General features: G+C 39.0%; 2 protein-coding genes across 9 annotated transcripts; both read right to left on the bottom strand.

The window, feature by feature from the left end:
* Positions 1 to 593: 593 nt before the first annotated feature.
* On the bottom strand, positions 594 to 36,504 carry SPTLC1 (serine palmitoyltransferase long chain base subunit 1). 2 transcript variants are annotated; one of them, XM_030467718.1, is made up of 15 exons: positions 36,366 to 36,504; positions 34,303 to 34,410; positions 25,157 to 25,251; positions 22,498 to 22,591; positions 21,990 to 22,062; positions 17,508 to 17,640; positions 15,668 to 15,797; positions 13,504 to 13,593; positions 12,674 to 12,781; positions 10,671 to 10,766; positions 10,273 to 10,369; positions 9,110 to 9,164; positions 4,700 to 4,817; positions 3,761 to 3,834; positions 594 to 3,324 (listed from the first exon to the last, which is right to left on the bottom strand). In XM_030467718.1, exons 1-15 carry the CDS (start codon positions 36,426 to 36,428, stop codon positions 3,231 to 3,233), a joined length of 1,428 nt encoding a protein of 475 aa, XP_030323578.1. In that variant the 5' UTR covers positions 36,429 to 36,504; the 3' UTR covers positions 594 to 3,230. The 2 variants fall into 2 exon arrangements, with proteins under 2 accessions (XP_030323578.1, XP_030323579.1); XM_030467719.1 differs by lacking the exon at positions 36,366 to 36,504 and adding an exon at positions 36,160 to 36,231.
* A 25,720-nt stretch (positions 36,505 to 62,224) lies between these two features.
* On the bottom strand, positions 62,225 to 124,416 carry CDC42SE2 (CDC42 small effector 2). Of its 7 annotated transcripts, none has more exons than XM_030467834.1 (6): positions 123,906 to 124,416; positions 102,610 to 102,768; positions 89,697 to 90,004; positions 70,495 to 70,596; positions 64,236 to 64,353; positions 62,225 to 63,785 (listed from the first exon to the last, which is right to left on the bottom strand). In XM_030467834.1, the coding sequence occupies exons 3-5, from the start codon at positions 89,748 to 89,750 to the stop codon at positions 64,255 to 64,257; spliced, it is 255 nt and encodes an 84-aa protein (XP_030323694.1). In that variant the 5' UTR covers positions 89,751 to 90,004; positions 102,610 to 102,768; positions 123,906 to 124,416; the 3' UTR covers positions 62,225 to 63,785; positions 64,236 to 64,254. The 7 variants fall into 7 exon arrangements, with proteins under 7 accessions (XP_030323694.1, XP_030323696.1, XP_030323695.1 ...); XM_030467836.1 differs by having other exon boundaries at positions 62,225 to 62,426; XM_030467835.1 differs by having other exon boundaries at positions 123,976 to 124,416.
* Between the last annotated feature and the right edge of the window lie 9,354 nt (positions 124,417 to 133,770).

The raw sequence follows: 133,770 nt of genomic DNA, 5'->3' as shown, positions 1-133,770 counted from the left end.
TCATATAAAAACAAAGAACCTGTAAAAATAACAATCAATTATTTCTAAATATTCAAAGAAAACAGATCTCTGCTTATTTTTAAATAAAGTATATTTATACATGTCATGTAGACATGTTTCTTCAAGCTGAAATATCTTTCTTTTCAGTCCATTCCAGTCCCCACGTATTGCAAGCAATTACTTTCATCAGGACAATTTCAATAAACCTTACTAAAGTTCAAAGCCTTTCCTTCTCAACTACCACATACTAATCTCAGTAAAAAAACCAAACCAAAACAACATTTTTTGTAATGACAATTATCTTGATGCTTCCACTTCACTGAAATGATGTTCCAAATACCAGGCAAGGCAAAATACATAAATTAGTTGAATACAAATTAAGAATACAAATAGTTATTCTCAGGAGAAACTCTGAAATTTCTTTCAGGCTAAGTCCTTTTGTGTTTTATACATCTAACAGTATCCTACTGAATCCAGGTATTTACTAACATCCCAGCCTTATGCCCACATCTGAAGAAATGGATTAAAAAGTCCTGCTACAGCCAAGCATGAACACAAAGCAACTAAAACAGGCTTGCTCACGTATTTATCAGTTTACGGCATGGAGAACTTAAGCACCTTAACAGGTTTCTGATTTTTTTTATGTCAAAAGTTTAACCAGAATTACCTTCTGTCTCCCTAACCCCAAATAACTTTTTCCCCCAGAGTCACCCTTTATTTTGTCTGCTTGCCATGTCAGAAACATTTATAAAAAACCCCAAAATGATAGGGTCAGACTTGCTTAAATGGCCAGGGATCTCTCTCTCCACCAGCTGTATCTCAAACATCTTCATTTCTCACTGAGACCATGTATATAACCATGTCTGAGACCATGTCAGTACAACACAAATTGTAACAATAATTCAAATTATATCAACCGTAAGATCTTTAATTTGATCTTACAGATCTTTAGATCATTAAGATTTTGTTGATCTTTAGGTAAGATTTTCTTTTCTAGATATTAAGCAAAAACAAATGGACAAAGGCAGCTTTACCAATATTTTAATGTTACATGTTTGCCAAATGAATCGGATGATAGTATCTCTTAGCAAAACACTTGAACTTGGAATACCATCAGAACTATTACTATTAAAATCAGAACTACCTACACACAGCTTTGAAATTGCCGGAAATTCCACTATGCTTCCTACCATTTTAGGTTTTATCACTCCATTTTAAATGAAAAAACAAAAGCAAGAACAAACCAGACCCATCTATCTAAAGATGTTAGTTCTCAAAAGTGCAACAAAAAAAATGCCCTCCATTTTCTGACAACGCAAAACAAAATGCAAGAAGTAAGTACAAATTCTGTAACCTCATATTTTAATGATAACTGGTGATTTGCTTGCCTTGAACACCAAAATATTTATTATGCTGCACTAGAATCCAAGTACCTCATTTTTTTTCCTTACTTATACATCAAAGGCTTGAGTTTACTTGGATATTCAGGTTTCAATTATCAAACTAGAAATGGCTCACAAGCTCAAAGTATAGTGGTAAGTTTTAATTTCCGTTTCTTGCAGTTTGAGGGCCTTGAGAAGATTGATTTTCTGCACCGAGTCTACTCTGTAAAATGGGAATCAACTTACTTCCTTACATTTTTGTTCATTTAAATTGCTGGCTTCTCACAGGCTTCAACTCAAATTTAGAAGAGAAGATATAATAAGCAGTGAGATATGAATACTCCTTCACATTGGGATGAAGGTTTCTCCCAACTGCATTGATAATTATTTGACTGTTTAAAACAGTAAAGCAAAACCACAAGTGTCCCAACACAACTTCAGCAGGTTTATCTAAATGTACACAGATGAGAAGTTTTGAAAGCCAGTGTGGAAAGCCATAAAGAACTGAAGGAGACAAGTTAGACTATGCTTGCTCATCTTATGCAGATTACTCAACAGAATAGGGCTGATCATGCTACAAAACCTAATTCTATGATGTGTAATTTATGAAGCAAACATGATTAATTTCTTATTTAAACGATGATTCTCAACAATAGTCCCATAATTCTTTGTAGCAGCAACCAAAAAGGCACATGAGTACAAAACAACCCAGAATTCAGATCACGTAGAATATAAAATTTTGAAGTTGGCTTTCTTAAAGTCCTGAAGCACATTACTGTAGTTTTATTTTATAAAAAGGTACAGCTTTCTGCCATCCTTCCTTGCCAGTCTCCTCTAATTGGTGTGTCCATCTGTGTAACGTCCATTTGTGCTTACTAAAACTCCTGACATCAAAACCTCCAAATATTACTATCCAATTATGTGCATATGAAGCTGTACTTCAGTAGTATCTGTACCATATAAACTCAGGTTGGCTATCTGTGAATCTTTTCCTCCAAGTCATAGCTGCTTAGAAATAAACACACAATTTTAGTGCTTTGAAGTAGTCTGAATAAGCTAGTATTTAGTTGCTGTTTCAAAACATTGGTTCATTCTTAATATTGCTCATCACTCCTCTTTAAGACTGGTAAAAAAGCCTCTTTGACTAAACAGACTATCATGGACTACATGTATCAGTTTCACAATTCAGAGGTGTCAGTTTAGATGTTTGAAAGTCAGTAACAGGAAAATCCTCACCATAATGTCAAACATGCATATAATTATGTATGAAATGAAGGAAGCAAATAGAATTTAACATGAATTTACCATTTAGACAATGAAATTATGTGGCCAGGCATTCTTAAAAACTAGCTCAAAAAAATTGTTAGAGAAAGATATAAATAAAAAAGAACTGAAGTTTCTTCTATAATTCCATAATAAATGACAATCAATCATTATGTTATTTTCTCCCTTTTGGCAGTATTATGAACAACATATCTTTACTGGGGAGGAAGAGGGGGGAAGAGTGTCTTCAAATTTACTTGAAGTTCTAAAACACATCCTGAGAATACACAGTGAAAACAATACATTTTAAATGATTTGGGGGAAAAATGACTGTTTATACACATTTTTTAAAACACTTTTTTCTCTCCAAACCCTTAAAACTTTTTAAGATGCAACAATGTGTCATTCACCAGTTCCAAAATTCACCATTCTTTCCCTCACAGCATTTGCACTGCTGTGGAGCAATCTTGTTAGTCAAGTTTCAATGCCATCAGTGGCAGAATTTGAATATCTGAAATGAAGTCACTGTACAGTGTAAAACACTTATCCTGATAATCTGAGGAAAGAGGAATCCACAACAGCAGTCTAATTCAATACAGATTGTGCAGCCTCCTTAAGAAGTGATGCAGCTTTGTCCAGTTCTTGTTCTGTTTGTTCCACTGTTATCACTACTCGAATGCTAGAAAAAGTAAACCAGAACATACACTGTAAACTTTAGTCCGTGCCTTCCGCTTTAGACTTCACTAGATCACTATGCCCAGGAAAATTATTATTCATTGAAACACAACCAGAAAAAAGACATATGTCTAAATAGAAAAACTCAGACTATTTCCCCTCAGCCCTCACCACCCACACCACAGAAATTATTGTTATCCTTTTTATCTGTGTCTGTGCAGCTCAGGGAAATGTGCTTGGTATCAAGCAACATGATGATCACTGAGAGTAGTTTTGATACAGTCATTTCAGGGTATTAGCATCTTGTAACAGTCACTGAAAACACATCTTAAAAATGAAGCCTTTCCCATTTTCTCACGGTACCAACAAAAACCCATTATTGTATGAGAAGAAAGAGTCATAATTAGTAAAATACATTAATGTATTTACTTTCTACTGACCTAGGTGCAGGAAGACATTTTTCTTCTTTATCCAGATATCGGGCCTGAGTTAATGCTATACCACTATTCATGCACTACAAATAACAAAAACACAGTAGTCATCAATCTGGGAACTTCTGATGGCATATTCTTTTATCATCAAATACACACAACTAACTTCAACGAGTTTGGTGCCAGAATAACTAAGTTCGTTCCAAAATGGAGGTTTTGAAAGTTGTGCAAAATCGTCTGTAATTTTAAAACAGCATAAACTTATAAAATTAATTAGTGTGTAGCTTCTTTAGCCTTCATCGCCAATAAATAGGACAAAAATGCTGTATTAAGCAGGGTATCAGATCACATAAGTCTGTTTTCAAGGAAATCAGCTCTAGAGTTTTGTTCTGTAGTGTGGTCCTGTGCACCTGCCACATGAAATGTTAAATTTGCCAGGTCACATCCTTCATGTGGGAGGAAAAGAACCAATGTGTGTCAAAGACGGAAAAAATACTACGTACAAAACATGAGATTCTTCACACAAAATCAAGGTTATAGAGTAAGCCAAACAAAATTACCAAAAGCTAGACCTCAAATGGTTAAAACGCACCATCAGAATTCTATTCAAATTAAAACCTTAATTGTTATGAACACTGTAAGAGTATTCTAACCAAAAGTTTTATATGCAAATTTACCTTGTTTTGAAGTACATAACAGGAAATAATTATTTTCTGAAACAAAAGGCCTAACAAATATTTTATCCAGTGCTATAGACCTCTACATGTGCAGACAGACATTATTAGAAGATGGTCTTTAATCTAGACCTACATTCAGTAAAGAAACCGAGTTTCTTGCAGCATTGCTGCAAGACATTCCAAGTCACTCAACAAACCTCCCTACACATATACATTTCATTATTCACATCCAAAGGCAATGTTATCATTTATTCATTATAGGGTCACTTACATAATCCACAACTCTTTTGAGTAACTTCACATCATTTTCTCGAGATCCACAGCTCTCTTCCAACTGTAGGTGTAATGTTGGAGAAAAAGATTCTCCCACCACTTTTAAGCCAGAAATCCTAAACCAAATAAAAAATCTTTAACACGTATCCTACTTCAACAAATGTGTTAAAGTTCTAGGTAGTGTTCTCCCTTTACAGGTGGTGAGAAGAGACAGATATTTCACTTTATGAATACTAATGCGGACAAAACTGACATGCATTTCAGTTTGCAAGAGGTAAAGATAAAAAAACTTATCAAGTGAATGTCTTTTCTAAGAAGTGTGCAAGTTTGTGTAACAATAATTAATCTCCTCTTGCAAAAAGGAGAAAAAAATCAGGAAAGAATTCTTACGAAGATGTAGGAGAAATATCGGTGCTAGGTCTCTGTTACTGGGAAAAAACACAGCTAAGTCAAGCCTCCAGAGTCTATATGAAAGAAGTAACACATTTCCTTAACCATTTTTGTTCTAAGAAGAAACAAGCAAGACTTCTGATTTAAAATTATTTCCTATAGCAAATCCTTACAATATCATCTGTCAGGCAGAAGCTCCTCTAAAACTCGTTGTATTACTAGAATTGTGCCCACATCTGTAAATAGGGAGGTGCTATTTAGGTTCCTAGAATTTGATTGAATGTTTGAGATTTCATAGTCCAAAAATGATTGAAATTTGATTGACATTGTCATCATATTCAGAACTTCATTATTCCCCTTCACAACTTTATCCAATATCCAAGAAAGACCTCTGGTTTCTAGAATTAACATGTTCCATAAACACGCCTACCATCAGCAGTAATTCTGAATTCCTGACTTTGATGAGCTTGCTCCACACACACATCAACATCCACATTTTCAAGTATGTTTTCTATTTTTACAAGTTCAAGACCCAGTCACAGCAGACATAAATCCATAAACAACTGAACCGGAGCCTACAGGAGAGTGAATTTGCACTACAAACACACCAAATCAATTATAACCTCGAAAAAATAAACTGTACTCTACCATGGAAAGCATCTTGCATTATTTCTACAATGCCATTTCAAATCACAGTCCTTTCCAGAAAGACAAACCAAACTAATATTCTTCTTCAGTCACAAAACTGCAAACATTCTAGTGTCATGCACTTGCAAACTAACAAAACAGAGGCTATTTCTTTAATAAACAAGCACATACACTACATTTGTCTCAGTACTGCACACACATCTTGGAGACAGAACACAAAAGGAAAAACAGTCCAAAGTCCAACTAAAAGGTAGAAAGACAAATCACAGAAGAGCTGTATAATATATCCATTCTTAATTATGTTCTCTAGGAGTGACCTGACTTCTAAGAAGTGACATTTTACAAGTAGGGAGGTAAGACTGAAAGCTGATGAAGTTTCACTGTAATTTAAATCTAGCAGCTGAAGAGCAGAATTTAAGATAACCTACAACAACAATTAGTTTTTGTTCAGAAAAACACAGTATTACCATCTAGTTATAAAATAGGCATCTTTAATTGAAACAGATAATAAACTGATCCCCTCCAAAGAGTAAATTATGAAAGATCAGTAGAAAGCAAGCTTTGTATCACTTCTACTCAAATTTAGTCCTTACCTGAACAACATACTTTGTATTTGCTATATGTTTTGTCATACAGGCTGCTTACAAGCCTCAGACTCAGTTTTCATCTTAAAACTTTTTCTGTCAGTCACAGCTGTGGCAAAGTGAACTACATCATTTCATATGAAGAAACCCAAGAGTTAATGAGGTATTCTGATGGAAATACTTCAACTTTCATGTTAAGTATTAATTATGGTTTTCTGGGCCTCTAACAAATTAAGATTCAACAAGTATTTGAGAATCCAAATGGCATGCACGCTAACTTTCTTGGAATTAGAATTCACTTGTCATTCTGGAAAAGTGCTTTTTTCAAGCAAAAATTTAAAACTTCCATATTAAAAAGAGACAAGTCTGAAACATGAGATTTTGAAGTAACAAAGAAGAAAAGATGCTTCTGTATTACTAAATTACTACTAAATTACTGGTTTCTGGCTCAGGGGTGACTGGGTACAGAATAACTCATGTTCATACTTAAAAAATCTGAGCCTCTACATTAAGGTGTTCATAGCCAAACTGACTACTGGGAACAGCTCCTAGCTCACACCAACTCTTAAACTGTGTATCCATGAACCCCTTCTAGAGACAGTGCTGCTTTGCCTGGGCCAAATCCATGCTAATATCACTCTGGAAGTTTGATAAAGTAGGAATTCAACATCCAGTGCCAAGGAATGCTTCCTGACATTAATGTACCAATATGGATGTAGCTTCTTGGAGCTCCCTCCTCACAGCTTTCTACACCCCAGCTCCAAGGCTCATCTGCAGAACTATCATCTATTACAGGGACAGTAAGTAAGCATGCAGGATTCAGAAGAATTCTTCTATTTCTTTCAAAAAACAGCACTTGGCCTGTACCCAGAGCAGGAATAAACACATTATTTCTCTATCTTACAACACTATGGTTTCTTCTCCCATCATAATCCATATCTTTTTAATGTTAATTATCCACTGGTCCTTAAACATAAAGTTCTACATTTCATAGGTTAGTTAGATCTTGGCTAAAAAAAAAAATAGATTTCCTCTAAGTATGTTTGTTCTATTATGAAAAGGAGAGAAACTGCATTCTTTCCCACTTTCTTTGGGTACAGTTCTATCACCATTCTATGCTTTCTTTTAAACTAACAATTAGTTCCGTTCTATCACTGCCAGAATACTATGAAGAACTTCAATCCATTACATGCTTTTTCTAGTATGTTTATTATTAAAAGAAAACCACATTGGACCCTTCAAATATTAGTTTGAATCTTCTATTCCGTATTGTTTTATGTACTCATTAGAATAGCTTACTTGCTTGCTGTAGGCTTACCCAGTTCCCTGGTGTCATTAAATTTTTCCAGTATGACCTCAAAGACCTATTTCCTTTGCAAGTTTTTTTTTAAAACTTAGAATACCACACTGTTTTTCTAAGGCAAAAATACTGAAGTTCTATTACAGAGACTCAGCCATTTTGCAAACTCATTGATTTGTGGCTATACTAATCACTGGAGTGAAAAATTAGAATCAGTCAAAGGTAAAAAAAGTATCAGCCATGACTTACTTGCTTCTGCTTTACAGCAAGTATTAACAAGAAAAAGGTTGATACGTTTTTCTTATATTTTCATCCTGTATTTTAAACATACTTACAATTATCACCTTAAAATTACAGGTAGAGAAAAATGTTACAATTACTCTCCTTTTAGCTAAGTCATAACATTCTATTACTAGAAAATAAGACATATTAACAGTTCTCAAGTTACTCTAAAATTTTAATTTCAAGTGTAGACATATCCAGGTATCTGTGACCGAAAGCCTATGCATTTCAAACCTATGCTGAAACAGAACACAGCAAAAAGAGACAAGGACTATTTGATGATAGGATTACTCCAGAGAAGGTGAATGTACCTAAAGTTCTAACATATTATCTAAGCAGGAAACCACTTACATGAGATAACAAGCAACTCACTGAATAACTAAGGAATTAATGCTAAAAAAAAAAAATCAGCTAATGTAATTCACTACAGATTTTGTGTGTCCAAATGTCATTCTTTTCTGTAGTATGCAACAGAAAACTGTTGAAGAAAATTAACTGTAGTATAGCAGCTAACATAGCTATTCTGCACACTGAACAATTGTTGAATACTCACAGTAATTTGACACTAGAACATATAGAAAACTTGTTAGGCGAAATGCAATTATTCAGTACAGTCATCTTCTAAAATAGGATGGTGTCTAAAAGTTTTATCCAGCATCCTTATTTTTAACATAAATTCTACAATTTTCTATTTGCTTCAGAATAATGAATACTTCTATTACTTTTTAATATTAAAATCTCATACTGTTCTTAATGTTAAAGGTGACTGCAAGATGCACTGAATTGCCTGAAAGGGTATCTGTTAAGCTACTGGGTGTAAAACCCAGACAGTTTTACTCAACAACATTTTAATCAAAATGCTTATCAGCACTTCATACAACTGAAATCTATTACACCTTCCTAAATACTGTGTCAGGGCTTGCATACATCCTCACTAGCATTAAGGTACAGTCGCACTTGAAAACATGTAAAGAGATTTTTAAAACTCAGACTCTTTTTTGTAGCATAATGGAGACATCAGGAAAAGGATTACTTTCTTCTATCAATATATACATAATTTAGTATATACATCCCAATATAAGCATCAGTAAAACCAGAAATAGATATGGGCAAGGAGAGTTATTTGAAGGTGGCATTATAAAGGTACGATCAAATAAAAAACAATCAACGCCCTCCAAAAAAAAAAAGAACATTAAACACTTACCCCTGTAAAGCTTTGTGAATTCGTTCGCATTTATGCCGAAGAATCTGAAAAATGTCTATACACATAAAAAATAAGAAAAAGAAAGGGCTTGGATAACTTTTAAGATCTGACAAATGCATTGCTTCCTTTTATCTCAGTACTCCAACTGCATTGGTTCATTATCATACAGAAAGGTGACAAAAAGATTTTATAAGGGGATTGAAATGGCATGTCCAACTTGTCTATAAAATATCTACAGCCATGCAGACTCAGCTGCTTAATCCTTTCACTAACTCACTGCAAATGGTTAAACAGGGAACCTAGGCTCCTGGATCTGTAAACCTTGGTTCTTTTCCTCAGTAAAGGTTCTCCCTCCATGATTGCCAACACTTCTATAACTGACTCTTCATTTTTTTCTGCTTTTGATTAACTTTGGAGGACTTGGTGTGGGTTCCCCCCACCAGTTTTCATTGGTTTCAGACAAATTAAATACTGCACCTCTCTGCAGACATCCTCCATCCAATCTGACTTCGTATACCTCTCACCACTTGCAACACCACCACCCTTCCCTCCTGCCTCAGGAAAAAAGGAGTATTTCTTAGGTTCTGTCATCACGGGCAGTTCTCTGACTCCTAAGCAGGAACTCTTGACTGCCAACATTATCCAAATGCCCTCTGCTTGGTCCTGCCAAAACTGCAGGTGGTTGCACCATCGCAGTTCCTGAGATTCTTGCCTGAAGGCTTACTTGAAGAAAGCATAAAACTGTAGTGAAAGCAGCAAGGAAATGGTTGCTCAGTCCATGTATTTCCATTCGTTTCTCTGTAACCTTCCCTTTCTCCAACTGTCTTGAAGGAATCAGTTTCCAAGGAAGAAGCATATCACTAGGCCATATAGCAGAATAATAGGTTATTTGCATAGTGATAACCATCTCTGTCCTTCTTAGCCTCAACTAACTCATTTTCAGCTGGAAGGAGGAAAGTGGAGAAAATGTTGAAGAAAAGCAGGGTGGGAAATGAAGAAAAAATTAAGAAAATGAAGAAAAAAATCACGCATGTAAAGTTAATTAGCTGTAAAAGAGAGGACTTGAAAAAGTAAAAGGGTGAGGAATCAAAGCAGGGAGAAGTAAAAGACAATAGTTTTGAGCAAAGAAAGACATGTAATTCAGATTTTCCTGAATTAAGTACCTGGATTATCTTCCATAATATTCAGAGCCTCAATAGCAGCAGCAGCTAACAAAGGAGGTAGGGATGCAGAGAAACAGTAGCCTTGACCAGACAATCGCTGTCAGGGGGAAAAAACATAATAAAAACCCAACTCGTTTCTAATAGTATAGACAGTGTTTTAAAAGTCAATTCGCATATATTTAAGCAATCTCTCCTTTACGCTTACAGGTTCATGGAAGGCTTTTAAAGAAGGTATCCAATTAATCTAGAATATTTCATAGCATGAGAGTTTCTCTATGGAATCAAGTGTTGCATAGTAATTTACATTTTAACACTTCTTGCAAATTTGTATTAGTAACTAATTCTCAGTTCTCATTAACTAATTCTGCCACACCACATAGAAATAAGACCAGGCTTACCTGATGGTCAATAATAAAAGATCTTCCACAGCAAAATCCTCCAATAGAAGCAAGTGAATTTTCCATGTTTGCACTAATAAGATCTATATCATCAATCTGCGATATAAATTGAAAAGTTAAGAGATGCTTTTGATTACATCAAGATTATTTACAAATCTATTAAAAGACATATCTTGTTTCATAAAATGGCAAGTACTAGAGAAGATCCATAAAGTTACCACAGATTAAAATGCAATTAAATTGAAATAACTACTTTCAATAATCTTTAAATAATATATATAGGATTCCTGTTTTCCAGGCACTGCAAAGTGAAGAACACAAACAGAACAAACAAAATATAGATGCTGGTGACAATTCGTCAAAGCACTCAGTGTGACAAAGTCCTTTAAGAATATAGGTAGTCCCACTGCAGTCAACAGGAGCTAGAATGTGATTTAAATCAACCATAATCCTAGTCAAATCAGAAAATGAAGCTCAGAGGCACAATAGTCCCATTTCAATTGCTAGTTGCAAATTTATTCTTGGCAGGTTCTGTAATGCACACTGAGGACCACTGCTAAAAGTCCCATTCTAGGCAGACAAAACTGAAAGATTACCTTTGTAAATGAATTTACATTTGCATAACCCTGTAAATGAATTTACGGAAGCCAATTGACCAGGTGGTACTTGACAAGCACCACAGTAAAACTGTTTCCTTTTCTAAAGCTGTTTAACATTCATTTTTTCTTTTCCACATTTGGTATTAAAACACTTGAAGTAAAAGCAACAAAAGATAGGAAAAGAGAGAATGAATCCTCAGAACCTCGTATTTTACTTCCAAGTTGAGCTCAGACACTGTCAGAATGTGGAAAGAGAAATGTATCATGCTAAGACACTAGGAATGGAAAGAGCACTTCTTCCTTTCCCAGCTCAGGTGGCTGTGGTACGAATCAACTGCAAAGATACCTGTTTGTATTTCTAAAGTGCTCCTCAGCTGAATAAACACCACAGAAGGTAGACTCTTGGAAAAATAGTTTGGCATAGTCTTTCAGTAAAGTAGTGAGACAACATCTTTGAAAGGATCATCAAAAGCTTCATTTATTTTATTTTTCCCCACTGAAGTGAAAAATCAATAGAGCAACGTAGGCTGCCTAAATGATAAGAAGATTTTTCTGACCCCTATTCCCTTAATATTTCTCTGTAAGCATGGCAATTTTAAGTCTATGCAGCTGGAAACCACAGTTGCCATAGAATCATTAAGGTTGGAAAAGAGCTCTAAGATCATGAAGTCCAACCATAAACTCACCACCATTATGCCATCTAAGCTATGTTCTAAAGTGCCAAGGTGGAGCACTTCCAGGGACGGTGACTCCACCACTTTTTTGGGCAGCCTGTTCCAGTACCTGACAAACTTTTTCAGTAAAGAAGTTTATCCTAATATCCACTCTAAACATCTTCTTCCATAACTTTAAGCCATTTCCTCTTATTCCATCACTTGTTATGTGGGAGAAGACACCAACCATGACCTCAACACAGGCAGCTCCATTCAGGTAGCTGTAGAAAGAAATAAGGTATCTCTCCTCAGTCTGCCCCAGGCTAAACAATTCCCTGAGCCACCCCTAGTAAGACACATGCTCCAGACCCTTCACCAGCTTTATTACTCTTCTCTGGACACACTCCACCACCAAAATGACCTTGTAGTGAGTTGCCCAAAACTGAACACAGTATTCAAGGTGTGGTGTCACAAACACCAAGTACAGCAGGAAAACCACTGTGTCAAAAAAAATTATAAAAATATGCATTGTAAAAATTCTTTTTGTTATCTTCCTCACTAAAGACAGGTAAAATTATTTCCAGTAAGCACCTGAAACAGAAATGCCAAGACCTGAACACTGTAAGTCTGATAAAGTATGTTTAAATGTCTATTAGACACTAAACTTTATTACTGCCAGTTATAAAAAATGAATTGGCAAACTGCTTATCCACAAGTTTTCTTTTCACAACAAACTAACAAAGACACTTACATTTATTCCAAAATGTTCAGTAATCCCCCTTCCATGTTCTCCAAGGACTCCAAAGGAAAGGCTCTCCTCCAAAAATATTCTAACTTTGTACTTATACTTCAGTTTTATCTATAACAGAGTAGATGATATAAAATACAAGCCAAGCTCATCATGGTATAGTAACAATTGGGTGGGGGGAGATAAGATAAAAAAAGACATGCACAGTATACTGAAATCTGAAAAAATATCAGCTCCAGATTCATGTTCAGTCATTAAGACATTTTTAAACACTTTGAGTCTTCTATCATGTAAGACAAGAACAAGTTTAATATATACTATGTACAAAAAAAAAAATCCTTTTTTTAAGATAGGCTATCAAGTACTTTCAAGATGATGCATTTTCATAGCATTTCTGCAATTTTCTACTAGAATACAGCCTGCACAAAATGCCAATTTATTATGAATAGCAAATGTTTTCCTTAGAGCCACTGTTTATGACAGCGCAGTAAGGATTTCTCTGAAACCTCGTGTTATGTTTTTTAGATTTAACTATAATAGCTTAGTCTCATATGGCATAGCTGAAAACACAGTATATTTTAGACATTAAAAACTGAGATCATAACCAGATATTAATTTTCAAGTCTCATTACATACAGTTTCAGAATCACAGTCCTGATCAGAAGTTTCAAAACAATGTATATTTTGGGACTGCCATTTCACAAATGTTCAAGAAAGCAAGGAGGTAAACAAAAAACCTACATGCAGAGCTTTTCTGTGTAGGCTTAACAATATGATACTACTGTTTCATTAGCCACATGTTTTCATAAGTGGAGTCTGAAAGACAAACTTACCAATTCTGGAAGAGGGCAAATGTCTCCTGTGTTCATATACAATCCTTCCACTACAATAAATCTTCGAGTTACACGGGCCTTGCGAGGATTCTTCAGACAAAGATATGGTTTAAGTTCCTATCAATTGTTACTTACAAGTGAAGCTCTGAAGAGTTTTTCATAGAGAGGGACAGTAATGCAATGGGAAAGAAGATAACATCTCCTTTTCAAGTAAGCTTTTACTTCAGTTTAATCTAAATATTTATCATACATAAAAAGTTGAAATGCCTCACTGAAGTAGGTTTTACTTTGTAATAATTTTAAAGCTTTTAACTCTTCCATAAGATTTTAGGTAACTTACTTAGTAACAAATTATAGCCATTTCATTTGAACTTGATTAACAAATTACAAAAAAAACAACAGAATGAATACTACAAATCTTGGTCTCTATCAGAGCCATCATCAATCTGAGCATTTATTTTAAGAACACAATTTGTAGTATTAATAACATTCAAATAATAAAACTCAAATTACAATATCTTTGCCTGATCTCTGGACAGTAGAGGCCATATGAGTATCCTGTAATGGTTTCTGTTCAGACTTCAATGGCATGATTTCAGTTTTGTTGTTTTAAATTGCCATTCCTCTGACATTTAGTTTAAAGCTTATTGATATCTTCTGTCTAAGGATGATATTTCATATTTTTTATCTTTTAATTTTCTTGTAAAAAGATTCAGAGAACATCATTTTGACTTTTCTGAGTGGTAGGCATCAAAACTAGACACAGTCCACTCCACGAGTTGGACCAACACCATTCGTGAGACCCACCCCTTCCTAGTCAGTATGTCTTAAGTTATACACACATGGTCTATGTTAAGCTTGTGGCAACAAACTTTATGTCCACATTAAGCTAATTAGATTGAGAAATTTTAACCATGTAGCTAAATGAAAGCACTCTGCTCTAACAAATCAAATGTATTACACAAATTGCATCACTAGTCTGCCAACCACATCTAAAAACTTACATAAAGATTATCTGACAAAATCTATTTTCCATGAAGGCATGTTAACTAGCATGTTATCTACAAATCAACAATTAATTTGACCCATTACTGACTTAGACTGATGTTAACAAGATTGGTTTATGATTTTGCAGTTTAACTTCTTTATTTTTTTTTGTGCTCACACAAAATCAGCTTTCTTCCAATTGCCTGTAAATTTCCAGCATTCTGTGAGTGAGGCACATAATGGTGACAGCTAATTCTTTTAATAGTCATTTAAGCAAGTTATCTGTACTTGCTGATGATGATTTTAGTAGTTTCTTTGGAAAACTTTTTGTATTACTGTCAGAATGAAAGTCAAGCCATCAAACTGAATGAAAACTGGAGAAGCTTCTTAGAAGACCCTACAGCAGTCTTCCAGTCTCTGAAGGCAGGAATTCTTGACAGTGAGGGTGGAGAGAAACTGGAATAGGATGCCCAGGGAAGGTGTGGCTGCCACCTCTCTGGAAGTGTTCCACATTAGTGTGGATGGGGCCATGAGCAACCTGGTCGAAGTGAAAGGTGCTCCAGCCCATGGCAGAGGAGTTGGAACTATATGATCTTTGAGGTCTCCTCCTACTAAACCACTGCATGATTCTACAGTTCCATGAAACTGACCCAAATTTTTCAAAACAGAGACTATTTTAAGAGCTGAGTGCAAGACAGGAGAAGACTCTGGGTAAAAAAAAAAAATCATGTTGATTTTATAAATGAAAGGGTTAAGACTAGCTGCTTAATTTGTGTTGACTTTACAGTGTGGCATTTGAGCTGAAAATTAACTGGAATGATTTCTTAGAAAAACCAAAACCCAAAAACCAACAACAACAACAAAAAAAAAAACAAAAAAAACCCAAACAAACAACAACCCACCTCTGCAATAGTATTTTAAAAAAAGAAAATAAACCCACACCTCAGTCATCTGCCTGTAAAGTATTTCTTCATTTAAGCAGGCAAATGTAAATAAATAAATACATCTAAATTAAAAAAAAATCTAAATTACATAGGAACATTAACTGCTCAATAAACACTTCTGAAAACCAAAGAAATGTCTATAAGCATTGCATCCATCCAATTATACAGCCTAGGAAAAAAACATGGGGGACATGGCACAAGGGGGTACAAGTATTTCTTCAAAGGAATGATACCTTTTGATCTTCAGTTTCTTGGTCTTTCAGCAGTCGTTCAAGGTCAGCCATATCATTATGCTTAAATAACTTGATGTTACTACGAGATGCCTGTAATCCCTTCTGAATAGCAAAGCAAGAAGCTTCATCTCTGTAAATACATTAAGCCTTTCTAAGTTTGCACTCAGTTTAATAATTTCTTAAAGAAAGATAGCTATTTGGATTCTCCTGCTTTTGTGCAGATATCTGTACTTAGGTGTAGTTAAAATCAGAGTTATTGAAGCATCATGTATTTGATTTACATTTTGAAAACTTGTTTCCAAATCTTCTAAACTTTCCTATGCACTATGGCCACCAGATGCAAGCAAACACTTTTTTTCTTGATTGGGTACACTGGTCTTTTTGTATGTGACAATGGTTTATTTGAGCATAACATTCCATGGACTGGGTACAATACCATAATAATCATCCCAGAAACCTCTCTCTCCACTTGCTCTATGTCCTTCAAAGAAGGCACAAAGATGTGCCCGTAACACACAGGTGGCCCTCCAATTATTCAAAACCTGTATTTTAGTATCCTTTGGAAATTACTATCTCATGGTTCTAACAACTATCTGTCAATTTTAAGTGCTGGAAAAGCACATTTCTGAGTATCATGGGATATACAATTTCACAGCTGCTTAAGTCAACTACTATTTTTAAAGTGGCAACTAAATCAAACCTTCTGCACACACTAAATGCAGTAATTTCAACAAAATTGCTTTTAAATGTGGTGAGATCTTTTGTCAGTGACAAGCTGAAACAGTACAAGATAGATAAATGCAGGATGTACTGCCATCTTGAATAGTGTGCACATTTGTCATTTGTCTCATAAAAGTTGAGCCAAAAGATGTTCAAAGATGTCCAAAAAACGTGACCAAAATTCTGAAGTAACCTCTGTAAAAGAAGTCATATATGGTGCAATCCTTACACCTGGAGAAGAGAGCACTGAAGAAAGGTTTTGGTGAATACAGAATTATAACAGTGTTGTGGCTTAACCCCAGCAGGCATCTAAGGTCCACATAGCCAGGCACTATCTCCACGGAGAAGATGTAACAGGTCACTGTCTACAAATCAGTCACATGCATCCATTGAAATGAGCAGGTATTATATTCAAAACAGGTATTTCCTAATAATTTTCAAATTAAAACCTGTGAAATTACAGGTCACAGAAGAACTGTGGATCGTAAATATTTACAAAGGTACTAAAGGAATACCAAGGCTTCAGAAAAATCCATTAATTACTAAATCCAAACCTTCCTCTTTGGCTCAGAAAGTGCTGAAAATTGTTATATTGTTTCTCCTGGGTTTGTACACTTCTAGAGAAACTATGATTACTCTCAGGGACCAGATGCTGGGCTTGCTGAATCTTTAGCTTCACCCTGCACAACTGTTCTTATGGTATTTTATTTGTTTCAATACTTATTCAACTTTTCAACTTGTTCCATTGCAAATAGGCATGAGGGAAACAACTATCCTGCAAGAATACTGAAAATATAGAAGTAAACAGATAAAAAGCAAATATGACTGTACAGTTTCTTAAGAAGAAAACTAGGTATTAGAATTCCGGAATTCTGTTAGTTCTCGCACCCCCAAGATTCTGGATTGTTTTGGGTTTTTTTCTGCTGCGTGACCAAGTCTGCTCTTCTGCTACTGGTACCAGTAGTAACATATTTATTTGGAGAAAGATGTAACAAAAAATATTTGACCCCTATATAACAAAATACTTAACCAAAACCAACAGTATTTTCTAACTAATTGCCTTAATGCAATTAACAATAGCGAAAGAGAGAAACTGAACAGAAAACTCTTTAATACTTACACAAATACAATGTCCCCTCTTTTTGAATATGCAGGAATAGCACTGGCAATTGTTGCAAATCCATATGAGTATATAATAGCTTCCTCTGTCCTCATGAATTTTGCTAGTCGTTCTTCTAATTCTAAGTGCACATCTATTTGAGAAAAAAAAATTAAAAGATCTTAGTTTACTTGCTTTCATATCAGAAAGACTGTAAGTGCTTTTAGATATCAATGAGTCAAAGGAAACAGACGTTTATTTGTAAGAAGAGTATTATAACAAATAACTTCCAAAAATCAGATGCAACCAATGCAGCCTTACTTAAATTGACAAGTAAGTAACCCCATATTAATCAGAAGTTTTGATAGATCTGAAAATATTTATATAATGTGGTTCCCACCTTCATGCAGTGGCTGCATTCCTGGACTGCAGATAGGAAGAATAGTTGCTACACACAGACAAAAAATAGCTACAGAATTTACAGCTAGTAACAAGGTCCTGTTAGCAGACTGATGCTTCCACTGCATACAGCATCACTATCAGTGTCACAACTACCACTATACCAGAGAACAGCTGTTGTCACACTGCAGTCACATACCATGACCTGAACACACTTCAGCCAGTTGAAAAGATCATCATCCTTATGCCAAAGATTGCTCAGCCTTAAGATAAATAGACACAATTACACACCTAAGCATTTCCCAAACCAAATCGGTTGAAGTGACCAGTTAGAAACAAAACCCCATTAAATGAAAAGATTAAGGATAACAACACATGGTGAGTGGGTTGTCACTGCAAAAAGGTGACCACAATGCTAAATACTCTGCCTAAGCAAAATAATCTGTACCAGACAATCTGTTACTTCAATTGTCTAACTCCTAACCACTATCTGCTTCTATCAGCAAATGTTAGTCAGAGAACAATGCCCTTTATCAAATGGAATTAACAAGACTGGATGAAGACATCCTTGGTGTGTGACTTGAAGGATCATCATGGGCCACATGTTCCCTTTTTGGAATTACTAAATGTTCACTGATACCCAAATCAGATGAGGCAGCACCAGTTAAAAATACAGCTTCTTCAATAGTGGATGAGAAATGGTTATGTCAAGGTTGCTATTTCTAGCCAGGTACTAACAGCAAAGGTGTAGCAAGAAAGGGTTTTGAAAAGAGCTTAACTTTGCCATATTAAACAACTACCTAGCATAACCTTCCCCTAACGGGACACACTAGCCTGATTCATATATTTATACAATAAAAGTAAAAGGTAAAACAGCCTCCAAATCACTGTCAAACTATAAATACTCAACAACCTTTTGCTAATATTTACATGAGCATCAAAAAAATCAAATGCAAAGGAATTCTTTTATATTGTTTTCCATTGGTTTTAAATGGAAACAAAAAGTTCAACCACATTATTTGAAAGTTTTGTTTTGCTACTTACCAATTTGATCCAGCTGTATTATATATTACAAAAAACATTCTGAGAAACTTAGAATAGCTTTTCTTCTCTGAAGTCTTCAGAAGGAAGGCTACCAATTGGAGCAATCTAATCTACTTTCAGAATATTTTTCTTTATTGTTGCATGGACTTCAGGACCAATTAAACAACCTCCATTCAGGTTTCAAAACAGGATGGATGAACTTTGATTTTATTATTGAACAGTAAGCCCAAGAAAGATCTTTTTCTGGCAGCAAGCACCAAATAAAAGAGGCTGGCCACATGGGATTTAAACCTTCCATTATGAACAACATTCAGCCAAAAATGCTCCTTCCTGAAGCCCTGTCAGTAGTGAATTAAAAATTACAGGAAACAAGGACTGAACTACTAATTTGAGAGCCCAGCTACTGAATCCTAATGGGGAAAAATGGTTTTTTTTTAGCATAAAATATATCCTATATCCTTTAACAAACTGGAAAAAATGAGACCATCAGAATTAAAAATGAAAACCTGAATGCTTCTCAGAGTTTTACTCAGCTACATCCACCATTACACTGAGCAAGGGATTTGTAAAAAACATGGGCAAAAGGAATACTGTCATCAATAATGAGTTCATGAATATAATCAGATTTGTGTTAAGGAGAAAAATTTACAAGTCCAGTAAATTACGCCAAGGGCAAGAGCATTTAAGTTCAGTGACATATAGCATGGGGTAATGTAGTAGATCATTACATAAGGGAACAAATGCTTTCTATGATAGTGAGGTTTAAAGTCTTAATTAAGGCTTCACTATCATTCCATCATGAAAATTAGAATCCTACCCATCTCTCCTTTATTGCAATGATTTGCTTCAATATGGTTTTATCATTAGGATTAGTCCAGTTTAAGTGAAAGCTGTCAACACTGCTTCAAGCAAATCTGCCCAGAGGAAGATTTCTACATAATTATGGAACATTAATAAAGCTATTATTGTTAACAGCTGCTATGAAGTGCCAATTTAGTGCCTAACACTTATTGATCATGCAAGACAAGAACAGAAGAATTAAGACCAAATCCCTCATTATCCTTTAAATATTTTACTGCAGTCAGTCCTGATCCTCATAGTAATACTGAAATTGTGGCTGCTAAGCAATTGACAACAGTCTTAAAAAATCTTCACCATCAAGAAACTGATACAACCCTCAGCTGTCACTGTGCATAAAATAACCATAAAGATTCAAGTATCTATCAATATACTAGTTTTTCAAGCTTATCATGAGATAAAGGCATTGATGCAGTTTTCAGGAATACAGCACAGTGCAAAACTGCTTAACAGGGACTCACTAAACCTATGAAATCCCTTCAAAAAGGCAGAAATGTGCTGAATCAAGCCTCCATTCAAAATAAATTATAACAGGATATTTAAATTTCCAAATAATGAGATCTTTAATATTGCTATGAAATTATCAGCCCCTAAAAGGGGTAATTCTGAGTGACAGCAATTGCCAATCATAAAAAAAAAATCCTATGCAGTTAAGTAAAAGTAAACTGCATAGTTCTGAACACAACAAGACTCATTTATCAAAGTCACAGAGCACAAAAAGTTTGAGGCATACAACATTATTGATGTAATAAGTGTTTCTTATCAGAGATTCATAATCCTGAAATACTTGAATGCTTAAAGTCAAGCAAAAATGGGAAGACAGATATAGATGCAACAAGAACAGCAGGTCTTTGTCTCAAAATTTAAATCAATCCTCCATTACTACACCTGTAAAAGATGGTACCTTGAATAGGTGAGTATGAAGTAATTTCTTCAGCAGTGATGTAATGCAGCAATACCATATATTATCGTCCTTGCTTTGTGGAATGGAGCTTTTACAAAAAAAAATTTCTGAAGCCAGTGAAGAGCAACCAAACTAAATGCAAAAGTCACATAGTTTGTATCTTTTTACTTCCAAAGAGGGCAGGAAATAACCCAAAGATGCTCTTGTCAGAGAAAAATCAACTTTCAGCAGGTTTGTTTTGACTAATTAGTAGACTCAAAGCAGCCCATGAGTTTCTTCGAGCTTTTCAGTGCTACTGAAAAAAACAGAACCTGTGTGAATTACAATGGATCACTGCTGAACTGTAAAGGAATCTATTTTCCTAAAAGCTCTCTCCTAATCAGTGGGCTACCATCACCTTCTTTAGAAATTAATTATGGTTCTAAACTAATGAAAAATATGTAAGATTAATACTGAAAACTCAGCTTCCTTCTAACATACAGACTTCTAAAAGATAAAGATAGGCACAGCACCTTGATCACTTGAAGAACAAGCTTGATTAAATGGGAAATGTTAGTCTTGAAGTCACAGAAGCTAACATAGTGAAATAATTTGAGTACAAACACACTGTGAATTGCATCACGACTGCAAAGGAAGTTCACAATATGATGAGTTTTAGCCAGCAACCGTGCAGCTATTCCTGTATTACTCTTTGGTTTCCATGGAATATTTCAAAATACCAGTGCACATAAAGAACTATTTCCAGAGGTTCACATTTTACAACCTGCTATTTCTTAAAAGGAATAAAAAGAACCCCTTAGTAACACCTGCTCTCATCAGGTTTCACCTCTTAATTACAACATTCAAGTTGTCAGTAAAGGAAATCTCCATTCTGACTACAGCATTAGATAAACTTTAATAACTTTATCAAAGAAATCAGACTGCCCTCTTGTGGTCTGCTTAGAAACTTACTACTAATAATTTACACTTAAAATTCACTATGCATTAATAAATTCTACTGTTTATATTTTCTTTCTTTCTACATTAGTAGCCAAAACTAAAACAGATTATATTTAACTTTGCAACTGTCCTCCAAAAAAAGCATTAGAAAGAGTAAGAAAAACACATTAAATGATAAAGATAAAATAGCTACAAAGAATAAAATCTACCAGTTCTTAACAATTACTGTAAAATGTGCTTGTGAAGGTAATTGTTCTTCACTGTGACAGAAATTATGAAGAGCTTATATATAGGACTATTTTGGCTGACTTGTCAAAGCAATATGAAGAACTTAAGGCAGATCAAAAGAAGTTACTCACCAAAAGTACCATAGAATCCCCTAGGTCCACATGTGCCAACACCGTATTTCTTCAGAGACGCCTGGGCTGCATTCTTTAACAGAAAAGAACTACACTAAATGTTTATTTCTACACTACCTCTGTTAACTCCTCGTTCATGTTGACAATTATATAGCAATGTACACAGGCTAGTTCTTGCATCATGTAACAAGACCTGCTTTAGTAATAATGTACTTAATTCTATGACTTTATTTAACATCAAAACTATGTTAAAGCAGTGTTTTACTACCATTCATTGTATTCTAATGATTAAGGACTAATCTAGATTGATAATTACCTACTACACAGCAAATACAACAGATTAAACTTCAGAAAAAGAGACAAAATTACAAGGCTAATAATCTTCCTTCCTACTTCGTAAGTATACTTCCTTGACAATATTTGTGCCTCCTTAAATGATTCCTAATTTCAAGATGATGCACAAAGTAGAAGGAATAATCACATAAATACAATAACTGGAAGAACTCACCTTAACTTTTTCATTATCCAAAAGCCCAAGAAAGTTAAATGATGCAAAGTTTACACATTTCTTGCCATTAACAGTGATTATATGAGTAGGAGGTCTGGGAAAAAAACAAAAATCACAGACCTATTGTTATGAATAAACAGTTGCCATTTTCATAAACAGTCAAAACAATAGATTTTTTTTAACTGTTTTTTTACAGGGGTAAAAGGCACAGTTTTTTCAAGCTTCCCCCTTTCCATGAATTTTGCATCTGCCAACCTCTATGTAAATTCAGAATAAATCACAAATATACTACCATACTCAGCAAAAATTCTATTCCTGCAGTTTAATAAAGAAACCATAAATACCTTCCTACACTACTATTAATCTACAACTTGCTCCTGACAAAGATGCAGCCCCCATGAAAAACATGGCCACACTTCACTATCAGAACTTTACCCAGCCTTCTTAAAAAACCACTCAGAGTTAGGCAGAAAACACAAATGGGAAAGCATAGGCCAGTGAATAATTATATCCAGAATACAGGTGCTAACAGCATGACAAATTGTTCCTTGCAATGTCAATAAAAGCAGGTTTTTGCAAAAGGGAAACAGTGAAACACCCGATGTCTTTGTAATTCTATGTATCTCATCTAGTATAACACAGTTCATTTGGTACCATAGCTAGGGACAAAAATTATGAGATAGATTGATCCAGTTGAAACTAAATAAAATATAATTTGAAGCTATGTTAAAAAATATTTTAAAAATACAACAACTTATATGCAAGATCTTCAAAATTTGTGTCTTATAAGGATCAGAAGCACTTTATATGTACTTGGACCTCCTCTCAATTGCATCTCAAGTGTTGCAAATACTGAAAAATTCATCAAAGAATATGATAAAGTTAAAAGCCAGATGATTAGTGCCTCTTTATTTTAAAGCAAAACAAGAAAAACATGAGAATTTTGCAGTCACACTCTCTGAGAAAAGAGTTATATTTTCTGAATGAGATATTGTATAACTGAGCTTTATTGCACAGATTAGTTCACAGGCTAAAACAAGAAGCAACCAATTTCTGAACTGTCAATAAGCTATCGTCTGTAACTTCTTCACTGCTGATTCCAGACTGGTCACTTCTTTAGTTTGACGAAGTCTTTTTATAGATGGCATTGCTTATCATTTGGCAACATTATGGGATTATGTGAGTGTTCGGCAGAAAGGAGTATATGAGCATTATACAAGGTAGTTTGTGCCTTTTGAGGGCAGAGGAACACTGCCTCCCGCACAAAGTGGATCAAAAATTTTAATTAAATTTAGTTGCAGTTATGAGTGATTATGAGCTTATATAAACCTTATCCACATTACTGCAAATACTCAATATTAAACCACTACATATTAAAATTATTATATCTGTGTAAATCACCATTCATAGTAGGCATTAACACATGAAAAAGACTAAAAGAAGACTATTAGCATCAATGGGGTCCCCTGAAAATGCTCATAAAAAGTACTCATAAAAAGATATACACTTGAGCTGAAGTCGGGATGCAGATAATTTCATTTCTGGATAAATTCTGAAATGTGTGTTACGATCAAGTTACAATCTTTCAGCTGTTGTCAACTTAATACCTTCCACTAAGTTGCTCAATTAAGATTGTTTAAATCTTACAAGACAAAATGCAAAGTTCCCCCCATAGCCACTATTAAGTTAACAGTTAACATTCTGTCACAATACATTCCCTAGCTGTAAGAACTGGGAAGGTCTAAATAATTTAACATTTTCTGAATCAATCTATTTTTTTTTCAGATTCTTTTAAAACATCCACTATTCTCTGGAACTCTACAGCTCATTTCAAAATTCTGAACAATAACAATCGTTCACATCACAGTTGGTTAAAATAGGAATTCCTTTTCTAAGGTAGACTTTTCTGTGATGGCAGAAACATCAAGATGGGCCTCCCTTTGGCAGCAAGTAATTGTGCTGTCATTAAATTATTATAAATTATTACCGTCTCCAGAAGGATATTAAGAATGCTTACACTATGTAAGTTACTAACATAAATAAGTGTGAAGCTTGTAAAAAAATTTTCAAAGCAATTTTTGAAATATTGTCTTGCCCAAGTCAGCAGAAAAATTTAAAAGCCTTGTAACACACAAAAAAGTAATGCCAAGACAATTTCCTTACAAAACAACTTCACCATCGAGCACCTCCACTTCTGCTTATCCAAAGAACAGCTTTTCAGAAAATGCCAACTGGTTAGTCTCAGAATCAGTTCCTTCTGAACTGTGATGACAGTTTGCCCCCCAACCCTAACACAGAAGGTGCTAGCCACTTTTTGGAGGTCTAAGTCTACATATTCGGAAAAAAAGAAGCAAATTACTACCAAAAAATACAGACACAATGAAGCCAAACATAATTGCCCTTCCCTGCACTCACAATATTTAAAAAAAAAAAAATTAGAACATTTTAAAATAAGAAATATTTTTACAAGATAATATTGATAATGTTGTAAAACCAAGACCATCTTTTCAGTGGCAAATTCAGTCTTGCTATCTAAAAACGCAAATAATTTACTGAAAGTTTTAAGGATATGGAAATGCTTGGTAAGAAATATGACTAAATATATGGACATCGAGTATTAGAGCTGAAATAAAAAACAATTTATTTTGGTTATGTTTACCCTGAAACAATATTGTAGTTGAGAGCAGGGTGTTCTTTTGGTACAGAAGGTACAAGCGGCTCTGGCTGCCATTCTTCAATCAACTCTTCTTTTTCCTGAACAGGAGAAAAAAAATATTGCTCAAAAAGGATTTCCATTAGAAAAGACATTAAATGCTAATAAAAAGTTGTCAATAGTCATATGAGAAATTATGTATTCCAGTATGTGTCACCTTTCTGAGACACAGGATTATTTTATCTCAGTTGTCTTTGACTGAGGGACTCTGAACTCTTCAAAGGGAACAAGGTGTAAAGATAGCACAGTTGTGCCTGTGCATTAAAGATATCATGACACAATTATCAAGAGAAAAGATATTAATTTGGTGTCCCTGCCAAATTGTAATGAATACTGTTTCATTCAATATATTAATTATAAAAGCCTCCTCTACCATTTATGTAATTGAATACATATTACACAATAATTGAATATAAACTGCCTTGCTTTATATTCTCAAGTTTTCAAAAGTACTGTTTAAACAACTGTGGCATTAAAACACCAAAGTAACACATACTTGAGCAAGGCACAGTGGATGAAAGCTGCCAAATGCTTAAGAAACGGTAACAACCACCACTAAACCAGGGATCCCCAATCTAACCACAAAGGAACATTCACTGCACATCCATTTTCAAAGTGCTCTGAACGATCTGGAAAACCTCAGTTAGATGATTTTACAAAGGACATAAAATAGACCACCATAATAGGTGCATTACACAAGCCCCACATAAATTAGCAACCACTCAGGCAGACAACCAAAATCATCCTTCATACCATGAAAGTAGACCTTTGCCTCAAGATTATTTATGAGTACAGCAAGACACACCTGAGAGCCTATTTATTAACACACTAACTTTGAATGGTATGACTGCAATGGGTTTCTACTAGTCTATTATTTCAAAAAGAAGTAGAATATTTAAGAGCATTTATTTAAAAACCTAAGTATAAATTCTACGATTGATTTTTGAAACACCACAACAATGCCATTTTTCACTTCTATTTTTTCCAAATACACTTTCAAAGCATTGGAAGTACAAAATTAAATTAAGATATGAAACATTCAAATGCAAGTTACATGCAACAGTGCAAAAAGTCTCCTGCATTTTCATCACTTTCCTTTACTAAGCTAATTAATAACTTTGTTTCTAGGTTTTTCCAGAGTATTAGTAACTCAGGGGCTCAACAAAGGTCAATTTCAAAACACAAAAAGTACATTTTACTAGACCTGTAATTCTGAAATTTTTATGTGAGCAGTCACTTGTGTTTCTAATACTTTGCAGATGTACTTCAAAAATCTTTTAATTTAACTTTAACTTCTCTAATTGAAATTTAACGTATGGGGCACACACTTTAAAGGAAATAAAATAAGTTCCACTAATAAGTGCAACAGAATTGAAATATTTTTCAGTTTCTGAAGAAGCTACACTTATATTAGAAAAAATGGTTATCTTCTTTAGCCACCATAGGACAGATCCCAGCTGGAGCTTTGCACAGTTTTTTACATGTTGAAATACTGTTGCGTATCTTAAGGCAAGCATTGAAGTAGGGGATTTTGTTAATTTACCCTGTACTAGTGCCATTCACAGTATGTCAACAGCTGATTTTAATACTTCAGTTAAAAAAAAAATTCAAACAAATATCTGAGCACCAGAGAACAGAACAATAATAAATTAAGCTGCAAATACCACTGACAACTAAATTACTGTCTGCCAGTATCAAACCATAGGATTAAATTAGCACATACCTCAATAACTTCATGGGAGAAGATTACCAGATTATATGCCCTACAAGGTTTAACATGCAGCACTGAATCAAAATAGTGGAAAAGCAGAACAGAAATTCCGCTTAATCTCAGAGCAGAATCACAACCATAAGCCTGTATGCTAAACTCCAGTGATCCAAAGACAGAGTAATAATTCCATCCTTGTCTCAGAATAGGTACTAGTGTGCATCTCTATACTGTATTAGTTTTTGAAAAAAAAAAAAAATTAAATATGTAATTAAACACTAAGCACACTGTTCCAGAGCTCTACAAGCCAGGAGCTGCTTGTAGCTCTCTCCCAGCTGCTGATATGTTCCTGTTCCTTGTGCTGGCATAGTCAGTTACTAAACCAGATAATCACCTTATTCAAAAAGTGATTCAGACGAAAAGTAACTAGCAAAAGCAGGATGGATATAGCAAAACTAGGTCTCACAACTAAGTGGTCCCAGCCTAAATTGGCTGATGCTGCTGTGAAACCAGAATCCAAGTTACGGTTGCCCTGTAATATCTTTTAACTTTCAATGAGTCAGAAAGATTTCAGAAAATCAGAAAAGACAATGCACCTTCATACAGGCTTTACTCTGCTCCTAAAACAGTGCTGAAAGGCTGGAAATCCCTGATGTGTGGTGTAGATTGCATCAATAGTTTCATGTTCATTTCAGAGCGTCAGGCTATTCTTTTTTCCTTTGGTTTCTGATGTTTTTCATTTTAATAAGGAAGCAAAACAAATCAGGTGAGAACTAATACAGTCTGTCAGTTATGGAGTGGTAAGAGAAGCATTAGATGACACCAAACGCCTAGAGAGGACGGACTTGGGAAGCGTGTTTTTCCTTGAACAGCTTTTACACAACACCATGCAAAAGCAGAGCAGGAAGAATAACATGCATTTTCTTCAAAGAATAACATACCTATCTTGAATTTTTTAAATTAAGTGTAGAATGTATCAGCAAGCAATTTAGCAACTGATTCACAATCAACATCTTTTTTTCTTTTTTTTCTCTGAAGACTGGCAGAAAGAAAAACTGTACATAAGGACAGTAACCACAATAAATTAGCATAATACAATTGCAATTTACATCCTCAATTTACAGTTGATTCACTTACTTCTCCTGAATTTACTGCATAGGAAATACCCACCTGTTGAAAAGAACAGACTCAAAACTTTTCATTTTCCCTCTCTCAGGCTGTAATACAAGCGAACTCATCTCACAGCTTTTCCACTTTCCCTTTTATAATTCTGCTATATAAATATCAATTTTACATCAATATAAAATGTATTTTTATTACTAACATACAATGCACATGAAAATAAAAGATATTAAATGTTTTTAAGTACACTTCATGTATTAGAATAGGCAAACCTATGTATACATTTGTGCATATAAGCATTTTAAATGTATTCATCTAAATACACACACACATAGAGAGAGAAATAAAATGGATTTAATGGTTGTATTTTGATAGGTGCAGATCTTACTTTTTATACATCAGATACTTTGTGTAAGAGAAACTCTGGGGTGTAAAGCTGCCTTGGTGACCGTTTTTTTAAGAAAAGGCAGCGATTATGTCCATGAAGACAGTTCTTAGCTACCATTAGTGTTTTGAAATACTGTCAGACATGCTTCTCTGTCAATATCTAATAGATTAATATCCAAAGATTAATAATACTTTTTGTATTTGCTGTTCCTCAAATAACAGGTTATTATATGGTATTTATAGAATCATGCACGCATCAGCCTGGTATAAATCAGCACAATGGACATGATAGTTTGAAACCTCTTTTTCAAACTATGCTAATAGTTAAGAGCATCATTACCTAAATAAGGAGTGTTGGCTTAAAGTGGCTGGAAACCTTTACAAGAGAAGACTGCATCTGCTCTTCCCTGTAGAACAACAGCTAAGCAATCTTTGAATACTCTTCCTGCAAGAGAGAGCCCATGTGGCACAGAGTACCTCTCAGTCTTGTGCTGAACATTTGTCTCCAACAGGAAATTTTCAGCCTCCTGACTCATATCACTCTAATAAAATTGTTTCCATGCTAGTACTGCAGTGAAAATTCTAAAAACCAAAGAAAACAGCTATTGTCCCCATCCACAAATGGTAAGACATGGCTCCTTGGAGGACTTCAGAGATTTTCAGAGAAGAGCTCAGTATAATTTCCTGCAGAGTAAAAGACATGTACCTGGACAGGGCCTTCCTTTCACACAAATGACTGCTAGCTGGAGAGTGAGCTTGTAGCTAAGTGATGCCATGCAATGTCCTGCAGCCAGCTCCAGTGCTCAGAGGCAATTAGTTGCTTTTTTGTAGATTTTACTTTTGGTAAAAAGTCCACAAAAATCTCTGTTGTCTGTCCACAGACTTCTCTGAACTTCCCCAAATCCCAAATTATCACAGAATCACAGAATGGTTTGGGTTGGAAGGGGCCTTAAATATCATCTAGTTCCAACACCCCTGCATGGACAGAGACACCTTCCACTACACCAGGTTGCTCAGTGCTCCATCCAACCTGGCCTTCAACACTCCCAGGGAGGGGGCAGACACAACTTCAATGGGTAACTTGTTCTGGTGTCTCATCATCCTCACAGTGAAGAATTTCTTCCTAACGTCTAACCTAAATCTCCCCTCTTCAAGTCTTAAACCATTTCCTCATGTCCTCTCACTACAGATCCATGTAAAAAGCCCTATCCCAGCTTCTACAATCACAGAATAGTACTTTACCTCCTTAGTTAATTATTTGGGATATTTCATTATTGAGAACAGAACCAGTAGGAACACTTACAAGCACTGTTACTAAAGGATGACAGATGGTCAGATGAAAGCCAATTCCTGCACTGGATTTCACAATACTCTTGCTACATGCTTGGCTAAACCCAGAACCCCTTTCAGGGTGGATTTCTTCACTGTCTTAAAAGTGTGACTCCTAAGTGCACCAGGTTGCACAATGTAACACCTGGTTCCCCAGGACAGACTTGTTTTGACAGATCACATTAAGACGGCTGTGCCATAGTGGTATTCTTGAGTAGTAATTATTATGCTGAGACAGCATCCCCAACAAGAATTCACAGAGAAACTCCAAGTATCGTTACATGAGTGGCTGACATAAAAGTTGCCTGTGCTGGCCTGTCTTCAGTACCTGTACCTAACTTACCTAGTTTACTTTATAGAGTGGTAGACTGGACACTACAGCATGGGTCAAACTAGAACAACAAATCAGAAAGCAATTACTTTCCCATATGACAGAAAGCTCCTCACTGAACAGCTGGCACGTTACTAGATGCAGCTCAAAACACACACAGAAGCCTTGCTGTCTGGTATCCCGTATTGTATGAAACAGACTGTACTGGGTCTGGCTGCAATGGTGTTAAATTTCTTCATAGCAGCTTGCATAGCTCTGTGTTTTAGATCTGTGACCAAACCCAGTAACGTTGTAGCTCTTGCTGAACAGTGTTAGTACAGTGTCCAAGACTTGAGACAGAGTATTTCTCACTCTGCCCACAAGCAAATGGACTGGGGAGCGTACAAGAGGCTCGGAGAAAACACAACCAAGCAAATTACCCAAACTAACCAAACAGATATTCCATACCACAATGTCACACTCGCTAATAAAAAGGAAAAGGGGGCATTTAGGAAAGTTAGTCATCTTTCGCTCAGGAACTGGCTGGGTACTGGTTCATGCATGAAGGCAGTAAGTTACTGCTTTCACATCACTCTTTTTTTCTTTTTTTTTTTTTTTTCCTTTCTTTCAGTTCTTCTTCGCTTATAAATAATTCTATCTACACTAACAGGTTTCCTCTCTTCTACTCTTCCTTTCCCATTCCAGGTCCTGCACAACCCCATGCAAGGCTACAGGCCTGCGGAAGAGAGGCTGGAAAGCTTCCCAGAAGAAAATCTGGGAATCATAGAATCATCATCTGGGAATCCTCTATGAATCCCAGCACACCTGAGAGTGCTGGCTGACAGCAAGCTGAACACAAGCCTGAAGCATGACCAGGTGGCCAAGAAGGCCAACAGCATTCTGGCCTGCACCAGAAATAGTGTGGCCAGCAGGACTAGGGAGGCGATTATCCCCCTTGTACTCAGTGATGGTCAGGATGCACCTGAAACGCTGTGCTCAGTTTTGGGTCCCTCACTACAAGAAGGGCACTGAGTTGCTGGAGGGTGTCCAGGGAAAAGCAAATAAGATGGTGAACGGTCAGGAGCACAAGCCCTGTGAGGAACAGCTGAGGAAACTGGGATTTTTTCAGTCTGGAGAAGACCAAGAAGAGACCTTATTGCTATCTGAAAGGAAGTTGTGGTGAAGTAGTAGTTGGTGTCTTCTCTCACATAACAAGTGTGTGAAAAAGAAGAAATCATCTCAGGCTGTGCCAGAAGACGTTTAGATTGGATATTGTATTTTTAAAAAAATTACTGAAAGAATGGTCAGGCACTGGAACAGGCTTCCTAAGGCAGTGGTGGAGTCACCATCCTTGGAGATTTTAAAAAAATCTTGTGGACATGGCACTTCAGGACATAGTTTACTTGGTAGAGTTGGGTTGATGGCTGGACGTGATGATCTTAGAGGTCTTTTCCAACCTTAATGATCCTATGATTCCTCCACACTACACCCTACAGCTATTCCCCTAAACTAAATAAAGGAGGTCTTTCCACAGCAATTACCTACATTGTAGAAAAAGACATGGAATCACTGCACACCTCTGATGTATCAGTTTGCTTAACTCCTCCAACTGTGCAAGACTTATTCACACTTTCACTTCACTGTCACATTTATGTTTACTTTCAATAAACTATCTGTAGACAAGACATTGTCTTCCAAATACAGTTCTTCCTAAAGAAGACACTGCTTTTATCTTAGAGGTTAACCAGACTAACTTAAATCTGCTTCATAGCCAGCACACTTGAACCAATCAGACCAAAGAGCATTCCCCCACACTACTCTTTTTGCCATCAAGGTACAGGTAACTAAGAGCTATAGGTGTTGATTTAATAACTCAAGTCAAACACGTTACTGTAATACAGCTTCTAGCACTCTGCAAACTTTTTTCTTCCATGGCTTGGAACAGTGACTCTGTGTATCCAGTATCTATACAATGGCATTCTTGATCACACTGGATTTTCGCTACTATTCACAATCCATTCCATGCCTCGAGATTAATCAAGCTTGCATCAATCTGATCAAAAGTATCACAGTAATAATGTACTGGCACACTTCTACTCTTCAGAAAGCTTGCTACTGCTGTTCTGCCACCGAACTTCTCTGTTGTCCTCCAGCAAAAGTAGGACTGTAAGTGCAAGCCATTTCCAAACGTTCTGCTCCCTCCTGGCCAGATTTTAAACCCCTGTTTCCACTGAGCTGCAGCAGATCAACTGCATATGCAATTTCCCAATTGCTCGTTGTGCCCAATTAGGAAGATACAGAACAATTTACTTCCCAGTATACTATTGTTTCAGATTTGTCTGAGCACCTTCTTTAACACCATAGCTTTAGCAAAACAGTTTGAGAGAAAATGAGTAAGATGAGGGGCAAACGAATGGTGGTAACATTGAAGATGCACACAGAAGTATCTGAGTGTAACCCTTACTTTGTGAGGAAGGCATATGTTTCAGTTTTTTCAGGTCAACAATTATGCAATAGTAGAAAAGAGGCTTTTCTCACCATCTACTGCAGAGAGAATGAATCTTCCAAAAGAAAATTTATTCTTCAAAATACCAGAAATCAAAACCACAAGAATGCAAGAAAATTCTACTAAATGAACTATCACAGTTTATGGATGGACAAGCAGCATCTACTTTAAAGCCACCTCATGCACTCCTAGATGATCTGAACATTCTTATCAAAGGCAGCAAGCTTCAAGAATCCTTGGATCAATTCAAACTCTTCCTAGTACAAACCTGAACTGGCCTTTTTGGAGTCCTGCTCAGCTCACTTCTTGCCTTCAGTGTTAAATGTCTCCAATACATACTACAGCGGTCCCTAAGAATACCCTAAACTTATTCAGCTTAGCAAGTAGTCCTCAAAAGAGGGTACTGCCTGTGGCTTTACTCACTTTTACAGCCTTGTACCTATAGACCCTACATCCCATTCACTGATGCATTAAGCCAAACACACATGCTTCGTGTGTATCCTTAGTGAGACTAAGATCAAAAAGTAAGCAAAAGCTTACTTTGATATAGTTGGGAATGACAAGGCAAAGTATTCTGTTTCACAAATCTTACTCAGTACCATGACGAAATTCTAGTGTCTCATCCCATTTGTAAAGGATACTGTTGCTCTGAAGCTCAGCAAACTAAGCTTGTTTATTGTAGGAGACTTCAGATCAAATTCTCAGGTACACAGCCTGCTTTTCACACTGATGTACAGCACTATCGCTCACCTTTGAGAATAATGAGCAAGTCCTTGCACAACTCACTATTTTCACAATCTGAGAATGCATCCAACCATATCACAGAATGGTTTGGGTGGGAAGGGACCTTTAAGATCATACAGTTCCAACCTCCCTGCCATGAGCAGGGACATCTCCCACTAGACCAGGTTGCTCTAAGCTCCATCCAACCCAGACTTGAATGCTTCTAGGAAATTGTGCATCCACAATTTCCCTGGGCAATGTTTCAGTGTCTCACCACCCTCACAGTAAAGAACTTCTTCCTAGTGTCTAAGCTAAGTCTGCCCTCTTCCATTTAAAGCCATTACCCCTTTTTTACATGCCCTTGTAAGAAGACCCTCTCCAGCTTTCCTACAGGCCCTGGAATACATCCTTTGAATATTTCCAATGGCAGCCCCCGACAATATGCAGTAAACCCAGTTACACAAACTACTCCAAAATATCCAAAACAAGCTCTTGTCACTCCTCATAGTCTCCAGATAGAAGTCAGGGATAAACTTCTGTATTCAAAACCAATTCCAGTGTGGGGTTTGGGTTTTTTTGAGAAAATTATATTGCAAAAGAAGAAAAATGCTGCTAAACTATAAAGCTTTCTGGAAGACACTTAAGATGTACAGGCTGATAATTTCCCCACTCTCTGCATTCTTATTGTTAATTTCATTTGATGTGGGGTTTTTTAGTATATTTTATTTAAAATAAAGCCATCCACTGAGGAGATGTAATGCCAGCTTTTCATAGCTTAGCAATCACAGTCACATCAGTTCGTTCATATTTCCTCAGACTCTCAAACATTGCTACTTTAAGAGCATGGAATGAAGCATCTCAGAAGTAGAGTTTCTTAGTTCAAAGTCAGCTTACCCTTTGAAGCCCTAAGAAAAAAATAGCACAACTCTGATGCAGCCATGGGTCTATATCAAAATATATCAATAGCTACAAAATGTTTCTCTAAAGAAAAATATTTTCCACCATACCTTGGATGTTAGATCAGATCGTTCTTGAAGCTTATAAGTCTTGGAGAAAAGAAGTCTGATTATCCATAGAATTAAAATTCCTTCCAAAATGAGATGGTAAGCAGGAGCCTGAAAACAAAAGGACAAAAATAAACCTACACAGAATTCTATTTGTATCAGTGTGACAGTGCAACAGTTTTGTCTCTACTTGTACACTCAAAAAAAAAAATCTGATGTATCATCTGATACGTATTTCTAAAAGTGTAAAAATTATAATTATTTGAAAGTGGATTGCTTTGCAACTATTGCTCATACTTGAGCTTGAATGGATTTATTCTGTTGTCAATACCTAAGGCACACTCAAAACTAGTAAGTGGTTTCAGTTCTACATAAATTTAATATTGTGATTAAAGGCAGATAAGCCATACAGGTTGCATCAGCATCTTTGAAGGCAGAAAGCTTTCACAACAAGAAGTCTACCGAGAGCTTGAAATTCTGTGTTATCTATACACACCTACTTACTTCACTCCCACATTCTTAAAACCTATAGTCCATCACCAGTGACAGCTATTATTATTTACAAATAAACTATTCTTATGGCCCAATTTTTGCTAGTTTTACAGACACTTGGAGCAGGTATAAACCAACACAGTCAACAGAAGCAGTTTTGCCCCAGTGTCATTTACTCTTGTGGGGACATAATATTTAGGAATATATACAGCACACCAGAACAAAGAGCTGATCCATGTTAAAAGCTAGCCTCTTGGGATGCTTGAAGGGAGGTCTGGCAGCACAGCTAGTTTTAAGTAAATGTATAATTATGGCATCAGCATTTGGCACCACGTTTTAATGACGGGTTTAGCTGTTCCATTTCAGAAAGGCTCTTGTCTACTCTGTGCATTTCTATTACTTTTAAAAGATTCAAAGTACACACACACTAGTGGAAGATCTCCCATACATCAAGGCTTCTGAGTGGGATCTGACCTGCCAACAAAGGAAGTGAAACACATTGTACACCTAGAAACTTAAGGAAACCGAACATAAGTTTTTGAAACCAGTAAGGAGTCCCATGGCATATCAAACGCCAAATAATTACTTTCTAATTTGCAGAGTACTTCTCAGTTCATCAAACATATTAAGAATAGATACATACACCATGACATCTAAAGAACACATAGTACAATAGCAGAAGTCAAAACTACTTTCTCATGCTTTTTAGTGCACACAAGTACCCTGAAGTCTGAGCACTAAAGTGTGCTACCAGCTTCAGTAGTTATGCATTTCTGTATTTAAGCTGCAAACACTATAATGAATTCTTCAAAAAGTCACAAACCTGTGCAATGGGAAGGAAACATACCATTGACACAAAACACTGCATATCAGCAGCACACTACTAAAAAAAAAGAGTCGGGATACAAACATGCCATGCAGACCCCCTCCAGGAAAGAAACAAGCATAAACATTTTTCTTCCTTTGTAAATAACACTGTAAATTACAAACCGTGACCTCATGCTCACAGAACACGATGAATCTTACTAAGGTTTACTGCTATGTACAGTAAATGTAAGGTGTACACCTTAAATGAAGGTGTACACACCGAAAAACTAACCAACTGCGTGCACCTACTTTCCCAGCACATAACGCGGTGCACATACCTATACTCATAATCTGGCAAGTGCAGTCTCACGCAGGCGGCACTGATCCCTGTCTCCCAGAGCCATGCAGCCCGGCACGGCACCACCTTCCCAGCCACCACCCTTCCGCCTACACCGACCGAGGCTCCCCGGTTGCCCGCCCCGACCCGGGCCGTGCTCTACCTTCCTGCTCCTCCATCCTAAACCAGCGGCCGACGGACCAGGCTCCCTCCCCCAGCCTCACCACTCCGACAGACACAGGGCGCCCGGGAGCCCCCTCCGCCTTGAGGCGAGGCGGGTCGGCTCGGTTCGGTTCGGGGGTGGAATCCCCTGGGCACACCCACCCCCCCTCGACTCCCGCCGGTGAACGCCCGCCGTTCAGCCCTACCCCAGCCGCCCCGCGCCGGCGGTGGGACACCGGGCACGCCTGGGCCCACGCCTCAGACCCACCTCGTAGAAGGCCTGCACCATTTCCACCAGCACCCACTGCTGCCCCATGCCCGCCGCTGCCATCACCGCGCCCTCCCCTTTCCGCCTCTTCTGCCCGGCCCAGGAGCCGGCGCCGCCGCCGTGCGCTGGCGTGAGGGGCGGGCCCAGAGCTGCGGGAGAGCTCCCCCTGCGGCCCGGAGGGGATAGGGCAGGCGGCGGGCGGCCCGTTAGCGGCCGGGTGTGCGCAGCGAGGAGCAGGTTGAACCGGCACAGGCAGAAAAACCGGGCTGCACCGATGTGTACATCCTCATGACAGTTCAAACCCGGTCCTGTTTGTTGGAAGTGCTGTCGTAATCTCGGTGCCTCTCTCTCCCCACACCCATATATATCCATCTTTTACCCCACACCGACTTAGGGGGAAACTAGCCCAGTGGCAGAGGCTGTGCTGCAGAACCTCATCTGCACACCTTACACCTGCTGGTTCTGTACCTGTCACCGGCGACTTCATTGCTGTAAGAAACAGTTCTTGAGATATCTGGCTAACGAAATGAATGGTAAAGCAAAAGCAGAGTACAGTGGAAAAAACCAATAAGGATAAATAAGAAGAAAAACGACTGCTTTAAGGGTCTTGGCAAAGTGAGCAGCCCTAAAAGCGGAACATTTTTGGGGAGAGATAAACCTCATGAAGAAATGGTGAAGATCTTGCATAGATGCACCTGAGTGTGTGGAAGGGGCTGAGGCCCCATGCACACCTGTGCAGAACTCGATCAGCTCATTAAATGGCAGTGAAGAGAAGGGGGAGCTGGAAAAAAGTTTACTTTGGAAGTCAGGCAGTACTTGCTGGAAAAAGAACAAAGGACATCACCAGTAAAGGAGATGTTTGGGTGCTGCTTCATGAAATCTACACAGCCGTGGTGGGTTTCTGATGGTCTTTCTGGGAGAAAAATGTAGAGCTGCATGCCTTGGGGCACCACTCACTAGAATTCACCGTGGTTAAAGAGAGGAACCTGGGGCAGCAGCAGATGAAACAGATAATAGCCAAAACCTTGGGCTTAACAGTAAGCTATAGTTTTACAGTATCAGATGGTTAAAATTAGTGAACTTCACTTTCCTGCTGACTGAAATGCATAATTGTTAATCTTCTTCCTCAGTTTCTGAACTTTATAATGGACAATTCTCAAATCCCAATCTTTACACGGTAGAGAAAAAATGTGATTTGAGACTATCAGAAATTTCAAGATGTGTCCCTTCTGGTTTTTTAGCTACATGAAGATTATTCTGTTTGCTTTTAAGTACTTCTGCGGCCAGTGAATCATCCTTGAGAGGAGTCTAGTGCCTCTGGGAGATGGCTGCTGCTACCAGTCTCGAAGAATGTGTCTAGCACACATCCCACTCCTAAATTTCCCTCAGAAAAGTAGGCCACATTAGTTGATTCGGTGGCTGCATATTAAGTTACACCCTGGCTTTAAACACCAGATGCTGACGTTCAATGCTCAACATGCATGTGCATGCATGCACTAAGGAACTGATTTTGTGAAACATTGGATGAATTGTTTCCATCTTGAAATGCAGTGAAATTAACAACATACTGAGCAGTAATTTTCTGGCAGTTAATCTGGAGGTCCTGGCCTGGATTATCATAGGGCTGGATCTCTCTGGCCTGTCCCTGTTGTTCATTGGAGTCATTGTTTCAACACAAGACATCCTAATTTCTTAAGGATGCTACACTTCTAACAGCAAAAAAGTTGGCAGGGTGGAGGGAAAGGTCCTTCACAATGGTGGTTTATGCTGGGAAGAAAGAGGAGAAGAAGAACATCCTGAGTCTATCTTTAAACTTGAAGCTATTGAAGCTTTAAACCCTGTGGAAGTTCCTGTTCTGGAAGTGTCAAATTTTGTCTCTGTCCTCATAAACTGCTTTTATTCTGGACCTTCCCCATGAATATGCTCATTTCTCACATCCTGCTTTGAATTCACAGCTCAGTTCCTCTGGGTCAGCACTGGCACACAAGTTATCTGCAGGTGTTATGAAGTCACTCCAGTAGCAGAAAATTGGGAATTAATATGGCTATCAGTAATTTTATTTTTCCTAAATATTACAGAGGAAGCCAATGCCAGTTACCTGAGGTCCACTTTACTGTATTGCTTAGGTCCTGTTAGCTCATCATCTGGCTTCTTCATTCTTACTCTGTCAAATATGAGGCAGATAACAGGAGCTGGAAATTGAAGTGAGGAATGATGTCCACCCTCTTTCTGCACTCCTGGAACTCACTGCTGTCCTGTTTCACCCTGATATTTCATCAGCCAGGAAGAGGGGAGAGTGGCACAGAGCTGTGAGAGGATGGCAATGGCTGCTACTGCCACCCTACTTGTATTGCTGTCACAGAGATACATGCACATGGAAGGGTTGAGAAGAGGAAACTAGTGGGAATAGGTCCTGAGAGTCATTCGCCTTTCCCCTGCCTCCTCCAACTTCATACACAGAAGGGGGATGATGGCCAAGGACATTAGGGAGTATGTGCAACCATTATCACACATTCTGGATGGTGAAAGCTTAGTTTATATTAATGCCCTGGTTATAACTTGTTGGCTCTGTGGCTACCATAAAAATAAAGCATTGGGAAAACAATCCTGTACTGGCAAGAAGAATAGCAGGATAGTGCTAGTTAAGTCTTTTTCAGTTTTTGTTTCCTTGAAACATGATAGTCTGAAACCAAGATGCTGCTGGCAGCAATCACAGAAAATGTCTGAAGTCAGTTGAAGCATAGTATTAAGGACAAAAATCATACCCCAGCCCTCATTTCTGCTCAACGGGAAGCAGAAATATATTGCAAGGATATTATGCAAGTGCCAAGAAGAACTTCAGTACCAAGTTCTATAACTTACCTGGTATGCAGAGGAGTAATTTTTCACAAGGCAAGCAGAGCACAGGATAAATTTAGTGTTATCTGAAGCCACAAACAACTGTATTTGGGAAATGTGCTTAATCCTAGTTCTATATTGAACTACCTCTGGGTTACCTTCACTAACAGAAACCTGTCTTAGATTTGTCCAGGGAACATCTGGAGTTTGCAACCTTTGACATAAGCTTCTGTCACCATTTGAACAGGAGGAACTAAAGGAGGAGGGCTTTTCAGTCTCTTAAAGGGGCAGAATGCAAAGGGAGGGATCTATTCCCTCCGATTTCCTGACATACTGTATTATAAAGATCTGGAAGCCAGCAGCTCCTCCCTCTTTTTCTTCTCACCCCTTGCTGGCCGTGCTGCTGTTCATTCCTGCCAGCTTGCCAGGTGCTATCGGGTTGCATATATATATTTGTATACATTTGCATTCTTTATTACCTTACCCTTTATGTTATTACCTTTCCCTTGTGTTAGTAAAATCTGTATCCAATTGTTTTCAGTTTCCAACTTAAGGTCTTTATTCCCAGTCTCCAGTCTTTATTCCCCTTTTATCTTCCCTCTGTGTGTGTGTGCTGGGGATGGGACAATAGAGAGGAATTCTGTCATTAGGTTTGTGGCCTGCCCAAACTGCTAAACCATGACAGCTTCAAGTAGGAGTGAGGGTACCTGCTGGTCTGACCACTGATGCACTCTATATCCCAAACTGTATCATGGTACCCCAAACAACTGCAGTGACAAAGTAGTGTAAAGTGGAAATACTGTGGTATTTTCCTGGCATTGAATGGGGATCAAATTTTACCACAACTTTTTTGAGTTAATGATTATTGTAGCCGCATAAGAGTGGTGGGAGTCCTCTTTTTAAAGCATATTCAGCTGAAGGTTCACCCTTGGAACAACAAGCTAACATCACAGAGATGGGTGTAGGCGCAGCAGTCTGATGCTGCTTATGCTTTTCAGTGCCTGTTCCCCACCTGGGCTAAGCACCCAAGTATCCAATACATAGCAGAACTAAATGGCTTAAAATGGAAATTACAAGATGTAGGCAAAATTCTGTCAGGACTAGAGAAAACTTGTATTAGAAACTTGTAAAAGCTGCTCAGTCAGGCTGCTGGGACCACTAAGAGTGCAGACACTGTTTAAAGCAGAAGGGTACTCCAGCACAAGTCCTGTGAGGAAGGGCTGAGGGAGCTGGGGGTGTTAAGTCTGGAGAAGAGGAGGCTCAGGGGAGACCTCATCACTCTCTACAACTCCCTGAAAGGAGGTGGGAGCCAGGGGGGGGTTGGTCTCTTCTCCCAGGCAGCTCTCAGTAAGACAAGAGGGCATGGACTTAAGCTCTACCAGGGTAGGTTTAGGTTAGATATTAGGGAGAAATTCTTTACAGAGAGGGTGATCAGACACTGGAATGGGCTGCCCAGAGAGGTGGTGGATTCTCTGTCCCTGGAGGTTTTTAAGAAGGGACTGATGTGGCACTCAGGGCCATGGACTGGTAACCACAGTGGCAGAGGATCAAGGGTTGGACTTGATGATCTCAGAGGTCCTCTCCAACCTATTATTCTATGATTCTATGATTCTATGAATGTTTGTCTTGCAGAGAGCCAATTACTCATATGCACCGTTGCATTCTAAGTATTGCAGAGCTGGATTTTTTTATCTTGTGTGGTTAAATACCACATGTCTGATTCAAGACTTTGGACATACTCAGGTTGAGACTTTGCAGTCTTTAACTTGCTCATAGGCTGGCTGCCCATATTGCAGAAGGATATAGATGGGTTGCTCACCCATTTCCCTCCACCGCTTCAATATTCATCTGAACTGATATCTACCTTTTACTTCAAAATCTTCATCCAAACAGCACCCGACCTACTGCAAATTGCATCAGCTTAAAGCTCATTTCCTTCAGAAACACAAATTTCTGTTCTTCTTCTCCATTCACACTGAGCTGACTGGTTGCTGTTTCCCACAGCATTTGAATTAGAAACGTGGCAGACACAACAAACAGACTTACACTCAAAGTCATTCTGATGGAGTTAAAACAGATTGACCATTATGAAGTTGGGATGTTTTCAGGGAGACAATAATTCAGTCAAAATACATAATGCAGCATATTGTGAAATACTACTAACTCTTAATTGTCCAAACTGACTAGATTCAAATGTTTGTAGAGTGACATGTCATAAAGGTATGTGTCTTCATGAGACTGAAAACCTTTTTCTAGGTTGAAAAGTAAGTTTCATATGTTATTTTTAAAAAGTGATCTAATGGGCTAATCTGATGTTAATTTTACAGTAACACACATTAGATGCAATGTATTAAAGGCAAAGCCTGTGACCTGCAAGATAAGAAAGAAAAACAGAATTAGCATAAATTCCAGACATTGGTAAGAGGGCCAACAGCAGCTCATGAGGTTTGGCTCCAAAGGTTCAAATTCCACCCGATTAATCACTATCCAATGTAACTGCCACCATGCAGGCCTCCTCTCTTGAGGATGAAACTGGAAGAGAAGAAAAGGAATGTTAAACATGAGTCAATTCAGCTGATTTACCTGAAGACTCCAGTCTAAAATAAATATCTAAGCTTTCTTGTCAGCAGTGCTTTCCATATTTCCTATTTTGTCATGGAACTTCATCTTTTGGTGGTCTTACCAGGTAAAAAGCTGTCTGCTGATGGAGGTCAAATAGCTCTTTAGCCTCTGTGTGGTTACAGAAAGCTCACACTGGTTTGCACAAAGCTCCCTGCACTTGCAGACTATTATCCACTGGCTGAGTTGCATAAAATTGAGGTCTCTGAAGAGTGCATTTATGAAACAAACAGCGATATTATTTGCAGGTCATCCTGATGCAGAGAACTTGCATCATTGCAGTACTGAGAAGCAGGAAAGCGTGACGTAGGGAGCTGCACATAATAACAACTAGATTCATCAAAAAAGGATGTATTAAAATAAAGGAGGTGATCATAAAGGAGTGCAGAGGAACGGCAGCAGAACAAGGGGCAAAAGAAAGAGAGCTGGTTTTCCAGTCTTTCTGATTTTTATAGAGAATGGGCAGGAAAGGGGAGGGAATACTGACCTCTCTGTGTTCTGCCCCTGAAGACCCTCTCTTTAGTTCCTTGTACTGGTACCAAAAAGTATCCTGGTCCACTCAAACAATGACAGACTGTAAAATTCTTAATAGCATACTTAAGTTTAGAAACAAGGGAGGAGTTCAGATGGAGTTATCAAAGTAGTGAGAAGTTTGAAAAGTAACAGTAAATTTAGCTTTTAAATGCATGGTTTTTCACCATGAATTTTGTTCAGTGGGAAGCAGAAACATGAAGATATATTTGTAAAATTGAACATGAAGGAATCAACTAAATTTTAGCCAGTAAAGCACAAAGTAGCCCTTTGCCTTTATCTTTTTGTCAAATCTACTGAAGCACAAAAAAGCACTGTTTCGTTTGCAAATCCACGTAACACATACTAGAACACAAGCTGAACTTCCTTGTGGTTATAGGTAAAATGTGTGTGCATGTGTTGGAAGAGTCTAACAAGCAACAACTTGTGTATGTTTGCTACTCAAAATGTTGCAACCTTACTGCTATTAGAACAGATGTGGCTGAAAGCAATTTTTAATTGATAGAACATTGCTATTTTGAAATCCTTGCCTGGCTTTTAAACAGTATGCTTTTACATCAGTGATGCCTGAGTAAACACATAGCTTCCTATTCAACTGCTGTTTCATAGACAATTAGTGGAATACAAACTGTAATCTCTATTTTTAAGCATCAACAGTACTTCTGGTATTTCAGAAAATGAAGTAATTATAAGAAATTTACATCTAAAAGATGAATTGGATAAAATGATAATGCCAGGAAACGTACTGAGAACCCTTCTGCACAAGTTTTCCACACAAAGTAATTGTTGAAATGTATCTTTCAGAGGGACATATACACTAGGGTTGAAGGGGGAATTGACACAACAGTGCAGTTCTTTGTTAGTGGGTGAATGTTCATTAGTAAAACAGATTCTTCTGACACCTATGAAAATCTAAATTAAAGGCTGCTGGAATCAAATAAAAGAGTAACTTGTTCCTTGAAGCGTTGCAGAATATCCCAGTACACTCTTCAGCATCATGAAAGGCTCATGGTTTTTGTAGCTTTGCTTCTGTAAAATGTTTGTAGTGGAAGACAAGCTTGTTGCACAGGGTTATTCACATCAGCTGCTGAAGCTTGTGTGAAGTTTTAGTGAAAAAAATATGTCTGAATATTGTCATAATGTTTCCTTATTATCCTAATAGGTTTTTTTTTTCTCTGAAGGAAATGTTTTCAATTTCTTGGGTATAATGGTTTAATGAATTCCCATTTATACCATTGTTTCACTTCAGAATTCATGTTAAGAACTGATGTCTTAGAACAGTTTTCTGAGAAATGTAGAGGACTGGAGGTTACCTGGCCTGTGCCTTTTTGGTTTGGGAAAGAAGCAAGCCTGTTTTGACTTGCTATTTCTTTGTGAATTATATTTCTGTACTCCACGGTTATATTCTGATTGATTATTTTAAAAGGTTACACTAGTCTTAATTAACAAGTAAGATGATAAAGCAAATTAAAAGCAGTTGCTCTATGTTTAAACATAGTAATGAAATGGAGCAACTCTATAAAGATTCTGATCTACTATTCCGGAGACAGGACAGGACAATCATGTTCACTATCTAGGTAGTTATCAAACAGAGAAGAATGTGAGATGAGAGCTTATTTTTCTGACTAGTATCAATAAAAGAAGCCACTGACTGATCCAACTACTTGATTCTTTGGGGAAAGGGAAGAAATCTGGAGAAAAATCTAACAAATGCTGTATTCTTGAAGAAGATACTTTTTGCTAAACCTCTGTGAAAAGAAGCTGAAAACTTTATCAGCTCTGATGCTTGATACCAAAACCAGGAAGTCATTCAATCACTTCATATCCTGGCCAGTCTACTGCATTTTTCAATTCTAACACATTTACTTTTCATAAAAAAGAGAAAACTATTGAGAACATTTAGTGGCACTTCTAAGCAAACCTTTGTTGTTTCTGTAGTGGGGTAGTAAAAGATACTGGTCTGATTATTTGGATCATGCCTGTATTTATGTAGAAGGAAATAACTTCAGTATTTTTCCTTTAGTAGTTCCTAGGATTCTGTGTACAGTTTTGTGATGTTGTAGTGTCACCTGTGTCTTCTTTTGCTCCAAGCACAGCTGGTAAAACAAGAATTGTACATTATTAAATTGCCCAGCAGTATTATTGTGAAATCAGTGGCTTGTGCAACAGCAGTTTTCACCATCAATTCATATTTCAAGCTTTTTGTATATGGATCTCATCAGGAAGTGAGCGAGACAGTAATAATTTGGAGTTGTGGCACCAGCATTCCCAGACACATTTATTTATTCCATATGGAGAAATAAATGTGTAAAGAACATTTGCTAAATTACAATACATTTTCCAAATGGGTTTTTCTGGCTTTTTTTTCCCCCTTTTTTTTTTTAATTTCCTTCTTTTTCTCTTTCTTTCTTTCTTGAGTATTGTGTTTTGTGTTTTGTATTTTGTTGTTGTTAAATAAAAAAAAATAAAACGTTGTTAAATAAAATTAGACACGTGTGGCCAGCTACAGCATCAAGCCCTTTTTTTACCTTCAAGCATTCAAACATACCTCACATTAAAAAAAAAAGATCAAAAATTCTGCACCAGATTGTTGTCCCTACAACTGCAAAAGGACAGTTCAGGCCTTGAAAGAGAATCATTACTGGCTAGATGCTGAGACCCTGCCACAAAAGTAATTCTTGGTGTATGGTTTAAATTTCTATAACTCACTGATGTAGGTCTGACAGCTAGGAGTGTCTGTCTGCTGTAACTGACTAAGAGGATTACTCCTGCTTCCACTAATGTAGAAGACCTTCCATGTTCTAGTATCCAAAGCTGAGAACTTATGCTTACTTAAAGTAGTGTACACTCAGAAATTAATTCTGTTACCCTCAGAAATGCAGGGTCAAATACAAAACATTAAATACAAAACTTTTCAATTAGTTTACTTGCTTTTGATTTAGATCTCCATCCTGTCAAAACCAGCACCTGAGAATAGATATTTAGGTGCCCAATTATGAAAAGTTCTGTGTTAGAGAGGAAATGCATTTAAATTCCATCTAAGAAATCCCAGTGGAGTGTCTTTAATGGATTGACTCATTTTTTTGTAATTTGGTAAACTTAACTAAGAATAATCAGCCTCATTTTCTTTGTTTGAAAGCATAAAGCAAAAAACTGAACTGAGATTCACAGACTTTTGATATTTTTATCCTTTAGTTTTGCTTTCATGAAAATAGGAGCAATATATTTTGCATATTCCCAGGCCTTTGTGGAAATAAGTGGAGTAAAAAAACCTACACTGTTTAACCGACAAAAACTGTTCATGTAAACTGCATGCCTTCTTTTACAAATGTAAAGTGATAGGCACAAGAAGCCATTGGTTGCCTGGGGGAGGCACTTGATGTTAGATTTCATGCAATGGGGTTTCCTGTGATTCCTAAAAATCCTGAAAAGTCTTTTCATTCAGCCAAGCAAGGTCTGGGCTAACCCTAGAAGGTTCCTACATGGAAGAGTTGTGCGCTGTGACTCATCAGTAGGACCAGAAAGTTACCATTTTGAGTCTGAACTGGCAGTGGTCTCATTACAGCCAAAATATTTTTAAAGTATATTTGACTTACATAGGATTGGTTACCAGTCTTGAGACAGTCTCTAGTTAAAAGACAACAGCAATACTAAAAAAACTTTTCTTAAATGTATTCAGTGTGATAAGGGCATTGTGAAAGCAATTGTCCAAGGGATGTTAGATTGGTGGACACTAATATTGCACTGTAAAAACACTATTTCTGGCACTTAATCTACTTGTAGTTATAAAACTTTCAGTTGACACAGTTATACTAGTTTTCCATTTGGAAAGTCTGTGCCATAGTGTATATCATGAGACAGCTGCTGAAACTTCTTTCTGATACACATGTCCTTTTTTTTTTTTTTAATGGTGTTTACCTTTTGGAGAGGCTAATAAATGGCATTTCCTATCAGCAAGAGCATTCATATTAAGGAGGGCACTTACCCTAAAAGATGAGACAAACAAATTAGTGTATAACAAAACTAAGACGTTAGAAGACAAAACTAAGATGTTAGAAAGAATTGTAGTGTTCATGTCTGCCACAGGGATTTTTCTAAGATCTTTAGATTGGATCAGTGCCATTCACTATCATAACTGTAACAGCTCTTCATGTGCTTTACCAGTGATAATGTCCTGGCATTCAAGAGCTGCTTAAGTTTAACTAGCTAAAGCAGTTTCAAAGAAGGCTAAAAAAAATTATCACAAGGATCAGAAAGATGTGACACTGATAGAAGTGCTCTGAACTATTCCTAATGTTAAAAGCAAAAAATGCAAAGCAGTGTAGAAGGTTCAGGATGTGCCATACCCCCCACCACTCCCTTCTCTAGGTATTGATCTTGTTGGCCACTGTGATTAGGTGTATCTTCTGTGTAAGTAAGATGCATCACTAATGACAGAAGTTGCATATACCAAAAAATTAGGCTACTGTAAACACTCTACATAGATCTTAACCTTAACAGTGCTTAGAACTAGTACTTGAACAATGTCAATGCTTGGTGTTTTGCATCATGTACCTATAATACTGACGTAATTGTGTGCCTCTGAATTTCTATGTGAAACTCAGGATTTTGGGGTTTGATCTGTGACACTCACATGGGTGGGGATAAAACCATCTCCCACCCACAAGTTAATACTGCAGTGGTGCTCTTGAGATGTGCTTTGCCATCCATAAAGGACACATGGCTGACTTGGCAATGTTTGTCAAGCTGAGACTAAATGAATTTCCATCTTTTTGGACCAAAGCTCTGGTAAGTTAATTTGTTACATGTGCTACAAAAACCCAAACAACAAAAGCAAGTTCCCTTGAAAACAGAACTCCTGACTGTTTCCGTTTCCCTCCCTGGGGGGGAAGGATAAGAGTACAAACAACATATGGCAGATGTTAGCCATGCTGCTTCAAGCCCTAGCAGGAGCTCAGACACCACATGGATAGGTGCTGAGCAAGAACATGCAAGCAATATAAAGGTGGTCTCCTCCAGTGATTTCAAGCAGAAAGGTCTACATTTAGTTGTATACATTTATTTGCTTTTTAATATAGTTTTAATATAAAATGCTTAGATTATATAAACTTAGGTTTATATATAAACTTAGATTTAATGTAAACAAAAGGGTTTTCTTGGTTGCCATGGATGGTTTGATGGTTAGATTTTATTTGGGTTTTTTTTTTTTGTTTTTGTTTTTTTTCGGTTGGTTGGTTGGTTTGTGGTGTGTTGAGGGTTTTTGGTTTTTTTTTTTTACATTCTTTCGGCGGCTAGAAATGCATCCCTGCCTGTCCTGCTGTGAGCCACGGTACCGAAACCACCAGGGGGCCCGTCAGCTCTCCACGCCCGACACCTTTCTGCCGGACGCTCCTACACCGCCGTCCGTCTGCCCGTCAGTACAACTCTATCCGGACTTCTGCGGACGTCACAGGGCGCTGAGCCGCCCCTCCCCGCCGCCTCTCAGTGTGACACCGGTACCGCCGGCGCGCAGGGAGCTTCAGGAAACTCCTGAACATCGGCGGGGGCTGTGCGCGGCGCCGCGGAGAGCCCTGAGTGCCTGGCAGTGAGGGGTATCCCACGGGAAGAGCAGGAAGAGCCGCCAGAGAGCTCGTTCCGACCCCGCCTGCAGTGCACATTACAGCAAGGGGAGGAGGAGGAAGAGGCGCGCAGGAAGGGGGTCGAGCGGCGGGGTAGGCGGAGAGGGGAAGCCCCACACAGGCACCGCCTGGCGGGAGGGCCTTGCCGTTTTGATATAAAAAATTAAAAATTCTGGCCAGCCTAAGAGAGGCCAGCTAAGACAACAGGAGGGACGGAAGGAGGGTGGGGAGCACTACAAGAGGTATTTATTTGTCCAGGAATTCGGGGAGCATCCGGCTGCCCCGTGCCCGTGGCCGCGCCGGTGCTGGTTCCGTCGTGCGCCTTGTGCAGAAGGCGGAGAAGCGCAGGGGTGGAGTGCTGGTTTCCAGTCTTCCCGGGTGCTCGGGGATGAGGAAGGTGCTGGGGCGGTGACACGCCGTGCCTGTAAGTCCCTCACCTTAAAAAAACACCACCACCACCACCAGAACAAAAAGAGAAAAATAAGACAAGCCGAGACTGACACGCAGGCTCCCCTAGCAGGCAGTGTTCAAGTAGCCGGCTTCTCCCCCCCCGGAGCCATGCAAACAGCTCCTCCTCCCGCTTCTTTTCCCCACCCCACCACCTACCTGGTCTGTGCTCGCCCCCTTCCCTGCGCACCTCCTCCTACTCCCTCCCATTCCCTCCCACTCCCCCCTCAATGGGAGGAGCAGTCTCCCCACTGCAGCAGTCTCCCGTCTGCTTCCCCTGAGAGATCCCCCCGCTTCCAGGCTCTCGGGGCTCCCTGTGGAGCCACGCAGAGCTCCCGCCGATGGTAAAGACTCAGCGGAGCTTCCGGTGCCGGTACCGCCCCGCCAGGTACCGCCCCGAGTCACTGCGCGTCTCGTTCCTGTGCTACTCTGCCCTTCCGCAGGGCAGTCGTGTGCCACCTGGGGTCCCGCGGAGCTGTCCCGGCGGAGGATCCGCGGCTGTGAAAGCTTCTGACGGAGATTTATTGGGGCGTGAGAGGTGGCGGCAGAGACTGGGTTGTGGCTGATAGTTGGCGACAGTTGTCCCGTCCCAAACCATCACTCCTTCCCTTCCACGGTATTCGGTGTTTCTACTTTTTGATGATCCCCTCTTCCAGGTTTAATACAAATTTCTAACTTCCAGCACTCTAATCACTTTTTTTTTTTTTTTTTTTTTTTTTTTTTAACCTACTGCAAAACATTCCAGTCCCAGGTCAGGAGTCAATCTGTATACATCTAACTGCATACAGTGGTGCACATGTACTATGAGAGTAAAACAAACAAAAAAAATTTCTACTCAATGTTATGGCTGTAAACATTCGAATTGTTATTTAAAAGCTAACAAGTATAGCAAAGAGTTTTATGAAAAGGGTAATGCTTTCAACTTAAAATATATGCATTTCTAGAGATAGGGGCTACCTTTATAATAGTTTTTAAGCATCATGTATTTAATTCATGGGCAAAGATGAAGAGTTTGTTTTTATGTAATGTGTACTGAAAACAAAACAAAGAACAGAAAACAAAAAGGATCTTGAAAACCTTTAAATAATATTAAATCTGAATGGTTATTATCTCAGTATTCTTGGAATAAGAGCAGGTGAGTAAATATGCTTGCATATCTCTACTCCAGAAAATGTTTACCTTTCCTAGAATGTTGTCAACAAATTCATATACAGAAAAAAATTCTGGGGATAGTTAAAATGCTGGAGGTTGTAGGAGAACAGCAGAGGAGAAGGCCCGCTTGGGATAGACGAGTGCTGCAGATTCCCTGGCACTCACTAACCCTAAAGAACAAAGAGCTGTAAATAACTTAAGGAATTTGCCATCTGGCCAATGTTACCCCCTGGTATCAGGTGCCTCTGGTGGGAATGGGTAGATAAGGTTTTATGTTAGTAGAGAGAGCACTTTGAGGTGCAAAGTGTAGATCAGTAGATATCAGGATACTATGTAAGTGTAACAAACCACACAATAAACTGATTCTGATAGTGCACAGCAGCTGGGATCCATGCCTTCATGTCTTCTGTCAGGAGGTCTGGCCTATTCATCAGAGGGACAAAGTGAAAAATGAGTCAACAGGAACCTGGCTGCCCAGGGAGGTGGTAGTTTCTCTGTCCCTGGAGGTTTTCAAGAATAGACTGGATGTGGCACTCAGTGCCATGGTCTGGTAACCACGGTGGTAGTGGACCAAGGGTTGGACTTGATGATCTCAGAGGTCTTTTCCAACCTGGATGATTCAGTGATTCTGTGATTAGCCAAGGATGTTTTCAGCAGTTTCTGTAGCCGGTCATGCTGAGGACAACATTGCTTCTCTTCTGTTTTCTCAGTTCTTCTAGAAGGGATGCAAATATGTGTGACCCAATGCTTCATAAAAGCATCAGGTTATACAAGTATTAGTCCCATAATTAACAGAGACAACAGCTGTGAAGCAGTGACTGGAAAATATATTACCTTTGAAGTAGTTTAGCTATGGTTGCAAAACCTTGTAGGGTTATGCATGTGCTTTTAAACAACATGTAAAAGGAACAATGTAAAGCAGTAATATCATCAGAGGCTATGAATAGAAGTGGCAATCCTTATTTTTTAAAAAGTGATGTTCTGTAATTTGGAACTGAGATAGAGCATCGCCTTGTAATGGCAGGGTTTGAGATTTCCTTGTACACCTACCATGTGTGTATAGATAGATTAGTCAGGGAACAGCAGGTGCATCCTGTTTCTTTACCACCTTAAACTGTCCTGGGGAGTTCAAGGTAGGTGAGTTATCTGAACTGTTTGTTTTGACTCTGTGGGAAATTTTTAGCTTTTCTTAAAAACTCTGTCTCAAATTTTCTTAAAAATGTGTGTTTCCAAACTTAATACCAGTCCTGATGTAAATATTTCTTGGTTTAAATTTAATCAAGTTGAACTGGTATCCCTTGACATTCCAGTCTAATACTAAGTCAAGGTAGGTTTGAATGTAGTACTGCAGATATTTTTCTCATGCTGTAGAATAATACTCGAGGTAGAAATATCAACAGAAGCTCATAAGTGCCCATGTAAGGTGTATCTGTGCCAGAAGAATAATATAACCTGTCCTTACAGAATTTAACAGCTGGCATCCCTGGACACTAGTTTTGTAGAACTACTTTTATTTCTGTCCACAAAATAAAATACATTGTGTTTACTTTGTACAGAACTTTGACTGACTTTGTACAGCAACCTGGTCATAAGAGCAATCTGCATGTACAGAACTGCAAAATGCAAGGAGCATGAAAATCACGGAACAATTGTTGCCTTCTCGAAATCCCCCAGCACATCACCCCTTATGCTGTGCCAGCAAAGGGCATTTTTGCTGGTGAGGCAGCTGCTGCACCGTGGCAGCTTCCTTTACACACACCAGTCTGTGTCCCAAACATTCTTGTTAATTATATTTAGCTGTTGTCACATTAGTCCCCTAGATAGCTGTTTGGGGCAAGGATGATCTGTTTTTTAGATAAGACTGTTGCCTCATTACAGTATAAGAAGTGCCAATGCATGTAAGTAATTAGGAACTATTGCAGAGTACTGCAGTACAAAAACATAGCAGAGGGAAAATGCTAAAGGATTACTTATCTATAGCTGTTCTTTACTGGTAGGTGAACAGGTTATGCAACAGTGTGTATTTGCACATCTGACTGAGTTTCTGTCTTGAAAATCCAGAGTTGTGTCTTCTACTGATATAAAACTTTTACTGTAGTGCCCAAAAAGAGAGCTTCCAAAAGCTGTTGGTTTGTCTTATTTTCCCACGTTTGAGGGCTGGCAGTTAAGAAAGTCAGTGTAGTCTAAGACAGATCCATTTGTCATGAAGTGCAATGTCATTTGATGTGCTAACCCCCTCTTTTTACAATCTTCTTAACCTTCCTATTCCTGAACATCTGAGAAATCCAGCAATTATCATACAAATATATTGGTGCAAGGACGACTCCAAATACTTCTTAAACCACTTAACTCCTGCTAGAACTTGATTTTATCCTGCCAATATGGTCTCAAGCATTAGGTATGTTGGAAGAACTGTCATCATCTTCTTATCTGTGCCTGCAGTTGAAAATGAACACCTAGCTGCTGATGAACTTCTGCATATTAAAATGGCCAGTTTTGGGCAGCCTTTACTTTGTGGACTGGAAACTGGCAATTGATTCCTCAACCCATGTATGTATTTCAGCCAAGGTCATGGGACTCATGGGACTCATGACCAATTTAGCTATTCTACTGCATTTTAAACAGTATACTATGTTCATAAGTGAACAACCATTTATGTGTTAATTAGTAAAATAAAGAACAGTAGTTGAAAAGCTATAAAAGGCTGTGTTGCTCAGCCTAACCTAAACAGTCATGATTCCAGGAGCAAATAATAATGTTTACAAGCCTGCACAGTGAAATGGGTACACTGTACATTTAATTGTGCAGTATTTCTTCCCAGTCTTTCTTGAAATCTGTCTTGAAAACTTATATGAGGAAAGATTGTATTGCTACATTGAAAATGAAACATTGCTATCTCCTATTTCTATGGTTACTTCTTACTTACAGGGGGATAAATGCTACTGATGTGTAACAACATGCATGTGCATTGAGAGTTGACATTCCAGTCTTTCAAGCTTTCAAACGTGCTGATTAAAACCTGATAAAATCCTGCACAGTTCACACCAGCAGTAGACTTACTCTTTTTCTGGTCAAATTTCTTCTTATGATTACCCAGTCTAACTAAAAAGTATTTTAAATGTATGTTACAAAAGATTGATGAACTAGTGAACTAGAACTATCAGATCTAAAAAGAGTTACATACTCTTCATGTACTTTTATTTCATTATTTATTTTTTTCTTATTACCAGTTCTTGCAAAGCAACAATGAATATTCTTCATTACATCAGAACTAACTAAATTTTTTCCTGTAAAAATAGTGTGGTTGTTTTTGCCACTAGAGAGCAGATTTGCACCATAAAGTGTAGCATATGCTCACCAGATATCAAAGAGCTGGAAGTAGCATTCTGTAAAAAAAAAACCTTCCAAATACAATCACTTGGTAATATGTATGTGTGACTTTCCTCGAATAGGCTCTGATCATTATAGATTGCTTCTTCCAGAAACTGTAATGGTTAAACATTATGTGCCAGATTGCTTCTTTCAGAAACTACAATGGCTAAAAATTATGTGCCTTTGCGGACTTGAGTGGAATTCTTCTGGTTAAACTGAAATTCAGGAAAGAACAGAACATTTATTCATACCATTTTAAATGCACTACTGTGTCGGGTCTGTGTGGCTAGGCTTTGGTAGCAGAAGAGCCACAGTGGTGGATCCTGTGAGAAGCTCCCCCCCTCAAAAATCCAGACCCACCTCTGCCCAATATGGAGCCTATCAGCAACAGTGACAACATGTCAGCAATTAATGTATTCAAGAATGAGAAAAACAGATTAAAAGACCTGCAGGGCAGAGGAGCTGGGGGAGGTGAGAGCGATACCGAAGTAGAGATACCAAGGTTGGTGAGGAAGGAGGGGGAGGTGGTGACCTATCAGAGGTCCCCCTGCAGCCCGTGGTGAGAGGGGCAGGGTGTCCCCCTGCAGCCCATGGAGGAGGAGGGTGGAGCAGATGTGGAGCTCCAGCCACCGAGGACCTCGTACCAGGGAAGGTGGCTGTTCCCACAGCAGCCGTGACTCTGTGTGCAGCCCAGGCTGGAGCAGTCTGTGCCTGAGAGACTGCACCTGTGGGAGGGACTCGTGTCTGAGGAGCTCATGAAGGACTCTGTCCTGTGGGAGGGACCCCACGTTCTGAAGCAGGGGAGGGCTGTGAGATGTCCTTCCCCTGAGAAGGAATGAGTGACAGAAAACATGTCTGTGGTGAACTGACTGTAAGCCCCACTCCTCATCCCCCTTCACCTTTTTGGGCCAGGAGGTAGAGAAATTGGGAGAAAACAAAGTGGCATAAAGTATTTAAACTCTGACCTGATTGTTGACAAAGTAAAATGTTTTTTTCCTCCTGCCAAATCTGGTTTGCCCATGACCACAATTGGCGAGTTCTTATGGCCAAGCTCAGGAAGTGTGGGAGAGAAGAGTGGATGTTCAGGTGGATTGAGAACTGGTTAAACAACAGAGCTCAGAGGGTTGTGATCAATGGTACGGTCAAGTTGGAGACCTGTGACTACTGGTGTTCCCCAGGGGTTTAGCCCTATTCAACATTTTCATCAGCAACCTGGATGAGGAGACGGAGTGTATCCTAAGCAAGCTTGCTGATGATACAAACTGGAAGGACTGGCTGGTATACTGGAAGGCTGTGCAGCTATTCAGCGAGATCTGGACAGACTGCAGATATGGGAAAGGGCAACCTAGTGAGGTTCAACACGAATAAGTGTAGAGTCCTGCACTTGGGGAGGAGTAACACCATGCACCGGTACAGATAAGGGGTTAATCTGCTTGAAAGCAGCTCAGTGGAGAAGGACAGTAAGTTATCCATGGGTCAGCAATATACCCTTCTACCCAAGAGGATAATGATATCCTGGGATGCATTAAAAAGAGAGTGTTCAGCAGGTCAAGGGAGGTTCTCCTCCCTCTCTACTCTGCCCTAGTAAGACCACATCTGAAGTTCCATGTCCAGTTCAAGGCTCTCCAGTTGAAGAAGGACAGATATACTAGAGAGAGCCCAACAGATGATGATCAGGGGACTAGGGGACTGGAACATCTGTCATGTAAGGAAAGGCTGAGAGATCTGAGGCTGTTTGTTCCAGAGAAGGAAAAACTGAAAGGGGATCTTATCAATATTTATCAATATCTGAGGGGTGGGTGTCAAGAAGAGGCCAGTCCCTTTACAGCAGTGCCCTGTGATAGGATGACAGGCACCAGATACAAACTGTAACACAGGAAGTTCCACCTCTGTCTGTCCCAAAAGGTGTAGGAAAGAAGAGGGCAGAGATAATGGAAAATAAATGTTAAAGAGGAGACCCATAGTGAAGTGGTGAGAAGAATACTACTGACTTAAAAATATTCCTCAACAACTTGGATTACATTTGAGACTGCTTGCTAGTAACGACCCTACTACCCAAGAAAACAGACTTCCAGACTGTTGGCCTGTGATTCTCTTTCAGACAGAGGGCACCTGTTAATGGCTCTGTCTTCAGTGTCACAGGTGTGGAATGAACCAAGGACCCCTCCCCCTGCACCCCTAGTTTAGAGCCCTCCTGATGTGAACCTTTTCAAAATTTCAAATGTTTCTTGAGCAAATTCTTTCCTGTCACTAATCCTGTAAGAATGCCTCGTTAGCACCTATTGAGGCCTAAAACTGGTCAGACCACCTCCCCGGCGCCTACCTAAAACAATAGGGAAATTAACAAATAGATAAGGAAAAGTCTGTTCCGGGAAACCCGTGAATTTCTTCAAGTTATGCAAACGAAGACCCCCTCCTTCCTCTCCCGGTTTTCATTTTAAAAACCCAACAAAAAAGAACCAAGCTGAGGGCAAGCAATCGGCGAGCAAGCAAGCGACGGACAAGCCACCAGATCAGCTATCAGCACCCAGCGAGCCATCGGCCTGGACGCAGCAGCTAAGTCCAGAAGCAGCCAGGAGCCAACGAGCAACCAGCCCTGAAGGCAAAGCCGAGAACAGCTCCGCAGCGGCTTGGACTTGGTAACCCGATCTCCTCTCTTTACTTGTTCTCTTGTTCCCTGAAAATAAATCCCTATAACTTGTTAAAATCACTAAGTATTATTATTTTTTGTAATTCTGCGCGTCTCTGAAGCAGTGGCTGGTTTTCCTCAAACAAAATATTAAAATAATAGGTCGGATCACGACACCTCCTAACCAACCTCTGGCCACAGACAGGTGGACCCCATCAGACCAGATTTATTAACATGAGCTTTATGGTCAAGTTAGCCAAAGCCCTGATTATGGCATCATTCCTTAAACATTTTTTTACTTTTCTGTCAGCCCCTTCCTGCCCTTTTCCTTTGACTGGGAGGACTGATGAGAACACTTACATGTGCTTCCAAGTCCTTCGCTGTTGCTCCTAGTGCTTTGCAATCCTGCCTTACAGTTTTCATGTTACTCCTATCGGTATTATTGGCACTCACATGAAATAGCAAGAGGACAGTAGTCAGTGGAATGCATGAGTTTAAGCAACCTTTCTGTGATGTCCTTAATTCGAGCCCCTGGTAAGCTGCAGACCTCTGTAGTAAGTGGGTCAGGTCAGCAAATGGGTCCCTCGCTGCTTCTGAGAGAAGTTTCCCACTGCTATTACACTCCATCGTTTCTTCTAGGCGCCGGCATTCATACAGGCAGCTGAATGGGCTTCCTGCCTCTTCTCTGGCAGCCTACCTTGCACCTTGGGTTGGTTTGCCCCACCTGAGGTCTGGGATCTTCCTTTGGGATTCTGACTTCACCGTTTTCCGTTCCTCTTTCTCTTTGTTATCTTTATTCAGTTCCCTCCTGTCTGGGTCTGTTGATGGCTTTGCCTCGGTATGTACCCCAGAAAAACCACCCACTCCTAATGTCCCACCGCCTCCTGCAGTTCTGCCACCCGACGCAGAGGGTCCTCCCCCCAGCTGTCACCTGTGCAGGACAGGACCGCACCGGGCCCGCCGGTCAGGTCTGGGGGTCTGTGCGGACACCTGTCCGGGTGCGGGTGCCCGTGGGGGGGTGTGGGGAGGACCCCTCAGATGTGGGTGCGGTTCCGGCTCTGGGCCTCGCCCGTCCCCCCATCGCCCCCCCGCGTCTCTCCGCACACGCTCGCACCCCTGCGCCGCCGCCCCAAGCCCTCCTCACACATCACTTCCCGTTTGCCGCCTCCGTCGTCGGCGCTGCCGGGCGGGGCGGGCGGGGGATCCTCTGGCAGAGCCCGGGTCGTGTGCGAGTTACTCGCGGGAGCTGTCTGTCCCTCCTCTGTCACTCTGCGTTCCCCCGAGGGGAAAGCTCTTGGAAAGTGAGAGCAGAACACAGAAGATCCCGCGCTAGCCAGGATCCGCTGCGGTGCTGCTCTGCCCGGTGTCTGAGGGGCAGGGCCGTTTGCAGCCCTTTAAAATTCCCTCCGTTGCTCTGGCAACACCCAGATCCCCGGTCTCTGGGGATTAACAGAGCAGGTCCCATAAAGTAGAGGCTCGCCAGTGTGACCATCTACGAGTAGGGCTGGAAGGAGGATCTGGGGAAGTAGAGGCCTGTTGGCCTGACGTCTGTGCCGGGGGAGATCAGGTCATGGAGTGCTTCATGCTGAGTGTGCTCACACAGGCTGTGCAGGACAGCCAGGGCATCAGGCAAAGCAAGTATGGGTTCATGAAGGGCAGGTCCTGCCTGACCAACCTGATCTTCTGTGACCAAGTGACTCACCTAGTGGGTGAAGGGAAATCTGTGGATGTTGTCTTGAACTTCAGTAAAGCCTCTGACAGTGTGTCCCACAGCATTCTCCTAGAGAAGCTGGAAGCTCATGACAGGTTTCTTCTTCAGTGGCTTAAAATTTAAGATTCTACAATTCTATGACTGAAGGTACCAACAGTCTGCCAGGATAGAAACTGGCATAAATAGTACATAGGAAAAGCAACTCCAGAATATATAATGGCCATAAAGTTCCTATTTGAAGGGGTTGGTTGGTTTGTTTGCAATTTTTTTCTTAACTTCAAACATGTATAGTTAATGTTGGAGAAAATACATTGGCTTCATCAATTTTTCTTCAGTCTACTTAACTGGCTTTCAACGCAGCCCTGTCTAATCTCCAGGTTCAGAACGTGGCAGAACATGAGTACATGCAGCATAATGAGTCTGTGATGTTTCCTGAAGAACTGACTAAGCCTCTGTGGCAGCTAAGTAAAGTTTTCTCTTGTCATCAGGAAAGTCACCTAGCCAGACATCCCATGAGAGAGTTAACTTTTTTCCCCAGCATTGTCCTAAAAGCTGCAAATTCATTGCAGTTGGCTGGATAGTCAATTGACTACACTATTTCCAACTATTTCTATTTGTATCCAGACTTCATTGTATTTTTATTTTTCATGCTTGGTAACATGAACATTCATCATTGTGATGATGCATGTTGTTTGTTGCTTTTGAAAAAGTGATATTTGTTAGTCAAATAGAAAAAGTCAACTGGTCAAAACTGTACAAGTAGCTTTATTTTACTAAAATGCCAACATATAACAAATTTTAAAAAAATAAATTTTATTTTGCTGCTACTTTCTTCAAGCACGATTTGTGTTTAGTTAGGGAGTTCACCTTGGCTATCAAGTTTGTCAGTGTAACTTTTTTTAAACCAAGGGAGTTGAAAAACTCAAAATGTCCTTTGGAAATCTTATTTGAAAAAAAAGCCTTACTTGCCACAGGGTTTAGAGAAGCATCAGGGAGCTGAAAACCAACAGTATACATGAATTTACAGCTGAGTTGTAAAGTGGGGCTTTTTTTGTCAAATTAATATAGAAAATACCAAAATTTTAAAAGCTTCCTTTCGCTCAAATTTTGAGTCTCAACTGTACTTCTGAAGACTTGGTTTATTACTGGTGAACTTTTATTGCAGATAGTACGTGGCTGTTTATCAGTGGGCTCAATAATGAAAAATGCTTGTTTTTCCCTGCAGACTTCCTTATTTAAGTGAGCCATTTCTCATCTCTGTGTGAGGAAACTGTCTGTCTTATTAATATTCATCATCTGAATTTTTCAATCCAAATCTGTAGTACTTTCAACATAGCTTACTTTCTAAAGAAAAAAATTACAAAGAAACTTCTGTGCATTAATGAATAGAACGATTTCAATTCAAAGGCTTTTGTTGTGGGTTTTTTTTGTTTGGTTGGTTGGTTGGTTTTTATAAAACACTGAAATGCACCTCTCCCTAGCATCCTGTTCAATTAATTCAGCTTGAGAAATTCAACATTTAAAACGAAAAACCTTCTGTTCTGTGTTGATGTGGTGCCGGCTTTGTTTGTTTTGTAGCGGAGGAGGGGCCGCAGGGGTGGCAGCTCCTGTGAGAAACTGCTGAAAGCTCCCCAGGCTTCAAAAAGTCTGGCTCCATCTCTGGGTAATGTTGACACCATCACTGACAATGGATGCGGCTCTGTGATTAACATATTCAGGAAGGGGAAACAACTGGCTGTAAGAGCTCAGGGCAGAGGAGAGAAGAGGCGGAGGAGGAGGGAGAGAAATAATAAAGGTAAGACCAGTGCCGGAGTAGAGACACCGAGGTCAGTGAGGATGGAGAGGAACAAAGTGTTGCCACATTTCATGGAATCTGAGGACTTAAATTCAAAGGAATAATCAATTCAAAGGAATCATCATCATCATCTTCCTCCTAAAAGTGATCTTTTAAGAACTGGCCTTTCACAACAGCCCACCTCACACATTTGGTGAGGGATGATGGTGGGTAACAGTAGGTGGAAAAGGCAAAGCTCAGCTCTTGCATGCTGTGTGACAGCTCATCACACCATTGCTGCATTAACAGTGGTCTTTCATCTGAACTTCCTACCATGACAATGCAAAATATATTCATATTGCCTAGCAAATATTTCAAACCAATTATAAACTGCAAAGGCTGATGTAATGGTCAGAGATTTAGAAAACAAACCAAAAGCTAACAGCCCCTTCATGGCACTGAAGTCACAGTACAGGCAAACCCACGCACATTACAGAATCACAGAATGGTTTGGGTTGTATTAAAGATCATCTAGTTTCAGCTTCCCTGCATATCCCATTCCTGGGAAAGGATTGCCCATGGCTCTGATATGCAGAGCACTGGTGGAAAACCAGCACTCCCTGGATGCATACATTATATATGCAGCTTTCTAATTGCTTAGTATTTTGAAGGAGAATCACATGTATCCATAGTGGGTGTCTCACTGTTTCACGCTGAAATATACCCTCCCCTCAAAGTCACAGTTGCATTGATACAAGTTTATCTTGCATATACCAACATCTTTTTCAAATGCTGGAAAATCAGAGTACACTAATTTCAGTGCTACCTACCAGATCCCCAGCCCTGCTTGGTGTGTGTGCAGTGGCACACTAGCAGTGTCTTTGACGACCCAAGTCCAGAAGTGGAGCATCTACTTCACATGAAAAAACTGATAAAGCAAATATATAACTACTTTTATTTTCCACTAAAAGCCTCTGCTACTATCTTGTGTCTAAACACAAATCTCAAAATTTTGGGAAAAAAAATATAAACTTTGGCTGTAGACAATCCATGCTATTAGAACCTCACACAAATGCTTAAATAGCTAAAATAAATCAATGTGCCTTTTCTGTGACAGCTCTATCATTCATAAATGTCACTATATGATTCTGCATGATCAGCTAAGTAAGTATTCAGTAAATTACTGCCAACTCTACAAGCAGTCTGTGTTTCCTAGGGTTAACAGGAATCATGCTTGTAGTCTGAACTTGCTGTTCTATTAGTTTGTGTGAAGAGAGAAAGTCATGTCTTGTGCAGTAATGATAGACAGAATTAGCACCAATAGCAGAAATCAGTCACATTGCCTGTGGTTGGCTGGCTGACTCTTGGTGATGATGAGGTAGTTTCTTAATTTTGTTGATTTTCATGAATCTACATTCACAGTGATGATTCCACCAATAGGGCTTGAACCTAAACAGTGTAATTTGTCCCAGTACATGAGAACTTTCACTTACGTTGGCCTGTTGTGTCTAGGCACAAAGACCACTACTTACCACCTAAGAGCAAACACTGAAAGAATCATCTAAAATTTACCTGTTGCTACTTAGATGCACATTTTTTGCCATCAGGAAATGGTTGCATTTTAATTATGTCTAATTCTGGGGAATCTTTCTTACTCACTGCTTGGTGATTCCCTCACTTAGCATCTCTTGCATGTCTCAGGAAGAAGAACATCAGAAACAAGGTAGTGCTGTGCTGATTATAATTTTCATTTCTTTCCATTAGTAGTAGACTTTTATAGAGAACTTGCAGCCTGTTTTTATATGCTTGTAGCCAGCATGTCTTTATAGACAAAAAAACCCCTAAAGCTCTTATTTCAGATACTGAGTCTGTGTCTTTTATCCTGAAAGTGTTGTGTCCTGATACGCCTGTTTGTGCTCATGGACTGCATTATACCACTGAATTTGCAATTTAGTTCAGATTTCATCATTCTGCCATGTTACCAACTGTTTTTAAGGAATAAGAATAGGTTTAAAAGTAAATAGTGAGTAATTATAATAAGCATGATGTGCATAGTGTTCTGTGAGAAGCTATGACATGAAAAAGGGATATGGAATACAGACTATGTTCAGTGACTTGGTTTCTAGTGCAGCACCTTCTTGTTTAAAAATGGTACAAAAGAGACAGATTGGCCCATACAACTGCTTTAGGCATCTAGACAGACTAAGTGTGAACAGCTTTTAAGAAGCTGAAACTCCTTATTTTTATAGACAGGGTTACTTTTATGGATGTTATTAAAACTTATGTTCTTCAAGATACATCTCTGTAGACAGTACTAAGGTTCTACAATCTCAATATTTAAAGAAAAGAACCCTCTAGTTAATTGGTATATCATGGCTTTATCTTGATCTTTTCCATTAGAACTATCTTGTTTCCTCAACTAGAAATTTTAAGACCTTGCCATGAGCTAAAGAATTCCTTATTGGCATTTAAAACAATTTAGCATGAAGTGGAAAGGAAAGGAAAGAAATCTTGTATATGAATATAGGTGTATTTTTTTAAGAATTATTTCCTTGAAGGTCCTTGAAGAAATCCCTGGTATATACTCTAAATCGATGCAATAAGATGATGCAAGAAAATGATGGCTTAATCCCCCTGGCAGCAGAAAGGCCAAATAGAATATAAACAAAAAAATCAAGCCTGCAAATTGCTTAGTGATACTCAGGCTACTCGTCAGAGAATTTTCACCACAAATTTCTCCATAGGCTGCAAGTGTTTTTCTAATGCACATGTAATTTACAAAAAAGAAAAAGAAAAAGGGTAGGACACCAGCTGAAAGAAAGCATTTATTAAATCAAAGACAATATTTTCCTTTTAATATCTACAAGTCAACACTGAACTGACTTTATTCAAGAACAAACACAATGTACAAAAAAAATATGTCTGTTATAAAAATATGTCCTTTTTTTTCCTGGCTACTGAACTGAAAACATTTTGACAATTGCAAGGTTTGGCAAGCAAATTTAAGCTTCTATTACCAATGACCAAAGTTCAAATAATTTTGTAATTGTAGCATATTTAGGACTCATTGATGAAGTGGCACTGGAAATGCTGACCTCTAAAAAAAAAGAGTCAATCACTGCACTGCCATGTGTTTGTGCACCCGGACATGTGGACATCTTGATCTTCCTTCACTACAAATCAGTACCTTAATCAGTGAAGACTGACTATCCAACCTAATTGGAACTATTCAGCCAGGTAATTGACACCTACCACTGGAATTCATCACAGAGAGGGCATCCTCCCTCCCTGGCCTGTCTTCTGTGTGTTGTCTGCAAACTGAGAGAGGAGATCAGGTAGACTCATACCTAAGCTTCTATCAGTCTGACAGCTGTGACAATGTGAAATCAAGGAAAAGATGGAAAAAGAATTAAAATAATTTATGATAACAGTTTCTATTTATAAACACATGAGCTTTTTGTGTATAAAAATGGATCTGACCAGGCTCAGTTATGCCTTATTTGTTAAGATATTTTTTTTATCACATAAAAATTTAACTCAACCAGGACTCAAAGCATCAACTTCTCTCAAATCATCAATCACAAGGGAAAAAAGGGAAAGCTTATAGATGCAAATGATAACAGTATGACGATAAAACACATTTTCACAATGTGTAAAAGAAACATGCTTTGGAACCTGAGCAAAAGGCATTTTACTGATTTAGTAAAAAGTTACCCTGTATTTTGTTTTAATTACCATTTGTTCTGCCAGATTAGTAAATTGCTCTGACCCTTAAATATTTAGTACACAGAAACTGACAACTACTTAGAGCTAAGTCTCTAAATTTTTCAGCTAATTTTTCAAGCAGTCTGATATGGTGCTATTGGAAATGATCACACAGCCTAAAATTATGAAAACCTGTAGAAGAAAAAGAAGCAGCCAAACATGATACTTTTCTTTTTTAAATAACTAAAGAACTTCCACAAACTTAGATTTGATAGGTACTACACTGGGTTACAGTCTGAAGGTCAGCTCTTTCAAAATAAATATATTGAAAATTTACAACAAATGCCTCGTGAATGCAAGCTCTCTCTTTATGATATCAAGATGAGTTGGATAAAAACTGTCATAAAGACATAGCTCTGAAGTAGCAAAGTTACAGTTTTTCAGAAACAGGGATGAATTAATGCTGCAGCCAAATTTTTCACCAGTCTGCAATACACAGTTTTAATTTTTTCTTCTATATTTCCTTCCACTATACAAAACTACCTCACAAACTGCGTGGTCATTGTATGATTATCACTGTGCTTGCATGTCCCAGACCTTTCAAAAAATGGGTATGAAGAACAGATGATTTAAGACATTAATAGAAACTCACTCGTTTCAAATTTACTTGAGTGGAGAAGAGATTTGATGACTGAAACACAAGAGAATGTTGTGCTTTAGTACTTCTGAAGGATGAGGGAATATGGTTGGTGCTTTAATTTGGCTTAAAACAAACAGACAGCTAAAACCAACCATAAACAGATCAATGTCCATGACACTGGTAGAAATCAGCATGTATATGCCACCAAAAGGCACGGTTGGACCAATCTGACAAATGGCATCATCAGAGCAGAACAGCAACTTTTTACTGGAGTAATCACAAAGAGAGAGCAATGAGCAATCCTATCTCTCGCCATGAGCACAGAAAGCAGTCACCAAGGCAAAGAGGGGACACAGGAAAGAAGATACAGGAACCCACATAAACCTGGAACACAATAAAAACACATTAAACTGAGTTTTGAACATTCAGAGCAACCATTTTCCTACTGTAATTTTGCTATTCATTGATTTAACACCATGTGTATTGTACTTAAATGGATGGAACTGTTGCAAAAATGGTATCCCAGTCATATCACAAAATTCATTTAAATTAAGTTAAATGGCTAACTTCACTTGCAAAGATTTGCCTACAATATCATCTTAAGTAAAAAACAGGTTTACAAGCAGACTGATACAATCTGCAAGGACAATCTCTTGTTCAATGTGTAAAAAATTAACATGCTTATATAATGATGCTGAAGTGTTTTATTGAGACAGATGTTTTAAAATTAGGCATCATAAAGACATAGCTATTTATAGGGAGCTAATTATGAAGTAGTATGATGACTCTTCCTCCTACTCTAACAAAGCCTAGAAAGTGGAGTGCAATACTTACTGGAAAGTTTTCCCCAGGGTTATCCTGCCTTTGTGTCTACAAGCTGCATCTGAACATTTGCAGACATGCCACCCCCATAGCCTCCTTTGGATTGCATTTGGTTCTGAATTGAGCTGACCTGAAGACAGAAGGAAAAGGGGGTTAGGGAAGACAAGGAAGGCAGTCAGTGAGCTATGGTGTCTTCTTGCTTTCAATTTTATTTCTTACTCAGGTCTGTTTTTAAGTGCTCCTACACCATTAAAGCTACATTATGAGCCTAGGCTTCCTGGAAATTTCACTGCTGCAGACAGTTGAGAAGAAGAGATGACAGAACTGGCACTAAGGCAGAAGTTTTCCCTCTCTCCTAAAGAAAATGCCTTGAATCAGGCTTTCACTGAGCTGCTTGATCATTCAAAATAAATAAATAAATAAATAAATAGATAAATGAAATCTCTTACTGATATCCAACTCTACTCCATCTGACAAGCTGTAATTTATATTGTTATATCGAAAATTCTTTTTCCCAAACACGATAAACCAGACAAGGTAACACCATTAATTATTTAATCTGAAAACTATAAGGAATTATTACAGAATGCTGGGAGCAGCAGTTAAAGATTTATGAGCACAGGCATTGCTCTCATCAATCCTCCCAGTCAGAGGAAAGGGACAGGAAAAGGCCAACAGAAACATAAAACTCAACAAAGGTTTGAAGGAGTGGTGCTATAATTAGGGCTTTGGCTACCTAGATCAGAAGGCCCATTTTGATAAAACTGCTGGAGGCCAATGTGGTGCACCTATCAGAGAAGAGTCTTTGGCCAGAGGTTGCCGATTTAGTTAGGAGGGCTTTAAACTAAGGATGCTGGGAGAGAGGATCCTCAGTTCATTCCACACCCACCAAGCTACGGACAAAGCCATTAACAGATTCTCTGGGCCTGGAATAGAACCATAGGCTAAGAGAAAAATGTGTGTACTGACAGATGCAAGCCCTGCCACTAAAGCTGCTTCTAAGGGGACACATCTCAAATGGCTCTTTGCAAATGCTTAAAGCATAGGGGATACACATAATGATTTCCACATCTCTGAATGCCTGCAGGGTCTGATGTTATTAGGATCACCACAGATGGGACGTCTCCTGTAAGCGGAGCACAGGAATGCCCGGGTATAAACTGTTTAGGGAGGATAAAAGGGGAAAAAGATAAAAGGGTGTCTCCCTATAGATCAGTGACCAGCTGGAGTCCATGGAGCTCCACCTGGGGATGGATGAAGAGCTGACAGAGACCCTGTGGGTCAGAATTAAAGGGAAGTCAGGGGCAAGAAATATTGTAGTGGTGTCTGCTGAGTGGTGATCCTCAAGAGTCAGTACTCGGACCCGTGCTGTTTAACATCTTTGTTGGCAACATGGACAGGAATCAAATGCATCCTCAGCAAGTTTGCCAACAACACCACACTGTGTGGTGAAGTCAACACACTGGACATAAGGGATGCTATCCATAGGGACCCTGACAGACTTGAGAAGGGGGCTCTTGCAAACTGCATGAAGTTCAACAAGGCCAGGAGTAACAGCAAAGAAAAATTCTTTCCTGTGAGGATGGTGAGATGCTGGAACAGGTTGCCCAGGGAAGCTAAAAAAAAAAAAAAAAAAAAAGAAAAAAAGCGGAATCCATAGATCTTTCCTGCTTGTGTTGTGTGAGTCAAAATCATCAGCTCCAACACTAGTGGTATGGCCTTTTTCTCTCTGCTCCCCAGGGCATACATAACAAGTATACAGTGATCACGAAATAATATTAATTCAAGGCTGCAGCTTCTGAAATTTAACTTGCAGCAAAGCCTGTGCCTGCAGGGCAGCATTTGCAATTATAATATGTATGGCCCTTCACAGAGACTTCAAAACAACACTAGAAAGCTGTATTAAAACAGCACTGGACAAATATTTCCAAGTAGCTTGTGTGGTATTTACCCTGTCTACAAAGACAAAGAGGTATATTGTTTTCCACCACAAAGCAAAACATGCACACACACAAAATGAATGAGCACAACTCTTTCTTACACACTGCTTCTCAAGAAAATGGGAAAAAAAGGACCTGTTTTAGGAACTTTGTCTTCAACACTATCATATCTGATAGTGCTGTACAGTAGATAGTAATTTTATGTTGTTAAGTAGCACAGTGTTAAATCATTATAAACATTGCTGCTTTGCTCAATTGATTCAGCAAAGCAATGTTATGTTCACATTTTCCCGTGGGGAAAATCGTTCAGAGTCAACACTCTAGTGAGTCCTGCTGAAGAACTTATAACCCCCCATTCCCACACTTCAGCCACCCGAGCCACCCCACCACATCTCATTGATGTTGATAACATTGTAGCCCTGCAAGCATGCACATGTCTGTAATTCCTCTTGTTTGTTCCCCATGCTACAGGCATTTTCTGAGAGGTGTTTAAGTTGAGCCTCCATTGAACCTCCATTGTGATTACATTCTCCTGTATATCAGGTGTTTTTGTGTTGGCCTGTGACCTTTCTCCAGGCTCAGGACATATATTACTGGCACTGGTCCCAAAATGGCAGTAGTGGGATGGACTGAGGATCCCTTCCCCCAGTTAATTTTCAATTTATATATGAAACCTTCGACAGCAGATGTGCAATGTAAATAACACTAAGTAAAAAGCAGGTCTAACAATGGTAGGTGTATAAGATAGTATTCTCTTTGAAGCATCCTCCTTTTGAGGCAGTGTGAGATATAAGAACAAGCACCATAAAATTTCCTTTCCCTTTCCCTTTCCCTTTCCCTTTCCCTTTCCCTTTCCCTTTCCCTTTCCCTTGCCCTTGCCCTTGCCCTTGCCCTTGCCCTTGCCCTTGCCCTTGCCCTTTCCTTTCCTTTCCTTTCCTTTCCTTTCCTTTCCTTTCCTTTCCTTTCCTTTTTCCTTTTTCCTTTTTCCTTCCCTTCCCCCTTTCCCTCTCCTTCTCCCTCTCCCTTTCTCTTTTCTTGCCACTGCCTTCCTTTGATGATGCAGCAAGGTTCTTCTCTCTTATGACTAATTTAGATAGCATCAGGATTTATAAGTGAAGGATTGTGCCAACTGAAGATCACACAGTCTGTTGTTCCACTTATCTATCTCATTCATCTCCCACTTTTTTTTTCTCTCCCTTTTAAAATCAAGAAATAAAAAAGATGGTCCTTGAGAAGAAAAACAACAGAAAACTAAGGAGTGGACAGAATATGTCAAGTCAAAAATTAAACTGAGGAATATTAGGTAGAAGAAAGCGAGAGATTTTATGAGGAAACACAGAGGTAAATTAAGAAAGTGATAGGAATGAGAAAAAAACAGTGCACAGAAGGATCCCACTGTTTAATCATATCTTTGACAAAGCAACAAAGTGCTCCACACAGAAGGAAAACAAAAAAAGCAAAATATTTCAGTAGTCAGAAAACTACTGTACTCAGAATCATAAAGATATGTGATGAAGAACAATGCTGGCAAAAAAAGGCACAGAGTGGAATAGTGGATGTAAACCTTAATTTATATGGGGAAAGGTAATTAAACTGCAGAAGGTCCTCCTCAACTATTCAGAAGAGAGAAGGCAAAAGGAGGTTCAAAAAGTATTTTAATGGCCATACTGAAAAGGAAATTAAGCATCAGAAAAACATGGAATTTAACACCATAATCTTGGAATATATACTGCCAAGAATGAACAAGGAGATGGCATTCAATATTAAAACAGTAAGTCAACACAGAAGAGTCAGGAAAAAAAGTAGTGTGAAAAAGTAAGAGATTAGTGCTTCTTGAGAAAGAGAGAAGAAAAAAGATTATCTTTTACATACAGATTCTTTCTGTCTGGAACCAGCAAAAATAACTCTGGTCACTGATGCAGCACATTATCCAAAAGAAAAAAAGTAAGAGAAAGGGATAGCCAGTTATAAGAATTCAAAATGAGAAAGTATATACAGAAACACAATAAAGATTGCCTACTATCTGGAGATTAACTGGATACTACACATGGCAAAGGTGAGGACAAGTAGGGGCAAAGTATGAGATGAAAGAACAAAGCTTCAGGCAACAGCCACAAAACTCACATGAGGCAGCTCAGCTATGAGAATGAAGGTTCTCACAGAAGGAACAGCAAACATTTAAGAAGCAGAAAGCCATGCTTTTTTTAAAAAAAAAAACAACCCTGAAATTGCTCATTTTAGCATTACTTTATTATTTCAATTTATAATAGCTTTAAATATTAATGTAATGTATTGCATTAAATATGTAATTAGCTTTAAATAAATTTTAGCAATTTGAAGCTGTATCTGTCCACTTAACTTGCTTACAGATATTTTATTGCAAATCACTTCTAACCCATTAGGTTATCTCTGGGAAAATTTAGTATATTGTTTATCTTGTAAGATTTTATAGCTTTCCCTTTCTCAATATGTAGTGCATTACAAAAGTTTACGCCAGATCTCAATAAGCTGTAAAATAGATGAAACTACAAATTATATCACCTGCCTACATTAAAGTGGTCTCTTTTCTTTACAGCCCTGCTTTCTGTTCTGATACCTCTGACAGAACTTTCTTCTCTTTTAGCAAAATATATTTATCATCATTTTCTTCACAAAACATTTGTTTTCCTATAAAAAGGATTATTAAGCTCAAGAAGTATTTTTCATCATTGTCTACATACATTCGTTTTCTGGATTCCATGTTACTGACCTTAAAAACAGATCAACATTTCACATAAGTATGAAGCTGTACAAAAGAAATCTACCCTCATAAGGTGATTTTCAGCATCTATCTTAGCCTCAGTTTTTCACTTTCAGAGAGATAAAAGTATTTATCACTCCTATCATCTACAGGAAGCTACAGAAATTTGCATGATATCTCTACTGGCTCTGAAACAAGTTTACACTGCAAAGAGGGCTTCAGAATACAGAAAAACCTCAACAAGGACACACAAAAATACTTGTATGCATCATAAACCAAGGTTAAATTACACTTTTAGGTGAACTATATTTAAAATAGCTGAAACCATTTAAGAAAACTGTCAATTTAAAGATACTTAAAATGTTTTCTCTAAAACATTGTATTATATTTTCAAGTATTCTTGTTCATAGATATTTCACTCTTTTGGTTGATATATGCCATCAGAATGAATTATCAAGAAGTATTCTTGTTTTGGGTCAGTGTGCCAGGGTTTTAATGGCAGGGTTGCCACAAAGGTGGTTCCCATGAGAAGCTGCTGAAACTTGCTGGCTCCAAATCCAGCCCCACCTCTGGGTAAGGCTGAGCCCATCAGTGATGGTGGATGCAATTCTGTGATTACTCATGAGGATGAAACCAAAACTACTGTAAGACCTGCAGGGCAGGGGAAGGAGGGAGGGAGGGAGGTGAGAGCAGTGCCTGAGCAGAGATACCCAGGACTCTGAGGAAGGAGGGGGAGGAGGTGCAGGAACAGCGGTGAGACAGCAAGCTGCCCCTGATGCAGCCCATGGGGGTCACGGTGGAGCAGACCTGAACCTGCAGCCACGGAACACCCATGCCAGGGCAGGTGACTGCTCCCTGTGACTCGGAGGGCAGCTCCTGATGGAGCAGTCTGTGCCTCAGGGATTGCACCTGGAGGGAGGGACTCACGTTGGAGGGGTTCTCCTTTGGGAGAGACCCACCCTGGAGCAGGGGAAGAATGTGAGGAGTCCTCCCCATGGAGGAGGAAGGAGCAACAGAAAACAACAAATGATGAACTGACTGTAAACCCCATTTCTCATCTCTCTTCCCCACCATGTTGGAGGAGGTAGACAAATTCAGAGTGAAGTAATTTGGACCGGGAGGAAAAGAGGGGTGGGGGAAGGCATTTAAGACCTGGTTTTCTTTTCTCTTTGTCTGATTTGATTGGTGACAAACTAAACTGATCTTTTTCCCCAGGCTGAGTCTGTTTTGCCCATGACCATTATTGGTGAGTCCTTCTCCCCACCCATGAGAGGTTTCAGCTGGATTTTATACTCCCCATCCCACAGTGGGGAGGTGTGAGTAGACAGCTGGTTGTTACCAGCTGGGCTTCCATGGCAACAAGTCTGCAACCTAGCCTGTGCAATTAATTCAGCATTTATTATATACTCTTAATAAATATAGGAATAAAAAAAAATAATATTCTTAAATGCAAGAGTTTAAGGTGCTACCAGGTTGTACTTGAATTTTCCAGATTTTCACATAGTTAAAAGACACATTTCTTCAGCTACAAAATACATATAAAATGTTCCTTTATTCAAAGATTAAATACTCTTCAACCACTCATGCTTACCGAATTCATTCCACTGAATAGGTCTCCTGATCCTACATGAGCTGTGTGAACAAAGTTTGTTGGCTCCCCAATCATGCTTCGGTCAATTCTCCGTCGTCTTTTCTGAAAGGAAAGTAAAGAAACCCTCACTGAGACTTGCTGCAAAGGCAAAACCAATGTCTATCATAAATGTAAAAGTTAATTGTTCATGGGGTATTTCGTATGTGGTAAGACATTCATGGAGTCAAAAAGCAAAGTCTAAATTCCCAGGTTAACTATAACATTGGTAATACTCCTTTTTAACTTGATCTTTAGCAGATGATTAGACCAGAACTGATACCATGACTAACATGTAGGCCAAGAAAATATTTGTAAAAAACTTCACTACATTTCATGGTTTAATAAGCCATATTTGCAACATTTCATACAGTAATTTCCATCAACTCTTGGATTTAAATCAATTTTAAGTTAGCTCCTGAAATGCAGACAAAAAGACCACATTTAGGAAAGAAATACTGTTATTTATTTCAGATTTGTACGAAGATGAGTACTTGGTGCCTTCCCACAAATCAAGCACCTTGAATGAGATTTTCCATGACACACTTATAGACAAAACTGTGAAGTTAGTAAGCTTTCAAATCCATCCTGCTCACATTGACTGGTTAGCAATTTACCTAGTTGCAATATGGTTGCCTCACTATTTCTACCATCATGCACACTCAGGGAAAGGGTCTTCAACCGGGTAGGTGTAGAGAAACAAGATAAACCGGGTGCCTCGAGTTGCCAAAGAGTGGGTGTGAGTCCACCTGTGCCTGGTTAGGACAGGCCCCCTATTACCAGGGGGCCAATAAAGGTGGGACACACCCCCACAGAGAGTGAACCTCACTCTTGTGTGAGGCAATGGAGAAGCCAGCAGCAGCTTGTCAAGCCTCAGGAGCAAGAAAGGCTCCTCCCAGCTACACTTGGTGGAGAATGTGGGCAACATACAGACGTCTAAAGAAGCAGCAGTGTGAGGAGCTGGCAACAGGAACATTCTCCTTGATTTGAAAAAGTGCCTGGGCTAACACTCTCCCTGAAAGGTATGACCAGCAAGCTCTTTGGATTGGAAACCCCTGAGCAGAGGGAAGCCAAGATAAGGATTCTCTCTTTGGAAACCCCTGAGCAGAGGGAAGCCAGGAGGATGGAATCCCATGAGGAAGGGTTAAAACCTGTGTATGGAATCCCATGAGGAAGGGTTAAATCCTGTAATCCCATGAGGAACCAGAAACCCATGAGGAACCAGCAAGCTCTTTGGAAACCCCTGAGCAGAGGGAAGCCAAGAGAAGAGCAGATACAGGAGGGAGAAGAACAACTCAAGTCGGAAAGGCAGAGACTTTGTGAAAAGTACTTGGGCTGACATTGAACGGTTTGCCTAGGCTGCAGCAGTGTATGTTTGTAAGCTAGGGTTAAATCCCGTAAGCTATAAGTGTATGTTTGTGTCAGTCGAAAATGTTTGTAAAAATCCTGTAATCAGTGTTGTAAGCTATTAAAAAAAAAGGGGGGGGGGGAAATGTAGAGAAACAAGATAAACCAGGTGCCTCGAGTTGCCAAAGAGTGGGTGTGAGTCCACCTGTGCCTGGTTAGGACAGGCCCCCTATTACCAGGGGGCCAATAAAGGTGGGACACACACCCACAGAGAGTGAACCTCACTCTTGTGCGAGGCAATGGAGAAGCCAGCAGCAGCTTGTCGAGCCTCAGGAGCAAGAAAGGCTCCTCCCAGCTACAGGTAGGGGTCTTTGTGGCCTGGGAATGTGTTTGTTGGTATTATTATAATAATGTAAGTTCACATAAAGGACATGGTATCTCAAGTTCTATAGCTCCAGCCGCCCAAGACTGTTTCAGCAGCCAATCTTTTAGTTCTTTTTTATCACCTCCTGCATTCTTTAGGTACACTTATCTATATAGACTTCCAGCCTTTTCTGCCAAGGTGGTGATAACATGAGACACCCTCTTGATTCATCTCCAGAACTGGACACAGTTCTCCAGGTGGGGTCTCACAAGAGCACAGTAAAAGGGGAGAATCCTCCCTTGAACCTGCTAGTCCCATTTCTTGTGATGCAGCCCAGGCTACGGCTTTCTGGGCTGCAGGTGCACATTGCTGGCTCATGTTGAGCTTCTTTCATGATCAAGTCCTTCTCCTCAGGGCTGTTCTCAATTTATTCTCCAACCAACCTGTATTTCAGCTTGGGATTGCCCTGGTCCAGGTGCAGAACCTTGCACTTGGCCTTGTTGAGCTTCATGCAGCTTGCACAGGCCCACCTTTCAAACCTGTCAAGATCCCTCTGGGTGGCTTCTCTTCTCTCCAGCATGCTTAATACACCACACAGCTTGGGTGCTGAGAGTCCACTCAATTCCACTCTTTGTGTCATCAATACATACTTTAAGCAGCCTCAGTTTCAATACTGACCCCTGAGGAAAGCCATTTTCATTTAATGTGTGTCTCATAAAATAGAGTATAATAGCTAATAAACTACTTGAGTTCAATTAAAAGCTTCCCATAATTTTAAAATCCACTCAGTCTCATTTTAAATTTTTTAATCTGTGATGAGATCAGGAGACTACTGTCCTGATTTGGGCCAGGATAAAGGTAATTTTCTGTTTAGTACTTTTGCTTTCAGCCAAGTCTCTTGTAAGTAGCTGCACTTGCTGAAATTAACAACCACCCAGGATTAAGACACTAAGGTACATCCCTCATGAGTGGGCTAGCTATTAAAACACAGCTACAGATTAAATTGTTATGAATCACAGCCCACAACTATGAGAATACCCCATGGGGTTTAGCCACCAAATAAAAAAAACATTTAATCCTTTTTGTGTACCTTTTCTCAATTACTAAAAGGAGATTTCAGTAGGTTTCAGTACCTTACTCTATCTGGGGTGAGAAGAAAACACTCCCACAGAAACAGCAAAAAAAAAAAAAAATTACCCACGCTATGCCAAAACTGTTAGTGAATTTTCTATTTGCAACAAATTGGAGAAGATCAGCCAACTAAAATAATAACTATAAAAAATACGTGTAATTTGAGGGCTTTAACAGAGAAAATCATTCTGGAAAGTAACTGTGATGTCTCAATTACACAGGAGGTGGTGGAAGTCATTGCTAGGCCACTCTCCATCATGTTTGGTAAGCTGTGGGGAACAGAAGTGCCTGAGTACTGGAGGAAAGCAAATGTCACTCCATTCTTTAAAAAGAGTAACAAGGAGGAGCCACATATCTATAGGTCAGCTTCACCACCATCCTAGGCTCTGTCTCTAGGGATACCAAGGATAAGAGGGCCTTCAGGAGCAGTCAACATGGTTTTATCAGGGGAAGTCATGTTTAACAAACCCAATAGCTTTTTATAAGGACTTAACCAGGTGGATGGATGATGGCAGTACAGTGGATGTAGTTTACCTTAATTTCAGTATAGCGTTTGACTTGAAGCTGTCTCCCACAGCATCCTTGCGACTAAACTGAGGAAATAGTGGTCTGGATGATGTGAGGTGGACTGTGAACTGGTTAAATGAAAGAAGTTGGAGAGTTGTGGTCAATAGGACAGAGTCTAGTTGGAGGCCTGTATCTGTGGGATCCCTCAGGGGTCAGTGCTGGGACCAGTACTATTCAATTTATTCCTCAATAACCTGGATGAGGGAATAGAGTGCATTGTCAACAAGTTTGCTGATGACACAAAACTGGGACTAGTGGCTGACACCCCAGGAGGCTGTGCTGCCATTCAGTGATACCTCGATAGGCTAGAGGGTTGAGCAGCAGAAAATTAATGTATTACAAGGGCAAGCGTAAAATATTGTATGAAGGAAAGAACAACTTCAGAGGTTGGTGACTGACCTGTTCAAGAGCAGCAAGGAGAAAAGGGGCATGGGTGTACAGAAGGATGACCATGAGCCAACAATGCACCCTTGTGGCCAAGAAGGCCAATGGCATCCCGGGGTGTTTCAGAAGGGGTGTGGTTAGTGGGTCAAGAGGGGTGCTCTGGTGTAATATTGTGTCCAGTTCTGGGCCCCTCTGTTCAAGGAGAGGGAAATGCATTAAAGAGTCCAATACACATGAGCCACATAGGTGATAAAGGGAGTGGAACATCTCCCTTATGAGGAAAGGCTGAGGGTGGCCTTATTAATGTTTATATATATGCAAAGGGCAAGAGTCAGGAGGGTGGGCTCTTCTCAGTGATATCCAGTGATGAGACAAGGGGCAATGGGTGCAAGTTGGAGCACAGGAGGTTCCACATAAACAGAAGGAAAAACTTTTTCATTGTGTGGGTGACAGAACACAGGAACAGGCTGCCCAGTGAAGTTGTGAAGTCTCTCTGGAGACATTAAAAATCTGCTTCTCTGCATTCCTGTGTGACCTACATTAGGTGATCCTGCTCTGACAGGGCGGCAGGACTCGATCTTTCAAGGTCCCTTCCAACAACTAACATTCTGTGATTTGGTGATTACAGAAAACATTTGTAGAGCTCCTAGAGTCATAATAAGTCATGAAAGACTCTATCACCATGCCCTACCAATGCACTAATATCCCAATGTGGAAGTCAAGCTCACTTAACTAATTCAGAAAATTTCTTAAGCCATGCATGATATCAGCTAGTAAATCATATGTGGCTAAATAGGGAGAAGAGATCCCACATCAGGTATACATTTCCACTGGATGAGAACTGCTCATCTGAAATGCTCAGGACAAGAACCATCTCCACAAGGTGTGATCACAGAATTAAAGAATGGCTGGGGTTGGAAGAGACCTTAAATATCTAATTCCAAGCCTCTTGACAGGGGTAGGGACAACTTCCACTAGACCAGGTTGCTCAAGGCCCCATCCAACCTGGCCTTGAACACTTCCACAGAGAGGGGCAGCCCCAGCTTCCCTGGACAATCTATTCCATCATCTCACAATTTGCAGAGGAAAGAACTTTTCCCCAGTGCTTAGCCTAAATATTCCTTCTTCAAGCTTGAAACTATTTCCTCTTGTCCTCTCGCTGCACATCTGTGTAAAAAGCTCTACCCCAGCTTTCTTTTAGGCCTCCTGCAGATACTGGAAAACCACTGTAAGGTGGCCTTGGAGCCTCTGCTTCTCCAGGCTTAACCACCCGAACTTCCTCAGCCTGTCTTCACTGGGGAGGTGCTCCAACCCTCTGATCATTTTAATGGCTCTCCTCTGGACATATTTAAGTTGCTCAGTGTCCTTCTTATATTGGGGACTCCAGAACTGGACAGTGTTCCAGCTGGGGTCTGACAAGAGAAGAGTAGAGAGGGAGAGAATCACCTCCCTCGACTGGTGGCCTGTATTTCTTTTGATGCAGCCTAGGACATGGTTGGCTTTCTGGACTGCAAGCACACATTGAATGCTCATGTCAAGCTTCTGGTCCACCATCACACGCAAGTCCCTCTCCTCAGGGCTGCCTTCAATCTTTTCTATCCCTAACCTATATTTGTGCATAGGATTGCCTCAACACAGGAGCAGAACCTTGCACTTGGCCTTGTTGAACTTCATGCAGTTTGCAAGAGCACCCTTCTCACGTCTGTCAGGGTCCCTGTGGATAGCATCCCTTATGTCCAGTGTGTTGACTTCACCACACAGTTTGGTGTTGTTGGAAAACCTGCTGAGGATGCATTTGATTCCTGTCCATGTTGCCAACAAAGATGTTAAACAGCACGGGTCCGAGTACTGACCCTGGAGGAACACCACTCGTCACACATCTCCACTTGGACACTGAGCCATTATCACAACTCTTTGGGTGTGACCATCCAGCCAGTTACTTATCCAACAAACGGTCCACCATCCTATTAAACCTGCACCATTCCAGTTTAGAGACCAGAATGTCATGTGGGACAGTGTTGAATGCTTTGCACAGGGCCAGGTAGATGAAGTCTGTTGCTCTGCCTTGGTCCAACAACACCGTGACCCCATGATAAAAAGCCACCAAATTAGGCAGGACTTGCCCTTAGTGAAGCCATGTTGCCTGTCACCAATCTGCTCCATACTTGCCAGGCACAGAGGTGAGACAGACTGGCCTATAGTTCCCTGGGTCTGCTTTTTTTCCATGTTTGAAAGTGTGGGTTTTGTTTACCCTTTTCCAGTCAACAGGAACTTCATCAGACTGCCATGATTTTTCAAATATGATGGACAGTGGCTTTGCAGCTTCATCTGCCAGTTCTTTCAGGAGCCATAGGTAAATCCCATCAAGTCCCATGGACTTGCTTAACTTCAGGTTCTTAGGGTGGACTTTATCTATGATATGAGGATCTTCCTTTTCCTAGTCCCCGCATTTGTCTTCTGTAACATGGAGGGACCAGAGTCTTTGCTGGTGAAGACAGGGCAAAGTAGTCACTGAGTACCTCAGCCTTCTCAATGTCTTGGATGACCAGCTCTCCCATTTCCTTCTGGAGTGGGACAATATTTTCTCTCATCTTCCTCTTACCATTGATGTACCTATAGAAGCTTTTCTTGGTGCCCCTAAACTCCCCTGCCAGATCCAATTCTCTCCGTGCTTTTGCTTTCCTAACCTGATCTCTTGATTCAATGACTATTTCTCTATAATCCTCTATAATTCTCCCAGGGTTTCTGTCCTTGCTTCCATCCTCTGTAAAGCTTGTTTTTACCCATAAATGTGTCCAGGAGTTCCTCACTGGGACATACTACTCCTGGACATGCAGGAGGTGACCCTTGAATATGGACTAGGTTTCCAGGGCTCCCTTTCTATCTCAGCCCCAGTCAACCCTCAAATGGAAAGCAGTACTGTGGGTTCTGCTGAGAAATGCGTCTTCTAAGCATAAAGAAATAAACGGTAAAAACTGAAAAAATTCAGAGGGGATAAGTTATTGCCATATTGCAAATATGTGGAAAACAATGCTTTTTTAATTAAAATTCCTGCATATGGCACTTTTCTCCTAGCACCTACCATTTAATTTATCTCTACACACAGGAAAAATTGCTAACTCCTTTTGCTTCACAGCAATAGTTCACAGAATCACAGAATCATCTGGGTTGGAAAGAACCTCTGAGAGTCCAACCCTTGATCCACTACCACTGTGGTTACCAGACCATGGCACTGAGTGCCACATCAGTCTCTTCTTAAAAACCTCCAGAGACAGAGAATCCGCCACCTCCCTAGGCAGCCCATTCCAATGTCTGATCACCCTCTCTGTAAAGAATTTCTTCCTAATATCCAACCTAAACCTCCCCTGTCAGAGCTTAAGTCCATGCCCTCTTGTCTTACTGAGAGCTGCTTGGGAGAAGAGACCGAGCCCCCCCTGGCTCCCACCTCCTTTCAGGGAGTTGTAGAGAGTGATGAGGTCTCCCCTGAGCCTCCTCTTCTCCAGACTGAACACCCCCAGCTCCCTCAGCCCTTCCTCACAGGACTTGTGCTGGATCCCTTCACAGCCTCCTTGCTCTTCTCTGGACCTGCTCCAGCACCTCAATCTCCTTCCTGAACTGAGGGGCCCAGAACTGGACACAGGACTCAAGCTGTGGCCTCACCAGGGCTGAGTACAGGGACAGAATCCCTTCCCTGGGCCTGCTGGCCACGCTGTTCCTGATCCAGGCCAGGATGCCATTGGCCTTCTTGGCCACCTGGGCACACTGCTGGCTCATGTTCAGCTTCCTGTCACTCCAGACTCCCAGGTCCCTTTCTGCCTGGCTGGTCTCTGTGCCCAGCCTTTTTTACATAGCCACTTTTTACATAGCTCTATGTTGTCCCAACTTTTATATATCTTCAGATTCCAAGTAAAGGGTAAGAAACCAGAAAACAGAATACCCTCTACTCTCAATGCAAGTCTACTATAGAGAACAAACAGAACACACCAGCAAAAAATTAGTGTCAGGGCCAGACTGGAATTTTACGTCTCACATTAGGAATAACAGATTTTGGTATTTAGGTCACAAGTACTAAATTGTTGTTTAATCATTACTCTCTAAACCTAACACCCATACAGTTGTTTTTCTATTGAAAAGAACATTTTATTTATTAATATACTCAAGCTGCCACGAGGCAAAGATAATTGTTAACTTCGTAACATTTACCAAGATACAAGTAGCATTTTTAATTACTATGCTTGCATATATATAATTTTGTCTTATTTTATATGCAATAAAAATATACTGCACATAATATATTTATGTACTAAATAACAATACACATTAATATATGACATATTGCATTTCAAGGCATTTTTCTAACACTGTATTTACCTCTGTTTCGAAAAATATACGGCACCATAAACTGAATAAGAAAGGAAAGAGCATGCTGATCTGATCTATCTGGTCTAATCGTGTGCAACATGTTTTGAACCAGACCTAAATCAATATGAAGTGATCCAAAATGTCAAGTAAGGCAACTTTTTTTTTTTTGACCTAGTTCTTTTTGTCTGTAATCTTTTTGTAACTATCTGTAGAAGAGGAACTTTGTTTCAAATATGTCATAATTTCTCCTTATTCTGCAAGACTACCTCAGTTATTTTTCATTACATGTTATTTTGGCTTCTCTGTTATTTCAATACAAAATTTGTAAGCTTGCCACAAAGACTCATATGCAGATTATCTAAGAAGAAGTGACATTTGTTGAGGCATAACCTCAGTGCTTTCTAGTGTCCCTTTCTGAATGAAATTGAGAAACATCTTTTGTATTTTAACATAAAACAGCATTGATACCTAATCAAGGAAACTCAAAACAAATCACCACACTTTGGCACCTTATCTGATGCAGACTAAAATTATCAACTTCCTGAGATTAATTTTCCAGTATTTTATCAGTCTCTTCTCTTCCGGCCAGCCCAATGCAAAAAGCATTAATCTGGTCATTTAGTGTCTTGGTTCTTTGCCACTAACCAAGGTAGGTGTTTCATGACTTCTCCCTAAGAACCAAGTGATCTATTAAACTTTTCTGGTTTTTTTTCTCTGCTCAAATAGAGCTGCTTGCTACCTTTGTTTTTAAGAAGTCGTCTGAAAATTCAAAAGCAGTGCAAGCCAAAGATGAAACTAAGACAGAAATTTAAGGAAATTATTTAATCAGACAAGATAGCCATTTCAAGATAGGGGATTTGGATGGTTACAGAGAAAAAATGAGAGAGAGAAAACATACTAAGTGCCATTTTATTTTCCATCTTTGATCTTTCCTACTTCTTGTATCTGCTCTGACGAGAGCACCAGCAGCAAAGTCCATATGCTATGCCACCAGCTGCCCCTTCGCATACTATCACACAGGAACAGCTGGAAGTAGGAGACATCTTTGCAAAGGTGTCTTTCTGTCCTCCCATGTACATGTTCTGCTCTTAAAATAGCCTGATGTGCACAGGATGACTGTCTCTCAAGCTGTTGTCTGAGTGATGTGTCTGGGTTACCAATATGGACCAATCAAAACAACCTAAAAAGGTCTTAAAGAGCATCTTTCATAAAATCTTACATAAAGGGGTTGCAGGGACAAGGGTGTCTCTTGTATTTGTTTGTCTCTTGTATTTGTTTGTCTCTTGTATTTGTACAAATGTACATTTGTGTACATTTATTTTATGTACATTTATACAGCTGGAATGCTAGTACACTCCCATCTCTAGTAACTGGATCATTAATGTATCAAACTAGTACTGTGAAGCTAATGGCTGGATGTGTACCGTCATCATATAACCAGTATGGTATTTTTGAAGAGGAAAAGGCTGCAAACCTCCGAAAAATTTCACTGAGTATTTTACTACCCTCCCATTTTTTTCTTTTCCCCCAGCTTTTTAAACCCACTACTGGCAACCCACTGCAAATTCCAACAGTTATAAAAGCTGTAAGTACTATATGGGACTCAATGAAATTAAAGAGACTATGGAAAAAAAAAAAGAATCTAAAATGGTGAGAAGCTGATTTTATAAAATCTTCCAGCCTGATTTTAAGTACAACTTTAAACTGAATAAATCTATTTTGTAAATTAATACCTCAAACTGGATCGTATACAAAAGCAAACAGCATCTTTGCTTTTGGCATATTTAGCACTTTCCTGAATCTTTTGAAGTTTGGGCTTTTTGATCTATTTAAACACTATTCCATTATATTATGATGTTGTTAGTCATCCCATAAAAAACCCGGTAACTCTAGTCTACGTTTTCTAAATAAACAGGAAAATTTGCCAGATGAGGTAAAGTGATTCTGAAAGATAACATGTCTTTTAAAAATTTTTGTTTATTTCACACATTGTTCTCTTCCAGATGCTTAAACAATCCTGAAGTCACATGATAAAACTGGATCTGTTCCCTGGTAATAGCTAATAAGTACTGTCCTTTTCCAAATACACAATAACACAGTTTTAAGATAACATTTACAACTTGAAACTTGGCTGTCACATTATACCATGAACTAACTTCTTTTTTCACTTTGCATTTTCATTACTCTTGGTGATTAATGTCTCCTTAACATCAATATAAAAGAAAACAGTCATCTAAGATACAGACCAAGAAGTCTGATAAGTAGAGTAACAGGTAATTCATCAATGACAAGGACAGCAGGGCGTGATGAAAGGAACAAGTCTGTGATACTGGCTTGCAGGATCTTATAAAACATCAGAATTTAGCACTTAACATATATTCAATTCAGCAGTCACCAAGCTGCATTGACTTCCAATATGTTAGCTGCTTCTTGGAACAAGTGTTTATTACCAAGCCCATACAGCTGGCAAGAGACAAAAACTCTGCTGCACATGGTATTTACAGGAGAGGAGACTAAAAGAGAGAGTTCCTTCAGCCTTAAGAAGAGATATCTACTTGTGGTTTTAGTAATCTTCCACTGTCTAACAGGAGGGTACAGAAGACAGGCAGATTAGACAGTGGTAGTATGAGAAGCTGCATCTGAAGTGCAACACAGAAAATACTGATTAAGAAAGAAAGAAAAAATTAATATAAAAATAATTATTACGTAGGTGGCCCAAAACTGCACCAAAACCCCAATTTCCATCCTTAGAAATCCCCAGAACACAGCCAGACACAGCCCTACAAAAGCCAGTCTAGTTGGTTCTTTATTAGGGGAATTGTACTAAACAGCATCCAGAGGTCTCTTGTCACACACATTTATTTTTCCAAGTCTTAACTTCAGCTGACAAGGAAGAATGTAGACAGGAACAAATTGACTTTGCTAGAATACAGGTGCAGTATAGTCTTCCCAGTGATTTATATAACAATGTTAAAATATACAGGTTAAATAAATTATGTGAAGATATGCCACAATACAAACTTACGGGAAGTTTCCAATAGCTTCTTAAAAACAACAAACAAATTCCAAGGTCCTGATAATAACACACTGTCAAGAGCATCATACTGAGCTCTTTCCTTTGGCTGACCCTTTCCAACAAGAAGGGAGGAAATATTTGGAAGGTCACCTAGCATGACAAGAACAGTAGTTCTCTAGAGGATTTATATCAGGATTACAAAACGTAGCCTTTCCTGATCTGCCAAATGAATGTCACTCCCTGCCAGCTACAACACAGATAAAAGCTTCGGGTATCCTTAAGTACATGCATACTGAAGTTCTTCTGTTAAATTGTATTTCATGCTCACACATCCTGTAGTAAGACTTTGTAGTGCTAGCAGGCAGATATAAACAGGCTTGTTACAGCCTGCATATGCAAGCACCTGCACATACTCACATCTAATGGAACCATACCTGTTGCCTACAGTACATTACATATGAGGCTTCTGCACTCTCACATACACTCTGCAAAACCTTCTAAACAGAATGATATGCACATACCAAACTCCATTACAGAAAAGTACAAGAACAAAAAATAAACTGAAATATACCCTCTAACTGTTAACAGCCACTGCCACGGGATCCCCAGTCACTGGATAAAACATCACTGCTCTGAATAAATATACCAGCTCTAAAAGCATTGCCATACATATTTGCAAGCAGCAGTTTAGTTCTGCACAGTCATTCCACACAAGGTATTTTCAGGAAACCTCTGTATTCAACTCATAGTACTGGGAGAAGATAAGATTTTTAGGAATTATGGCACTGATATTTTTTTAGCTGTAGGACTCATGGGTGGAAGCTCTAATCCTTCCTTCTGCAGTGGGCAAAAACAGAGCCATGATATTTAAATAATAATAATATCCTCAAGAGTCAACAACCACAGACACAGTGAATTCATCAGCTTTTAAATCTATCTGAAAATTTTATCTTTGAAGCTGGACACTAGTTTGCCCATAAAGGAGCAGCTTCTTGGTTGTTTTACACATATGCAATGAAATAAGTAAATATTTACCTGGATTTCTAGTGGTGTACTGTACTACTTCTCACTGAAGTGTTATCAAAATTAACTTGCTCTGAATTAAGACGCTTTCTTTTATTTTTTGCTTTGCCTGGGATTGAGAACTTCATAATTTTCTGGTCGCTGAGCCCGAGACGGCCCCCAACTCACTCATACCACAATGTTTTTGAGATGGCAACTACATCACAGCTGTCCTGATGCACAGTGGCTTCCAGCTCCCGTTTGTTGCCCATGCTGCATGAATTGGTGTAGATGCATGTGAGCTCAGCTATCAATTTCACCCCTACCATTGCCATACCACCCCTAGGCTCACCTCTAGTCAGCCTCACTTTATCCCATTCTCCCTTCAAATCTAATTTAAAGCCCCCTCGATAAGCCCTGCCAACTCCTGGCTAAATGCATTGTCAAATGCATTGTCTCATCTTGTCTCATGCATTGCAAACATAAGCATCTGATACGTTTGGTCATAAAAAATAAATTGTCAGTGATATTCATTCCTACAATACCTGCAGAGACTACATTGCTAAGAGGATAAATTGAATTCTATCCCCTCTTGGGCACAACCAAATTATTTTCTAAATTTCAGTGAGCTGAAGCAGAGGGATTACTTGCAGGAAGCTTACTGCACCAATGTGGGGAAAAGATTCAGATGGACTCTCTGAACTCAGGGTGAGTCTGTAGATCTGTAATACAATTCAGTGGCAACATTGATATGCAGGTCTCAAATTTAAGTAAGAGTCATGACAGGAACTGTAGAACCAGAAGTCGGAGAAACAGTCTAACAAAGGACAACTTTAATCATTGCAAAATGATGAGAATTAATGAGAATTAATTAATGTGAATTAATGTGAACTAAAAAATGTAAGTGTGAGCAGAGATCCTGAAAATATCAATTTAAAAATGCATATTTTGTGAGTTGCTATTGGTCTTAAGAACCATGTATAACAATTTCTCAGATCCATTACAGAAAAGTTATATTAACAATAGAGTAAGACAGCAGCAGAGGAAGCTTCTACTCTCAAAACTTCCTTTCATATCAAACCCAGTTAAAAGTAAAAAGCTGAATACTTAGCTTCAGGGTAACAACTGACTTTTTGTATATACTAATATAAAGAATATTTCCATATGGAGTAAGTGAAAATGCACATTTCTTACAGTATGTCCAAGTTACCTCTCTCTCTACCTGTTGTCAAGTAGAAATGCCCATAAACCTATAAGCTCCCTATCTCTCACATTCTGACATGAGAAGCAGAAAAAGGGAAAAATGCCAGAATTGCTAAGCTTTGAAATTCAACATCACAGCTTTGCAGCTTCAACTCCCACTAAGAAAAAAAAAATTGTATTAAGAATTGCATTGGATACAGCAGAAATGCTGCAGCACATTTTCCAAGGATGGCTACAAAACTATCAACTTTTTCTAGGCAGTACCAGCTATTTATTGTGGCAGCTCCTTTTGTCAGTGACTTATATTGGGTTTTGCTGCTGAAGATGCCTTCTCACTGAAAACTTTGGAGAATTAAAAGCAAGCAATTCAAGCACACCAACACTGGTGTCCAGATCAAAGAGCACAATGTACTTCCTCCCCATGTTTCAGGAGAAAATCTCTGCTCTGAAGAGCCTATAGGTATTAAAAGCATATTAAGTCCTTCTTCAAATATGTTGATAATGGCAAAATACATTCTCATGGGCAAAAAGCTGACATAATTGCTGTTGTCAAACGCTCAGAGCTATTGTTCATCCAATCAGCTAGTATGATATTAAATAAGTAGCATCAACATGGCTAAGTCAGAGGTCCTAAAAATATCACAGCTAATCTAAAGGATGGCAAAATATTCAGTTAATTTTCATTGAGATATTTATACATAAACACAAAATAACTGCCTTTTTTGTTTTCTTTGGAAACATTTTAATACTTGAACATCACAACAGATATTTTATGATGTGTGTGGGCTAATTCAAAGGTAAAAGAAAAATCTAAAGCAGCTCTGTCAGAAACAGATCACATTTGAGGAAGAAAAGCCAAGTATTTTGCTGTTTATTTAACTGCTCCCTTTGATAAGGGCTCCCCTCATGCTCCTGCCACAGCAGCACTGAATAGGTAAATGAAGGAATCTGAAACATCTGAACTGGCAGCTCAGTAAATAATTCATAATGACAACTCCGAAATCTGAGGGCTCTCTAGAGTTGTCACCTTTTACATTTGAGTCATTTATAGGTTTAATGAATGTCTTGGGTTTATCACATTTAATGAATACAAGAACCTGAGATTTAGTCATTTTGAGCCAGAAGATGTACTTACACAGCACTGCCACACTGAACTGAGTCTGCCCAGTAGTTCTTCAGTTCCTAACATCTGATTTACTGTGCATGTTTACTGGGGTTGATTTATTTCGTACTTGTCATACATAACGAATACCAGATGATATTTATTGTGTTCAAGTTTTTAAAAATTGCATTAATAAGTGCATCCTTAGCTTTATCTATAACTCTTTCTCTAGAAAAGAAGGGACAGCTGGCAATATCCATCAGTTGTTAATCTCATCAGATAATCAGAGTCAAGACCATCTAAGTGTTCTGTAGCATTCAGTCCAGTTCATAAGCAAAGCAGTACATGAAAAGTTTTTTTCTACTCATATTTTAAGATGGGCCTCCCTATTCTAAATACAGAACTGTTAATCCTCCTACAAACATCAAAAAAGACACGCAGGAAATTTCATTATTAAGCCAGTTCAAAAATTTATGGCATTGCATGCAGCGAAACTTTTGCCAAAATACAAAAAGGAAATCATCTAAACAAGAGAAAAGCCAAAATCCCAAATAAAACAGCAACTAACTGACTAAGGAAGGAACCTTGGAGCAAGGAGGAGCAGCAGTTGGGTTTTTTCTAGCAGAATAGTAATTCTGCTGCAAAGCCAAAAGAAATGGAAGAGCTCAGCTCTACTGGGAAGTAGCCCAAACCAGGTGGAAGTGCACCAGAGATCATGACCAAAGAGCTTCTCAGACCACAAATTAACTTTGCTATTTAAAAATTGACAGTATACATACAAAAAGTGGAGAATAAAACAACAGATTCCTGGTGTACGCAACAAGCTCAATCTAAGCTAGAAACTACAGAATGATATCTGAAAACTGGCAAGATAAAACACTCTCTAAACTTCCATTACACAGCAATTCTGGGTAGTAGTGGGGATTTGGCAGAGTTTATTGAAAATTAGCAAATAGGAAGCATGGGAAGAAGGACTCCTTTTGTGACTGGGAAGTGAAAGACCACCCACCATATAGAACCCATAAAGGTTACCCAGTGGGAGGTGTAAGAAACCTGATGCAATCACAGAAAGTGTAACAAAATAAAAAGAGGCTTGGGTGAAATGATAAAATGAATTCAGGCTATTTAAAGAATCAAGAAAACCTAAACATAATTATTAAGAACTTAATCTCCTTGATATTGCAAAAAAACCCCACAAAAACCTACAAAAAACCCAAAAAAACCCAAGCCCAAAAAACAAACAAACAAATGGATATAAAAGCAACTAGTTCTCTGAGTCTTAACTTTGCTAAAATATGTTTTCAGTCCCAATCTGACAAGAGAAAACTACAAGTTGATCCAAGAACATCTTTTCTTTTTTAACTTGCATTCTACTGTGGTAAAAACATCAGGCTATAAAGAAACAAAACCTAAGCCACCACCAAAAGCATTCCTCCTCCAACTGCATTATTTAGTTTTGTTTCTTGGGATACTGAATTTCTTAGTTTATCATCCTATTTCATAGATGCACAGTTACCAACCTTCAAACACAACTCTTACCTGACCTTATTATGAGTAGTGCAGTCTTGGAAACACCAATTTAAATATTTAGTAATATATTAGTAAAAAAAGTATTTGAGTACCTCTTTATTTTAGTAAAAAAAGAAACATTAGGGGATTGTAGAATACTGCTCTCCAAGACACCTATGTTTTATTTCAGAACAATGAAATGAATTCAGCTAGCACTGAAAAAAAAGGCAAAAAGATGTTATATTGATAAAAGATGATGCTAATGCTTCCATACTGTTTTTTAATTAAGGAACCTCTCAAAATGCACTAATATATAACTGCAACATGTTACTGTTGGGAAGCAATGGCAGTGAAATTAGGTAACAAATGTGTTCTTATTGCCATGACGTTTGAAAATCTTAAAAAGACATGGATCAAAACCATGAAATGCACTGGAAAGCACCAGTATGAGAGTCTGAAAAACATGGAGTATTGCCAATAACCTAGAAAATAGTTTTGTCTACCGTCTGAATGATGGTCATCATTAAAACTGACTGAAAGGCCTCAGTGCATGGAAGTTTCTTTCATTTTAAGGACACTGTAGGTTCAAAGAATAAGGATGCCATACTGAAGGTTTCTAATATAATATGCTGGAATTTATCCAGAATAAAGAGACAGTTCCTGCATCTTGGATTTCAAGAGGGGAGAGAAATCTGTTAACTCAAACTATAAATATCATAGAAAACATGCAACTACTAAAAGTTTCAGAGCTTTTTTCCTCTCCAGTGAAGAGGTTTTAAATCTGTGAAGTTGTCCTAGACATTAACACTTAACAAAGATGATGAGGGAAAAAAATCATGTTTCAGAGAATGCAAGTTTAAGAACAAAAGGAACTTTTTATGCATTTGTCACAACAAATAGCTAACTAAGTAACTTCTGAGAGGAGAATAGTTACTTGTGTTGTTCCAGTTAGTACCCAGTACTCCTTCCACAGAAGGAGGATGCTGAGCATCTAATGGCTGAACATTAAAGTGACGGACCACCACTAGGACATGAAGAAGTTGAAATGCAGGGAGTAAAGAGAAGGAAGACAAAAGAAGGAGATTAAATTGGGCAGATAAGGTATTTCTCCTGGGACAGTGGACTAAACTGACAGATTGAATGTCCACAGTAGTAGACAGACAAGCAGCTTTTAAGCAACACTAGGGCAATAAGTACTAGTATTTTTTTGTCAAAAAAATAGCAGGTTTTTCAGCCTGGCTTTCAAACATGCAATCTCACAACACCTTCAGAGACAGGAGAAAACTGCTTCCTTACCATTTGTCTGGCTTATCAGTTTGCTTACACTAACAGCGTGTGCTTTGCTGAATGTCAGAGAAGAAAAGTATTCCCGTTCATACTGAGATGTGTATGTATCTGATTAAATACCTCACTTACTGCAATAGCACATGGCAGAACAACGGCTATACAACATTGCAAAATAAACTGAGTAGCTTCAGGGGAAGGACAACTAAGCACTATTGTCAAGCATGCCAAGGAGGGCCCAATACTCTCCTCCGAGATGCATCCTGAAAGCTTCTGGCATGTCATAACGAGACAGGCTCCTACAGCATTTGAAAGGCAGATTTCAGGAACTAGGTCAGTGCTTGATATTGTATCCTAAGCATAAGGATGGTTTTTGTTTTCTACGCAAATGCACACCACAAGATCAACAGAAACATACTAAATGCATTGTTTCTGTTTTCTCCACTTGTGAAGTATATTCTCCACCTTTTCTATGAATCATGACCCAGAGATCACCACATGCTGTATTAACATACCTTGCATTTCTTGGGCAACAGCTTAACTGTATCATAAAGTGTGAGTCAAGATTTTGTAACAACTGAACCTCTGAATATTTGTAAACAACCACAATATGTCCTTTTCTACCTCGAACATTTTAAACAGACATGCTTTACTTTAATTGAAATCTATGTTCCAAACCCAAGGCAAATATTTTCAGCTATATATGGACACAGCTAAGGACTTCATGGTATTCAAGCAACAGGGAATAACTGCACCTTCCCATGTTGCCATCTCGGCATTCATCTCTCACAACTCTACTTGACTGAGAGTTAGATAAAGTTACATTAATTTGATAGAAATGTTAATGGCCACACTTGAATACTTGAGTCGCCACCCAAGGATCACTCTGGCATTCAGGCTGTGTGCAATGACAACAGCTAACATCAGATATATTTTTTAATCCTTTAACTTCTCTAAAGTCAAATATTATTATCTGAGCTCTACTCACTCTGGGATTCTCTTGGTCACTGTAATTCCAACATAACCTTTAGCAGTAACTGGGCTTTTTTCCAGATATTTGCAAGATGACTGTCCTTCCTATACATTCATTTGGCTTGATCTGGATGCCACACCATACAATGGTTTTTCTCACAGTGCTAGTCAATATCCCTGGTTAGCCTTACCTTCATGTAGGCAGACTTTCTCCCAGAAGTACTTGAGTTAGGAACATGAACTAAAGGTACTTGAGAGTATATGAACTACAAGAATATATCTATGCTTTCTGTCTTACTTACATGTGCTTTGAAATTTTCTTTTAACTGACTGTTTATACAACAGCCACAGCAAATTCTATTAAAAAAATATTTTATGTAAAATGTATCCCTTCATTCTCCTAAGGTTTTATCTAAAAATTAACAAAACAATTAAGGCTTAAATTGTTAAGTACAAGAAGGAGGAGGAGGTGTGGGTTTCACTCTCGACTTTTTAAGAGAATAATTTCCCTCCTTCATGATTGTCCAGCCCACCTGAAGGCCAGCCTGAAGTGATAACAAAGTCAGGACATTTATAGATCTCTACTTAAAAGTTACAGACTTTGGAATGACAGTTTAGGTCTCATCATCCTTCCCATTCCTTTTTCCTCCTCTTCAATTTAAAAAAAAAAAAAAATTCTTTCCAAAGACCCTGAATAGAAATGATCTTAAGTACAGGAAAATACTGACAGTAGTCTAGAACAGAAAAATTTTTGTTCCCACTGAGCCAGGATGTCATAATTAATTCCTTCATTCTAACTGAGTTTGGCTGAAAAGCACTAATAAAAAAACCAAACCAAACCAAAAACAAAAACACAAAAAACTAAAACAACCGTGGACAATGTAGTTATATAAAAACAAAGCACTGCCAATATTCATACTTACAGGTTGAGGCTGTTCTGCAATACAGCAGTTGAAACACAACCAAAACTCACTCATTGTTTACAATCTGAAGCAGGAATACAGACGAAAAGCAGGACTCAGCCTCTGTCTTCAGGTAGCAAGTTCTTTAGACAGCTTATTTATAATTCCATGAAAATCTTTTTTTCTCTTGAGCTCTTCTGCAAAACCAAGTCAGTCCCAGGACAAACAACTTGAAGGCAAAAAGTTATTTTAGATTCTTCTTTCAGAAGGTTGGTCCCAGCACCACAGAATGTTACATATGGTCCTCTGGTCCCTAGTGTTATATGAACCTGAAAACAGAAGTACATTACATCAAAAAGAAATAATATAAAGAACCTTGAGTTCCCAGACAGCCACCCACGCCAGTGATTTCTTGGTAGTATCTCGAACCACAGACTGAAGAGACACCAGTAAGCAAGGCACACACTTACTTCTACAATGCCAACCAAAACTGGCACATGCCAGAAATCTACGAGGCTTACATTCAAGCTTTGGTGAGATAAAATAACACCAAGAACTGGTGTCCAATCTTTTGGCAGCCATCTGTTTGATCTGCTGGTAACTTTCAAATGTCATTATAGAAAGTGACATATCTTTAAACTTCTTAGGGAACTGTGCCTATTGCCATTTTGTATTTCCCAATGCAAAAGTTAACCAGCCCATTAGCAGCAGAGGTTTAAAGAGTATTCAACCTGAACCTTGTTGCACAACTGTCAAGCAAAGATATGCTTTTTTTTTTTTTTTAACATCAAAGAAGCGAACAAAGGAACTCCTGTATATAGAATATATGCAAAATGACTAGAATCGATAAATGCAAAGTATTTTCCTTCTACTCTCTCTACCCTCATGCTTCACATACACTTGGTTTCAAATTAGGGTATTTCTTTTAGTTTTAAACTGTTTCCTTAAATCTCTAAAATTCCTCATGTGAAACAACTGAGGCTCCAGATTCTGACCATTCCTTCACTGAATTAATGTTTATTGGTTAATCTCCAACCTGGTTTATTTCAGTAAGGGTGCAATAAAAATTCCTGTAAGATTTCACCTGGTTGTTTATCTTGCCACCTATCACAAACTTTACTTGCAGAGAAGGTGAAATAATGAGTATTCAGGAGCTTTCCTATCCATACTACTTAATAATTCTATATACAGCTGCATTTTAAATTACATAAATGTTTGCATAACTACGCAACATTATTTGCACACAATTCCTCACAGTATGAACTGGTTTGGATACTCCATGGGGTTCATAAAATACAGATATATAAACATACAGACACCCTGGCAGGGTAGTTCTACTTAACTACTGCCTTTAACAGTTTTCTACAGGCCGAGCACATAAGCAGTGAGGTCCCTCATTTAGTACATACATGCCAGGTCTCTGGCAGTACTGTGCAGCCACCACTAGCCAGGTACTTTACAGAACTGTTGGCTATGAGAGAATATACTAAGTACAAACCCTCAGGGAAGCTCCCACTAACTAACAGAGGCTCTTCAAGAAATAAATTCATGCTGCAGTAACTCCATCTAAATAGCAACCCCCCAGCAAACCTATTTGATTTTCCTTGCTTCGAAAAAGCTACTGTTAGTGTTTAAATTAAGTTAGTGTTTGCTGGTGGCATTTCTTGCCTAAAGATCAGAAATAGAAAGAGAGAAAAAAATTGCTTTGCTAGTTGTTCCTATCACTAACATCAGATAGAGAAAATCAATCTCATTCAACAGAACAACTGGAGAGAAAGAAAAAAACTAAAGTAAAAATCAAATAACAAACAAAAGAAATTCTTTTACCTAACTATCCCTTTGTCAGATACTTCAAAAAAAAGATCTTGTAGAGTGTTAATGTGACATTTTCAGTACTTAAGATTTTTTTCTACTTCAAAGGTGATAATCTAAATTCCATATACATGTCCAGAAGCTGCAAAAACCATGGGAATTATCATCCAACAGTGTGAAATCCAAGACTAAAAATAGAAGTCTCTGTGGAAGTTCTTTTGGTTACTAAAACTTTGATCAACCTTAAACAGGAAGAACTGGACTTACTTTAAAAAGTTTTATAAGAAAAATACTGTTCTCTGCAACCTCAGAATTTGAATGCTACACAGTTTTACTAAACTTGATTTGGTGTGTAACAAAATTGAAATTAAAACATGGTTAACTCCTGCTAAGAGCTTAGTTAGCTAGTAACAGCTTATGTCTTTTCAAAACTTAATGATTTTAATTCTGAGAAGACAGTCTCCAAGTTGTTCTGAAGTGCAGCAATGGTCCCCCAATGCTAGCTGCTCAGATTATGAGAAATTAAGAAAAGAAGTACTGAAACTCAGAACACTCTGAAGCCTAATATATTGTAACTTGCCTGAGCTATAAATTGATATACTGCAGTGGGCCTTTCTTCCTTCACAAGTGACCCAATACCTGATTCACATTTCCTGAAATTCTGATGCCCTAGGAACAAAACTGAAGGGTTTTCATACGCTCCTGTGGTTCCTGGTTTCAGCATACTCAAGGGTACAGTGTTCCCCCCCCAAGCCACTCTCAGGGTGCAGGACTTGTGTCCTCCAGGACTGAGTTGTCTTTAATACTGACTCCCTCTCCTAAATCAAAAGCTGCTGAATGGCCACGCAAATCCAGAGTCTGTGAATAATAGTCTCTGATAATACATTAATTCTTAAAAACACGTTTTATCTTTATGGCCCACGTTGTGCCACACTTGCCTTTAATTTCGTTGTTCTGCAACCATGTACCAAGCAGTTTTTAAACCTGCTGTATTTTAGTTAAAAACAAAAACAAACAACCAAAGTAAACAAAACATATGGTTGTGGGAGAGCACATCTGTAAGTCTGCAGAAAACAGAGTAACTGTACCTCATAATACCAAAAAAAAAAAAAAAGTCAGCAGTATTTCTTAGAGCACTGTAATTTTATACACCCCCACTCTGCTAAGCAAATTATTTTACATGCTGGTCAAATTAATATTAAGGATGAGGTATAAATCTACTGCACCAAAATAGAAAGAAAAAGAAACTAAACTAAAGGCAAACAGGCATACTTGCACTGCAGTGTCAACAGCAACATGCTTGGGTTTCTCTTACACTGTTAACTTAAAGAGCAAGTTGAAACAGGTATTCTTTTCCAAATTACTGGCTATAAAGACAGAAAAAAGCTCCATACTGACTATAGCTACCAGCCAGGTAATTATGTAGTTTCAGCCCACTGGCAATCTCACGAGAAAGTTTTTTCTGCAAAGCCCGGACTGCACCCCAAAGATGGCTGCAATCAAAAAACTCGTTCATCACTTCACAGCTAGGTCTCCACCTTGATGAACAATCAAGGTTTTAATACAGGGGCTGCTATCAAGGGTTGCTGCATTTGTCTGTGTAGACTTCCAGATGAAAAGAACAGAAGCTGAAGAACACATTTTAAGACAACAGCTCTGTCACTCCGTATTTTGCTCTTTACACAGTTGTGGTGTTCAGTGGCAGAACACCACACAGCTCCTGCTGAAAAAACAAGGCACTTACTATTCTGTCTGAACCAGAAGGTTAATCAGAGTGGAGAATAGGGAAACTCCTATTTGCTTTTTCCCACTTAAAATTTCTGAACACTGAATATAACTTATTTTAGAATGTACAATTCACATTGCAAGAACACACAGGACTATCATGCTGAACAACTTGGTCACATTTTAAGGCTTTTATACCTTACGTACAACTTTAATACCATTTATAGAAATTTTAAGTCATATGAAGAAATTAAGATATTAAAAAGGATTTAAAGTGTTTAAAATTTAAAGTGAAGACCAGTAAGATAACTTTAAATACTACGAAGTTTATTCTACTGCAGCTAATCTATTAAAAAAACAAAACCACTGCCTATTGTTAAATACTAGTCATAAAGTCATTAGGAACAAAAACTGTTCTAAGAGGTAGTGGTGATAGAATGTATTTTCTTGCAGTGTCAGCATTTTTTGCTTATTAAAGCAGTGTTATATTTTGTCTAGGAAATAAACAGAGTAGGAAAGGAAAAAAGAGTAAAAGAAAAGAAATTAATCCCTCCAAGCTCTTCAAGTGTACTGGCAAAACGCAGGTTAGAGAGCATTTACCTTAATTGATCCAAACAGTAATATGCTGTGTGCTGTGAAGAGTCAGTGAGAATAAAGCCACTTTTTAATTATATAGCCTAAGAACAAACAGTATGCTGTTTTTAGAAACAGCGATTAATTTCCTTTTAAGTACAAACCCTCTTTATCCTTTGACTACATACTGTTCACTACAGCATCAAACAGGAAGTGTAATAACAAAACTGTTTGGCAATTACTTGACACAAATAAAAACTACAGGAAGGTGCTAACACCTGCATTTAACTAGATTTGCTCCAAAGCCCAGACTGCTATTTCAAGAGAAAAAGTAAAAGAAGTCTCTGAAGCCTGCACAAAGTCATGTATGAGTATGCCATATCATGTCATGCTATGTCATGACAGGACAGGACGTACCACAACATACACATGTGTGCACAAAGTCACAACCAGGACTACAAGTAAGTAGTTGCAGAGACTTACTCCCTAACCATTCTGTTAAATGCAATTATTTCAACCAAGTGGCCTGACTCTTGAAAGCGCCTTACTTACTTTGTGCATGGAGCCACCAAATGAAACAGCCAATATTACACTGTTCCCATTAGAATTCCCCATTCCTACTTTGAAACAACATAAAAATGTAATTTCTCATGGGTTCAGTGCAGCTTTCTGAAACAACTGATACACAGCACATACTATTCCCCACATCTACATGCAGACAGGAACCTACTTCTCTGAAAACCACAGAACATCTAATAGTTCTGCATTATGAAACCATAGAAAGACTAACAGAAAACTAATGGTACCATTAGTTGAAAAAGATTTCAATAGTGAAATATTGTGAAATCTATTCACTATATTAACAGGAAGACAAACTAAAGACAAAACTAATAAGTTGTGTCCTACTTAAGACATAGTCTAGGTGTAATATCCATAGTCCTTCCTATAAAAACAGTCAATTAGGAACAAGTGAGAAGTCTTTGAGAGTCTACTCATAGTTCAGGAAATCTGATTTCATATTGCCTGTCCATTCACATTAAAAAAATTTAAATAAAAGTCTTGTTAGTAAAAGTTCTAATCTTCTCAAGTGGCAAGTCCTATTGAAGGTAACACCACCCTTTTCTCAGCTGGCCTTCTTGTTAATTCTAATGGGTAGTATCACTTGGAGAAAAAAAAGAAAAGCAAACTAGTGGTCTGAGGCAGACTCTAAAAGGGTACCATTTCCCAAAATTTAAACAAAAAAACCCACAGAACCACCCCTCAACCCTTTGAGCATCAGGTCAAACAGAATGCTTCTTTAGATTTCTGTTTCATAGCCTTCAAGCAACAAAACAGTAGCAGTTTTTTGTTTCAAATGTTAAAAAGCATTCAATTTCCATTTGTTAGAATTTAAGGCCCTAGCATATATATTTATTTAACATCATATTTATTCTCTATCCCTTTTTTTCAATACTCCATTATTAGCTGCTTTAGGTGACTTGAACTCTGTGTATGGACCTGCGCAAAACAAAAAGAGAGTATGAGAGGAGAGAACACAGAGAAACACTAAAGAATGTTTTTATCCCTACACTTGGTCACACTAAGCCAGTACACATTCACACACATAGACTTGCCTCATTAGCAGCTATAACACCTGTACCTATAATACAGGGTAGTTTCCTAGAGGAAATCCTATAATTCAGTGTCCTATTTTGGGACCTCCTTCAGTGGTCCTTTACAAGGCACTGAAGTGAGACTGACAGGCCTGTAACTACAATGATCTTCCTTCTCATCTTTCTTGGAATTTTAGTTAAACCACTGCTTGGTTATCATTCAGTTATTAACTTATTACAATTTATTTACCATTTATTTTTCATTCAATCATCAGTTAATTATAATTCGATCACAGTTTAATCTTAGTTAACCTAATAATTCCCGTTACTAGTTCACCTGCAACAAATCCTTTTATACACTAGATAGCATGAACAGCTTTACAGAATTAAGTTTACTTATAACTAAATAAAGTTTAAGATATCAGGTATATTAAACCTGATACGATTTAAGGCAACTTTAAAACAAAAAAGACACTATGCTGTAATGTTCGTTGAATAGCCAAGCATACATATAGTTATCTTAAAATAAAAATACACGGAGCACAAGCCAAATTTCCAACACTGAAATGCAATTTCAGTGGAGACACCAGAATTGTTGACCTAGCTAGGAAACAGAGTTGTATAAAAAAGGGAGTTTCCAAATGTTCCATAAACATTTTAACAAAGTAGGTATTCTCAGCAGAACAGTTACTGCTGTTTTGAAATCTGAAAGCTCAGGAAGCTAAATTGTCTCTTCAGAAATGAGCTGCCTATCTCGCCAAGAAGCACTGAATTGTGTTCCCTGCATGTTGACAGAAAGTTCAAGGTCATTACTGCTAAAAATGCCCATTTGGAAAACACCCAAGGTGAAGCTCCAAGCACACAGCCACCTCAGACAGGTCAGCACAATGCTTTTGTTTCAATTTCACAGCAAACTTCTGTTGCCCTGAGGGCAAAGAATTGTCTTTGCTGAACACAGACAAGAATTTCTCATCTAGTTGATGCCAGCTAGAAAGTCCTCCACACATTACAAGGGCATGTAGTGATACAACAAGGGGTCATGTTTTTAACGTGAAGGAGGTTAGATTTAGGTTAGATGTTAGGAAAAAGTACTTGACTGTGAGGGAAGAGGTTACCCAGAAAAGCTGTGGATGCTCCCTCCCTAGAAGTGTACAAGTCAGGCTGGACAGGACTTAGAGCAAGCTGATCTAAGGGAAGGTGTCCCTGCCCACGAAGGGGAGACTGGAACTAGATAAACTTTAAGGTCAATCCCAGCCCAAACCATTCTATCATTCTGTGATACAAAGTAAATATTTTTAATCACCAAGAGCAATTAAGATACCAGCACAGTGTTTTTACCAGTGAATGAAAAGCTGAAGTTACGTGAGAAGTTGCATGAGAAACTAATTTAGATAATTTATTGAATGTGGCATTTTTTACTTATGTGGTAACACTTTCAGTGATGGATGAAAAAAATGCACACCTTTAATAAGAAAAAATTGTATTATGCTCAAAAGCATACACATATATATATGCTTATATAGTGGGCTATGTATGTTAATATAATGGGTTAATAATACTTCTGAAAATAAATTTGCAGATCAGCACTTCCGTATTCTGGCATACAGCATTCTTTCTCTAATGCAGATTTAATCAATTTGACCCAAATCAAATAAATATATAGCTTATCATTAAAATCTATAGCAGAGGGGAAAAAAGGAAGGTGATTATAAAATAGGCCCACCTACTTTTTTTCTAAATTGTAGTACAGTAGTACAGTCAACAAATGCATCAATCAGTACTAAACGTACAGAGCATTACTTAAAAAAATCTCACACATGAACTGTCACAACTTGGCAAAGACATTCACAGGTGAATGAGTGGATCGGATCTTTTCCATTCCATTTTTCTTAATGATTCTGTGGGAAAGAAATCAAAAGGTCTCTAATGAGTGTTAAAGAATTAAGTTAGCAAAAAAATAAAATTGATTCAGTAACCATTTAAAGACGTGGAAAAAAATTTGTATCAAGCAGCTAAAAGAACTGTAGCTTTTTTTCCTGTAACTTAATATTCTCCCAGCAGCCTACCACAGGCATAACTCTGACTTGGGCCATAGTGACTTCATCGACTGAATTCCTGAAGTCAGTTTTGTGACTACTGAACTACTGCAAAAAAGTATCATGCATTTGTATAATGATCTTTTAATATAATCCACTATCAGTAACTGTATTCCTAACTATTTAACAGCAATTAAAGTTTAACTTAAAAAAAAAAAAAAAAGGACACAATTAGGAGGCTTATGGCAGGCATAGACTTTGCCATGAGAACTCTAACTTTGAGGAAGCCTCCTCACCTCTTTCACTTTACTTTTTTGGCAACTGAGGCATAATGACAATATTATTTTATAACTCAAGATAGTCAAGCACATTCTTACTCAACTTAATTTTAAACACGCATTTCCAGCACTTCATGGATTTCAATGTATGTCTTCTCACAGACCCAGGAGACTGAAACTGCTCTGCAATGCTAGTGACACAGAGTAACCCTTCACCTGCAAAACCAGACTGCAAATGTATATTAGTTTTCAGAATTCTGTACCTTAATCTTTTACATTTTTATGACCGATCATAGAAAAGAATAAGAAAAATCATTTCCTATAAAGCAACAGGTTTGTTTCACAGCAGAACTTTTTCTGAGCTTTGTTCATAGAACTTTGAAGTTGCCCTGAATGTCTGCATAGAAAACAACCACTGAATATGTACTGATGTAAACTTTAATATGCAACGAATTTTAGAAAAACTCTGCACATCTGTCTTGGTGTCTGCTTTATTGCATTCTACCATTATAACTCTAAATTCCTGTATTCAAACTGTTTCAGGACGGAATAGAATCATAGAACGGTTTGGGCTGGAAGAGACCCTAAAGATCATTTAGTTCCAAACCCCCTGCCCACCTTCTACTATGCTCTGTTGCTCAAAGCCCCATCCACCCTGGCCTTGAACATTTCCAGGGAGAGGGCATCCACAACTTCCCTGGGAAACCAGTTCCAGTGTTTCACCACCCTCATGCTAAAGAATTTCTTCCTAATAAATAATCTGCCATCTTTCAGCTTAAAAAGTACACACAAAAATCACAACATTGTATTTAACAAATTATTGGGAATCTACTAGTGTCCTCAAAAAGTTATTCTGATGGTTAAACAAGCTAAGTCTTAAAAGTTTCCCCTTCATTTCTGTAAAATTCAGAATTATAAAAAAAACTTTATTTTTTTCTCCCTTTCTCAAACACATTTTCTCAACTTCCTTCATTTTCAAAAGGCAAGATACATGAAACAGTATAAGTAAGCATCTGGAATATGTGCACATGGAGGGAGATCACACACCACATCTTTTACTATGATTTTCATTTTGTATGACACTGTAACAAAAGATATGCAATATATTGGTTTGTTTTTAAATAAATTATCAAGTCTTTGTAAAATTTTTCCCTGCTTCACAACCTACCTTGACATTTTTGAAATGCGTGTATTCTATTTGGTTTAAAAAAAAATTCTATCAGTCTTGTCTGTGTAACTATCTACTTTAGGATTATCTACCTAGTGTAGCTCAAATCTTAAAGGAATAAAAATACTGGAGTGACAAAGGATAACAGGAATTTAGGAAAAGTGAACCCAGTCTAGTAAACGTCTTGACTCTTCCCTCAAGATAACTGCACTACTACTCTGCTGCTGAGCCTGATCTTAAGAGTTTTGAGCACCTATCATCTTTTCTGCCAATATTGCAAACAAAGAAATTGCCCTCAAGGTGAGTCAAGCTGCCAGATACTCAGTCTCTAGCATTTTTCTGCTTTGTGCTGCTTCTATTCTCCCTGTACTACTGCACTGAAGAACAAGTATGTTGAATCCAGGTTGATTCAGGAGACAAAACTTGGAAAATAAATTAGAAAGAACAAGCCAGGCAACCCTTTTGTGCTAACCCCTCCTCTTTCATACAACGATGGTGAAAAACAACCCTTCAAAGTAATTTGAACTAGGGGATTTTGCTATAAAGCCCTTTTACACTTTATTTCACGGAAGTTTTGTTGAAAGAGGTGGTCATGATTCCTCCTCCGGCCCTGCACTGTCCAGGACTCTATTCAGCAGAGTCTTCAGATGTTGCCCTACCTACTTCTTGCTTTCTCACTCCTTCCTCAAGGTATCTATATTCTCCTCCACATACACGTATAGTAAGGAAGAAAGATTCACTACTGTTATTTTTTTTATGGTCAAAATAGTATCTATTACAGCAGATGTTACCAGCATGAAACAAAATCTTATCCCTATAACATAGCAAAGCAAAGAAGCTGCATTCTTTTTTCCATTATGGGCACTTCAGTTCTGCTATCACATTACCTGCCAGTATTTGCTTACCCATATTAAATAAACACCTTCAAGTACAAAGACCTATTGCTGGAGGATCTGTTTGGGTGTGAGGAAAGGGAAAGGAAAGAAATGAGATTACAGACTCCTAGAATTGATTTGGTTGGAAAAGCCCTTTAACAACAAGTCCAACTGTTAACCTGGAACACTGCAAATCCACGACTAAACCACATCCCTAAGCACAACATGTACAAGCCTTTTAATTACCTCGAGGAGGATAACACAAACGCTTCCCTGGACAACCTATTTCAGTTCCAAATTTTTCCTAACATCCCATCTAAATTCCCCTGGTGCAACCTGATGTCATTTCCTCTTTTCTGTTGCTTGTAACTTCAGGCAAGTTATTACATACAAGAAAACACATTTGAAAGCAGTAACAGCAATCGTGGTATTGATCAGAGACATACTGTCTCCAAACAATCTAACATTATTTTAGTTACCTGTTTGCAAGCAGGTAAGGAAGGGAAACAAAACATACACAGAAAATACACCCCTTCTTCTTTCCAGGTTTCTGACCTAAACAAAACCTCTATAGCCTGAAAAATAGTTCAAAATAGTTCTTTCAAAACTGAAAGAGTTTTGAGCATGGCATTTCTCATGCCAAAGTAGTTACTAGGCATACAGTACATCTGCTGATAAACTTGAAAGGTCCTGAATAACAAATATAGAGCATAAGGCTTGTGGTTCGTCATTATGAAAAGAATGCTGCCGCTGCAAAGAGTAAGAGTGTCTATAAATTGATATAATCATGAAGACTCAAGTACGTCTCATATTTGTCAAAAGTATTTGTCTCCTTGAAACAGATTACAGGAGTACCCCTGACAGCCAAAGCAACAATCTTTCTGTAACACACATAACAAAGCTGTAAGGAAAATGGCAGCAGCAAACGCAGCAGCTCTTCATATTGAGAAGAACTGTCAAGTTTCTCCAAAACTTCCTTTGTAAACTATGCTGACGAAGACTGCAGAGCAAGTCACGGACAGTGAAGTGATTTAATTACAAGGCTTAGTTCATGATGGATTTTACATTAGATGCTTCGAAGTTCAAGGTTGAAAAAAAAAAAAAAGAAATGCTTTGCTAACATCAGCTATTCTGTTCTCCACTGTCATTTAATATGACCCTTTTCAAAGGTAAACTTAGTTAATCAGAGTTATTTCTCATGGCAAATACTTAATTCCCTAGACCACAAGGTAAATATATACTAGCTATTCAGAAGAATCATCCTGGCTCCAATGTTGTTATGAAGAAATGTGGCAGATCACTACAATTCCCTAACATACCAACCCATGACATTTTCTGACACTGCCAGGATCAGGAAAGCCTATGAATACTGGCTGGTACATGCTTCTCTTCAAATGAGGCTATGCTTGTGTTTTAAATAAAGTGAAGTTTTGGCTGAAGTTTATGCCAGATCTCAGCACTTTGGGGATATGAACCACTAAGTAGCACAGCTTCATTTTCTCTCAAGAACGGCTTTGGGAATGTCCAAGAAACAGGAATTAAAGCAACAAGTTTTGAAAAGATAAAAATAGCCCAAAGTAGCACACTGACATATACTTAAAGAGATCAGTTTGTTTGGTTTTGCTTATTTGTTTGGTTTTGTTTTGTTAGGGTTGGGGTTTTTTTGTTAGGTTTTCTGTTGTTTTGGATTTTTGGTTTCGTTTTTTTTGAGAGAGAGAGAGAAGGAGAGTGATGATGCACTGTTTTCTTTTTTCCTAAGGAGTTTTGCAGCCACTTTTGAAGAAGAGATTTTTTAATAGCCTTGAAGTGTATACAATTGCTAAGTATCTTGATACTGACCTTTACATACTTTTTAATGAGTGTTCTTTCAGCACCCTACAGAACTGACGGCAAACTCCATTATCGCTGAAAAATTTAGCTGTAAAATTCAGTGGAATCTGTTGTATTCAAGAGGGAAAACCAAAATCTTTTCTGCCAACACGTATCTCCTGGTTGTGTTTGGGTTTTGTTGTTTTGTTTTGTTTTGTTTTTTCTGTAAGTTATTTAATACATAACAGTATTTCATTTGTGTAACTGTTTTCAATGAAACATCTGGAGATGAGTCACTAGGATTTTGCTAGAGGGTACAATCAAGTCTGCAAACAGAACTGACTTAAGTGAATCAACTCAAATGAAAAGCAATCAGTAACTGTCAAACATTTGTACAGTGACAATTCAGTTTACCATAGAAAGTTCCCTGATCTGAGTGAAATCCTGTCTCCTCCAATGCCACAAAACTGTTTTTTTTTCTCTTTTGTGTGTGGGTGGGGGACTTCTTTGTTGAATCTGCTGTCAAAGATATTCTGTATATATTTGGAAACAAAAAATAAAACCATACACAAATTCCTTTGCCTGCAATAACAATTTTAAATTGAAAGATTAATATGTAAGATGTATGCATTTAGATAAAAGTTACAGTTGCTCTTTAAACGTGCTTTCCATTATGGTTCCTCTTTCTCAAACAAAGGAAAGAGCTAGTAAAGGGGGTGTCAAGCTCTTTTAAATTTGTAGTTTTGCTTCCGGTAGTAATTTCTCTGAAGAGCACATGGTACAGTTGCTGAATGTAGCACATAAGTACAGCCCTACCCCAGCACAAAACATTTCCCTTACTTTTCCTACTCCTCACAAAAAATAAAGAAAATTTTATCATTTGAGCCTCCAGGTGTCTCCAAATATTTTACAAATACAGAACAAGTCAGCAAAGATGCAAAAGAGAAAAAGCCAGGAAACTAGTAACTCATCTCATCTAGAATCAAGCTCCAGTAAACCTTTCTTGAATAGTTTAAGATTATGTGGTTCCATGGTTCCACCCAGATCCTTTACAGGGCAATGTTACCTGTGTAGCAGAGTCAGCAGACAGGAATGTGCTCCTGACTTCTTGCTGGTCCAGGTCAGCATGTCATCCTGATCGGAGAATATTCAGGACTCCTTGCATCTGCTGCTTTGTTTGCTCTGGATTCTGCTTACTGGCAGCTTGTAGCACTGATGTTACAGACTGCATTTAGGAGGTGAGAAAGTGAAAGAGAAAACAAAAACAGAAAAAAAAATTTATATCTTGCAAGAAAATGGCTACTGCATTTGTGAAAATAGAAAACAGAACCAAAATAACTAAATTTTCCATCTCACCATTCTTCATTACAGTAACTAGACAGATACGATAGTCACAAGTGCCTTCACTGCTAAGGTGTACTTGCTTCCTCAGTGGATTTGATTTCCTCTTTTTCTTGCAGAAAAGGAGAGGCAATGCCTCATGTGCAAGGGCTACCATATAGATCAGATATGACTGCTATCCTGTCATGCAGGATCAGTCACTTCCCAAAATCCATCTTTGTCTGCCACTCAGCCACAGATCACTTGGTTCAATTTATTCATTCATTCTTCAGTCCCTCCCTCCCTCACACGAACACCCCCTCTGCCCCAGACATGCTGCCAGAACATGGCTCGTGATGTACTATCCACATCTGGGTAATTAATGAAGCCTATTGTATTCACATCAGTAGCATTATACAGATTCATTCACAGTGCTGCACATGCAAATAGATAAGATTGGCCTATCTTACAAATGAAGCATTTACCGTAAGCTTATCTAGAAAACATCTGTGACAATAAGCATAAACACAAAAAGCACTTTTTTGAACACAATGCAAATCTTGCAAACCATCCCATAAATATATATGCATTATTTTCACAATAAAGTAGTTCGTCAAACTGCACCTTCTTTAAGGATTTTGTTCATCTACCCTACAAAAATCTATCTCAAGCGAATTTCCTGATGCTGTTTAACTGGTGACAATGAATTGTGGACTGTATCAAACAGTCCTGTGAACTCTCCAGGAAATACTCTATCAAATCAGTGCTTTAGAGTCACATTTTTTAAAAAAGGAAAAAAAAGGGGGAAAAAAAGGGAAAAAAATTTAAAAAAAAGATTTTTACTACTTGTTATGAGAACAAATTTACAGTATTACAAGTAATACCATACAGTAATAAAAGAAATTCCTAAGCCCCAAACAAGATGCCATTAGTGGTACAAAGACAGTGGCAAGTCTTAGGTCATCGATTTATCTATGTAAAAACACAGATAGATTTTACTAGGAAGGTTAAAGTTTATAAAGAAAATATTCCTAGGGAAAACAACAGGCACAAAGATAGTTCTAAATACCGTGCTACTGGTTTAATTTGCTCATCTTCTAATAACGCCACCCTCGGCTTGGAAGCTGCCCTCATTCTTTCCTCCAGCTCCTGGTTGCCAGGGCTGCAGCTGCAGGGCCCATTACTGTGCAGCACGTCTTTGGAGAGGGCACAAAGGGTTTCATTATCTGCTCCTCCAAACATGCACTGCAGTGCAAGAATGGAGCACTTCCCCTGTCTGCCTCCCCAGAAAGCAGGCAGGCAGCACAGCCACGTAGTAGTGACCAAGGCAGCCAGTGACCTCCTTGGTTGCCCCCCACCAGCACAGGTTCCTTCCCTTCGGGCAAGGGTCTTCAGAGATGCTCATTTATAATCCAGCCACCTTTAGTCACGACTTGATGGGAAGTTCACACTGCAGTTAGCCTTAAGAACTAGTGGGATTAGCTTTTTTAAAACCAGTAAGAACAAGTTTTCTAATGTTTCTCAACTTTCCAGAAGAGTTGTGTTGAAAAGTGTCTGTAGGATGAAGACACAAACATAAAAGGACTCAGCAATGAAACTGGCACACCATGGCACCAGAGGGTCTAATGTGCTGCTCATTCATACCGAAGTACCTTCCCAGGATTTAATTTAAACCTTCATTGTTCTTTACAGACAGATTCATTCTATGAATGTGTTTACACATTTGTGCAACTTGTACGGGGGAGAGAGATATGGACAAGGTTTGTTTCCATTCAGATAATTTAGCGAAATATATCAATTTTAAACACAAATTTAAAATATTTTTAAATTGTTGCTTGGCTTTGGTGCCATGTTGCTTGTAAACGTCAGTAGATTATCAGCAATTCCCTGTAAAGTTATTGTTTAACATTTCTAGTTTCAGAGAAGGAAAACAGGCAAAAAGAATTTGTTTTCACTTTGGATGCCTTGTTATCAGGGAAAAAAATACTTTTTAAACTACAGAAAATTATACAGAAGAGAAAGAAATTAACTTTCCATGAGAACCCTGAGTATCAATACATAACTCCTAAAACACTTTCTGAGGCTGTATACGACTAAGTAGTTTACAATGGAAACTAAGATTTATTTCACAAACAGCAACCGAAAGTCATAATTTGTTTTACATTAATAAGGATATGCAGAGAATATATGGGATGCAAGAGCATTTTCAGAGTATCAGACTATTAGGCAGACACAGGTGGGAAGGAAAAAAGGTTTTTTAGGGCTTTTCAAAAGATCAGACTAGTTTTTTACTTAAGGTCCCCAAATCAGCAGTCCTATACTTGAAGGTCTATCTCGTAAGCAACAGTGGAGGAAACACTTGGGATTTATGCCAGCTTTGAGGAAGCCCAGTCTCCACAGGAGGCAATAGGAATTGCAGTGGTTGCTGCTGGTAAGACTACCAGAGCATCCTGGCAAAGTTATGCACTTACCACACTCACAAAGAGTTAGTGGATACAGTCTTCCAGATACAGTCTGAAATTAAAAGAGTAAGACCTGTCCCATGACCTGTCATCTCATACTGGAAGGACAGTAGACCAAAGTATGATATTTTAGCTCTGTGTTCTTGCAGGACATACACAGAGAGTCTCGTGTATTTCCTAGTAAACTTTCAAGTAGCAAATTAAGATCTTCCCTCATGTGTTTTCTCTTGGTATTTATGCTTGGTATTTCAGTCTTACAGCCATGCAAGATTATTTCTGAATGGACACAAAGCCAGACAGAGATCAAGAGCCTTAATTACTGCAAGGGAATTAAATTCTCCAAGCTCATATTTTGAAAAAACAATACATTTACAATTAGATGTTTTACTTCTGTGTAAAGCAATTTAAAAACCTGCTGGGGAAGGGGACAGGCAGGGAATGGTCAGCCATTTTCATAAAGAGGTCCTGAAGATTACAACTGACTTTATTTGAGGATCATGAGTAACAAGATTAATTTTTCTAATCCAGAATTTGTGATGTGTTAACCTATAATTACGGGCTTTCTTCCATGTGAATATCTCAAATATTTAAAGTATGAGTACAACAAGAATAATAATAAAAAAAAATACACATACCATGCTTACTTGTAAAACTTTGCTTTTTATTACTTGATTCCACCTGCTCTTTCACCTAGCCTGATGTTGTAACTCTCTCAGGGTCTCCTGCTGTATAGCTCTGAAACTGGTAGATGGGATGATAGTACAACTGAGATGGTAGAACAACTGGTAGGAAGAACTTCTACTTCCACATTAAAGATATAAATTTGCTGGACCCCAAGAAAAAAACAACGACAACTAGAACACAAGAATAAAATAGCACATGTATTTCTCATCAAACAGCATTAAGGCTAGAAGTATCTACAAGAATAAAGAGGGGAAAGGTCAGAAGCAGCAGAAAAAAAAAAAAAAAAAAAAAAAAAAAAAAAGCAGTCATACTGAAATAACTGCAGTTCTTGAACATGGAATGCAGTGAATATTGCTCTATTTGTCAAGAGAGGGTGAATCTGCTTTTCCTGATCGCACAACAGATAATTCCACTGCATCAAGCAGCTTTGTTGTCATGTATCTAAACACCCAGAGACAAATACAGTGCAGAAGATATTGAAAAGGTAGATGGAGAGCAAAAGAAAGATGTTACAGAAACAAAGGAACAATTGCATTTACACAAGAGAACTCGTTGACAGAATGATTTTCCAGACTGGCTTATCCAAAGGTAATAATGAAATTTTGGCAGTAAATATTGCTCTTCTGTGGAAGCTGTTAACAATGAGGAATTTCTGCAGTCTTTCATGAGTTTGGTTTCCCTATAACACATAAATAACATAATATCATCTGTGTACAAACTAGTACAAACTAGTCTAGGGATCTGCACTCAAAGATCATATGGGGCTATAGAGATTTGTGTCACAGTGTGGCTTTTTATTTACTACTTATGCCACATTAAGAGGCAGAAAACATGCAACACAGCAGCACCTCAGGCTCTTGTAGCATCTCAAATTAGGAGCCTTATATTGGAAACATCTTAAAAGACAACTGGAAAGTTTGGTAGATAGAGTTTCATAAGTACTTAAGTATCCAGCATGCCACATTTTTGAGAAGCAAATGCTACTCAACTACAGATTTGCCTTGCTGTTTTACAACACAAAAAATTTCTCTGGCAGTCCTGCCCCCCCAGTAATTAATTACAACAATTGTCCATGCCTCCACTCTCTCTTCTACATAAGGGAATTAATATATATGTTTAGGAAATAACTACCACCCACACACTCTTCTTTAAAAGAGAGCATTTCACATATCCACCACCATAAAAGCATCCTCCATAACTAAACTGGTGTTAACTTGAAAAGACTACGCTTAAAAAGGGCTAGGCTGGCATTACCATCCTCATTTTTTATTTCGCTCATCTTCACTAAAAAGCAAATAAAAAACCCACTGAAGCCCCTGCAACTCTTTCACCCTCCCCCCCCTCTCCACATCCCCCACTATTTTCCTGCCCCAGTAAAAAGCAGCATTCCTCTTCTGCCTGTCAATGGGATTTAATGAAGCTGAGGCTTGAGGCCATTCTTCCAGTTCTTCAAACTCCTGCACCAATGAATCAATGTGCTCAGGATATGCAAATTCACATGCAGAATCTCTGAATATGATTCATACTTAAAATTGTTGAATTCTGAAGTTGACTAACTTGACCAACAGAATAAATGCTAACAAATACTTAGGATGAAGTCTTAACAAACTAGCCTCAAAAGAATGCCTAGTCATGCATAATCCACTTAGAGGGGCACAGATCTTTTATACAACAGAAATAATGGAAATATTGCCCAGCTTTTCCATCCTCTCAAGTTTAGTCAATAACAGATAAACATTCCTGGTAGGATTAATAACTAGGCATCTAGAAAAAATAGAAGAATTAAAGTTGGATATACATTTTAATACAGAGAAAGACAATTATGAGATGTGCATCTTGAATTGCCTCACTCAAAAGAAAATGTCAACTTCTTGAAAAAATGCTGCAGCTACTAACTCATGCTTAAGGAGGCAGGAGCAGCAAGAAACTACTTAGCTCACTGTGAAAAAGGATATAGGAGAAGGATGTCTCATGGCTAGCTTAATATGATTTAATGACTAATTCAGTCTCTACTGAATACAGGGTACCATTGAAAGGTCTCAGCCAAGCTGCAACAATTCTTGACATGAGTACATGTGCAGAATAGGTGTGTATGAAACTACAGGAAGAAATCTGAATGAAATCTCAATGTCCAAAGCTGAATGTTAGTAAGATTTTCAAGACAGTATTTTGAATCCATGTACCAAAGTCCTGAATAAGTGCTTACTGCAACACATCCTCCAAGGGGCATAGTTTTGGGTGCATTTCCTGCTAAGGGAGTATTCACTAATCTGTACATACTGTTAAAAAGTAAAGCTACAAAATAATTCACTGTATGTCCTTCAGTGTCCTTAGTCCAAAAGAATGTATCAGAATGGAAATAGTATTCTCTATGGCAAAGATGAACCTGTAAGTTAAGTTGGGCCGTTAGCAAAGGTCTTTTCATTCTTTTCCGTTTTGATACTAGATTGTGAATACAGGAGAGAATATTATGTTTTTCCTTCTTTTGAAGAAAATGGATGGTTGACATGGTTATAAGTTCCACCCAGAATTCTAAGAAAAAGATTTAGATGGAGTAACAGAAACTGATCTCTTCTACAAAAGTGAGTTTACTTTTGCATCCAGCCTGCTGTAGAGATCAGATTCTTGGACTTCGTAAAAGCTCTTCTCTGCCTCCAAGCTACCTAACTTAGTACATTTTAAGCCTCCCAAGTGCTTCCATACTTTAGAACAGGATTACTTAATTATTTGATACCTATAGCAATCTGATTTGGCTCTAATCCATGCACATTGCCTGGTAGCTTTTCAGACTGGATAGGCATTGTGGAGGGTAACTACAAATCTGATATTCAGAAGCCAGACAGTAAGCACTGAATAATTTGTGGTAAGGACTATTAACTCTCAGTCTGGGCTCTCCCAGGAAACACAATGCCAGTATTTAAGGAGTTTCAAGACATCTATCCTTAGTGTTCTCACTGCAGACAGCACTTTGTCCTGAGCATTACAGGTCACATGGGCTTGGGGTATTTTCTATGGAAATGTGATTATTCATAGTCATAGAAGACAGAATTACATTATTAGGCTGCTTAAACTTTATGCCTTAGTTACAAATGTGGTTTTCTACATAAAATGACTTTAAAATAAAAATGATTTCATAGTACTGTGTGTGTAAGCAGTATTTGTACAAACAGGCATCTGAAATACAGTAACAGAATTAATTTTTTTTAGCTTGGTTTTTTTTTTTTACACTTCTGTTAATTCAAAAGTATTCTGCAGGATTAGTGTAATGATTAGAGCTCAGCAGCTGCAGGAAGAATTTAAGCTAAACTTAAAAACTTAAGCCCTTCATTAAACAAAATGTTAAAAATCCAACATCTTACGTGATTTTTTTTTCCTTAGACCTTAGAGGTGCATTTACATGACAATTAATTAAGTGAATTAAAACTTCTTTCTCCCTTTGGTCCAAGGTCATGAACCAATTATTCAACTGGAAATTAGAGTAATCCAAAAGTGTGATCAAGCCTAAACACTTCCTCAGAAATTAAACTAAAATGCATAAGAAAGATACTCAAAGAAAGACCATGAACCAAATTTGAAAATCATATACTACAAAAGCAAGGTAAAAGAAGAGATTTATTTTAGATTTTGAAGATATGCAGGCTTCTCTGTGGTAGTATCCAGCCACAAAAACAATACTTGAATAGTTGCCATCATTTTAGGTTAGGACTTCTGTCTGCAAGAGTGTACTTCAGAAATACTACAGAAGCATTTAATACTAGATGTGAATTCAATTTACTGATGTAGAAGCATTTATCTAAAAATCACTACCATTTTGATATTACATCCAGAGTCAGAATTTTTTTCCTCTACTTTCTCCTCTACCCCCCAGTTTTTAAGACCCTTAGTGAATTAAGGAATAAATACTAGAATAGAAAACTTAAGGAAAAAAACTTTTTTTTTTTTTCCGATTGTTCTGAGCTTCCTCTAAGCAAATGGAAAGCATACACTTCAGAGTATCACGAGACCAGATAAGGAGTATATGACCCATGGTGAAGAGCCACAGGACTTCATGCTTCCTCCTTCACATGACTTGAAGTACACCCTCCCACCATGTGTTCAGTCATGCAACAAAAAACTATGTTAAGGAAGATCAAGTCCAGCCACATGATAGCAGGGGGGAAAGCTGTGAGGTTCTGAGTAAGAGAAAGAAAGAATGGTCCCAGACCAATGTTCTGAATCAGTGTCTTACAAACTATCAGTTTTAGCCCCAAAGCATTTAAGATAAGTGAAGGAAAATACTCAGACTTCAAGCACCTTTGGGGTTTTTTTAGCGGAATAGGGCAGATGGTAAGATGTTTATGGAGATATTACCACTTGCATAGTTAGTTATCAGTGAAGCAAGTCAAGAAGACTGTGCTTCCTGAAGTTTGCTACAGGCGCTCCTGCGGCATGTACAGAAAGGGCAGCCAAAAGGCTTGGAACACTTATTTCTTGCATAATGAAATATGTATTTTTGCAATGTAGAGTTCTGTTTGCTCCCTGCCTCACCATGCCCCAGGGAGGATCACCACTGGCTGATGCCAGTGCTCCAGAAGTCCCCACTTGTGATTGCAGTATAGCCCTTATTCTCATCCAGTCAAAATATTTCTCCTCTGTTCCTCTCAGTAACCTCCAAGCAGACATCACCACCTTTCACTCACCCTTATCACTGCTACTTAACACCTTGTCTTCTCCCCTTCTCAACCACCTCCACAGGGTGGGTTTTTTTGGTTTTATGAGGCTGCTAGTTATAAAATTTCTTGTAAAATCACCCACTGGCATTACCATTCCCTTACTCTCTCCCTCCCTCTCCTGGCAAGATTCTCAAGGACAGAGATTTCCCACCCCACACACTGTTCTCATTCTCAAGGAAATGTTTTGGGTTTTTTTCAAAGGTGGGTGTATTAACATCTGGTGATGCTCCTGAGAAATAGCAGCAAGAGGCAGACCAGAGGAGTAACTGCAGGGCCAGCAGAAAAGGCTGAAGCTCCCACTGTGGCATGCCACTTACACTTTTAGTTTCACTTGCTAGTAACAAAACCACCTCCCTGCCATGTACTTCTCCAGGGTGAATTTATGTGGATATTCTTCCTTCCCCACTCTCTCTGGCAGAAAGATTTTACAAGGACTAGTGAAGTCAGAGGTGAAAAAAGCAGGTGTGTTCATAGAAGAAAGTGCACAATAGGAAGCATAAGCCCAAACATGTCTGGTATTGTCAGTCATACTGAAAATACTTCAGTCCTCCAGGGAACATGAAGAAAGGGAGAAAGAAGGAAGGAAAAAGAAAATGCTAGTCATTTGCTGGTGTTTAAATAAAATTCAGCATACTTTGAGTGCTTTTAGGCTTAAGACTTGCTTGACTGTTACTTGAATTGTATATTTTCATTGGTGCTCTGAAGTACAAAGAGTAATGTAAAATAGAAAGATATTTCATAGTAACTGATAAATTAAGTAGTGTTCTACAGGCTTTAGTCTCAATATGGAGAATTGTGCAATATTCCACAAGTTACACTGCTTTCTGAAGAAGCAGCACATCACATGTAACAGACTTTTATGACCATTTCCTAAAGTGCTGTTACTTAACAGAATCTTTCACTGGTTATTTAGATGTTTAGACATTAAAATATGTTACAATAAAAGAAAACATTCAAGTAGAATTTACAAGCTTCTAAAATCAAAGTTGCTATACCAAACTAAACTCCTAAGAAACCAGTAGTTTCAGGGTTTAACTGTTTCATCAGTACTCATGTAATCCACAGAAGTAAACTCTACATAAATATAGAATGATAGAATTTTCAGAGTTGGAAGGGACCTTCAAGATCATCTAGTTCCAACCCCCCTGCCATAGGCAGGAACACCTCCCACTAGATCAGGTTGCTCAAAGCCCTGTCCAGCCTGCCCTTAAAATCTTCCAGGGATGGGGTTTCCACCACCTCTCCGGGCAACCTCTTCCAGTGTCTCACCACCCTCATGGTGAATAACTTCTTTCTAACTTCCAAGCTAAATTTACCTTCCTCTAGTGTGAACCCATTCCCCTAGTCTTATCCCTACCTGACATCCTAAAATGTTTCTCACCAGCTTTCTTATAGTCCCTCTTCAGGTACTGGAAGGCTACAATAAGGTCTCCTTGGAGCCTTCTCCTCTCCATTCTGAACAACCCCAACTCTCTCAGTTTGTCTTCATAGGAGAGGTGCTCCAGCTCTTCTGATCATCCTCATGGCCTTTTCCCGGACACACTCCAGCACGTCCATGTCTTTCTTGTAATAGGGGCTCCAGAACTGGATGCAGTACTCCAGGTGGGGTCTCACAAGAGCACAGTAGAGGGGCAGAATCCCTTCTCTGGACCTCCTGGACATGTTCCTCTTGATGCAGCCAAGGATCTGGTTGGTTTTCTGGGCTGCAAGTGTACACTGATGATGTACATGTTGAACTTCTCATCCAGCACTCCCAAGTCCTTTTCCTCAGGGTTGCTCTCAAGCCAGACACTGCCCAGCCTTTATCAGTGCTTGGGATTGCCTCGACCCAGATTCAGGAACTTGTTGCAATCATATCACTTACTAAAGTTAAATAGGAATTTATCTATCCCAGAATTTTGCTGGAGGCAAATGCAGCTGATTAAAATCATTGACCATTCACCTACATTAACAACATGTTTATCCTAGTTTGCACAACTTTGAAGGAGCTTTACTTAACTACTTTCTAATGCTCATCAAGTACACATGCTTCGATGTGATATTAAATACAGTAAATCACATATTAAATTATAAAGCCAGGAAAGCTATAACACAAGGAATACCAAAGTAGTTTTGAAGAATTAGGTATTGGAGATCTATTTAGAAGATTGACTTTGAACAAAGAAACAGGAATGTGAAACTGACCTAAAGTAACTAGCAAATCCATTGAGAATATACCTTGGTAAGAAAATTAGGGAAGGAAAGCTAGATGAAGTATGCATGGCTGCACATACCATGAATACCAGAGGTCTGTTGGGGCAACAGGACTTCTTAATGCCATCAAAAATATCTTTTTTTAATCAGTTGAAGATGACAAAGTATCTGGGCTTCCTATCAAAATTAGTATAAATTAGATATTAATATTAATAAATTTATTTACTATGAGCCCAAAAGACCTTTGCATATCATAATTCTGTGGGACTTCTTATCAGGGCCTCATTGCCAGGGAAGCACTTGAAATGCTGCTTAGAATTTTCTGCATCAGAAGATGCATATGTTAGTTTGGACAATGCTTTGTGCATTTGAAAAAACACAAACACACATCATCAACAACCACAAACAAACAAAGAAAAAAAACAAACCCAAAAACCAACCAAACAAAAAAGAAACAAAACAAACCACAAAAAACCTCAAAACAAAAAATCCCCTTCAAGACCCCAACTCTCCTCTGCTCTGCTCTCAAGCTCCCTGGTATTTATCTTCCACACTACATGGCAAGACATTTGTTTGCTGACTTTCACTGGAGTTTGTCATATTTCAGCCTTTCTTTGGTCACAGAGATAGAGTTTTGTGTGTGTGGCAGTGTGTTTCTCAGACTGACATAAACCAGTTTTAAAAAGTAAAATTATTTTTTTTTTAACCTCTAACACTGTAGTTTTCTGAAAAGACTTAAAAAACGTATGGACCTGAGAGAAAGAGCTGAGGCAAATGAAAGAGGTACAATAGATTATAAATAAAGAAAAATGGCAAATCCAGAGAAGAAAGCTGGGGAGGAAAAGTGAGAAGAAACAAACTTGTCTGGCCAGTGTTTTATGTCAGAGACAGAAAGCTTTGATCACCTTTTTTGTTAGAATAGAAATCTGGATGGTAAAAAAAAGAAAGACTTCACAACAGTGGATTACTAACAGGAATAAGTATTGGGAATTGGCTATAACTACCTATGTCAAAATAATTTTTGATGATTGAATAGCCCTGAGAGTGACAAAAGGAGACTATGGAAACAATGAGATTTGAGTACCCTCCCTTTGGCCGAGTCAGACAGCAGCTTTTTAGTATTTGGGTTTTTTCTTTAGTTGCTTCAGAATAATGAAGAGAAGACAAAAAGTAATCTTGAATTGACAGAACCACAAGCTTTACAGTCTGTATAAATGGTGTAGACTTACAATGAAAGCTGTCCTTTATATATAAATGTTTTAAGTCAGCCACAGATGAGAACTGGACCAGTAGCTGTCACAGCTATTTAGAGTACCAGATGAATGAAGCGTGTAGTACAAACCTACATCTTAATGGACAATATAATTCACAAATCTACTTCTATAAATTGTAGACTTAAGGCCTGAAAGGCTCTTAGATGAACTTGCACAGCATGCCAGTCAGCAGAGCGGGAAGAATGGCTGCTTGCAGGTACTGCCAAAGCACCTACTAATCAAGCTGTAGCCACTTTCTATGAAGCCTGGACAGCTTATTGAAGACCTGTCCACATCCTTCATTCATTCATGACGGATGTCAGTTTTAAGTAGCAGTTGTCTAAATGTTAGTATTTGCATGATAATTTGAAGCTTTATGCTTGACTGAAACCTTGTTTTCAGGCCTAACACTTCCTATATCTCCAAACAGTAATTAAATCAGTGATTTAACCAGTTACAAGAAATCACTGATGCTGCAATATTAGCAGGCAATTTCATCATTATCCTGACATTATCTGTTCAGATGCTTTCTTACTTAGTCCATCACAGATTAAAAGTCATATTAACCCTTTTAAGGCTAATACCAAGTTCAGTATAAAACCTGCACGTGATAAGAAAGATGACAGAGTACAAATGATATATTACATAAGGATTACCTTAAAAAGGTAAAACTTACTATTAGTACAGTGCTTCCACTGAAGATATACACTCTTTTTGAGACCCTAAATGCCAAAGAAGTCTATAATAATAAGCACCAGTGCTTACTATGACAGACTGCATAAAACAAGTGAATAGCATTGTTAGAATAAAATACACCAAGTGACGTGAGTGTACACATGGACTGCTCAGACCTGCAGCTGACACTAATTTCAGGTCAGTCTGCATATTCATGTCACACCAGGTAAATATTCCCCTCTGCCTCTGCATGAGGAGCTCTCAGGAGCCTCCCCTGACTCATCTGATTTCTGATGCAGAGAGAACATAACGTCTCCATAATCCTCATGGTGGTTTTGCTATAGGGTTTAGCTATGCAATGAGAGTGAAAAATCCCATTGTCTCAGGCCATCTAACACAAAAGTAATATAAATATAAATATAAAAGTAATATAAATTAGTCTATATTTTGAACCAGTATCAATGCCTCTGAATTCTCAATAAAAGTGAGCCAGTATTTTTAAACTAGGAAGTTACTGTAACTCCTTAAACTATAGCAATACAATAATAGGGAAAATAAGTCATCCTTCATCCAAGTCTCCCACTTTTTTCAGTTTATTTAGACTACAGTTGTTGTGAGCCAAGAAACGTCAGGTTTAACTTATGTCGCCCATATAAAGCAACAGACAGGCTTCCTATAAATTCCTAGAAATTTGTAACTTTATGTGCTATCAGCACTGACTGAACAAGGATAATTATTAAGAACCAGTTTCAGCACTCCAGACAAAGTTCCTCTTAATATTTTTTCATTTTATTTAAACTAGCAACATTACTGAACTAATTGTGTAGCTAAAGCAGCAACAGCATGTACAAAAGCATTCAGACAGCCTTACTCAAAACAAAAAAACTTAAACAATCACAATGTCTTGATAGAAATTACCAAAACATGAGCTATCAGTAGTAAGTGTCCTTGGTACATAGCTCCAGTTGTAAAACAACAATTTTCAAGCCTACCCATAAGTTCTTAGAGAGACAAAGATATTTTGAAGTTTCTTTGCTAGATTACAAGATTCTTGTGTGCCACCTCCCAAACAGAAAGACAACTTGGTGATTACCTACATGTCTGATTTATTTCAGTGCATTAGTTTCAGAATCATGAAAAAATATAATACCTAACTATAAAGAGTTTTAGCTGCATCACATTACTTTGTTTTTAATTAAGCAAAGAACCTATCTACATCAAAGAATAAGCAGTGCTAGCATATATAATATTAACAGATTCTGTTTATACAGATTCTGACTTCAGAACACACATATATTAACAATATATGCTGCTGGGATTTTGGAACAATACAGTAGTTGAAATTCCCTGAGCAGCTTGAAAAGATGGAAACAATTTAAGATACTTGAAAAGAGACAGAAAGCCACAAATTGTTTGGTAAAACTGTCTTTTCAGATTACAGAGTAACACTGGCAAAAACATCTTAATATGACCTCAAACAGTAGAAACAAAACAATAAAGCTTTCACTTCATGCTTTCTGTCCCTGGAAGAAAGGAAACTAAGTTTAGAAACAGTATACCTTCAGTATAAAAAGAATATGCTAGAATTGCTCATTATCTTGGTCAACATTTGAATAGCTATCTGTGAAAGTGTCCCTTTCAGAACAACACATTTTCTTTAAAAGAATTCTTAATTTATTAACTATTTCACTAAACTGCACACTTGCTTGGACTATAACAAGTCTATGTTTCTTGTGAGTATCCCACAAGGGGGATCACTCAGTGCAGTTTCCTTTTATTTATTGTAATTTTCAACAGCAATTTGAGAAAACACCACCATCACCTTAAGAAATGAAAAAATTGTCTTACTGTGAATACATACATGCATGTAGGCCACTGAACTGACAGCAAAGGCAATAATTATTGATTCTTCGTGCCCCAGCAAAACTAGATTAAAAAAACAAATCCACCCCAACCTCTGATGTATGTGTTGTCCTACACATGGAATCACAGAATCACAGAATTGTGGGAACAGACCTCAAAAATCACCTAGTTCCAACCCCGTGTGCCACGGGCTGGGATATCTCCCACCAGAACAGGTTACTCAAAGTGCTATCCAACCTGGCCTTGAACACTTCCAGAGAACACATCCACAGCTTCCCTAGGCAACCTGTTAGTGTCTCACCATTCAAACACTAAAGAAGTTCTTCCTAATACCTAATCTGAATATACCTTCTATTTGAAACCATTCCTCCTCATCCTATTACTACATGCCACCATAAAATGCCCCTCCCCAACTTGCCTGTAGGCCCCCTTAAGGTGCTGAAAGCTGCTCTAAAGTCTCCCTGGAACCTTCTCTTCTCCAGGATGAACAACCTCAACTCTCTCAGATTGTTGTCATAGGAGAGGTACTCCAGATCTCTGGTCATCTCCATGGCCAACCTCTGGACTTGCTCCCACAGCTCCATGTCCTTCTTATACTGGAGACTGCAGAACTGGACACAGTACTCCAGGTGGGGACTCACGAGAGTGGAGTAGAGGAGAATCACCCTCTTTGACCTGCTGGCCATGCTTCTTTTGATGCAGCCCAGGGCTCAGCTGGCTTTCTGGGCTGCCAGCACATATTGCTGGCTCATGCTGAACTTTTCATCAACCAACACCTCCAAGTCCTTCTCCTCCCAGCTGTTCTCAATCCATTTTCTGCCCAGTGCGTATTTGTGCTTGAGATCTCCCCAGCCCGTGTACAGAAGCTTTATAATATCTCATATTTTAGCTTGTAAACACCTTGGGACTACAAATAATGCAAGTATGACTCTAATGAAGAAATACAAGAGACTTCACTGTTATCACTACCTGCAGACAATGTCAAATACTAGCTTCCAAATGCACTTCTGCAGAGATCCATTTGTCTTTCTTCACAGACACAATTATAAAGGATTTAGGAGCTCAATTGTTTGACCACTGATTTCACCATAGCCAGTGCTTAACTTGAAACGCTTAAAAGTCAAAGACATCCCTAGCCACTCCTACTTACTTCCCAGAAAAAGCCTGTTGTAAAGTGGAAGCACCATTTAACAATCATGCACGGGTAAAAACAGGCATCAGTGCAGAGATTTACAGGCTCTTTAGAGCTCTTTCAGGAAGCTTGGCAATTGTTAACCATGGGGAATGGTCCACATAAAGGAACTGCATTAGTCAACCACATATTTCACAATGTAGTGGCTGTACTGACATACCTTCAAATTCACCTCAGTACAGTCTTAGGTCACATTAACATTTTTCAAGAGCATTGAAACGCTTTAGCCATACAAAACTGTGCAGCAAAAAGCAAATTACAATTCTGTCAAATAACAGATTTATCATTCATAGTAAATCACTATCTCAGCACTGGAATAAAAGCACTTGACTATGCAGCAAACCCTGGCTGAACTAGTGACATGATCAGTGACATGTCCCCACTGTGAACAGATATACTAAGCATTTGTATGAGATGAATTTTTGATAGGATGACAAAAAAAGAAAAATTAGAGTCTTCCATTCGCTCCACAAATTATTCCCTTATTATATGCAAAGAGTGCATGAAATGCTGAAATTAAAGCAATTATTTGAACACCACTTCCTGCTCTCTGCTCTTAAAAAATTATGAAGTACCTAAAACATGTAACTCGAAAGTTTTCTTTCAGTGTACTGTAGATTGACTATATGAATGTATCACCACCAAATAAAAAAAGAAGTGGACTCCACATACACATACTTTTGGCTGGAAAAAAGTTTATTTTATCTCAAAATATGTCTATACAGTGCAGGTGAACATGACTACTGAACTCCAAACTACTTTCTTACATCACTTTTTATTTCTTTATATTATTTCAAGGCAGAACAAAACTTAGTTTATTAGTTTTATTAATTTATTAGAAAACAACTTCAGCACAAAAAATCAGGGCAAGGTACATTCACTTGAAGAGTTAAGAGAGGCAATAAGCTGGTGATGAAAAATTGTTTTCAGGAAGCTTTAGAAGAGTAGGTTTAATTCCTTAGCCCTAGAAAGATAAGCCTGCATTTTATAACAGAAAAGGCAGTAAGTTTAAGACAGAAACCAGTATCTTTTTTCTATGAGGATGGTAAGATTCTGACTGGTGACAACAACAGACTTGCTATCTTGTGGAAAGGCAGCTTTCCTAAGAAAACATTTCTGAAGTCTGTGTAATTACTGATAAAGTTCAAGGCAGGTACAGTCAGAAAATATGTTCAGATGTACAGTAATTCATAAAAAAAGCACAAGACAGCAGTAAATGCAGCCTGTAATAATTTACTTGGTTCATGCATTGTTTTGACCTTGTAGTATGATTAGTAGTACAAATCTTAGTCTATCTTACAAATATAATAATAAATACAAATCTTAATCTATCTTAGCCTAACTCTTAGAGATACAATATTTTACTGGGTGCTAAAGTGCAACCATAAGTACTGCAAAAGTTTCACTGTGAAAAAGTGTTGAATCAGAGTGGTCATCACAATGTGTAATCTCGCAGCAGTAGGCACCCCTTACTGTTTAGGTGAAAGTTTCTTTACTATGCTAAAGATTAATTGCAATTTCTCCTCCAGTACCTCTCCTCCAATGCAGATGCAATGGTTTACAAACTTCTGCCACAGTTCATGTATGAGAGCATTCAAACTCTTCCCTGTGAAGGACCCAGCTGACAGTTTTCTAGAAAACACAGTATCAGATCAAGTGCTCAGGTAAATGCAGCCTGAAAAACCTCAGACATTACTAGACATGTGCCTATACCAACAATATGGATCCGTATTTCAACAGCAATTAAAAAAAAGACATCCACTGAATATAATCCTAAGACATCCATTTCAGTTGTTTGTTCAATATATCCTAACCATAGCTTTGAAGCAAGCAGCTCCTAGCTCTTCAGGAAGCTTACCAGTCAGTAGTTTGATTTCTCCTTTGTACCACTCCAATGCACTGCTGCACATTCAGAGAAAAGACATCAGTTGCCCCTCTGACAACGCATGAAAATTATTACCCATCTGATTGGACAGAAAGCTAACTAAACCAGAGGGGTAAGTTGATATGGTTTAGACATGTTTTCAGGAAGAAGCCTGCAAAACCTGCTGATGATCACATTAACAACTTATGTCTTCCTCCTTACATCTCCCTCCTAAACTCTTCTATTAATGTGACCCTGACAAGGAAGATGGAAGAGTGACACCCTCCCTTAACAGTGCCTTCCTTACAGACAAGAAGGTTCCTCTTTCTCTTGGAGTTGAGAAGAGATCAAGAGAAACCTCTGTTCCTCTTGGGACAAAAATTATATTAGGACTGGTAGTTTCGTATTGCACATCAAGTGCTAACCACACACAAAACACTGAACCAGGAAGAGACCAAAGGGGTGCTCAGGCAGTGACCCAGCGATGCATCAGGCACCAAGAACAAGCAGTCCAGTGTAGGACACTCACCAGATTAACTTTCCTACGCTCTCTCTGTTCATAACAGTGAACTTTCTCACTGCTAAACTAGCTCATTAATCTGCTCTCTACGTGAAACCTCCCACTTCAACATGTTTAGTGCAGCTTTTTGATTGCTCTCTTAACCACTTTCATTTGTTTCAGGTTGCTTGTTTCTTGAATTTGCCATTACTTCTTGACATTACCACTGGGCATGCAATAAAACAGGAAATACTAATTATACAAGGCACACTCGACTCATCAAAATATTCTGACACTTTTAAGTGGCTGTCAATACTGAAAAGCAACTCTTCAGATTTACTGACTTAAAAAAAAAAAAAATCAAAAAAATCTAATTCACCCATGTCAGGATCAGCATCCTTCAGAGAAGCATTCCTTCCCCAGCCCCCTTTATTTTTCCTCTCAGGGTTAGATACAGGAAGGAACATCATGTTCCTGCTTTTCTCATGCAACTCTATCTAGTGTATTCAAAAATTTGCTCTTGAAAAAAAAAAAACAAACACAAATATGTATTTGTGCAGCTGTCATAATGTACACTTAGCTTCAGCATTTCTAACACAACAGTAATTCAGCAAGATATCTATAATATTAAAAAAATCCTTCACATTGACCCTGCTAAGTATGCTTTGAGCACTGATAAAATTGCACTACAAGACAGACATATTTTTACCAGCTACATTTGCAGAGCAAACAGCAGCCAATTCCCTACAATCCTTCAGCATATGGAAGAAGGATACCTTAAGTAAAAAGTCAGAGAAAAGTTAACACTGTCGCAACAGTCTCCTTTCTTTTAAAACACAGTTATTTGCTTTACAGGCCTATTTTATATTATTATAAGCACAATATTAAACAGATATGGTAGTTGCTAGCAACTACATTTTATTGAATACAAGACAGCAAGGTACAGCAAAGCTCTATGAAAGGCCACATTAGCCTTCAACCATTTTCTCTATCTGAGCATAAAGAGAGGCATACAGCAAGAAACAGATAGCCAGAGGTAAGGCACTGACTAAAGATAACTGGGCCATCCCACCACATGTTTATGTACTGGGACAGTCTTCAGTATTAGCTGGAACGCTATCTAGTAAAAACATGTGTTGCAGTAATGAATTTGCTGCTGAAGTGCTAATCAGTTCTGGGACTCAGGTGGTGAAGTGGAATCAAGAGTTGCAACTAAGCTGCTGACAGCTTATTTGAATGGTCAAAGTGTGGTTTAAAAGTGATACTGAGTCATACTTCAATTTTCCACAAGTACTTAGGGACACTGAACTGAAGCCAGTGAGTTTCCATTTGCACATCTGGGTTCCACATCAAGAAAAAAGCAAGAAAGCTTGTCTTAACTGAAAACTGTCTTAATGCTATTCTTAATAGTTGGAAAAAAAATCTTGAACTCCAGGCAACTGCACCTCTTTCATACACCACAGAATGAAACCTATTTTTCTTGTAATTCACGTGTCAACAGTGTAAAGCAAGAGACATTAGTGTTTTCATAACAGTTGTAATTCTAGCAGGAAACCGTAACTAAAGAGGCAAAAAAATAAATCCCTTCACATGCCACCTTTAGAAGGTCAAAAGGTCTGGCACAAATATCCAAAAGATTTGTGCAAGTTAGCTCTAAAGGCCTGCTCAAGTTACCAGGTGTTACACACTCCTTCTTAGTCAACAATGAATTACAGCAGCAACTGCTGATTAATATAATTTCATCACCACAAACTTCACTACGACTCATAAGGTCAGAGCAATTTTTGTTATTTCTGGTTATATGACAATATAAGTAAATTGTCAATTTGGGGTTTTGGGTTTTTTGTTTTGTTTTTTTTTTTTGACCCAGAACAGCTATACAGCTACACAACTTTGGTCTAGATATACAAAAACTTCACCAGGAAGTTTCTTGAAAGGGAAGAGTACCAACCTTCCTTCAAACCAGAAGAAAGTGAGTAGGATGTATTACCAACTAACAAAATAATTCTAATGTATCCAGACAGCTATACACAGATTTTAGTTTCTCATCCAAGCTACTGGGAGAAATTAAATTTAATATTGCAGTGATGCAACTATTTACACAAAATTGTATTTAGGTAGATACTAAAATGTATACAGTTAATTACCACACTGCTCATTTGAGAAATGCTTGCTTTAGTTTACAAATGGTTGTAATCACTTGCTTGATGACTTTCTGTATTTTCGTCTACAATAGTCCCTTTCACCCTCCAAAAACATAATAATATAGAAACTTAGTATTTTAATACATCTTTCAAAATTGCATCTATATTTCACCAACACCTTTCAGAAACTTTTTTATAACTTTGCTGAGCTATTAATAATTAGATTACCTAAGCAAATTAATAGACTAAACATTCTTTATAAGCAAACAAAGTGCACCAAGTAAGTTCAATTACTTCAGCTAGCTATAAGAAAACATACTAGTATTTCATACACATTGATTTAAGCTTAATGGTGACTGTAAGCCCTTGAAGAGTACATTAGACCCATCACCAAGAAAATACCTAAAAAAAGAGCTTAACGCAAAGCCTTCCCCAAGGCTTTACAGATTCTTTTTACTTTCCTATTTTTTAACCAGTTATCACAGTCCGGGAAGGATATATTTGCAATATGCATAGGACAACTCTGCTTAGGGTTTCACTTGAATTGCTCCTGAAGGTTTTGTCTCACGAATGTGAAATAATCATTCATCCATCCAAGTTCAAACGCAAAATCCTAAGACTCACGGTTTAGTGTATAACCAACTTCAGAGTTAAATGCCACAGGACCTTACGTCCTCTAGACACGTGGAAGTAAAATAAATAATTTCGGTAAGAGCATAAGGTTACACATGCTGAATAACTGCCTGAAAACCAAACTCTAAACCCAGAAGTCAAGCACTGCGTTTCAAACAACAGCTTTAAATACGACTTCACCTCCCGGGATGCACATCAGTCGTAGAGGCTATACCCCAGCCCAGAGCGGCCTCCTGGCCCTCACACCGCTGTGCCGAGCTCCCCACGGTGCTCAGTGACACGGGTGGCCGCGGCCCGGGGCGGAGGGAGCCGCGTGACATCCCCAGCACCGCACAGCGCCCGGTGCCCAGCGCAGAACGGGCTCGGGCCGCGATGCTCCGCGCTTCCAGCCGCCCGCCCGCCCGCCCAGCCGCCCCCAACCTGCTCACAGCAACATCTGCCCTCCCTCCACACGGTCTGCCGAGGGAACAACAAAACAAACCAACAAACACAAGCACCTCACTTCTTGCCTTCTAATCGGCAACTTCCTTTTTGCCCGAATGTCACACGGATTACCACCGAGCATCAGTCGCCGCACTCGCGACGCTGCCCGGCCCCGTTCCCTTGCCCTGCTACCCCCTCACCGCCCCACCCCAACCCGCTGCGGCTCCTGCCGCCCCGGGCACACCGCTGAGCCCCTGCCAGCCGCGGGCTTGGCGGTGCAGGGAAAGCCGGCGGTATCTCAGGTGGCGGCAGCAGAGGGGCAGCCACCCCGCCTCGCCCGGCAGCACTCGGAGTCCCTGCGCTCGGCCGGGGAAGGGAGCAGCCACAGCGCAGCCCGGCCCAGCCCGGCGGCAGGACCTACCCCGGTACCTACTCCGGTACCTACCCCTTGGTCGCGCCGCAGAAGAGAGGCGGCGAGAGCGGAGACACCTCGGACCTTTGCCCTCGCCACTCACCGCTGACCACGGTGGCGCCCGCTCCTTTGTTTGCCCGCCGCGCCCCGGTACCTCAGTCTCCGGCTGCCGGGCGCTCCGCGCCCTCTCCCTGCGGTGCTGGGGCTGTGAAGAACGCCGAGAGGATCCGCGCAGGAGGCCGCTACCGCGCGGCCGTTACATGCAGCGGGCGCGCCCGCCGCAGGCCCCTCCTGCGTTCCCGGCCGGCGCCAGTGAGCCTGATTGGGAGGTTCTGAGAAGGAGCGGGGGGTGAAGATGGCGACCTTGGTGGCGCGGGGAATGGATCTTCAGGACCACCAACTCCACGCCGCCGGCGGGGCTGAGCACACCGAGGAGGGGAGGGGACAAAAGCGGCCTGGCAGCGGCGAGGACGGCTGCCAGGGTCTGTCAGCCCTATCCATACACTGGGCTCCTCCTCCCACGCCGCGCTTTCAAACCATCGTCAGGGGGTCGGCGCGGCAGCGCCCCTGCCCGCCCACTTCGGCCCCGCCCGGACGGACGGGGCGGAGTCGCCGTGGGTCTTATTCGGAGACCCAGTGGGGTGTAGGGTCCGGGACCTCAAGAGAAGGTTCACAGAGGAATGATCTGTCTGTCTGTAGGCGGGCGGGGCAGCCACAGCTCCAGACTCACCCGAAGCTGGCGAGGTTATCTTCCCTTCTGAGGTGCTTTTCCTGCCTTCGGTCCGTGAGGAGACAGCAAGCCCAGGGGCAGTGAGCACAAGGGCCTGACTGCAGGGACAGCTGAAGAGCAGCTGTCCAAAATTTTGCACTGGAGGCATAAAAGAGGTGTGGAAAGCAGGTCGCAAAAGTTGTGTGGTTAGGGTTGGACCTCCAGGAAAAGAGAGGAGCACTGGATTCTGCCCCCCAGTTGTTGAGAGCAGCAAACCTCTGCTGCACAATGGTGAACCTCCCCATGCTATGGTCCCCTCAGCAGTTTCTGCAGTCCATGACAGCAACTGAACCTCACCTTGCTGCTGGGAGGTGATGATTTGTCACTGGTGCTCCAAACTCATAACTGATTTGCTGGTTCAAAGTAGGTATGGTGCTACTGCAACTCAAAGAGAATTCTCTTCATTCTCTCCATTCACAGAACAGAATGGAGAGAATTCTCTTCAAGTTGCAGTATTCTACTCGACTGGACCATATATATATACCTTTTTTTTAATTTTTAAACAAGTTAAAAGTGGAAAGGATGACTCAATATGAAGCATAATATATATTCAAGATCTGGTGGTGTTCCTTGCTGGGTGGCAGAGTACAGCTGGCAGCTCTACCCAGTGACACCTTGATGCCTGTCAAGTTGCAGCTCTCCACACTGAAACAGGATGTTATCCTCTCCCAACTCATCTGCACACTTGTCCTGCTTTTCATGTCATCTGTGGTTCAGCAAATTGGGTTAAAATGGAAAATATGGCAGTTCTTTCAAGTTACCAATAAGCTGCATTTACATGCTATCACAGAGAAAGAGGCTGAGGAGACCAATTACAGAGTAAAAAATTTACTGCTCTATAACAAAACTCACAAAAATTTCTGAAAAGGATATCAAACATGTAAAAAGAAAATTCAACAACTTCTGATCTCTTAAGACTGTATGAATCCCTGGCACACTTAAAACAACACAGTTTTTTAGTTGTTAATAAGACCTGCATTAGCTAACTGGTCTTTATTACTTCTTCCCAGATTTCTTTTTATGATTTTGGCCATTTCTCTGGGAGATCTTTATTCATGCTCACTGAGGTACTAGATGTGGTAATGCTTGATTTGCCCTCAAATGTCACATGTCAGAGGCTTCAGGCTCTGTTTGATACGCCCAGCCCACTTGAGCAGATGTGGGCACTGAAAACCAGTCCCAGCCCAGCACCCTGCCAGTGGTGTTGCACATGTTTAGATGATTAACAGCCTTATTTGATGCCTGCAAATATCAGCTATGATGGTTTCCTCCATTTTGCTTAAGCTTCTCATTTCTGTGAAAAACCTCACAAGAATCTTGTGATGCAGAGAAAGTAGCCTTATCCCCACTTTCAAGATGAGAAACTGCAGCATGAAGAAGCAGTATAGCTTGCCTCTGGGTCATACATACACTATGTTGTGAAACCAGAAACTTAATCCAGAGTTTGGGTGCAAATCCAGTGAGTCTAAACACACGTTCATTCTCTTTCTCAAGTTATGTTTCTCACAGCTCCACTCCTGAAAATTCTGGGGAGAAGCATCGAAACAAGAAACACTGAAGAAGACACACCATCAGAAATTCTGTTGAGCTCATGCAAAAAAATGTGCAGTTAGGTGGAAATGTTGCAAGTAGGCATATTTACATAGAAAATGTCTGCAGAAACATTATCGTGGTTTGGTAAGTGTACAAACTAAAAAGAGGAACACCATGCAACGTGTTGCTTCAATATTGTTTATTTAAGGCATGTGGTGTAAGAACATCTATGAACCATGTAGTGTGTGAGAATAAACAAGCCAGCCATGCTTGCAAATAACCTTAAGCCTTCAATAGATTGAACTGAGTTAGACAAATATGCTCTGACCAACCTACCAGTTTGTAGTCTGCTTTAGTACAGTTAGTTCCTCAAAAGCATAGTTGCACTCTCTTTAGCACCATCCAAGTATCTCTTGTGTCCTTCTGGCTAAATAGTAATGATTCTTCTTATTTCTCTCCTGAGTGACAGTCTTGCCCCTGTACTCAGCGCTGGTGAGACCACACCTTGAGTCCTGTGTCCAGTTCTGGGCCCCTCAGTTTAGGAAGGAGATTGAGGTTCTGGAGCAGGTCCAAAGGAGGGCAACTAGGCTGGTGAAGGGACTTAAGCACATATCCTATGAAGAGAGGCTGAGGGAGCTGGGGGTGTTCAGCCTGGAAAAGAGGAGGCTCAGAGGAGACCTCATCACTCTCTACAACTCCCTGAAAGGAGGGTGTAGCCAGGGGGGGGTTGGGCTCCTTTCCCAGGCAACTCTCGGCAAGACAAGAGGGCATGGACCTAAGTTGTGCCGGGGGAGGTTTAGGTTGGATATTAGAAAGAATTTCTTTATGGAGAGGGTGATCAAGCATTGGAATGGGCTGCCCAGGGAAGTAGTGGATTCTCCATCCCTGGAGATATTTAAAAAGAGACTGGATGTGGCACTCAGTGCCATGGTCTGGGAACTGCAGTGGGAGTGGATCAAGGGTTGGACTTGGTGATCTCTGAGGTCCCTTCCAACCCAGCCAATTCTATGATTCTATGATTCTATGATTCTTTTACTGGCTACTTTTGCTTATTATTTCCTCTATATCCACAGTTAGGCAAAAACTTTATCTTTCAAAAACCTTTTCCTCCCCTGCTGTCCTGAAGCCTCAAGCCAAAGCATAAAAATAATTGCCAGGAAGAAAAACTTAAAATCTGTGTGAACCTTTAATGATAAATGACATTATTCCCACCATGCAGGCCAGAGAGCTTGTGTAGCAAACACAACAAACAGAAATCTATCATTGCTGGCTTTGGTGGTATCAGTGAAAAAAAAAGACTGCTTTTTAAAAGGGAAAAATTACTTTGTGTTTCCAAATTTAACAATACATTCTTCCCTTATTAAAATTAAAAATAAAATTAATATGTTATCTGTGAATAAATAGCAGCATGCATGTAACACTCATGAGCTCTGTGGGATTCCTCTATTTCTGGTGTAGCCATGAACAAGTCAGTGAATGTGTGGACTAGCAATTACAAGTGGTTAAGTTAGGTATTCACTGAGCTGCATTAGCTGACCAACCAGCATTCCTTACCTCTGGCAACTTTGTACCTTCATGATGATTCTAAGAAAATGTATTTCTTTCTGCAGTTAACACAGGCAAAGGTCCAGGAGTACAGTACATTAATGTGGCTCATCCTACAAGAAGAAACATGTTATGTTCTAATCATTCAGGGGGTTGCAAGGATCTGTTTAAGACCAATTCTGTAGATTAATTCAGTCACAAGAGCCAGCTTTAAGTGCTCAGTCCAATGGGTGGGGGTGGCTTGGTGGAGTAGAAAGTCTGCCTTACTTGTTTTCTCCTCTGCTGAAAGAGAAAGCCACTGGGGATAGTCAGTGTCCACTGTTTTCTCTAAAATGGCTCTTCCCTGTGAACAAGTCCAGGTAAGGGGAAAACATTGCTTTTCCTGATGTAGGCAGAAGTTTCATATGGAAACCCCAGCAAACCCTCTTTACAGCTGTCCGTGTGGAAGCCAATGCACCATGCCTGCTCCCTTATGGCTTTCTAAGTAACATATGTCTCTCTCTGAGTTAGATCAAGAGACCTGAACCACAAGTTAAGGTGCTCTTTCACCCAGTAGTGTGAGGCAGATTTACCCCTCACTAAAAACGTATGGGAAGAATGGGAAAGAACATTTTTGCTCTTGACTCAGTCACTTCTCATTCAGACTGTGAATATCTGAATTTAGTAAAGTCTCTCAGAGCTTTTCTGCATTATAAAAAGATCCTTGAATAAAAGCTGACAGAGTGAGCTGCACTCATACAAAAAAGATGCACTGATACAAATTACTGCATCACCAGTCTGCAGTGAAATCTTTGTATATCTTCATTCACTGTCCTCTTTTTCTGAAAGAAATTCATCCCCACAAACAATGGCAATTTTTACACTTTCAAGAACAAGGGCTGGCAACTAAGTTTCTATTGTATTTTCTGTAAATTGCCTTATTTTTCATTCTGTTGTCATTGTGGAGAGTCATAATGATTTAACATGTATCTCTTTTCCCACCTGCATCCTCTGGCTCTCTGGTTTAGGCTGCATGATTCTGTTAAGCTTGTGCTATGTCTGCACATTGCCTGGTATTAAGCAACTCCCAATTGTTTGGCTTCTTTACTTGCTATTGTGATACAAGTAATAAATAATCCTACACTTTTTAAAATTCGTATTATTTCAGAACCTCTAGGGATTAAGTTTGCTTTCTTGTTTATGAAAATATAGTTTTATTGGGTTTACCAGAGATCAGGCACATTCCATTAGGCACTGTAAAAAGCAGGTCTTCCCCTCTTCAGGCTTTACAAAATGATACTATACAATGGGGTAGAATGGTCTAGGAATGAGAAGAAAGCCCCCAGAATTCTCCTTGACATCTAATTTTTCTCACCATTACTCTTAATATTCCTAGGTGCCTTACTAATAGCAGAGATTTTTACAGACTTACCTGCCTGGTTCTGTTGAGTAAGTTCAATAATTTATCTAGTTGGATGTTATTCATCTAGGAAAAGTTCTCTGAAATCAACAGGAACTTTGTCATATGTCTTACTAGGTCTCTGAACCATCTACAGTCACCCTACAAGAACTCAGCCAGCACCTTGAAAGCTGATATAGCTCCCTTGTTTTCCATCATGATTGATCCTTGAGGTCCTTTCCAACCTGACATTCTATATGTCTATGAATTTAACCTCTCACACGCATGTTCTGTGGCATAGTTATCATCTGAGCTTCATTTTGGAGACAACTTCATATAAATCCTGGCTCTGGCTTGGCTTGGGATTTTTCTGAAATTCTCCCAACCCTTCTAGCAGATTTAGACCTTTGGCAATACATAGTAGCAGTAAATTCTGTCAGCTAATTGCATTGTAAACACAAATATTCTCTGAAACTGTATCTCCTCTCTGTCTTGAGCAGCTGCCTCCTCTCCCCCCCATGGCATGAGTTTAAGAAAGCAGCATTTGATCAACGATTTTCTTTCCTTTCACTAGATTACACCTAATTTATTTCATTTCCTCACAAAAGAATGAGAAACATGGGAATTTTTCCTCAGATGTAATCATTGAGCTTTTTGTAGCAACATTGCTTTTTAATATAGCAGATCATTAGGCTATCTAAACTGAATTAAATACAATCTTGCTGTACCCCAAGAGAAAAGTAAGTGTTCTGCAATAAGGGGATTTATTGCTTTGGAATTTGTGCTGAAAAAAAAAACCAACCAAACAAAAGAAATCCCAGATGAATTAATTGGTAGAGTTGTAAATTAAAAGATTATCAAGTATGACTTTCTAAGATGTGTCAGGAGAAGTGGGTTTCAGAGGTGTAGGCCCAGAGTGGAACTCCCTTACTGCCCTGGTGTCAGGGTTTTACCTGGCAGCCAGAAGCTGGAGAGCTGCAGTAAGTCAGCACTGCTGTAATAGTTAGCCAAAGCTTCCTTCTCACTGCAGTAGCAAATTTATCTGGCCTCTGTCCTGTGAGACAAGACATTAGGTGGCCTTATTATGATAGCCAACACTTTAAATGGCACTAAATGTAGTTTTAACTAAGATTTATTGTTCTGTGTTGTATTTCACATATTCCTGGAACCTCCTTTTTTGTGGGAGGGCCATAGTAGCACAGCAGGAGAAGATTGTAGAGCAGAGAAACTTGGCCCCTTGCAATCATTCAAAGAAATCTTGGGCCATTCAGATTTCACCACTTGTACCCAAATCTTACCTCCATCATGTTATGGAACTATTTTAAAAAAAAACTTGAGGTGAAAGTAATAAAACAACCACACTAATTCATACAAGTAAGTTTCTGTTAAAATTTGCAGGAATGCACACGTGATTTTCCACTGTAGATAGAAGCATTCAGCTGCTAATTGACATATCCATGTTCTGCAATTTTATTAGCATTTGGTGGATTCTGAGTACTTGCAAAGAAAAAGCAGGCACTGCATGATAAAACTGGTGGACATACTTAAATCCAATCTAGGCTTTAAATGGATACTAAATGTAATTCAGGTTCCAAGGTAGGAGCCAGATCTTGGAGGTGCTCCAGATACTGAACTCCCACTGAAATTTAAAGTAGCTTTAGCAACATCTCTTCTTAAAAATCAATACAACTTTCATTGCATCTGAGTAGATTTCATCTATTCATTCTAGAGAAGCTCATTCTGTAAACAAAACACAGTAGCATAGTTACTATTCAAAGTAAGGACCAGGTTCAAGGGTTTGCTACGTTACCCGAAAATTGGTCAAGCAAAATGCTGATAAATTGTTCTCCACTTTGAAAATCTCTGGCAAAAAGAGTTATTACAGTGTGTATAAAATTTTAAAAAAAAAAAGAATACAGTGAAAATGTGGAGGATGGCAGCAGGATAACTGTAGGAATGTGATTCACATTTATATATTTAGGAAAATATTCTAAGTATTTCTATGCTGAATAACTCACTGAAAATCATATTCACTTAGATTGGATGTTAGGAAAAAGTTCTTTACCATGAGGGTAGTGGAAAAGCGGAACAGGTTGCCCAGGTAGGTAGTTGAGGCCTCATCCCTGGAGCTATTCAGTGTGAGGTTTGACGAGACTCTGAGCAACCTGATCTAACTGAGGATGCCCCTGCTTACTGCAGGGGGCTGGACCAGATGACCTTTAGAGGTCCCTTCCAACCCAAATCAATCTATGAATACATAAAGGGTCTTTTCCTAAAGAAACCCACAGATGAGCTGTACCTGGGAATAATATCTAAATAGGGCTGTGCCCTAGTGGATGTGTAATTTTTAAGCCAGCATGTACTTTGGTGCCTGGTTTCCACCACATGATTCCTTCCCTTTTGGTTTCTGTATTAGCCCCTTTGGTCCAAAGGCACTTATTATTATTAACCACCACTTATTTCATTGAGACCGTATGCAGCCTACATGCGAGACAAAACCAGAACCAGCTAAGATGTTCTGGTTGTTAAAATTCTGCATTGCCCTATCCAGGATCACACAGGCTTTTGTTAAAAGCTTTATTTTAGTAGCTTAACTGTGTAGAAGAGGGTCTTTTTTGGTAGGACACCAAAAGGAACTGACTGGTTTTTATGTGTGAAGGACTGCTTCACAAGTCCCCCAAATGCTAACAGCTGTGTCACCATCAGGTTATATATAGTAGTTCTATTTTGAGGTCCTGTCCCTAAGGCACTTAAAGTACTGTTAGCCAGATTTGGGCTTAAACCAAAATCTTAATGGAAAGTAACTATCACAATTTATGCATGCAATGTGATCACATTTAAAAACATTTTAATCCACAAAAGTGCTAAGCTTGTCTTTGAGGGTTGGGGGGTTTTTTTGTATTTTTTTAACCTACACATTGCCAGTGCTGGGGCAGCTTCAGCAGTGTGAAGAACAAATGGCAGCAACTGCAAAGACATGCTGCTGGCTATCAGTGCTGCTCAAAACTGTTCCATGTAGCTGTCAAGAATATTCCCTGTAATGCTGTAATATTGCACCTACCACTCAAAAATGGTTGACAAAAAATTTTAGTAGCATCTAGCAAAGTCTTGGTATTGTAAGATACTTTATAAGATATTAGTAGTGGCAAACTGGGTTTAATATGTTGGCATATGTCAATGGGGGGCTTAACAAAAAAAAAATTACTGACTCATTTATACTGTAGGACAGATGTTGAGTGGTCTTCTGAGTTTCTTCCCTGACTATTCCAGATTTGGGAAAACCCAAGAGATTTCCTGGGAAGTGAAACTCTTTACTTATCTCTTATCTCCTGCAATATACATTCCTCAAGAATACCTAAGTACTTATGATAAAATAATGTGACAAAAAAAACAAACCAAACCAAACCAAAACACACACACACACACACACACACACACACAAAACCAACCAAAACCAACCAAACAAAAAAAAAACCAAAACAAAAACCAAAGCAAAGTGAAAAGCCCACCAAAGTATGTACCCTAGAGGCATGTTTCTGTTCCCAGTGAAATAAATTTTTTAAATCCCACTGACTGACATGGAAGCTGGATTAAGCTTAGTTAGTTTTAGAGAAACTTTAATAGGAAAATAGATGCCTGTCTTGAGCAAAAAGAAAATGAGGGTCTTTCAAAGCATCAAATTAGAGACATAAGACTCATGTCACAATTATTATTCCCAGACAATCTAGTGTGGGTAACAGAACAATTAAATATGCTCTGGTGTTCCTTTAAAAATTTCTTCCTCCTAATTCTCTAAAACAAGACTTAAAAAGAACACACACACAGAAATTAAACTCTTCTGTTGGAGGTACAGAATTACTCCCTTCCCCAGAGCCCCTCTATATCAAACAGTTCTTCCATACACAAAAAATCATAATGCAGGAACAGCTCTGATTCTGTTTCAGAAAGGCCCTCACTTATGCTAAGAATTTCATGTTTACTTGCCACCATCAGTTGCCTATATTTTATATACTATTAATTGGGTTGTGAGTGTCTTTCCAGTGTCCCCATATACGAGTGCCCTTATGTCAGGATACTCTTTGGATACAGCCGCGGTTATGGCAACACACTTAATCTGCCTCTTGTTCCTGGCTGTACCTTTCTTATTATACAGAGCTCACTGGGACTAGCAGCCCACCAGGAACATGCAATGTGTTCCAGCATGCCCTGTGCATAAGTGTAATGCTAAGACTTGCAGAACAGACCAGAGCCAGAGCTGACTTATAGATCAGTCCTGTCCTTGTATGCCGGTGCTGAGGTTTGGACAACAGGCCCAGGCTAGAACTGCCTTGTATGGAAATAGCAAAATAATAGATGGATGGAATGAAAGGCCATTATAGAAGGTTTGTTATGAAATGTTCAAAAAGCATATGTCAAATGAAAAACAGTACTAAAAGCAAAGATGATGGTTTTCACTGTAGAACAAAGAACAAACAGCAGGGACATCAAGGGAGGCAATGTAGGGCAAGAAAAGGGACTACCACCTCAATTGCTTCCCATAACCAAGAACTCCCCAGCAGGTTGCCATCAGTATGGGAAATGGATCATCTTAGATGAAACTGCCCTGATTTAGAGACAGAATAGAAAGTGGCATCGCTGATGAACTTTGATGATGCATAGGGAAGTCAGAAGTT

Source organism: Calypte anna, chromosome Z, assembly GCF_003957555.1.
Source record: "Calypte anna isolate BGI_N300 chromosome Z, bCalAnn1_v1.p, whole genome shotgun sequence".
Classification (NCBI taxonomy): domain Eukaryota; kingdom Metazoa; phylum Chordata; class Aves; order Apodiformes; family Trochilidae; genus Calypte; species Calypte anna.
This window is presented reverse-complemented; position numbering and strand designations above follow the sequence as displayed.

Coding starts and splice junctions, on each gene's coding strand:
- SPTLC1 (XM_030467718.1), bottom strand. CDS start 36,428: ATGGCAGCGGCGGGCATGGGGCAGCAGTGGGTGCTGGTGGAAATGGTG. Junction 15,798..17,507: donor AGAGGGGACATTGTATTTGT/GTAAGTATTAAA, acceptor ATGTATTTACAG/AGATGAAGCTTCTTGCTTTG. Junction 3,835..4,699: donor TCAAAAGAGTTGTGGATTAT/GTAAGTGACCCT, acceptor TGTTATTTGTAG/TGCATGAATAGTGGTATAGC.
- CDC42SE2 (XM_030467834.1), bottom strand. CDS start 89,750: ATGAGTGAGTTTTGGTTGTGTTTCAACTGCTGTATTGCAGAACAGCCT. Junction 70,597..89,696: donor TTGCAGAACAGCCTCAACCT/GTAAGTATGAAT, acceptor CTTTCCTTTCAG/AAAAGACGACGGAGAATTGA. Junction 64,354..70,494: donor TATTCAGTGGAATGAATTCG/GTAAGCATGAGT, acceptor TTCTGTCTTCAG/GTCAGCTCAATTCAGAACCA.